Source organism: Oncorhynchus tshawytscha, linkage group LG18 (genome assembly GCF_018296145.1).
Source record: "Oncorhynchus tshawytscha isolate Ot180627B linkage group LG18, Otsh_v2.0, whole genome shotgun sequence".
In the NCBI taxonomy this organism is placed as follows: Eukaryota; Metazoa; Chordata; class Actinopteri; order Salmoniformes; family Salmonidae; genus Oncorhynchus; species Oncorhynchus tshawytscha.
This window is the reverse complement of record NC_056446.1, coordinates 17,333,871-17,478,049: the sequence shown is the minus strand read 5'-3', so window position 1 is coordinate 17,478,049 and position 144,179 is coordinate 17,333,871. Positions and strand designations below refer to the sequence as shown.

The following is a 144,179-nucleotide window of genomic DNA, read 5'->3' as shown; positions in this document are numbered from 1 at the left end:
AACCCTGAACGGATAAAGGAGTGGTTTTGCTGATTAATTAAGAACATGCAGTTTTCTCCCTCCAATAAAGTATCTTAGGATTTAGTGACTCAAACAGTCTTTAATTTCCTGTGTTACTCAATTGTTTTTTAATACAACGCATGCCTTAGATGTTTAAGCTATATTCCACATAGAATATTAGCTGTGGATATTATGGCTTCAAATTACGTGCTGATATCATGCAGTCTCGTGAGATCTGAGGGACACGAACTCGAACAAAAACTTCCCCTAAAATCCAATCAAATCCCATATTTTTTTGGTCATATGGATTTGCAATGTGTGGAGGGATTCGACCACTTTATATTTTCACCGAAGCAATATTACAGAGAAAAACAGATGGTAAAATTAAATGGCTGAAGATACACTATCAAATATTTCTTCAAAAGAAGGAAAAGACTGCAGTGATGAAATTTGAGAAGGTGTGTCTGATTTCAGTGGCTGGCTGTGTAAAGATACTCAGTTAAAATGGCCTGAGCTTCTCCTTCACATGTGGTGTGCAAGCCGCCGCAAGACATCTGACCTCCAGCAGCTTTTCAAAAAACCATTACCACATGTGCAACCATAAATCACTCACAGCTAGTGTGTAGGGAGATATTTTGGCTTGATGCATCATTACAAATGACACATTTAGGCAGTAACAGTGTTATCGACAGTCAATGTGGAGCCAGTATTATCTTTGTAGTTTTGCAATAGCAAAAAATGACGTTTTCCATTGTTATTGCAGCAATAACTAACTGCTACTGTAAATTAAACACATTGCGCGTTGAGCAAACATACACTCGAAACATTTAATGACACTTGTTTATTAGATGGTTACTCTGAGTGTACTGTATACTCAATGACATACACTGTAGGTCCATTTTAATGTGAAGCACAGTAAATGATGAAGTCTGCGGAGAATACCTGCTCCATATTATATCTATTGTATTGGCGCCAGGCACATTGTTTGGGTCACAGATGCTGTCTGTTGCTGACACACTCATATTTCACAGCAAAGACACATCTATACCACTGAACACCAGATGCACTCTGTTCCTCAAGAATACACCCTCATGAATACCCCAAAATATATGAGGGAAGATTAGTGGCCGGGGGTCAACATGTCCTTTGAGCCCAATATTCAGTTTCCCTTGTCCTGTAAGATTTGCACAAAACTGCTATTATGCTCCATTGAATGTACATAACTCTAAACCCACAGATTCAAATGATGGAAAAAAAAAGAGATTCTACACCTTTGTGCTCAAGTCACCTCAATTATCATCATCTATTGCCTTATTTTTCACCAAAATACACGACTGCATTCACTAATGAGTAATGACTGAGTGAAACTTGTTTGGTTGTCTGGGTCTCGTTATGTGGCCGCTGTTGGCTGGGAAAACAGGCGTGGGGATTGTTTGGCCTCTCTATGAGCTCATGGCTGTTGCCCTGCTTTACCTTCAGTGTGTGCTAACTGCATGGTGAAAAAAAGGCCCCTGGTCTGGGTGTCTACCGCTGGCAGACAGGCCTGTAGCCTGCAGCAGGTCCACGCCACCACCGCCATCACCACCAACAGGTAGGCTAGTTGAGAACAAGTTCTCATTTGCAACTGCGACCTGGCCAAGATAAAGCATAGCAGTGTGAACAGACAACACAGAGTTACACATGGAGTAAACAATTAACAAGTCAATAACACAGTAGAAAAAAAGGGGAGTCTATATACATTGTGTCATGCTGCTGGCCTGGCTGACAACTAGACCGGACTCCCTCTCCAAACCCAGACATACACACTCCGAGAGTGTGACGCTCCATGGATACGACCACCAGCCACATGGAGGCAAAAGTAAAAGTCCACTGTGAAAAGTTTGTGAGAAAAAGGACTAGAAAGAGTGATGGAAGATTACATAAAGTGTTTGTCTATAAATGTAAGCATGGAGCTCCTCCTCCACAGACATGTGTTGGTCTGAGCTGTCAGCTGCCTGGTGATTGTTGACTAAAAAAAGAGCTGGATTTTAACCCTCATACTACCAACATATTTTACATACATGGATTGATTACCAACTAGGGTCATTCTGACCCCAAGAATAAACTATTGGAAAAGAGCAACAATCATAGCAAAATATCAACTTACTTCTTGTCAAAACATGCTTAGACATGTAAATATGCAATCTCAACCACACTGCTATGAACACTGCTATGAATACCTATGTGAGAATGCTGTTCATCGACTACAGCTCAGCATTTAACACCATAGTACCCTCCAAACTCGTCATCAAACTCGAGTCCCTGGGTCTCGACCCCGCCCTGTGCAACTGGTTACTGGACTTCCTGACAGGCCGCCCTCAGGTGGTGAGGGTAGGTAACAACATCTCCGCCCCGCTGATCCTCAACACTGGGGCCCCACAAGGGTGCGTTCTGAGCCCTCTCCTGTACTCCCTGTTCACCCACGACTGCGTGGCCACGCACGCCTCCAAGTCAATCATCAAGTTTGCGGACGACACAACAGTGGTAGGCTTGATTACCAACAACGACGAGACGGCCTACAGGGAGGAGGTGAGGGCCCTCGGAGTGTGGTGTCAGGAAAATAACCTCACACTCAACGTCAACAAAACTAAGGAGATGATTGTGGACTTCAGGAAACAGCATAGGAAACACCCCCCTATCCACATCGATGGGACAGTAGTGGAGAAGGTAGTAAGTTTTAAGTTCCTCGGCGTACACATCACAGACAAACTGAATTGGTCCACCCACACAGACAGCATCGTGAAGAAGGCGCAGCAGCGCCTCTTCAACCTCAGGAGGCTGAAGAAATTCGGCTTGTCACCAAAAGCACTCACAAACTTCTACAGATGCACAATCGAGAGCATCCTGTCGGGCTGTATCACCGCCTGGTACGGCAACTGCTCCGCCCACAACCGTAAGGCTCTCCAGAGGGTAGTGAGGTCTGCACAACACATCACCGGGGGCAAACTACCTGCCCTCCAGGAAACCTACACCACCTGACGTCACAGGAAGGCCATAAAGATCATCAAGGACAACAACCACCCGAGCCACTGCCTGTTCACCCCGCTATCATCCAGAAGGTGAGGTCAGTACAGGTGCATCAAAGCTGGGACCGAGAGACTGAAAAATAGCTTCTATCTCAAGGCCATCCGACTGTTAAACAGCCACCACTAACATTGAGTGGCTGCTGCCAACACACTGACTCAACTCCAGCCACTTTAATAATGGGAATTGATGGGAATTGATGTTAAATATATCACTTGCCACTTTAAACAATGCTACTTAATATAAGGTTTACATACCCTACATTATTAATCTCATATGTATACGTATATACTGTACTCTATATCATCTACTGCATCTTTATGTAATACATGTATCACTAGCCACTTGAAACTATGTCACTTTGTTTACATACTCATCTCATATGTATATACTGTACTCGATACCATCTACTGCACCTTGCCTATGCCGCTCTGTACCATCACTCATTCATATATCTTTATGTACATATTCTTTATCCCTTTACACTTGTGTGTATAAGGTAGTAGTTTCGGAATTGTTAGTAGATTACTCGTTGGTTATTACTGCATTGTCGGAACTAGAAGCACAAGCATTTCGCTACACTCGCATTAACATCTGCTAACCATGTGTATGTGACAAATACATTTGATTAGATTTTTTGATTTTGAAATAATGTTATCAGAATTTTGGTTTTACCAGAGCACTGTTATTTTAGCTAAATTTCATCACTGTAGTCTTTTCCTTATTTTCCAAAGTACAATCCACATTAGTACAAAATTAGTACAAACAATCATTTGATTGTAGTATGATTTAGTTTTTTCGAATTTGTAAGTAAGTATGAATTTTGTCATATTTATGTGGAAATAACGACTGCCATTTATTAAAGGGGCAGTACACCAAAATTTAAAATATACTTCAATTTTATTGGTTAAAAAGTGATTCATCCATTGATCCTGAGAGACAATAGCAGGTTTCCATTCAATTGGCGGCAGATTTTCATGTGAATATTCTCAAATCTGCATACAAACAATATGCGCATTTTCTCACCAGAGATGTGTTGCCATCAAAATGAACTATTGCGGATAAAAGGCTGTGCCTGATGAAGTAGTGCAAATAAAACAGCTTTTGCAGTAAATTCCCATGTACCCAATAAAGAATATAAGTTAAATGGGTTTCCATTGCATTTTAGACTCTAATGATGGTTTTGTAAAACAATGTATTGCGTTGTATTGCAAATGTGCCCACTCTGGTTTTGGCATGTGCGATCTAGCCCACAGCTTACAGATACAGTGTGGGTAGGATATCCTACATAATGAGATTATTATGGACAAAAGGGAGAGATTATTTTTATTTGTCAAAAGGAAGCCAAGCATCGATCATCATGTCTTAAGAATCAGACCCTCGATATTTATTGAAATGGACCATCAATCACCACTCGCACTTTCACCACCCAGTGAAGTTCATCATAACTTAATTAATCTATAGCCTAATAAATTGCAATTCTTCCCAAATCGTACGGGAGGACCATACAATATACAGTACCACTTGGAAAGTTTAATGAGATTTTGTCATTATCTTTGTTACTTTCAATTTCACTTACTTAGCTAGCAAATGCAGCTGGCTTGTTTAGTTGCTCAAACACCTGGCTCAAATAAAGGGATCCTATATTAGCTAGCTGGCTATGACTATCCAACACAACACTGGAGCTCTTCCAAATCAAGGTGAGCTTTTGGTTTGATTCATTTATTGTTACCGGGGCCTGCTTGTGTAACTGCTTACTGACTAAACATTGTAACGTTACTGCATGATTGTAGCAGGTTTACTAACACATTAGTTCTATTAGCTATGTTGACTATGACGTTACTTTAGCTAATATGGGGACAACGATGTAGGCTGTGTGTAGCGGTTATGACATGGTTTGGCTTGGAAAAGTTTTTTGGCTTGGTCACATACACGTGTTGTGCATTGAAGTCCACAAGCAAAGGGAAGAGAACAAAGTTGTTGTTATGAGAGTGAACTCTGTTTACACGTGACCAGGGGTGTATTCATTCCCGCCGATTCTGTTGAAAAACGTTTCTTAAACGGAAGCAAATTGAACAAAACGGTTGATAAACATACCTGAATTTGTCCAATAGAAACTCTTGTTTGCAACTGTCAGCTAGATGCAGGCAAGAGTATGCAAGGCAGTATTGAATGTCACTGTCTGTCCATGTGTCACTGTCTGTCACCTCAAATTTGTCTCTCGACCTGTGTGCACCTATGTTGTAAACTTTCATTCATAGGCTAGGTTGTTGCAACATCATGATGGGTATAGGGAAAATTTGAGTATCATGTAGTAGCCTAAACCTATCGCTGTTACGTTGAATTTGGCAAATGGAATATGAATGAGAGTCATGCAATATGCTGTAATAGAAAAAATGCCATGCTCACGAAAAATAATCGTACTCCCTCATCTTAAACGCCACTGACCGCCACTGGTTTCCACCTCATTAATGAAAGAGGGGATGCCGGAGGGGATGGCTACTGTTTTACAGGCTCCTAACCTACTGTGCTATTTTGTACGTTTTTTTCACATTGTTTGTAACTTATTTTGTACATAATGTTGCTGCTACCATCTCTTATGACCGAAAAGAGCTTCTGGATATCAGAACAGCGACTACTCACCTCGAATTGGACAAAGATTTTTTCTTAATGAGTCCGATGTGAAGCATATACTGCTTCTCTGAGACCAGGCCCAAATCCCTGTCATTCGCGTAAAGAAAAGATGGAGATCGAGGGGGCGTAGATCGGGTATGCCTTGTGAGAATTTGTCAGCGAGTGGGTAACCTGCCTCTACCATCCGTTCTCTTGGCCAATGTGCAATCACTAGAAAATAAACTGGATGATCTCATTTTGAGACTAGCCTACCAACGAGACATTAAAAACTGTAATATCTTATATTTCACCAAGTTGTGGCTGAACGACAACACGGATAATATAGAGCTGGCTGGTTTTTCCAGAACAGCCACGTCTGCCAAGACGAGGGGTGGGGTTGTGTGTCTATTTGTCAATAACAGCTGGTGCGTGATGTCTAATATTACAGAAGTCTCAAGGTAGTACTCGCCTGAGGTAGAGTACCTCATGATAAGCTGTAGACCACACTATCTACCAAGAGAGTTTTCATCTATAGTATTCGTAGCCGTCTATTTACCACCACAAATCAATGCTGGCACTAAGACGGCACTCAACGAGCTGTATAAGGCTATGCTCTCTCTAAATCTCTCTTTCTTTCTCTCTTTCGTTCTTTCTTTCTCTCAGAGGACCTGAGCCCTAGGACCATGCCTCAGGACTACCTGGCCTAATGACTCCTTTCTGTCTCCAGTCCACATGGCCGTGCTGCTGCTCCAGTTTCAACTGTTATGCCTGCGGCTATGGAACCCTGACCTGTTCACCGGACGTGCTACCTGTCCCAGACCTGCTGTTTTCAACTCTCTAGAGACAGCAGGAGCGGTAGAGATACTCTGAATGATCGGCTATGAAAAGCCAACTGACATTTACTCCTGAGGTGCTGACCTGTTGCACCCTCGACAACCACTGAGATTATTATTATTTGACCCTGCTGGTCATCTATGTACTTTTGAACATCTTGGCCATGTTCTGTTATAATCTCCACCCAGCAAAGCCAGAAGAGGACTGGCCACCCCTCATAGCCTGGTTCCTCTCTAGGTTCTTCATAGGTTCTGGCCTTTCTAGGGAGTTTTTCCTAGCTACCGTGCTTCTACACCTGCATTGCTTGCTGTTTGGGGTTTTAGGCTGGGTTTCTGTACAGCACTTTGAGATATCAGCTGAAGTAAGAAGGGCTTTAAATATACATTTGATTTCATGATAAGCAAACAAGAAAATGCTCATCCAGAAGCAGCCTCCTCATGGCTGGAGTCTTTAACGCAGGCTAACTTAAATCCATTTTACCTCATTTCTACCAGCATGTCATATGTGCAACCATAGAAATAAAAACTCTTATGCCCTCCATTTGGCAAATCTGACCATCATTCTATCCTCCTGATTCCTGCTTACAAGCAAAAACTAAAGCAGGAAGTACCAGTGACTCACTCAATACGGAAGTGGTCAGATGATGCAGATGCTATGCTACAGGACTTTTTTGCTAGCATAGATTGGAATATGTTCCTGGATTCATCCAATGGCATTGAGGAGTAGACCACCTCAGTCACCGGCTTCATCAATAAGTACATTGACGACGTCGTCCTCACAGTGTCCGTGCGTACATATCCAAACCAGAACCATGGATGACAGGCAACAACCACAGCTAGCTAATGGCTAGAGCTGCCGCTTTCAAGGAGTGGGACACTAATCCAGACATTCCCGCTATGCCCTTAGACGAAACATCAAACATGCAAAGCGTCAATACAGAACTAAGATTGAATCCTACTAAACCAGTTCTGACGCTCGTCGGATGTGGCAGGGCTTGCAAACTATTACGGACTATAAAGGAAAACCCAGCCGCGAGCTGACCAGTGACACAAGCCAACCAGATGAGCAAAATGCCTTTTATGCTCGCTTTAAGGCAAGCAACACTGAAGCATGCATGAGCGCACCAGCTCTTCCGGACAATGGTGTGATCACGCTGTCTGTAGCCGATGTGAGTAAGACCTTTCAACAGGTCAATATTCACAAGGCCGCGGGACCAGACTGATTACCAGGACATGAACTCAGAGCATGCGTGGGCCAACTGGCAAGTGTCTTCACTGATATTGTCAACCGCTCCTTGCCGGGTCTGTAATACCTACATGTTTCAAGCAGACCACCATAGCCCCTGTGCCCAAGAAAGTGAAGGTAATCTGCCTAAATGACTACCGCCCTGTAGCACTATCGTCGGTAGCCATGAAGTGCTTTGAAAGGCTGGTCATGACTCACATCAACACCATCATCCCGGAAACCCTAGACCCTCTCCAATTCACATACCCCCCCAACAGATCCACAGATGAAGCAATCTCAATCGCACCCCACACTGCCCTTTCCCACCTGGACAAAAGGAACACCTATGTGAGAATGCTGTTCATTGACTACAGCTCAGAGTTCAACTACATAGTGCCCACAAAGTTCATCACTAAGCTAAGGACCCTGGGACGAAACACCTCCCTATGCAACTGGATCCTGGACTTCCTGACGGGCCACCCCCAGGTGGTAAGGGAAGCAACAACACATCTGCAATGCTGATCCTCAACACAGGGGCCCCTCAGACTCCAACACCATCATTAAGTTTGCTGACGACAAAACAGTGGTAAGCCTAATCACCGACAACGATGAGACAGCCTATAGGGAGGAGGTCAGAGACCTGGCAGTGTGGTGCCAGGACAACAACCTCTCCCTCAACATGAGCAAGATTAAGAGGCTGGTCGTGGACTACAGAAAAAGGGGGGGCCAAACATCCCCCAATTAACATTGACGAGGCTGTAGTGGAGCGGGTCGAGAGTTTCAAGTTCCTTGGTGTCCACATCACCAACAAACTATCATTGTCCAAACACACCAAGACGGTCATGAAGAGGGCATGACAACATCTTTTCCCCCTCAGGAGACTGAAAAGATTTGGCATGGGTCCCCAGATCCCTAAAAAGTTCTACAGCTGCACCATCGAGAGCATCCTGACCAGTTTCATCACCGCCTGGTATGCAACTGCCCAGTACATCACTGGGGCCAAGCTTCCTGCCATCCAGGACCTACATACTAGGCGTGTCAGAGGTTTTGTGTTGTACTCTGAGAATATTTTTTCAGAATTCTGCATGCAGTATCAATTGGGTGTTTGCCCCTTTTTCTGAATTCTTGGTTGGTGAGAGGACTCCAGATTTCACAATCTGATTGGAATATTTTTAGCCAGATCCTAATTGGGATGTGAAATTGTATATTCTTTTGATGGCGTAGAAGGCTCTCAGATCATTCACAGCCTTATAGAAGTTACCTGCGGTGCTGATGTTCATGCCGAGGTATGTGTAATTCTTTGTGTGTTCTAGGGGAAGGGTGTCAAGATATAATTCATGTCCGTGGTCCTGTGTGCAGGGTGTATATGTGGTCTGTCATACTGTATTTTGGTAAGAAGCCAATTTGACATTTGCTCAGGACATTGTTTTCACTGAGGAAATGTTGGAGTCTGCTGTTTATGACACTGCAGAGGATTTTCCAGAGGTAACTGTTAACACAGATTCCAAAGTAATTATTGGGGTCAAATTTATCTCCACTTTTGTGTATTGGAGTGTTTGCCAGAGCTGAAGATAATATTGAACATTTTGAGTGTAGCCAACTTTAAGTGTGTTAATATAGCACTGTGCCCTGACAGGGGATGGTCTGTGTGGAAGATTAAGTTGCTTACATTCCCATTTTTGTAGCAGATAGCAAAAGGTGTCCCTTGATTGTCCATGGGGAGCTTATTTTTGTACTCTGTCCATGCCTTCTCATCTCTCTCTCTATTTCTCTCTCTCTCTCTCTCGCTCTTTGTATTTTTCTCTCTCTCTTACAGTACATAAAATTCACACCTGCTGCTATTATTGTTTTCATGGGTATTTTGTCATAGAGACTCCAGGGATTGGTTCCCTCTGTAATGTCATATCCAGTCTGACCATTGAGGTAGGTGACAGAGACATCAGGAGACGTGACCTAACTTGGAATCTGTCCACACCAATGGAAACCCATTACAGTTGCAGCTGTATAAATGGACTGTTCTGAGACCTGCATTAAAGGTGACCAAATTATTATTATTGTATCTTCAGCTATGTAAACAGTGGTTGCACTTGCACCTGCCTTTTTATGTAGTGTATAGTGAGTCAACACTTTTAGAAAGTCTGTACATTACAGAGGTTGAGAACATAATTCTATTGCATGGTGAGTTTTTGTAAGTGCAATGGGACCACTATTGTAGTCTATAATATATGGTTTAGATGTTCTTATTGGAAGTAACTTCATGGGAGAGGGAAACAATATCTCAAGAATTTTCACGGGGGTCGACCCTGATTGCAGTGTCCAATACTATTTCTCCAAGCTGTAGAAAAAGCTATGGCAGCAGAAGGTCCACTGAGATTCTAATCTGTTCTTACAGTCTTGTTATTTCAATCTGTAATGAAATATATCAATGGAGAACTAAATTCAAGTATTATCTATTTATTTGCTTTCCATGACAGAGAGAACAATATAGGTCCCTAGTTATTAAAACAATTTGTTTGGAGAGAGGTCTATAGGCCAAATAAGGCTGATCCATTTAGTCTTTGGTAGTGCTATACTGTACATATGCTGACAATTTTATTTCTCTCTGTGTATTTTTGGGACATTTTTTCAATATTCCAATTTGGCACCAAGGATTTATATAGAGTGTTTCAATTTCAACACTTATTTTAATGAAGTAAATTCTAATAAGCAATGTGTCAAACATGATTAATTAGGATGTAATGGAGATTAATGCTCTGTAAAATAAATGTTGGATTTAATTAATGAAAAATAAGCAAATTTTCTTTTCTTTTTGTAAGCTGCAGGAGAATAGTCCTGTAATTTCATGCTTTGAAAGACAGTGTTTAATGTACACTACCCTTCAAAAGTTTGGGGTCACTTAGAAATGTCCTTGTTTTTTATTAAAATAACATCAAATTGATCAGATATACAGTGTAGACATTGTTAATGTTGTAAATTACTATTATAGCTGGAAACTGCAGATTTTTTAATGGAATATCTACATAGGCGTACAGAGGCCCATTATCAGCAACCATCACTCCTGCTTTCCAATGGCACGTTGTGTTAGCTAATCCAAGTTTATCATTTTAAAAAGATAATTGATTATTAGAAAACTTTTGCAATTATGTTAGCTTTGTTTCTGGCCATTTTGAGCCTGTAATCGAACCCACAAATGCTGATGATACAAATACTCAACTAGTCTAAAGAAGGCCAGTTTTATTGCTTCTTTAATCAGAACAACAGTTTTCAGCTGTTCTAACATAACTAAAAAAGGGTTTTCTAATGATCAATTAGCCTTTTAAAATGCTAAACTTGGATTAGCTAACACAATATGCCATTGGAACACAGGAGGGATGGTGGCTGATAATGGGCCTCTGTACGCCTATGTAGATATTCCATAAAAAATCTGCCATTTCCAGCTACAATAGTCGTTTCCAAAATGAACAATGTCTACACTGTATTTCTGATCAATTTGATTGTATTTTAATTGACAAAAAAAAAAAGCATTTTCTTTAAAAAGCAAGGACATTTCTAAGTGACCCCAAACTCTTGAACGGTAGTGTACATTGTTATGATCTGTGTACTAAGGCACCCACTCATCCTTAACAAGAAACTCGTAAACTCGGAATGAACCTATTTTCATTGTAATTTTGCAGAAACATGTTTTCAGCTAAACAGGTGATCCTTAGGGGTCTCTAATTTTCCGCTTTGATCTGGACCCACATGGCTCACAGGTGCTCTGCAATCTGGGAGACATCTTGGATGTGTCTTCCCTTGGTCAGGTCATATTGATGACCATACTCCACAATTCAGCTGCAAAACATTGACTTTGGACTATTCTAACCTTACCCATTCTTAAATGCTATAGTTTCCAAGTTCCCTTCCTTTCAATAACAAATGTATTCACAAAGGATGCACAGAATTCCACAATAGAAGGGGGGCAAATGAGAGTGAGAAGTGGAACCATAATATGCATTTACTGTCCAACAATGTGGTATATTGCGAAACAATATCAAAGTATCATGTGAGGACAGTTCAAGTTAAACAAAGAATGATTCACATTTTCCCCCAGCTCTCAAAATGGTTCTGAATTCACCAAAACCAACCAGAGTTCGTGGGAGGAGTACTGTAAATTGCTTTTTCATTATTTTCTTGTCTTAAGAATAACAATGTCTTTCCAGCAAACCTTACAAAGTCCAGCTCAGCTTCAGAGACAGACAACTCCCTGTTTTACAGGGAAGCAGTGGCACCTTGATTCAATATGGCAACTCAATCAATGGGGGATGTTAGCAAATATATAAACAACCCCTGCAGGTTATGTAACAAGAATCAGACAATTAGATGAACATAACACCACCACAGAGGAAGTGGTAATCTGATGTTAAATAGCAGTTAGTGCTTTGTGATATCTACTTGTCTTTGTGCCATTCCTGATCCTAGAGATTTGGTTGGTAGATTTTCATTACTGTACACACTACAACTATAGGAACCCTAATCTGCGAGGCCTCCTCCTCACAGCAATTTAGGAAGAATGGAAGTGTGGGATGGAGCTTTGGGGTATGGGCCTCTCCCCCCTCATCCCGGGCATTTTCTGCTAAATTCATCATCTGTGGTTGCCTGTTTAGAGCCTTCGGGGAGGGCCAGGACATGACTGGCAAGGCAGGCTAACGCCATCCAGATGGAGCCACAGCAGCAGGAAGGGGGTCAGGAGTTGTTAAGACAGCTGCCTGTTTCTCTGGACTATTATGGATGGTGGAAACACCATATTATCATAAGAGCCAGTCAGCAGAGACAAAGGGGGAATGACTGGGCCAGAGGAGGCTGGTGGGAGGAGTTATAGGAGGACGGGCTCATTGTAATGGCCTGGGATGGAATCAATGGAACAGAGTGAAACATTTTGTTTCCATGTGTTCCATTGATTCCAATCCAATCCATTCCATTGTTTCCAATCCAGCCTTTACAATGAGCCCGTTCTCCTATTGCTCCTCTCACCAGCCTGCTCTAGACTAAGCACTTAGGATTCCACTTGTAAAGTTGTTGCAAAACATTTTAACCTCTACGGGATCGGTGTCTCTATACCTGAACGGTTGAGCTAACGTGCGCTAATGTGATTAGCATGACAGTTGTTAGTAACGGCAAACTTTCCAGGACAGGGACATGTCTTATATGGGCAGAAAGCTTCAATTCTTGTTAATCTAACGGCACTGTCCAATTTACAGTAGCTATTACAGTGAAAAACAAACATGCTATTGTTTGAGGAGAGTGAACAACAACAACAAAAAGGTATCACAGCAACTGGTTTGAATGTAAATCATGTACTTTACAATCAGTAATCTTACTGATTTGTCATCCTGAGGGTCCCAGAGATAAAATGTAGCATAGTTTAGTTTGATAAGATACACATATTGCAGTACTGGACAATATTTTGTATCAAGTCTTCCCTAATGTGCCGAATTGATACAACTGTATTACAATGCTTCACTAGATCAATTTGAAACTTTACACACTAAATTGCACCTAAAAGGGCAATATTATATTTTGGCCTTTCTCTTGCATTTCAAAAAAATAGAAAATGTATGTTGTTTTGTTTGTATTATCTTTTACCAGATCTAATGTGTTAAATTCTACTAAAATTAAATGATCCTATTAAAAAAAATCATAACTACATCATCAACAAGAAGATGAATAAATATGTTGTTATTTAACAAGCACAACACAGAAATATAACTACAGTATATACTGTACCTTGCGCAGCATTTTTAACACCGTAATAGTGAGGAAATAAGGGGAGGATCAAGAGTGAAAACCATGACATTAACCCGAGAATGATGCCAGAACACAAATCCCTAGACCATTTAGTGTAAAAGTATTTCAACTTCAGGCCACCAAGAAAAGTTATGACATGACACGAATGATAATAGTTACAAATAAATAAGCTCTCTTCCACAAAGACAATTGTTTCCAGGGAGAAACGATTATAACGAAGCGCCTCTAAATATGACAGACAGTTTCACCACAATGATAGCTGCGCAGCTGTGACTTTGTTGGAGTCTAGGGTCCCCAGGCATTTCACTTAATTGTGATTTATTTATAATGTCATTGGGTAAAACATACACAGCCAGTTTAGAGTTTGCTTCTCTTTGGCATGGAGACGATCTTTAGTATGCAGTATGTGGGTCCCAACTCATTCACTTAAAGGCCCAATGCAGGCATTTTTATCTTAATATCAAATTCTTTCTGGGTAAAGTGCTTTACTGTGATTGTTTTCAATCAAAATGGTCTAAAATAAAGAAAAATATGCTTCTTCCAAGAGCAATTTCTCAAGCCACAATTTTGCTAGGACTGTCTGGGAGTGGTCTAAGTGGGGAGGGGAAAACCAGAAAATATCCGCTATTGACAGAGAGATTTGGAACTCACCTTCTTATTGGTCTATTAACTAATTTACCGGAGGCAAAAACTCCATCCCACCAAAACAGGCTGGAATTTCATGTGGTCTTTTCAAACAGCTCTTACACTACAAGGGCATTATCCTAATTTTCACAATTTCACATGCTCCGTGTGGTAAACAAGCATTCAGTTGTGCAAAAAAAAGTGTTTTATAACTTGTAAAACAGTCCGGTTGTTTCCAACTATTCCCTCTGGCTCCACACCAATCCACAGATGCAGAGCAGCCCTGCCAAAAGGATGTCAGGGTGAAAGGCAGGAGATTGTAGATGAGCCAAGTGATCTTGGACAGAAGAAGGGCATCACATGGCTGGAATCTATTGTGGATTCCTGTGGCCAGGACTCACTCCTAACCCAGATGAGCACCCCTGTCATCCAAACTAAACAGTCATTATTCCAATATGCACTCATGCATAATCAGACAGGATCCTGTGGGTTGTTGCACAGCATCAAATCTCATTATTCTGGCCCGGTGGGAGAGCGATTACTATTGTCCCAAAATGTGCAAATGTGTGAATGAATGCATCCACTTACGAACCATGCGTTGACATGAGTTTATGAGCTCATTTGATCCAGAAAGACAATGTTCCAGACAAAGTCTGAGAGATGACACTAACAGAGTGTCTCGTAAGAAGCCAGGCAGATCCAAGTATTTATTGAAGGAGGATGGAAAACATGAATGCCTTTGTCTCCAGTGCCATAATTGTGTTTTACTGAGGATAATTTTGCTCTTGGCTCAGGAAAGCCTATTGGATGGGTCAGAAGAGCTGGAGGAATCCTTGTTGTTGTCTTGTGAGTTGAGCAGGTTGGACAGAGGCCCGTCCTGCTGGTGCACAGATTAGGGACGTCTGTGTTCTCCTGCTGGGTCTGGGTGACTCAGCCTGGGTGAAATATGCTGACTGTAAATCCACAGGGAACTCTGGGCCCTTTCAGGGATGGATGACTCTAATGTTATGAAACCTGATGCCTAGATAGAGTACAATGAGATGTAACCCTTTGAGAGAATCATGGGTGTTCAATTGTGAAATGGGTTATGTTTGATAGCAGCTGTGCAGGCAAAATATTTTGCAATGTATGGATAACAAGTCAAACGCAATATCATGTAGGAACTATCTTTATGTGCAGTAAGTGAAAGCATTACCATGTTTATCTGTCAATACCACAAGGATGACGCAAGAGAAGTTTAGTCTAGTGCTGTAGGTTGGTTATCTTTGAATGCAGGAAATCATTCTCAATTAATTAGAGGCTAATTTGTTGAGTCTACACACCAAATCTGGAGTCAATCTGACTTATGGTTCATGAGAAGATATTAAGTGTTTTTAGCATTAGCATATGTGCTAACAGCCATATTTGAATGCAGTCTTTTTTTATATCTCAAAACCATTAAAAACTGATGTAAGTACAAAATCTGGATCTGATATATGGTTCATTAGATGATGATTGCAGATGATTTTGAGCATTAGCGTTACATATTTAATAGTTTCTTTTTTTTACTCAGCCCTTAGCTTTTCTCAAATTAAGTAAAAACAGGCACCATGGGCCTACATTCCAAATGTGGTGTCATTTGGTCATATGGTTCATGAGAAGATTTTGGAAGTACTTTTAACACATTTTTGCATATTAGCATAATTGCTAATGCATCAATGTTATTTTCTAAAACTCTTTAGGGACTATTGTGATGAGTCCAAAGACCACATTTGGAGGGAATCTGACATTTAGTCCATGAGAAGAAGATGTTTTTATGATTATTTTCAGGATTAGCTTTACATAGTAAAAAAAAATGAATCGTCAATTTTTTATATTTTTTATTTTTATTTCACTTTATTTAACCAGGTAGGCTAGTTGAGAACAAGTTCTCATTTGCAACTGCGACCTGGCCAAGATAAAGCATAGCAGTGTGAACAGACAACACAGAGTTACACATGGAGTAAACAATTAACAAGTCAATAACACAGTAGAAAAAAAGAAAAAAAAGATAGTCTATATACATTGTGTGCAAAAGGCATGAGGAGGTAGATGAATAATTACAATTTTGCAGATTAACACTGGAGTGATAAATGATCAGATGGTCATGTACAGGTAGAGATATTGGTGTGCAAAAGAGCAGAAAAGTAAATAAATATAAACAGTATGGGGAAGAGGTAGGTAAAATTGGGTGGGCTATTTACCGATAGACTATGTACAGCTGCAGCGATCGGTTAGCTGCTCAGATAGCAGATGTTTGAAGTTGGTGAGGGAGATAAAAGTCTCCAACTTCAGTGATTTTTGCAATTCGTTCCAGTCACAGGCAGCAGAGAACTGGAACGAAAGGCGGCCAAATGAGGCGTTGGCTTTAGGGATGATCAGTGAGATACACCTGCTGGAGCGTGTGCTACGGGTGGGTGTTGCCATCGTGACCAGTGAACTGAGCTAAGGCGGAGCTTTACCTAGCATGGACTTGTAGATGACCTGGAGCCAGTGGGTCTGGCGACGAATATGTAGCGAGGGCCAGCCAACTAGAGCATACAGGTCGCAGTGGTGGGTGGTATAAGGTGCTTTAGTAACAAAACGGATGGCACTGTGATAAACTGCATCCAGTTTGCTGAGTAGAGTGTTGGAAGCTATTTTGAAGATGACATCGCCGAAGTTGAGGATCGGTAGGATAGTCAGTTTTACTAGGGTAAGTTTGGCGGCGTGAGTGAAGGAGGCTTTGTTGCGGAATAGAAAGCCGACTCTAGATTTGATTTTAGATTGGAGATGTTTGATATGAGTCTGGAAGGAGAGTTTACAGTCTAGCCAGACACCTAGGTACTTATAAATGTCCACATATTCTAGGTCGGAACCATCTAGGGTGGTGATGCTAGTCGGGCGTGCGGGTGCAGGCAGCGAACGGTTGAAAAGCATGCATTTGGTTTTACTAGCGTTTAAGAGCAGTTGGAGGCCACGGAAGGAGTGTTGTATGGCATTGAAGCTCGTTTGGAGGTTAGATAGCACAGTGTCCAAGGACGGGCCGGAAGTATACAGAATGGTGTCGTCTGCGTAGAGGTGGATCAGGGAATCGCCCGCAGCAAGAGCAACATCATTGATATATACAGAGAAAAGAGTCGGCCCGAGAATTGAACCCTGTGGCACCCCCATAGAGACTGCCAGAGGACCGGCCAGCATGCCCTCCGATTTGACACACTGAACTCTGTCTGCAAAGTAGTTGGTGAACCAGGCAAGGCAGTCATCAGAAAAACCAAGGCTACTGAGTCTGCCGATAAGAATATGGTGATTGACAGTGTCGAAAGCCTTGGCAAGGTCGATGAAGACGGCTGCACAGTACTGTCTTTTATCGATGGCGGTTATGATATCGTTTAGTACCTTGAGCGTGACTGAGGTGCACCCGTGACCGGCTCGGAAACCAGATTGCACAGCGGAGAAGGTACGGTGGGATTCAAGATGGTCCGTGACCTGTTTGTTGACTTGGCTTTCGAAGACCTTAGATAGGCAGGGCAGGATGGATATAGGTCTGTAACAGTTAGGGTCCAGGGTGTCTCTCCCTTTGAAGAGGGGGATGACTGCGGCAGCTTTCCAAACCTTGGGGATCTCAGACGATATGAAAGAGAGGTTGAACAGGCTGGTAATAGGAGTTGCGACAATGGCGGCGGATAGTTTCAGAAATAGAGGATCCAGATTGTCAAGCCCAGCTGATTTGTACGGGTCCAGGTTTTGCAGCTCTTTCAGAACATCTGCTATTTGGATTTGGTTAAAGGAGAACCTGGAGAGGCTTGGGCGAGTAGCTGCAGGGGGAGCGGAGCTGTTGGCCGAGGTTGGAGTAGCCATGAGGAAGGCATGGCCATCCGTTGAGAAATGCTTGTTGAAGTTTTCGATAATCATGGATTTATCGGTGGTGACCGTGTTACCGAGCCTCAGTGCAGTGGGCAGCTGGGAGGAGGTGCTCTTGTTCTCCATGGACTTCACAGTGTCCCAGAACTTTTTGGAGTTAGAGCTACAGGATGCAAATTTCTGCCTGAAGAAGCTGGCCTTTGCTTTCCTGACTGACTGTGTGTACTGGTTCCTGACTTCCCCGAACAGTTGCATATCGCGGGGACTATTCGATGCTATTGCAGTCCGTTAATAGTTTATTTCTTAAGATATAAATGTCAAACTTAACATGGTTTATCATGGTAAGGTCTTTGATGACCCTAACAAGACTCAAATTGATAGGGCATTGTGGAGTGGATTTACAAAGGACACATAAAATCTGGTTTCCTGATTTATTGATAACCGATTGATCACCAATCCCTTAGCTTTTCTCAAACTAAGTTAAGAAATGTACCATGTGCCCTACATACCAAATGTTGTGTTATTTGGACTTATGGTTCATGAGAATACGAATATTTCCAAAGTTTTCCAAAATGTCCAAGATGGAGGAAAATCTCTCCTAATGGACGTTATGGGTCCTTGAGGCATATTTGTTCAGCATAAGGAAAACACCTACATACAAAGTTTCAAGTTTCTAAGTCAAATGGGGAAGATTTAAGGGGTTTAAGTGAAACTGCTTATAACAGCGCTACCTATAGGCCAATCGGCTCAATTTTTCAACCAAGTTACTCATGGCCTCAATTTTTCAACCAAGTTAATCATGTTACTCATGGAGTTTCTGTGTGCCAAATTATAAAAAAGTTACCGATATATGCTTCAGTTATTTGACGAGGTCAAGAGGGAAAACAATTGAAGAAACAGGTTTCACAGCTCAGCTGTGAACCCATAATTAAGATTTTAAAAAGTCCTATCATATCTAAAGTCCTATAAGGCAGATAAACCAAAAATAATCATGGGTTGGTAAAATATACTCAAGTGCTGGCACATCTAAGAGCAGAGGTTTAGTGATCCTGGTCAATAAATCTCCTAACTTCACTGATACGAAGGTGATATGTGACCCCGGGAGCAGATTCATTGTAGTGAGGGGAAAGTTGATAGGTGTCCCAGTTCAGTGACGGTAATAGTATGTAAATCTTTGTGGGCACCGTTTGTCACCGTGCAGTTCATGTATTGTTTATCCCCCCCCCCCCAAAAAAAGGTTTACCCCACCAACTGTTTGGACCTACATAAAGCTGTCCCAACAGCAGAGCTTTCTTTTCAGCGCCATATAGTGAATACCACCGCTACAACTGGCTATCAGCGGAGCCTCGTCTGGAAGTGAAACAGTTCATTTTGATGTCTTTCACTATTATTCTACAATGTAGAAAATAGAAAAATAAGAAAAACCCCTGAATGAGTAGGTCTTTCCAAACTTTTGACTGGTACTGTGTATATTTTTTTGTTTGTTTTCGTTGCCTATTTTGCATGTTATTTTGGCATTAATACATGTCACATATCAGTTTGCAAGCAATGTAAAAATATATATATATAATCTTTTAGTTAATAAAGCCGAGTAAGTGTTGTGCAGTAAGCTGTTTGTAGCACATGTGTCTCACCCTAATAATTTGGTCCCTTTCCCCCTCAGAACTTAGACGACTTCGTAGTGCACGTGTAGCCTGTAGCCTCTTTTAGAGAAATGTAATCATTGAATATTGTAAGAGCTTTCATTGTCTGGTTATATGCCCCCTTTATTTATCCTGCAGTTCTGACTTGGTGTACAGGGAGAATACTGTAAGAACGGCCCATGTTCTGAATTCTATAGCTGTACATTTCAAAAGTGCATAACAAATAGTTATATTGACTACATGCATCCTAGCTCGTTCATTAATGGCTTAATCGAACTTACGGATTGCCTGTTATCTGCTCGTTGTTCCCTTATCCCATAGTTTGTACATCTCAATTGTCAGTAGAAACCACATTTGTATAAGCAAGTAGCCATATCAACTGTGTTTTTAAAAAAGGCAGTAAATGAGGCTAAATAAACGGTTTGACTGCCAGACAAGGCTCTGATAGCCAGGTGTAGTGGTGGTAAGAATTCACTCCATGGTGCTGAAAAGAAAGCTCTGCTGTTGGGACAGCTTTATGTAGGCCCTAACAGTTGTGGGCACTGTTTGTCACCGTTATAGTGCAATGAATGTATTTTTTAGTGTTGTGTTGTGTGGTGGCTTTGCTGACATGCATAAAAAAAATGGTGTGCCCCACCAAGATTTACATGCTAAAATTGTCAAACTTCATCAAACTTTGATTATTTGAATCACCTGTGTAGTGCTAGGGAAAAAAAACAAAACCTGCACCCAGGGGGGCCCCAGGACCAAGTTTTGGAAACTCTTCTCTAACACGGAACCCAAACCGGCTACGTGCGTGCGCCATCGTGCGCTATCGTGCATAAATTAATTTTGTCCCCCTGCACCAAACACGATCATGACACGCAGGTTAAAATATCAAAACAAACTCTGAACCAATGACATTAATTTGGGGACAGGTCGAAAAGCATTAAACATGTATGGCAATTTAACTAGTTAGCTTTCACTTGCTAGCTAATTTGTCCTATTTAGCTAGCTTGCTGTTGATAGCTAATTTGTCCTGAGATATAAACATTGAGTTGTTATTTTACCTGAAATGCACAAGGTCCTCTACTCCGACAATTAATCCACACATAAAATGGCCAACCGAATCGTTTCTAGTCATCTCTCCTCCTTCCAGGCTTTTTCATCTTTGAACTTATATGGTGATTGGCATCTACACGTTCATAGTATTACCACGACAACCGGCAAAACATTTCATCTTTCAATCACCCACGTGAGTATAACCAATGAGGGGATAGCACGTGGGTACCTGCTTCTATAAAACAATGAGGAGATGAGGGAGAGGTAGGACTTGCGAGCAGTGTGGGTACAATAACTGAATAACATGGATTTCTAAATGTATTTTCCGATTCTCGCGCACGCGACGTGTCCGGTCTGGTCAGCATGTAAGTGTATTAAATACTTGGTTATTCTAGCCACAAACTTATCTAAAGACATGGTAGAGACTAACATGAGATCTTTACTGTACTCTATGAAAAGTTATTTCCAAAGATGTATAAAATGTATTTATCAATGTGTGGAAATATGAATTGTATAAACATTATGACAGCTCCAGTTGTGTACTATACCCAGTGTCGGGCAAGCTACTCTGCAAATATAGTTTACCATGCTACAAATTTCTTCACACTGGAAGAAGTTACGTTATACTAAATCTAAACTAAACTTAACTAAAGTTATTTTTAGAAAATTGTTTACTACATCCAAACTGCTTTGTAAAACCTAAAATTTCATGGACTACAAATTGCAAGAAGAAGATCACTCTGGAGTCAGATGTTAGCAGAATGTGTCATTTAACCTATTAAACATAGAAAGGTTTCATATGAAAATTAAGCAGGTCTGATGCTGAACAATAAATGAAATGTTTTGCCTACTTTACCCATATTATCTTTTCTTTTTGCAAAAAAAGTAGTGTGTAGTTTCAGTAGTTAGCTACACCCATTACATGGCAGAAAAAGTAGTGTGTAGTTTCAGTAGTTAGCTACACCCATTACATGGCAGAAAAGTTGTTAACTACTGAAAACACAGTAACACTTTACTTGACACCCAGCGTCATAACACGGTCAAAACACAGTCATAACTATGTCATAATATGTCAAAGAAGCTGACATGATACATACAGTGCCTTGCAAAAGTATTCATCCCCTTGGCGTTTTTCCTATTTTGTTGCATTACAATCTGTAATTTAAATGGATTTTTATTTGGATTTCATGTAATGGACATACACAAAATAGTCCAAATTGGTGAAGTGAAATTGAAAAACTAGCTTGTTTAAAAATACATCTAAAAAATAAAAAACAGAACAGTGGTACGTGCATATGTATTCACCCCCTTTGCTATGAAGCCCCTAAATAAGATTTGGTGCAACCAATTACCTTCAGAAGTCACATAATTAGTTAAATAAAGTCCACCTGTGTGCAATCTATGTGTCACATGATCTCAGTATATATACCTGTTCTGAAAGGTCCCAGAGTGTGCAACACCATTAAGCAAGGGGCACCACCAAGCAAGCAGCACCATGAAGACCAAGGAGCTCTCCAAACAGGTCAGGGACAAAGTTGTGGAGAAGTACAGATCAGGGTTGAGTTATAAAAAAATATCAGAAACTTTGAACATCCCACAGAGCACCGTTAAATCCATTATAAAAAAAATTGAAAGAATATGGCACCATAAAAATACCTGTCAAGAGAGGGCCGCCCAGCAAAACTCACAGACATGGCAAGGAGGGCATTAATCAGAGAGGCAACAAAGAGACCAAAGATAACCCTGAAGGAGCTGCAAAGCTCCACAGCGGAGATTGGAGTATCTGTCCATAGAACCACTTTGAGCCGTACACTCCACAGAGCTGGGCTTTACAGAAGAGTGTCCAGAAAAAAGCCATTGCTTAAGAGAAAAAAATAAAGCAAAAACGTTTAGTGATTGTCAAAAGGCATATGGGAGACTGGAAGAAGAAGAAGGTACTCTATGGAAGAAGGTACTCTGGTCAGATGAGACTAAAATTTAGCTTTTTGGCCATCAAGGAAAATGCTATGTCTGGCGCACACCCAACACCTCTCATCACCCTGAGAACCCCATCATCACAGTGAAGCATGGTGGTGGCAGCATCATGTTGTGGGGATGTTTTTCGGGGACTTGGAAACTGGTCAGCATTGAAGGAATGATGGATGGCACTAAATATAGGGAAATTCTTGAGGGAAACCTGTTTCAGTCTTCCAGAGATTTGAGACTGGGACTTAGGTGGACCGTCCAGCAGGACAATGACGCTAAGCATACTGCTAAAGCAACACTTGAGTGATTTAAGGAGAAACATTTAAATGTCTTGGAATGGCCTAGTAAAGGCCCAGACCTCATTCCAGTTCAGAATCTGTGGTATGACTTAAAGATCACTGTACACCAGCGGAACCCATCCATCTGGAAGGCGGTAGAGCAGTTTTGCCTTGAAGAATGGACAAAAATCCCAGTGGCTAGATGTGCCAGGCTTATAGAGACATACCCCAAGAGACTTACAGCTGTAATTGCTGCAAAAGGTGGCTCTACAACGTACTGACTTTGGGGGGTGAATAGTTATGCACTCTCAAGTTTTCCATTTTTTTGTCTTATTTCTTGTTTGTTTCACAAGAAAAAAAGATTTAGCATCTTCAAAGAGGTAAGCATGTTGTGTAAATCAAATGATACAAACCCCCCCAAAATCTATTTTAATTCCAGGTTGTAAGACAACAAAATAAGAAAAATGTCAAGGGGGGGTGAATACTTTCGCAAGACACTGTATATTTAGACCTGTTGTGACATATATTGCATTATGTTATGGCTGGTTATGGCACCTACATAAGAGTGTCAAAACCCACAAAACCTACCACGGATGGTAGTTATTTTATGGCTGGTTATGACACCTACATAAGAGTGTCAAAACACACAAAACCTACCACGGATGGTAGTTATTTTATGGCTGGTTATGACACCTACATAAGAGTGTAAAAACCCACACAACCTACCACACAAGAGAAAACATTCCATTAATTTATCATTTTAATTGTGCACAAATTGATGTCAGGCATGCACATACCCCAATTATCTGTTGCTGATGACTGGGATGAATGCAGGAGCAGATTTCAGGAGCAGGACAAGGCACCCTCTTTTTGACTGATTACTGACATAAGGGCATGTACGTTATAGGCCTATCTGGTTTATGAGATTATGATGGACATAATGCATCTTGACAGTGTCATAATGTTCATTTTCTTAGTCCAAGTAAAGTGACACAGGAGGGTCATAATGCTTCGTGACAGTGTCATAAAGTTATTTAAAATATGCTGGGGAAAAAAACATGACTGTGAGCAGAATTCATTACAACAACCACAAAGGACTTAAGAAACAAACTTTCAAAAGAAAGGAAACTACTTGGCAGGGAAAAAACACATTTGAATAAATGTTGGTTTTGACACTTATGTAGGTGTCATAACCAGCCATAAAATAACTCAATATATGTCACAACGGCTGTAAATATATGGGCCATGACAGTGTTATGACCATATTATGACAGGTTATGATAAGTTATGTCAGTTTTTAAGATATGTTATGACATGGTTTTGACCGTGTCATAAAGTGTTATGACACTGGGTGTCAAGTAAAGTGTCACCGAAAACACGACCCAGATTTGAATTTAGTTCAACTACCACCAAGCTACAGCAAAATGTAATTCAATTACTAGTTGAACTACATGTAGTTCACTAGTCCCTAACACTGACTATACCTTATCTCATTTACCAATGCCAATCCCAGAATCATACTTTAAAGAAATAGATAGGATTTTATATGGGGGGGAAGGGAGGCCATCATTTTTGGGCTTGAAAAAAACAACAAGCACACCCCTCTAGAGGTGGCTTTAGCCTCCCTAACTTTAAATGGTTCTACTGGGCCCAGACAGTTAAACAGCTAAGTGTATGAAGACCGGGATGGAATGGAGCTGTACAAACTGACTGGTATTATATGGAGAAGGAGATGTGGGAGGGAGTATCACCTTGGTGCTGGGCATTTCAATCCCTAACTCTTAGACAACAGGGTCATCCAACCATGTCCCGTGAGGCTGTGATAAATGTATTTTTTTAATAAAATGGGATCTCAAAAATGGGAAAAACAAAGCAATTGTAATGGGGGCGAAACAGCAGACTGGGGCGTCTGGATGAAGCTGACGGCCCCACAATGTATAACTTTGAACATCTGTCTGTATTCTGTAACATATGAGTTGCCTACGACACAGTTTTGGAAATACCCACTGGTCACAGAGGTCAGATCAACGTCTAGTTTTGATTTACATTTGGTTGAGTTGTCAACGAAAGTCATTGGATTTAGGTTAAAAGTTTGGTGGGAAAAAAAATACGAAATGCTCTTACATTGATGATTTTTTGCGAATCCTATCAGTTTTCCACATTGATTCAACGTCATCACTGATTTTTGGGGGGTTGAATTCAACCAGTTCAACCAGTTTTTGCCCAGTGAGTACCTACAATTGCAGGGCTGTCTGGCTAAAAACCTTTGTCAACCTCTGACTAGTTCAACTAAAAACTCAATTTGAAAGGCTTTTGTTGAAACAAAACAATAGAAAAAGCTTGACCTCCTTTACAGTATATTCTTGCCTACTAGTGGCTGAACCATTGGCAAAAGTGAACAAAATACAACCTATAAAGAAATGGGTAACAAATGTATACAAGCTAAAGTGATTCACAGGTGGCACTGGACTCCAGAGAAGCTGTGTAAAACCAAGATAATATTGCCGAATGATAACTGTTGGAGATGCAAGAGAGACACAGGATCAATCCCTCATATTTAATGGTCCTGTGCCTCTATTCCAGACTGGTGCAATAGTATCATCTATGCTATTTGTGAAGTAGTGGGGACTGATTTTTGCGTTTCTAATACATGTATAATGTTGGCCTCTACATTAAGTGGCAGGGTTCATTCTCCTCTCACAAGGAGGTGGATCTTGCTGGCCCTTACTTCTGCAAAAATAGATATTTTTAGTCAACACTCTTACCCAGAGCAACTACATTTTCATACTGGTCCCCCATAGGTATAAGAACCCACAACCATGGTGTTGCAAGCACTGTGCTCTTACCAAGTGAGCTACAAGGGACATTGGAAGCAGGATCAACCCTCACTGACTATGACCTAGTATGGGCTCCGTTCCTGCAGTGATCAGCAGGTGGAGCTAGTAACTCATTATTCATGTTCTTAGATATGACAATTTTTCTATAGCATTAATGACATTCTCCCATCAATGTGTAACCGTAACAGATTATGAACTGACGATTAATGAAATTGTCTCCCTTAATTGTATACACACTACCGTTCAAAAGTTTGGGGTCACTTAGAAATACAACGAGTTTCAGAAGAAGTTCTTTGTTTCTGGACATTTTGAGCCTGTAAACGAATGCTGATGTTCCAGATACTCAACTAGTCTAAAGAAGGCTAGTTTTATTGCTTCTTTAATCAGAACAACAATTCTCAGCTGTGCTAACATAATTTTAAAAGTTTTCTAATGATCAATTAGCCTTTTCAAATTATACACTTGGATTAGCTAACACAACGTGCCATTGGAACACAGGAGTGATGGTTGATGATAATGGGCCTCTGTACACCTATGTAGATATTCCATTAAAAATATGCCGTTTCCAGCTACAATAGTCATTTACAAAATTAGCCATGTCTACACTCTATTTCTGATCAATTTTATGTTATTTTAATGGACAGAAAAGGAGCTTTTCTTTAAAAAACTAGGACATTTCTAAGTGACGCCAAACTTTTGAACGGTAGTGTATATTGTCCAATGTATAATAATGAATATGTGATTATTATTTATTTATTTACTTGGGGCAGAGGATGGTGGTCCACATGTATCTGATGCCCATCTTAACATTTATTTTGAAAGAATGACCTGTAAAAATTCCAGGCGCATCTCCCATGCATTGTTTTTTTTAAACATTGTTTTTTCCCCCGTAGTGTTGCTGATGTATGTACCTTCATCATTCAGTAGACCTATTGGCAGTTTCATAAAATACTTTAGGCCAGATTATGAACAGACTATTAATTGTAGGTCTGCCTACCTCTGGAGGGGATGCGGTGGGTGGGAATGGAAATAGTCTTGTTGATGTTAGACTGCATATGTCTGTGTGTGTATCTTGTTTGTTTAATTTTGTCTCATCTGAATAAAGAAAGAAATGATATATATATAAAAAGAGAAGCACAGTCCATGTTGTTGTAGGGGAGTGCTCTCTATCAACCCCATTTGCAAGCCATATTTCCTTACATCAGAAGGAGGCCTTTCCAAAGACAGCACACCGACTCTGCATTTTACGGCCTTGTTTGCTTTTGTTGGAGGCTTCAGCTGGTCAGGCTGGACACGGGGACCACAGCAGAGCAGGTGGGTCTGTTGGTCGGAGGGTCGGCAGTACATCTCAGTCTGCCCTCCAAAGCCAGACCCTCCATAAGTGGCGGTGTGTGGTCCCCCTGCCTCTGTCAGCCACAGACAGATGTTATAACCAGCACAGGGGTAAAGCATAGCTGAAAGAAGCCACCAGCACAGGGAACTTTCCTCCCCTCTCTCTAAACAGGAAATTACAGGACTGCCTAGCTATAGATGACAATACATCCATAAAGCAGAAATATTTAGAGTAGGAGTTACAATGGGCCACAAGTTGAGGGCACCATCGTTAGACTAGGTGGTACCCCACTGTGGTAAAGCAGTATACATGTCTGATACATGTTGTACTGCAGGGAAAGGGGGATACCTAGTCGTAACTGCCTTGCTCAAGGGCAGAACAACAGATTTTTTTCCACCTAGCTGTCTCTGGGATTCCAACCATCTTTTGGTTACTGGCCCAACACTCTTAACCACTAGGCTACCTGCCACCCTGAATGGCCTGGTTTCCTGGACCCAGAATAAGAGAATCCCCATTGAAAATGCTATTTCTGTCCATGAACAGGGTTAATCTGGGTCCGGGAAACCACCAGCCCTAAATCTCAGCCATAAAGCACATAAGCATCTGGCTCAATAGTGTACTGCACCGAAGCAAATTAACAACAATTTGCTCCCACGCTCTCTCTAGTCATTTCCACTCTCCACCCCACTGTTGCACTGTGCTTGGGTTCTGTGAGAATTGGGCTGGGATGAAGCTGAAGCTCTGGCAGGGTCATGGGCTACTGGAGGAGATGATTGCATATTTCCAATAAACACATAAACATGCCTTCTCCACGTGGAGAGAAGAGGACCATCAGAGGTGGCAGCATTAAGAGGTCATTCTTTCCACAGGACCTTACGTCCTGCCAGCATGGCTGACGCCCTCCTCTGCAGAATAACTCCTTTCTCAGGCTTCCATTACTGCGTGTGCCATCTCTATGTTGTGTAGGCCAGCTCTTCTGAAATGTACCCTCTTAAATCTACTGTGGGAGAAACAGTCAATTCAGAGCTGTAAAAGCTTTGTAAGAGATTAAACGGGGCTACCTTCGGGTTTCTGAAGCAAAGGTTCTGAGCACCGAGTTCAAAGTTATGGGAAACATAGGGCTTTTTGGCAGGATATTTGCTTGTAAATATGAAATTAAACTATTGTGACAGAGCTGGAAATGATCCCTAGTAGAGGCCTGTCCGTATTTGTCCTGGTTCAGTGCTTTAATTTTAGAATGTCACTGCCAAACTATTATTTTGTGTGATTTGGGTAACCGTTGCCTCCCGCTGCAAATTACATACAGCCCGCCAAAAAATGTTTTATATTCCACAATATACAGGCTCCTGACACCAGCTAATTAGCCACCAAAATTCCTGGTTTTGTCCCCCCCCAAATTTTTTTTTTTAAAAAAAAAAAATATATTTTAAAAAATGTACATACTAGTTTATGGCAAAACAAGACAAAGGTGTAAAAATAGTGACGCTGAAAACATAGGCATATAGCTTTGTCTCTGTGAGATAATATTGAAGAAACATTTCGAAAGAAACAAATCTGTAGTCGACATCAAGTTTCATTATAGATCAAATCAATCAATGAATGACAAATTATACCATTTACCATGTCAGAGTGACCAACTCTAGCGTGATATTTAGTAAATGTGAACCTCCGGAAATAAAGCAATAACCTGCCATCTAGTGGTCTTAAAGAAAATGGAATCTCAAAATGTGAAAATAAAGCAACAGCAACTATTTTTCAGACTTAGTACAAAGTACATGTTGTTACAATGGGTGTAGCATAAGTTCTTGACTCTGCACTCATAGCTGTAAATCTATGTAGATCTCATTATAAAAAGAACTGGTACGTCTTCTCAGTTCTGGAACTGACTCATACAACAGGACTAATAAAACGAGACAAGAATTACAAATTCTGGCTGAACTCTTAATGACTCCCTTGCAAAGGAACAACTGAACTGCCACAGCGGTACCTCTCAAGAAGTACATCTCTTTAGAACAATACAATGCAGGCTACTTCTAATCAGCACTGAAACACGACAGATTCAAAGGAAATCTCTAGCCACCATAATAATTGGATGTAATAAATTGATCACTAGCCACTTTAAACAATGCCACTTTATTTAATGTTTACATACCCTACATTACTCATCTCATATGAATATACTGTACTCTATACCATCTACTGCATCTTGCCTATGCCGTTCGGCCATCGCTCATCCATATATTTTTTATGTGAAATTGTTAGATTAATTGTTAGATATTACTGCATGGTCGGAACTAGAAGCACAAGCATTTCGCTACACTCGCATTAACATCTGCTAAACATGTGTATGTGACAAATAAAATTGGATTTGATTCCCATGTAGGCCTGTTGTGATAAGAGCAATTTAAACACACATCCAACTGTTAGGTCAGCTATAACTTCAATATCATGCCTTTCTCCAACAGTTCATGTCTTGAAAATGTTTTAAATAAATGCCTCAACCATGAAATATAAAAAAATGGATTGAAGGTGTATGCAATATTCCAGTCAGATTGAAATCATACTTGCATGTGACAAATATGCATATTCATAGTTAGTTGATGAACACACAGGGTCCTGTAGTTACATACAGTTGAAGTCAGAAGTTTATACACCTTAGCCAAATACATTTAAACTCAGTTTTTCACAATTCCTGATATTTAATCAGAGTAAAAAATTCCCTGTCTTAGGTCAGTTAGGATCACCACTTTATTTTAAGAATGTGAAAATGTTAGAATAATATTAGAGAGAATAATTTATTTCAGCTTTTATTTCTTTCATCACATTCCCAGTGGGTCAGAAGTTTACATACATTCAATTATTATTTGGTAGCATTGCCTTTAAATTGTTAACTTGGGTAAAACATTTCAGGTAGCCTTCCACAAGCTTCCCACAATAAGTTGGGTGAATTTTGGCCCATTCCTCCTGACAGAGCTGGTGTAACTGAGTCAGGTTTGTAGGCTTCCTTGCTCGCACACGCTTTTTCAGTTCTGCCCACAAATGTTCTATAGGACTGATGTCAGGGCTTGTGATGGCCACTCCAATACCTTGACTTTTGTCCATAAGCCATTTTGCCAGAACTTTGGAAGTATGCTTGGGGTCATTGTCCATTTGGAAGATCCATTTGCGACAAAGTTTTAATTTCTTGACTGATGTCTTGAGATGTTGCTTCAATGTATCCACATCATTTTCCTTCTCATGGTGCCATCTATTCTGTGAAGTCCACTAGTCGCTCCTGCAGCAATGCACCCCCACAATATGATGCTGCCACCCCCGTGCTTCACGGTTGGGATGTTCTTCGGCTTGCAAGCCTCCCCCTTTTCCTCCAAACAAAACGATGATCATTACGGCCAAACAATTCTATTTTTGTTTCATCAGACCAGAGGACATTTCTCCAAAAAGTATGATCTTCGTCCCCATGTGCAGTTGCAAACCATAGTCTGGCTTTTTATTGGCGGTTTTGGAGCAGTGGGTTCTTCCTTGCTGAGCGGCCTTTCAGGTTATGTCGATATAGGACTCGTTTTACTCTGGATATAGATACTTTTGTGCCTGTTTCCTCCAGCATCTTCACAAGGTCCTTTTCTGTTGTTCTGGGATTGATTTGCACTTTTCGCACCAAAGTATGTTAATCTCTAGGAGACAGAACGTGTCTCGTTCCTGAGCGGTATGATGGCTGCGTGGTCCCATGGTGTTTATACTTGCGTACTATTGTTTGTACAGATGAATGTGGTACCATCAGGCGTTTGGAAATTGCTCCCATGGATGAACCAGACTTGTGGTCTACAATTATTTTTCTGAGGTCTTGGCTGATTTCTTTTGATTTTCCCATGATGTCAAGCAAAGAGACACTGTTTGAAGGTAGGCCTTGAAATAAATCCACAGATACCTCCAATTGACTCAAATGATGTCAATTAGCCTATCAGAAGCTTCTAAAGCCATGACATAATTTTCTGGAATATTCCAAGCTGTTAAAGGCAGTCTATTTATTGTATGTAAACTTCTGACCCACTGGAATTGTGATACAGTGAATTTTAAGTGAAATAATCTGTCTGTAAACAATTGTTGGAAAAATGTATTGTGTCATGCACATAGTAGATGTATTAACCGACCTGCCAAAACTATAGTTTGTTAATTTAACAAGAAATTTGTTGTGGTTGAAAAACGAGTTTTAATGACTCCAGCCTAAGTGTATGTAAACTTCCGACTTCAACTGTATGCCATCCTGTCACTGAGAATAACCCACTTTTATTCATGTCGTGGGAAGCAAATCACATGCAGAGTGAAACAAAGGCCTTTTCTTCTGCTTTTCAGTTGTTTGGAGTGAAAATGTTTATGCAGATGTGAAATGAAATGTAAGTCTTCTTGGAGAATTAACTTGGACGCGCTCCTCATACCTGAACCTGCTCCACGCGTTTCAGTCTGTGTGATGTGGACCAGAGGTCAGCCACAGCTGCTTTCCATTCATTCATACACAGCATTGAGAAATGAAGAGATGTCATGCTTTCTACTGAAAATCCAGCATGTTAAATCCTAGCTCTGATCATGACCCAGGAAAGAGAAACCTGATCCGTTACCCTGACAAAAAGCACTTGGAATAGGTAGGGGAGAGAATGGTACCCATATTACTAATAAAGGACCAAGTAGCTCAAACCATTCAAATGTCTCACTCTTCATTAGCAAAGCTATTTCAACATGTTTTCTAAATAATGACCTGGGCAATTACTCTACCTTCTGGGCAGTTCAATTTAAAACAAAAATGGAACTTTGCATGGATAAACAAGGGGAATTTTATTAATAACGTCAGCGCTCTTTCGGCTATTACAAAGAAACATTCAAGATAAAAACTTACTTTGCATGGCCTCATGGGGACACATTTACTAGACTCCAGTCTCTGGACAGGACAAAGTCTGCACCATCGGCCAAGTAAATTATAATAGATGTAAAGTACATATTCATTTCACCCATAGCTAGACATACTGGTCAGGAGATCATATATTCATTCATATCATTAGGTCAACATGCACCAATACTGAATTAGATCATAGAGCGTGTAAGGAATAGCAGTCCCAAGACTAAATCCTTGACAGCACTTGTCTGAGGAGTCTGGAATTGCCGTTACCCTCGTCAGTCAAGCAGAGGATGTAAAAGTACAAGATACCAATGATGTTTGAATTTTTCCTTTGAAATTCAAGAAGCGTAGGGAAAACAAGCATTTCACTATGGTCCTGAAATTGTGCATAATTGGCACGAGTACTGTTCCAAAAATACAGTAGCAAGTTTATCGATCTATACACACAATGTCAAAGCACTGTCCGGTATAACAGTGTGTATAACAGTGCAATCCAACAATGTTACATTTCAGGGGATGGTGTTTCTCCGATGTCCCAGATTCTCTTTTTACATGAAGTCATCCGAATCATTTCCATCCTGAAAAAGACTCCATTATCCATTTCTGACATACTGAATGGTCGTATTGCAACAACAGTCATATAAACGATTAACAGGCCAGTCTATTTCTGAAAGAAACAGATTTTAACTCTGTTCGGATTTTGTTAATCAACTCACCTCATTTGTTGTCATATTGTCACTCGTCATCAGCGAAGAATAACTTCTGTTTAGGAACAATTACAGTGTAAGTTCATATCATTCACAGAGGTGACACGTGGTGTTTTGGGATGCCAGTCGAACATGGATGATGTAGCTAGGGAGAGAACTTACTTGAGCTCCTCCAGCTCTCTTTTCTTTTTTATGTCATCTTTCTCTTTCTTTTTCAGATCTTGTATCTGGGCCTTCTTCTCGTTTCTCTCCTCCCTGTCTCGAGACTCTTTCTCTGCTGCTAGATCAGGGTATCGCTCGTCCTTTGTTTTCTCCACCCTGTTCACTATCTCATTGACCTTTTTCTCTACTGCCACGACCTTCACCTACAAAACAGTTGACAAAACAGGTCTAAATGATCGTTTTATAGAAATGACCAAAACCTCACAATACGGTGCAGAGTGTTAGATTTGGCTGCTCTGCTAAAACCATTGACAACTACATGGCGTTTTCAAAGGATTGTTAAATAAATGTTCTAACCATTTGGTTTTAATGTCATCACCTCTTGAAGAGCATAGTCAGAACTACACATGTCCAATTATTCCACATTTAGCTTTATAATTAGACGTATACAGCATGTAACTGCATCCCTTTCATGATCAGTAAACATAAATTGACAATATATTTTTAGATATGCGAGGGTAGTCTATCCATTTGGCATGTAGCTAGCTACAACATGTGTCATTTAGCTTGCTTCATCAGAGATTAGGCTTTTAGAAAGAGCTTGACATCGGCAAATCCTCGTCCTGGTAAAGTTCACAGTCGGACTACTGTCATCACCACTGAAAGTTAGCTTGTTAACTAGCCATATTGACGTGATCTGTTATTAGCTAGCTAGCCAATTTGACATGGTCCATCAATCGATGTAGCCAATCATGTCTGTCAGCAGCAATTGTGATTTAACCCTCTTTAAAACAATGTTGAAGAGAATAATTTGTATGTGTCCTGCCGCTTGACAGGCAGAGCACACATATTAACCTAAACCACACATACTTGTCAGGTAGAGTTCACTTTAATCCAATTAATGGAGGACAATATTGAGAGATATCACGAGTCTACCCTCAGGTATCTGAAATTACATGATCAATTGATGTTTACTGATCATGAAATCATGCAGTTACTTGCTGTATAACTCTGATGACAGAGCTAAATGTGGAATAATTGGACATTTGTAGGTCTGACAATGCTCTTCAAGAGGTGATGATATTAAAACCAAATAGTTCACATTTATTTAACAATCCCTTGAAAACGACACGCAGTTATCCATGCAACCCAGCAGGCAAATCCAACGCTCTGCACCTTATTGTGACGTTTTATTGATAACAACCTATAGAAACAAAGAACGTATGAACAATACAAGATGAGACACATATAAAAGTGACAGATCTGAAAGTAACACAGATTCATTATGCCAGAAAGATCACTGACCTCCTTGTGTCGATGGAAACCTATTTGGCCTACATCCATGTCTCCTGTTTTCTTTAGGTTAGCCCATGGTGTGTAGACAACATTGATGTTGTTCATTTTACAACCTGTTAAAGAGTAATTAAGAGTTAAAAGGCTATCACCAAGTTTCCTGGAAATGCTTGTGATATTGTATTAACTACTCTGTTATTTGTATCAAACTCACCAGGAAACTCAATGTATTACCTTGGATGCTGTTGTTTTTCACAAGCTGTGCACAGTCAATCAAGACTTCCTTGGGAATATCCTCTATTGTCAGTCCCTTAGGCATTCGCAGGTACACATGGGCAGAGGAGAGTTTATCCACATGAAACCTGTGGACACAATTATGATAGAATTATTATAACAGCCTTAATGCACACATACTAAAATAATCAATGCCATACAGTACCAGTCAAAAGTTTGGACACACCTACTCATTCAAGAGTTTCTTTATTTTTTAAAACTTTTTTCTACATTGTAGAATAATAGTGAAGACATCAAAACTATGAAATAACACACATGGAATCATGTAGTAACCAAAAAAGTAGCCACCCTTTGCCTTGATGACAGCTTTGCACACTCTTGGCATTCTCTTAACCAGCTTCATGAGGTAGTCATCTGGAATGCATTTGAATGAACAAGTGTGCCTTGTTGAAAGTTAATTTGTGGAATTCATTTCCTTCTTAATGCGTCTGAGCCAATCAGTTGTGTTGTGACAAGGTAGGGGAGGTATAGAGAAGATAGCCCTATTTGGTAAAAGACCAAGTCCATATCATGGCAAGAACTGCTCAAATAAGCAAAGAGAAACGAAGGTACATCATTACTTTAAGACATGAAGGTTAGTCAATACGGAACATTTCAAGAACTTTGAAAGTTTCTTCAAGTGCAGTTGCAAAAACCATCAAGCGCTATGATGAAACTGGCTCTCATGAGGACCGCCACAGGAAAGGCAAACCCAAAGTTACCTCTGCTGCAGAGGATACGTTCATTCGAGTTACCAGCCTCAGTAATTGCAGCCCAAATAAATGCTTCACAGAGTTCAAGTAACAGCACATCTCAACAACATCAACTGTTCAGAGGGGACTGTGTGAATCAGGCCTTCGTGGTCAAATTGCTGCCAAGAAACCACTACTAAAGGACACCAATAATAAGAAGAGACTTGCTTGAGCCAAGAAACGAGCAATGGACATTAGACCTGTGGAAACCTGCATTTTGGTCTGATGAGTCCAAATTTGAGATTTTTGGTTCCAACTGCCGTGTCTTTGTGAGATGCAGATTAGGTGAACGGAAGATCTCCACATGGAGCATGGAGGAGGAGGTGGTGCTTTGCTGGTGAAACTGTCAATGATTTATTTAGAATTCAAGGCACACTTAACCAGCATGGCTACCACAGCATTCTGGAGCAGAATGGAAAATTACCCAACACACCTCCAGGCTGTGTTAGGGCTATTTGACCAAGTAGGAGAGTGTTGGAGTGCTGCATCAGATGACCCGGCCTCCACAATCACCCGACCTCAACCCAATTGAGATGGTTTGGGATGAGTTGGACCGCAGCGTGAAGGAAAGCAGCCAACAAGTGATCATCATGTGGGAACTCCTTCAAGACTTTTGGATGGAAAAGCATTCCAGGTGAAGCTGGTTGAGAGAATGCCAAGAGTGTGCAAAGCAGTCATCAAGGGAAAGGGTGGCTACTTTTTTGGTTACTACATGATTCCATGTGTGTTATTTCATAGTTTATGTCTTCACTATTCTTCTACAATGCAGAAAATAGTTTAAAAAAAATATATATATATTTTCTTTTAAATAGAATGAGTAGATGGGTCCAAACGTTTCACTGGTACTGTACATACAACCACAGCCCTATTAGCTGATATAGGACTACTGTACCTTTGCTTAGCTCTAGGTGCCACCATGTGGATATTTTTCAACACTGCATAGAGTAATGTATCAGACAAATGTTCAGACTCAATGGTCAAATCCCAATAAGAGGCTCATGGTTTCAGTTATAAGCAGAGAGAGATATGAGTTTCTCACCAAATGTCTTCTGGCCATCCATATTTGATGAGATCTTCATCTAATTGTGAGAAAGAAGCAGACAGTTAGCTGAGTAGGCATCTTTAATGCCACTGACAACATGAATCGTGGCTTGTTAGAAAACAACACTTTAAAATGACCAGCTACCTACTTTCATATTTGTCTTTCCCCATGTAGATAGTGTAGGGAGGTGTAACAACTGTACAATAAAAAAACAAAGCAAATGTTAGTTAGCTATATCAACAAGGCTTTGGGGCTAATAAAACACGAATAATATGATAATTTGCCTAGCTACACATTCCTGTCCATTCTCAGAACAATAACTCTGCCATCATCCACTCCACATGACTATTATTCCTAATTAAATGCCTAGCTTAATCTGCTGACCTGAATATGTCAACAAACATCCATGACGAATGACAACTCATGATTATATTTGTCAAGAAAGCTTTCTAGCTAGAAATCAAACGTAGCTATCTAACAAAATGATTCAAGAAGATTCTCTAGGCTAGCTAGTTCAGTGCTAACTATGGGCGGGATAGCCAGCTAAAGAAAAGCTCACTTACTCACCGGCACTTGTGAAGTAAAACACCATCTTGCATAAATCGAAGAAACTGTTTTAAACTTTAGAAACAAAATAGGAATGGAGTACTTTACAAACTTTCCAAATAACTAAATGTGCCTCATAACGAGATGATAACTGTGCTGACAGTCAATTTCGCATGGAAAGTTGACCCGGAAGTTGGCGGCGGTCACAAACCAACTATTTCCGCTTAGGTCATGCTGCTCCACTTTTTTTTCAAAGTGGGACGCGCTCATATGGTCATTGGGCGCGCTGTTCAAAAACAGTCTGCACAGGAACCGCGGGGAAAACAAGTCACACTCCAGAACTTTGCTACGTATTGGATCACTTTGGATTTGGTATGCATTTTTGAAGAACAATTTATTTGGTCAAAGTTAGCTAACTCTTTAGATGGCATTTTACATTTTGTCTTGCCTGTCAGCTGTTTGTTTGCACCAAAACGTTGCTAGCTAAAATAGTTAGCTCGCTAACAAGCCAATAATCATTTCAACCACAATAATAACAACAGCTAAAGTTAGTTTTTATATTAGTAACTTTTTAGTGAAAAGTCGCCGTCAAATTTTATCATACAAAGGACATTCCCACAAACATTTCGTTAACTTTGTAACTATATGCCACACAGTGTAATATTTGTGTCAGACCCATCCCGCCAATAATTATTCACTCAGACACTGAACTAACGTTAGCCAGCTGGCAAAGGCTGCGCTGTCTATACATAATACACCATTACGTCTGTATTGCAATTATCTATTATTATTGCTAGATATGCTAGCTAGCTGATTCTGCGTGGTTAATTTATCTATCTATTGATTATCCAATGCGGGACCTAGCTAGCTAACATTAATACTTCTACTTATTCTTCCAGTGAAGTTACAAACATGCCCAATACTACAAGGAAGAGGAAGCACTCTTCAGTTGATTCTGACAGGTAAGTGACATGTCTATTAGTAAGTCATGTGTTAAATCAGTTATTAATCAATAATTCATGCATATAACATTGAGTAGGGCCTAACATCCTTGTAATTCTCCAACATTTTTAGTAACTCAGCCAAAAGGCCTGTTACAGATGGAGAATCTCCCCTAAAAAGAAAGTCATCTCGGTTGCCCCAGTCTCCACTAAAGATGTCCGTAAAACACCAGGACAAAGAGAACTGCCCTTCTCCCCAGAGATCCCCAGCTCCATCTCCCCTAAAGATTGCTCTGAAGAGAGGCTCTCCGTTCAAGGCTGCTGTGGTAACAGGGTCCTTCTATGGTAAACGCAAACCTTTGTACCTGACACCCCTGGAGAGGAAGATGCTGAATGAGACCAAATCACCTCCAAGGCTGACCAGTGTGGATCCTTATGGAATGCCGACGGCTGCTGTAAAGAAAAGGATGAAGATTAAAAGTACCAAGGCCAAAAAGGTGGCCACTGTACACGGAATGAAGACTGGCGTAACGGGAAACGCCAACTCCAAATCAAGCCTAATCAATTCCTCAAAGCCTAAAGCACCCGCCAGCACAGAGCAAGTGGAGCTGAAAAAAGGCATCACCTTGAACTTTGGCAGTTTAAAGCCTAAGCCTAAAATCTTCATTGGGGCTGCCTTTTTCAGCACAGGGAAAAAAACTGCCTCCATGTACAAAAAGTCTGCCTCGAAATCTACCAAGCCAGCTTTGAGATTTGAGAAAATAAAGGCCATGGTTCCTGCCTTAGAGGGAAAGCAAGAAAAAGTACAACAAGCCCCCTTTCCACAGCGACATGCTGTTGTAGTGAAGATACACCGGGCAGAGACTCTGGCTCTTCCTGCAGTGCAGGATGTACCAAAGAGTCCAGAGTCAGTCGAGGCCCAGTCAACCAGAGCTATAGTAGAGAAATACGGCATGAACAAGGAAGTCAGGATTGTGTTAAGCCGATCTCCGTCTCCCACACGTCCAGCATCCCCAGAAATAAACACTCAGGTGAGCTGTATATCACTTGACTAGTGTTTAGCATAGGTCTCACTGTCTGTAAGCATATTGTATCTGTATTACATTTAGGATATTGTTCTTTCTGTTTGTAGGATGAATTGATCACAAATACAGGTTCTGATGCCGTGTTTGATCTCAGTGACATTAGCCCATTAAACGGCATCATCAGTCCAGTCAAAGGTTGGTTGTTTATCGTTGGTCAATTAGCATTCATGTTTTTACTTAATGTCTTAATTTTCATTCATGGTTTCTCTCCCCTTTATGGAATCCTCAGCCGACGCTGTGTATCCAATCTTTGGAACTGCATCAACGAGGTAGGCAAAAACACTTCCATTTAATCTTTTTTTTTTAGCTAGAATGGTTTACTGCCCTCCAGGGATGGTATTATTTTCAGTCTTGCACATGGACAAATAGTAGTAACTCCACACACTGTCAACATGTGTGTATCGATGTATATATGCATTATCCCTTTCTATTTTCTGCCTTTAGGCCCCAGAGGAAGGCAGCTCTGGACTCTCCAGTGAACTGCAGCACCCCCTCGGCCCTTAGTCACCCCCTTCCCTCTGCTGCCAAGGAGAGGAGTGCCAGGAAGAAGAGGGAGACTAACAAACAGGCTGAGGCTGATGATCAACTCATCATCGTAAGTAAATCCTCTGGAAAGATGATGGATGGAAACATTGATGATGACCGTTGACTGCCTCTCATACTGTCATCTGTGGGCTTTGCTAATGCTCTTTGTTCTGTTCTGTGTTTACCTCAGGATGCTGGCCAGAAGCAGTTTGGTGCCACTGTGTGTGGGTCCTGTGGCATGATCTACAGTGCAGACAGCCTGGAAGACAACTTCCAGCACACACAGTTCCACCAGAGTTTTCTGGACGGAATTAAGTTTGTGGTACGTATGACTATGCATTTCCTCCCTTTCATCGACTCGTACAAGTTGCCCTAAGCATGTTGCTTTTAGAGTGGCTCCTTATTTTTTACCCCCCACAAAACCTTAGCCAAAACCGTTGACGTGGTTTAGCGAATAAAGTGAAACTGACCACTCACTCTTGATTTCTGACGGTTGCTTAATCAGTGTTTCCTTCTCGTCCCCAGGGCTGGAAGAAAGAGCGGGTGGTAGCAGAGTTCTGGGATGGAAAAATCATTCTGGTTCTACCTGATGATCCAAAATATGCTGTCAAAAAGGTTTATCATATCAGTGTCTGGGTCTGAAACAGCGCCCTATTCCCTTCATAGTGCACTACTTTAGGCCCATAGGGTGTGCTTATGCATTTGGTTTGAATGGAATCGTGAACGCACTTGCTCATGCTTAATGATTTTTTTATTAGGCAGAAGATGTGAGGCGACTTGCTGACAACGAGTTGGGCTTCCAGCAAGTGTCCCTCCGCTGCCCCAGCCAGGCTAAAACCTACCTGTATGTGAACAGTGACAGGATGGTGGTCGGCTGCCTCATTGCCGAGCACATACGACAGGTAACTTCTCTCTCCTCCTGTGCTGCTAAACTTTTGCACTCTGCTCCGATGTGTAACGCGCCAAACAAATGGTGGGTTTTCCAGGAATGGATCGGTGGTCTTTTACCACAATATGCTGATGTAAAGGCCTGTGATAATGTACTTTTCGTGTGTGGTGTGCATGTGAAAGATTGTCTGCTTGATCAAGAAATGAACAAATATACGCTCGGTCAAATACGATTAATCGGACGTTAGCTTTTGCGGACAGTAAAGGGGTGGTCATTACCGGGCTCATTGCAGAGCGTGTAAGGGACCAAGGGTCTCCTTCAGAAATAGAAAGGTAGCACACTGGAGGTGATAGCAATTCACTCGCTATCTTACAGGGGTATTTAGCGGAGTGACTGAGTGATTAGTCTATCTTGCCCTTTGTTTCCAGGGCTTCAGAGTGCTGGAGCAGCCAGAGCAGACCAAGGACATGACCAGGGAGGACTTCATGGAGCACCACAGAGCCTGGTGCTGCTCTACCACGCCAGAAAAGGCCATCTGTGGGGTCAGCCGCATCTGGGTGTTCAGCCTGGCCCGGAGGAAGGGCATTGCCACGCGCATGCTCGACACAGTCAGGTTAGGAAATTATTACAGGTTAGGTAGTGCAAACTTACTTCTGATTTGTTAAACTGAGAAGTACAATTAAAATCAGCCAAACAGGCATACATACTGGTTTGAGGGCCAATTTCAGGGACGTATAGCTAAATGGAAGATGTCATGTATGGCTATTTTTTAAAAATCTGAATGTATGTCATTTTCAGAAACTCCTTTGTGTATGGGGGCCACCTGACCAAGGAGGAAATAGCCTTCTCTGACCCCACCCCAGATGGCAAACTGTTCGCCACGAAGTACTGCGAGAAGCCTGCATTTATGGTCTACAATTTCATTGGTTAACTTAAAGTACAAGTTCAGACTTTTTTTTTAATGCTTTGAGTTTGATCAATGTTTGCCACTTTTTGAGGAGTTTGATTTAAATCAGAAAGTTGGTTTGTTGAACATGCAAGTTATGGCTGTTGCAGTCAAATTCCATTAGTGTTGAACTGAAGTATATTCTCTTCTAAAGCTTGTATATAGTTTTAATAAAATTTCTCACACTTCAAAGCCCAACTTCTTAACAAAATACATCATGCTCCATCAATACTAAATGGGGGTTTTTCCCCAACATACACCCATTTCACTAGTTTGTCTGTAATATGACAGTTGTGCCACTGCTATTCACAGAAATGCTGTGGGAGCTAAATAAAGAGTATGGCAGAACATCTGAGCAATTTATTTAATCACATGATTGACATAATGAATCTACACTACACATTCCATTTTAGATTATGCAGCACAAACCATGTATGCCCACAGGACACTACTAAAATGCTCAAGTATTAGTCAACTCTAGTTTAAACAACTGGAGGAAAAACCTACTTCTTTGAATTCCTTCTGTTTTCATAGCAGTATACTGAAATGTAAATCATTTTATTTACATATTTCACCTGAAAAAGGAGTACAGGCATAGAGAAGAGTACAGGACAGAATAATACAATGATATTACAAAAGTCAAGGTTTCTGGACACCGGTCTAGTCATGACAGTATGGCTTGATGAGACTGGTCAGTCTATGACAATGACCTCACTATTTTTGTTGTCCACCTGCATGTTGGACTCCAGAACCTGAACTATTTGGGTAGCTGAGGGGCGTTTCTGTGGATTCTCCTCCGTGCAGAGCCAGAACAGCTCCACCATTCTCTGGTAGGCTCCCCCGAGACTGACAGAGTCCAGCGCTGGCCGGGTGCCCAACTTCTCATAGTAGGCATCCTCATCAAAGCCGTCCTCCAATGAATCATCTGAGAATGTAACGTCTATACAATTATTTAAAACCATTATTGAGCAAATGATCTTGTTTCGAACAGAAGTCTTACATAAATCCAAAACAAGTGAAATTGCCTTTTTAAATGAGCTCTAGACATATAGAACTCTCCTTACCCCCCTCCTCACTGTCAAAAATCTCCAGGTGAGGCATGGCCAGAGTCATCATCTCCCAAAGGGTCAGTCCGTAGGCAAAGATGTCTGCCTTGTCAGTGATCACTCCTCCCTCCAGAGCTTCCTTGGGCGTCCACGGCTCAGTGCCAACATACTCTGCTTTGGGGTTACTCACAGAGAGGAGCAGAAACAGGAAGAGGTTTAAACATGTCATACAGTGATTAAAGCATGGGTTTTTAGGCTTACTGGGCATTGGTATATTTGACCAACAGTTTATTTGTGAGTATTGGTGGTTCTCAGAAAATCCAAAAGTAGAATTGGTTGGGAACATATGTGAGAAACACTAAGAATAAAGATTTTTTAAATGTATTATTTATTTCACCTTTATTTAACCAGGTAGGCTAGTTGAGAACAAGTTCTCATTTACAACTGCAACCTGGCCAAGATAAAGCAAAGCAGTTTGACACAGAGTTACACATAGAAGACAAACATACAATCAATAATACAGTAGAAAAAGTCTATATACAGTGTGTGCGAATGAGGTAGGATAAGGGAGGTAAGGCAATAAATAGGCCATGGTGGCAAAGTAATTACAATATACCAATTAAAACGCTGGAATGGTAGGTGTGCAGAAGATGAATGTGCAAGTAGAGATACTGGGGTGCAAAGGAGCAAGATAAATACAGTATGGGGATGAGGTAGTTGGGTGGGCTATGTACATGTGCAGTGATCTGACAGCTGGTGCTTAACGCTAGTGAGGGAGATATGAGTCTCCAGCTTCAGTGATTTTTGCAGTTCATTCCAGTCATTGGCAGCAGAGAACTGGAAGTAGAGGCGGCCAAAGAAGGAATTGGCTTTGGGGGTGACCAGTGAGATATACCTGCTGGAGCGCGTGCTATGGGTGGGTGCTGCTATGGTGACCAGTGAGCTGAGAGAAGGCTGGGCTTTACCTAGCAAAGACTTGTAGATGACCTGGAGCCAGTGGGTTTGGCGACGAGTATGAAGCGAGGGCCAGCCAACGAGAGCGTACAGGTCGTAGTGGTGGGTAGTATATGGGGCTTTGGTGACAAAACAGATGGCACTGTGATAGACTGCATCCAATTTGTTGAGTAGGGTATTGGAGGCTATTTTGTAAATGACATCGCCAAAGTCGAGGATCGGTAGGATGGTCAGTTTTACGAGGGTATGTTTGGCAGCATGAGTGAAGGATGCTTTGTTGCGAAATAGGAAGCCAATTCTAAATTTAACTTTGGATTGGAGATGCTTAATGTGAGTCTGGAAGGAGAGTTTACAGTCTAACCAGACACCTAGGTATTTGTAGTTGTCCACATATTCTAAGTCAGAACCGTCCAGAGTAGTGGTGCTGGACATGCGGGCAGGGATCGGTTGAAGAGCATGCATTTAGTTTTACTTGCATTTAATTTAAGAGCAGTTGGAGGCCACGCAAGGAGAGTTGTATGACATTGAAACTCGTCTGGAGGTTAGTTAACAGTGTCCAAAGAAGGGCCAGAGGTATACAGAATGGTGTCGTCTGCGTAGAGGTAAATCAGAGAATCACCAGCAGCAAGAGCGACATTGATGTATACAGAGAAGAGAGTCGGCCCGAGAATTGAACCCTGTGGCACCCCCATAGAGACTGCCAGAGGTCCGGACAACAGGCCATCCGATTTGACACACTGAACTATATCAGAGAAGTAGTTGGTGAACCAGGCGAGGTAATCATTTGAGAAACCAAGGCTGATAAGAATGTAGTGATTGACAGTCAAAAGCCTTGGCCAGGTCGATGAATACGGCTGCACAGTAATGTCTCTTATTGATTGCGGTTATGATATCGTTTAGGACCTTGAGCGTGGCTGAGGTGCACCCATGACCAGCTTTGAAACCAGATTGTATAGCGGAGAAGGTATGGTGGGATTCGAAATGGTCGGTAATCTGTTTGTTAACTTGGCTTTCGAAGACCTTAAAGGCAGGGTAGGATAGATATAGGTCTGTAGCAGTTTGGGTCTAGAGTTTCTCCCCCTTTGAAGAGGGGGATGACTGCGGCAGCGTTCCAATCTTTGGGAATATCAGGCGATACGAAAGAGAAGTTGAACAGGCTAGTAATAGGGGTTGCAACTATTTCGGCAGATCATTTTAGAAAGAGAGTAGAGGTTGACCAACTAATTGAAATGGCTGATTTCAAGTTTTCATAACAAAGTTGGTATTTTTTGTATTTTTTTACACCTTTATTTAATCTTTATTTAACTAGGCAAGTCAGTTAAGAACACATTCTTATTTTCAATGACGGCCTAGGAACGGTGGGTTAACTGCCTCGTTCAGGGGCAGAACGACAGATTTTCACCTTGTCAGCTCGGGGGATACAATCTTGCAAACTTACAGTTAACTAGTCCAACGCTATAACCACCTGCCTCTCGCTGCACTCCACAAGGAGACTGCCTGTTACGCAAATGCAGTAAGCCAAGGTAGGTTGCTAGCTAGCATTAAACTTAACTTATAAAAAACAAATCAATCAATCATAATCACTAGTTAACAACACATGGTTGATGATATTACTAGTTTCTCTAGCGTGTCCTGCGTTGCATATAATCTGACTTAACATTCAAGTGTCTGACTGAGTGGTGGTAGGCAGCAGCAGGCTCGTAAGCATTCATTCAAACAGCACTTTTGTGCGTTTTGCCAGCAGCTCTTCATTGTGCATCAAGCATTGCACTGTTTATGACCTCAAGCCTATCAACTCCTGAGATGAGGCTGGTGTAACCGATGTTAAATGGCTAGTTAGTTAGCGGGGTGCGCGCTAATAGCGTTTCAAACGTCACTCGTTCTGAGACATGGAGTTGTCGTTCCCTTTGCTCTGCATGGGGAACGCTGCTTCGAGGGTGGCTGTTGTCGTTGTGTTCCTGGTTCGAGCCCAGGGAGGAGCGCGGAGGGGGACGGAAGCTATACTGTTACACTGGCAATACTAAAGTGCCTATAAGAACATCCAACAGTCAAAGGTATATGAAATACGATATATACAATACATAATATGGTATAGAGAGAAATAGTCCTATAATAACTACAACCTAAAAGTTCTTACCTGGGAATATTGAAGACTCATGTTAAAAGGAACCACCAGCTATCATAAGTTCTCATGTTCTGAGTGTAACAGTATAACTTTAGACCGTCCCCTCGCCCATACCCGGGCGCGAACCAGGGACCCTCTGCACACATCAACAACAGTCACCCACGAAGCATCGTTACTGATCGCTCCACAAAAGCCGCGGCCCTTGCAGAGCAAGGGGAAGTACTACTTCAAGGTCGCAGGTGACGTCACTGATTGAAACGCTATTTAGTGCGCACCGCTAACTAAGCTAGCCGTTTCACATCCGTACATGAGCAAGGAACTTAAACATTAGCTTTCTTACATGGCACATATTGCACTTTTACTTTCTTCTTCAACACTTTGTTTTTGCATAATTTAAACCAAATTGAACATGTTTCATTATTTATTTGAGGCTAAATTGATTTTATTGATGTATTATATTAAGTTAAAATAAGTGTTCATTCAGTATGGTTGTAATTGTCATTATTACAAATAAATAAATAAAAATGGCCGATTAATTGGTATCGGCTTTTTGGTCCTCCAATAATCGGTATTGGTGTTGAAAAATCATAAATCGGTCAACCTCTAAAAGAGAGGGTCCAGATTGTCTAGCCCGGCTGATTTGTAGGGGTCCAGATTTTGCAGCTCTTTCAGAACATCAGCTATCTAGATTTGGGTGAAGGAGAAATGGGGAGTTGCTGTGGGGGGTGCAGGGCTGTTGATCGGGGTAGGGGTAGCCAGGTGGAAAGCATGGCCAGCCGTAGAAAAATGCTTATTGAAATTCTCAATTATAGTGGATTTATCAGTGGTGACAGTGTTTCCTAGCCTCAATGCAGTGGGCAGCTGGGAGGAGGTGCTCTCCAGATGAGGAATTGATGTGCCTAAAAGCCCAATTATATAATACATTGAGGTATTGTAAACTTTTTTTAGACCCTTTTTGTTCCTACCCATGTTAATGTCTAATGTCTATAATTAATTACACACACATTGCTCAAAATATTTACCAAAAGAACGATTCAAGTTACCAGGATAGGATCGACGCTATTAGCAATTTTACTCTAAATACAAGTATCGATATGCAAACAAAGCTTTTCTGCATTTGGTTTGAGGTTAACAAAACTCTTATTGCTTTTCACTTGACAGTTCAAATGATTCACTATTGTGTCTTGACATATGTATACTGTAGGCCGACAGCCTATTTCTGAAATACAAGAATATATAGACTTGTATTGTCCTGCCTTTCTCTTTGAGAGGTTCTACAACCTCATGGACAAGAGGAACACCGATGTGAGAATGCTGTTCATGGACTACAGCCCAGTGTTCAACACGATGGTGCCCAAAGCTCACTAAGCTAAGGACCCTGGGACTAAACACCTCCCTCTGCAACTGGATCTTGGACTTCCTGACAGGCCGCCCCCAGATGGTAAGGGTAGGCAACAACACATCTGCTACGCTGATCCTCAACACGGGGGCCCCTCAGGGGTGCGTGCTTAGTCCTCTCCTGTACTCCCTGTTCACCCACGACTGTGTGGCCAAGCACGACTCCAACACCATCATTAATTTAGCTGAAGACAACGGTAGTAGGCCTGATCACAGACAAATATGAGACTGCCTATAGGGAGGTGGTCAGAGACCTGGCATTGTGATGCCAGGACAACAACCTCTCCCTCAACGTCAACAAGACAAAGGAGCTGATTGTGGATTACAGAAAACTGAGGGCCAAACACGCCCCCGTTCCTTGGTGTCCACATCACCAACAAACGAACACACCAAGATAGTCGTGAAGAGAGCACGACAACACCTTTTCTCCCACAAGAGACTGAAAAGATTTGGTATGGGTCCCCAGATTCTCAAAAAGTTCTACATCTGCACCATCGAGAGCACCCTGACCTGTTCCATCACCGCCTGTTACGGCAACTGCTCGGCATCCGACAAAGGCACTACAGAGGGTAGTCCGTACGGCCCAGTAGCCATCCAGGACCTACAGCGGATTCGGAAAGTATTCAGAACCCTTGACTTTTTCCACATTTGGTTACATTACAGCCTCTGATTCAGAGCGGTTTGGTTAAATGCAGAAGACATTTCAGTTGAAGGCATTCAGTTGTACAACTGACTAGGTATCCCCCTTTCCTTATTCTAAAATAGATTACATTGTTTTCCCCCCCTCATCAATCTACACACAATAACCCATAATGACAAAGCAAAAACAGGATTTTAGAAATCTTTGCAAATGTATGCATTTTTTTTAAACTATCACATTTACATATGTATTCGGACCCTTTACTCAGTACTTTGTTGAAGCACCTTTGGCAGCAATTATATTCTCGAGTCTTCTTGGGTATGATGCTACAAACTTGGCACACCAGTATTTGTAGAGTTTCTCCCATTCTTCTCTGCAGATCCTCTCAAACTCTGCCAGGTTGGATGGGGAGCATTGCTGCACAGCTATTTTCTGGTCTGTCCAGAGATGTTTGATCAGGTTCAAGTCCGGGCCCTGGCTGAGCCACTCAAGGACATTCAGAGACTTGTCCCGAAGCCACTCCGGCGTTGTCTTTGCTGTGTGCTTAGGATCGTTGTCCTGTTGGAAGGTGAACCTTCGCCCCAGTCGGAGGTCCTGAGCGCTCTGGAGCAGGTTTCATCAAAGATCTCTCTGTACTTTGCCCCGTTCATCTTTCCCTTGATCCTGCAGCTGAAAAATATCACCACAGCATGCTGCCACCACCACGCTTCACAGCAGGGATGGTGCCAGGTTTCCTCCAGACGTGCGACTTAGCATTCAGGCCAAAGAGTTCAATTGTGGTTTCATCAGACCAGAGAATCTTGTTTCTCATGGTCAGAGTCTTTAGGTGCCTTTTGGCAAACTCTAAGTGGGCTGTCATGTACCTTTTACTGAGGAGTAGTTTCCGTCTGTCCACTCTACCATAAAGGCCTGATTGGTGGAGTGCTGCAGAGCTGGTTGTCCTTCTGGGAGGTTCTCCCGTCTCCACCGAGGAACTCTGGAGCTCTTTCAGAGGGACCATCGGGTTCTCTGTCACCTCCCTGACCAAGGCCCCCCTCCTGATTGCTCAGTTTGGCTGGGCGGCCAACTCTAGGAAGAGTCTTGGTGGTTCCAAACGACTTAAGTTAAGAATGATGGAGGCCACTGTGTTCTTGGGGACCTTCAATGCTGTAGAAATGTTTTGGTACTCTTCCCCAGATCTGTGCCTCGAAACAATCCTGTCTCGGAGCTCTAAGGACAATTCCTTCGACCTCATGGCTTGGTTTTTGCTCTGACTTGCACTGTCAACTGTGGGACCTTGTATAGACAGGTGTGTGCCTTTTCAAATTATGTCCAATCATTTGAATTTACCACAGGTGGACTCCAATCAAGTTGTAGAAAGATCTCAAGGATGATCAATGGAAACAGGATGCACCTGAGCTCAATTTCGAGACTCATAGCAAAGGGTCTGAATACTTATGTAAGTAAGGCATTTCAGTTTATGTTTAATACATTTGCAAACATTTCTAAAAACCTGTTTTCTGGTTGTCATTATGGGGTATTGTATGTCGATTGATGAGGAAGAAAAGTAATCAATTTTAGAATAAGGCTGTAACGTAACAAAATGTGGAAAAAGTCAAGGAGTCTGAATACTCTCCGAATGCACTGTATATACCAGGTGGTGTCAGAGGAAGGCCCCAAAAAATGTCAGACTCCAGTCACCCAAGTCAGACTGTTCTCTCTGCTACCGCAAGGCAAGCCTAGGTCCAAAAGGCTCCTTAACAGCTTCTACCCCAAAGTCCCAAGACTGCTGAACATTAATAAAATGGCCACCCGGCCTATTTACATTGACACCCCCCCTCCTTTCTTTTAACACGGCTGCTACTTGTAGTTTATTATCTATGCATAGTCACTTTACCCCTACCTACTGCACATGTACTAATGACCTCGACTAACCGGTACCCCTGCACAGGTACCCCCGGTATATAGTCTTGTTATTTTATTGTTTTACTTTTTATTGATTTTTTTTAACTTTAGGTTATTTTGTCAATATTTCCTTAACTATATTTCTTGAACTGCATTTTTGGTTAAGGGCTTGTAAGTAAATATTTCACGGTAAGGTCTACAGCTGTTGTATTCGGTGCATGTGACAAATACAATTTGATGAATAAAATAGATTGTTTACATAGCAAACCACCTGCACATTGTTTGTTACTCTATACCCTTCCCTACAGCATCCCTACTATGAATAGAAACGCTGTGTTTCCCAGAAAGCATGAGCATGATGTAACCACTGGGCATGTGTTCCATTAGGCTCAGGACATGAGTGCGCGCAACACTGTGAAAATCATCAACAGCTATGTTGCAAGAACAACAGATGTTTGGCATTACACCCCAAGACCTAAACTAAAGATGGCTAGGAAGCATTTTTTTCAGGTCCTACATCTGGCTAATTTCTCAGGTTCACACTTTCTAAACAGAGACAAAGACAGGTTGTCTAACAACAGATGTAGAAAAGAGACCAAAATACCAAGTCCTGCCTATTTTACCAGTGTTTGAGTGTATGTATTGAGCTCAGATGGTGATATCTACCTTTCATATTCTCATCCAACTGCAAGGAGACTCCCACATCACAGATTTTGACAGTCTCAAAGTTTCCCTTGATGACAACATTGCAAGACTTCATGTCGCCATGTAGTAGCTTCTTCGCGTTGTGAAGGTACTGAAGGTGAAACAAATATACATTTCAAGCGTTTCCTTAATATATTTTCTATACCAATTGTACACAGCCATATGCATTTGATTCCCATTAAAATATGGAATAACATGAAGCATCTGGTAACTGACAGTGAATGAGAAAACAGGAAAATCATTTCCATTTCAGAGGGGTGTTTCATGGTGGTTTTTCAGTTAATTTGGTCATGGTGGTTTTTCAGTTAATTTGGTCATAGGTAGGCCATGAATCAAAGATTCCTATACTCAGTAATGGTGCTGTTTAAGAACTGCTGCATAAAGCAACACCCCTTCAGGGTATTACAGAACATTTGAAATCCTAAACCTGAAATTGTTGACGTAATGACACTAATGGACGAGAAACTCAAATACCCTTCATCACCACGTATTATTCACGTTGATTGAGGGGAAATGTATAACAGCAATCTTGAATTACATTTGCTTACATGACCTCTCTGCCCCAAAGCATGAGAATAGAGCCAATCCATATCGATGAGCTGGATGATCACATCCAGTCGACACTACAGTACTCCTGGTATTACAGCTTTATGTTACAAGCTGTATCTCCATTCCTCCCCCTGTAACCCATTCCTGATCAATACCAGGTGAAAACTAGATTCAAAAGATGAGCAGGATGTTACCTGTAGGCCACGTGCCACATGCAAGGCCACTTTGTCAATGGTGGCAGCTGGAAAAGCCTTCAGGCCCTCCTCTCTCCTCCTCTCTATCAGGTCGTTCAGGGACTGCTCCCCACCATACTCCATGGCCAGGCACTTGGAGCCATCCTTGGCAGTGGCGAAGGCACGGAATCCAACTATGTTTGGGTGGTGCAGGCCTTTCAGGATCTTTGCCTCGTCACTGAGTCTTCTCTGGAATACCCCCACCTGTTTTGAAGCACATTTGCTGTTGATCTTTTTGACAGCCCATGGAGACTGGTTAAATGTACCAAGTCTGCAAAAGAGCACATAGGAACATGACATACCAACTCCATAGGTACAGTGCCTTGCGAAAGTATTCGGCCCCCTTGAACTTTGCGACCTTTTGCCACATTTCAGGCTTCAAACATAAAGATATAAAAGTGTATTTTTTGTGAAGAATCAACAACAAGTGGGACACAATCATGAAGCGGAACGACATTTATCTCAGGTCTGAGATACTGTTGTGAAGAAGTTTAAAGCTGGATTTGGATACAAAAAGATTTCCCAAGCTTTAAACATCCCAAGGAGCACTGTGCAAGCGATAATATTGAAATGGAAGGAGTATCAGACCACTGCAAATCTACCAAGACCTGGCCGTCCCTCTAAACTTTCAGCTCATACAAGGAGAAGACTGATCAGAGATGCAGCCAAGAGGCCCATGATCACTCTGGATGAACTGCAGAGATCTACAGCTGAGGTGGGAGACTCTGTCCATAGGACAACAATCAGTCGTATATTGCACAAATCTGGCCTTTATGGAAGAGTGGCAAGAAGAAAGCCATTTCTTAAAGATATCCATAACAAGTGTCGTTTAAAGTTTGCCACAAGCCACCTGGGAGACACACCAAACATGTGGAAGAAGGTGCTCTGGTCAGATGAAACCAAAATGGAACTTTTTGGCAACAATGCAAAATGTTATGTTTGGCGTAAAAGCAACACAGCTCATCACCCTGAACACACCATCCCCACTGTCAAACATGGTGGTGGCAGCATCATGGTTTGGGCCTGCTTTTCTTCAGCAGGGACAGGGAAGATGGTTAAAATTGATGGGAAGATGGATGGAGCCAAATACAGGACCATTCTGGAAGAAAACCTGATGGAGTCTGCAAAAGACCTGAGACTGGGACGGAGATTTGTCTTCCAACAAGACAATGATCCAAAACATAAAGCAAAATCTACAATGGAATGGTTCAAAAATAAACATAACCAGGTGTTAGAATGGCCAAGTCAAAGTCCAGACCTGAATCCAATCGAGAATCTGTGGAAAGAACTGAAAACTGCTGTTCACAAATGCTCTCCATCCAACCTCACTGAGCTCGAGCTGTTTTGCAAGGAGGAATGGGAAAAAATGTCAGTCTCTCGATGTGCAAAACTGATAGAGACATACCCCAAGCGACTTACAGCTGTAATCGCAGCAAAAGGTGGCGCTACAAAGTATTAAGTTAAGGGGGCTGAATAATTTTGCACGCCCAATTTTTCAGTTTTTGATTTGTTAAAAAAGTTTGAAATATCCAATAAATGTCATTCCACTTCATGATTGTGTCCCACTTGTTGTTGATTCTTCACAAAAAAATATAGTTTTATACCTTTATGTTTGAAGCCTGAAATGTGGCAAAAGGTCGCAAAGTTCAAGGGGGCCGAATACTTTCGCAAGGCACTGTAATATTGAGAAGCTAAATGACAGAATATACTGTAAAGAGATGTATAGGAAAGATATACCAATGATGTGTATTTAACATATGGAAATATGTCTATAGTTGGCTGGGATTAAGGATGAATTACATAAAGGTTATCCCACAAAACAAACCTGTTCATGAGATAAACATTCACCCCAGTTCCACATCCCAGTTTCTTCATGAAAGGGGAGGCAGGGATGGTTATAGGGGTTCTAGGACTGGGTGCGCCATCAGAGAGAGGGCTTTTAATCTTGTATGGTTTGCAGGGCGTCTTAAATGCATTCACATCACTGGCAATAGAAGAGTCCATTCTTTCACCGATCTGTGAACACATACGACAGAGTCAAAGTACCTCAATGCTAGCAAAGCTGGCTAGCTAACTTCAATAACAATCATAATCTATCGCAAGGACCCAAAATTAGCGATCAACGACCTAATTTACTCAAGTGCGAATATTATATTTTTACGTAACTAACGTTACAGCATAATGTGATAAAGGTTTATGAACAAATTCAGTGATTATTCTTACCAATATTTCTGTCCTGTATTGTCCTGATCACAAAAGATGCAGTAGAAAAGGCGCCCAACGTTTAAAAATCGAAAATGTTTTCGTATGTTAAATACAGGCGCCCTAGAAGGACAAACTGCAATATGTCAAAATTATTGAAAAAAGCGTTTCTAAAATATGTAGCCTCCCGACTATCTGAAATACAGGTCAGGGGCATTAACACATTGTTTTGTGTATAATATAAAGTACTGATGTAGCTAATGGTGTTTCTGGTTTGATTAAAACTCTGTTTATGCTTGTAAAAAATATTTGTAAAGTAAAATACATTGATTACACCACCAGAGAGCAGACTTAGGCGCTAAATAGAGAGGAAAGTTGTGTGTGGACTGTGGGCACATCTATACTGAGTGTACAAAACATTAAGAACACCTTCACTACGGAACATTTCAAGAACTTTGAAAGTTTCTTCAAGTGCAGTTGCAAAAACCATCAAGCGCTATAATGAAACTTCCTTTTTCTTACATTTTTATCTTTGGGCCCGAATCCTGGATTCCAGTAGTTTACAGATATCCATAATTTCAGATATTCTGCAGATCCAGGAACAAATTCCGTGTTTCATTTGTTATTTATCCAGCCACATTTGAGCAGATGTCTGCTGCAGCCTGCATGTGTGTCCCCAAGCACAGTTGGGGCTCATTGATTGTGTCTCGCCACATTTCTCCACATAGCCATGGGCAGACCATGCCCAAGCCATATTGCACTTCCAGGTGGTACTGCATGCTGTTTAATCCTTGGTAAAAACTGATTTCAATAGGGACATACCTGATCAATTGTACAACTGAATGCATTCAATTGAAATGTCTCTTCTACATTTCAGAGTGGTGCCTTAATCAACATCTACGTCATCAGCACCCAGGGAACAGTGGGTTCACTGCCTTGCTCAGAGCAACAGATTTTTACCTTGTCAGCTCAGGGATTCAATCTAGCAACCTTTCTGTTAGTGGCACAACGCTCCTACCCGCCAGGCTACATGTAGTTTCCTCTCTTTCCTTCAACCTGATATAGCAGAAGCATAGTATAATATGAAGAACACAGTACCTTGGTTAGAAAACAAATGTTCAACTAAACCTCAGAGGGAAATTGGCAAATTTTTCTGTGCTTGCTACATGTTGTGGTTGGTTTTATAGAAAAGTAGAGTGTGTTCCTTGGTCAAACCTCAGCATGGGCTCTGGTTGGGGAGAAGGAGCTGTCCCTGGCTCTGCTCAAATTGGGTAGATTTGGGGAAATCCACAATTGAATCATTTCATGCATGTTTTCAATGTCAAACATTGTTCTGTAGACATGGTTTATTTGTCCATTGTTTTACTTGAATAATCAACTGCATTTTGACCATGTATGGCTTATTGTTTAGCTTTACAGTATTTTGGATCATGTCCAGTGTACACACATTACCAGTCAAAAGTTTGGACACATCTACTCATTCAAGGGTTTTTCATTATTTGTACTATTGTCTACATTGTAGAATAACAGTGAATACATCAAAACTATGAAATAACACATGGAATCATGTAGTAAACAAAAAAGTGTTAAACAAATCAAAACATGTTTGAGATTCTTCAAAATTGCCACCGTTTGCCTTGATGACAGCTTGCACATTCATGGCATTCTCTTAACCAGCTTCATGAGGTAGTCCCAGTCACCTGGAATGCTTTTCAATTTACAGGTGTGCCTTGTCAAAAATTCATTTGTGGAATTTCTTTCCTTCTTAATGCGTCTGAGCCAATCAGTTGTGTTGTGACAAGGTAGGGGTGGTATACAGAAGATAGACCTTTTTGGTAAAAGACCAAGTCCATATTATGGCAAGAACTGCTCAAATAAGCAAAGAGAAAAAACAGTCCATCATTACTTTAAGACATGAAGGTCAGTCACTACAGAACATTTCAAGAACTTTGAAAGTTTCTTCAAGTGCAGTCGCAAAAACCATCAAGTGCTATGATGAAACTGGCTCTCATGAGGACCACCACAGGAAAAGAAGACCCAGAGTTACCTCTGCTGCAGAGGATAAGTTCATTAGAGTTACCAGCCTCAGAAATTGCAGTTCAAGTAACAGACACATCTCAACATCAACTGTTCAGAAGAGACTGCGTGAATCAGGCCTTCATGGTCAGATTGCTGCAAAGAAACCACTACTAAAGGGCACCAATAATAAGAAGAGACTTGTTTGGGCGAAGAAATACGAGCAATGGACATTAGACCGGTGGAAATCTGTCCTTTGGTCTGATCAGTCCAAATTTGAGATTTTTGGTTCCAGCCGCCGTGTCTTTGTGAGAAACAGAGTAGGTGATTGGATAATCTCCGCATGTGTGATTCCCACGGTGAAGCATGGAGGAGGAGGTGTGATGGTGCTTTGCTGGTGACACTGTCAGTGATTTATTTAGAACTCAAGGCACACTTAACCAGCATGGCTGCCACAGCATTCTGCAGTGATACGCCATCCATCTGGTTTGCGCTTAGTGGGATGATCATTTGTTTTTCAACAGGACAATGACCCAACACACCTCCAGGCTGTGTAAGGGCTATTTTACCAAGATGGAGTGCTGCATCAGATGACCTGAACCTCCAAAATCACCCGACCTCAACCCAATTGAGATGGTTTGGGATGAGTTGGACGGCAGAGTGAAGGAAAAGCAGCCAACAAGTGCTCAACCTATGTGGGAACTCCTTCAAGACTGTTGGAAAAGCATTCCACATGAAGCTGGTTGAGAGAATGCCAAGAGTGTGCAAAGCTGTCATCAAGGCAAAGGGTGGCTACTTTGAAGAATCCAAAATATTTTTTGGTTACTACATGATTCCATATGTGTTATTTCATAGTTTGATGTCTTATCATTCTACAATGTAGAAAATAGTAAAAATAAAGTAAAACCCTTGAATGAGTAGGTGTGTCCAAACGTTTGACTGGTACTGTATATTAATAAATTCTGTAGCTATATGGACATGTTGACAGAATGTGTGTTCCAACACAGCTCTCAGCAGCATCTTCATCTGAACATTCAATCATTCATCCTCCCAGACACAGGAGACAGAAGATTGTTCAGGAAATCCAGGCCAACAGCCACTGATAACTCTCTCTAGTTTACAATAGCAAACAGCCTTTGTCAAATCTCAAGGGAGGACTCTTTCTTATAGAACTTATCCTGTCCAGAATACACATGGACACATGGGGGAGTTCAGGAAGGCTCTGGGGAAGCTTACACTTCTAGCAGTGCTGATTACTGGAACTGCTCTTTCTCTCGCTGAGTTCTGTGACGTGACCCTAAACTGCTCTGAACAATGCCGTTTCTTTCTATAAATGGACTGAAGAGGTATAGTTATTGAGCCCACTACCCCTTGCACAAAATCTCTATAAATGGATGCACTGTTATTTCAAACCCCTCTTACCGAGCTGACTCAATGTGACAGTCATGGATGTTAATGCCAGAGAGAGGTCCTCTGGGAACTATAGAGGATAATGGAGTCCAATGGTTCCTGTGTCCATCTGTGAATTCCCCTGAATTATCGCTTCAGAAATATTGTCCTCAGTCATACCTCAAATAAAATACTTGTTGTTTGTCTGCATTTGACATAAAACTGAGGGCAGAAAATAATTTGAGACAGTTCCAGATGATAAGGACTTTTCACAAGGGGAGTGTATGAAACAGATTAACCTAAACATTTCACAATGCAAAATTAAATATGTTCTTATTACCTTCCATAGAAATGTTTCATCCAATAAAAGTTCAAACATTGTTTAGAAGCATCTTCCCCTCAGCCGTAATTCAGGGTCTTTGTTCTCCCTAGGCTCACCATATGCTGAGGTGATCAGGTGATTCTCCAGCAATCATTTCTATTTTCGTCCTTCATGTGGAACCACTTTTAAAGTAATTGCTTCTCAGTTGTCAAACCAGAGATGACATACCCAACTTCCTCTATCCCTCCTCACCTGTTCTCTTGATGTACTGTATCTAGGGTATGGGCTAGGATTACTTAGCTTTCAACTGAACTGCCTCAACCGTTTTCATCTTAATCAGAAAATAATCAAGTCCACATGTATAAACAAATGTATATTTTATTATTTCCATAGTACATGAACAATTAAAAAATCTGAAAAATCTAGTAAAAAGTATTGTCTAATGGACATATGAAATATTCTTGTCACATATTCACTGTATTTATTTATCTATTTCATACTACTTCAGGTATTGTTATCTGGGTGTTATGACCAGCACAATCGATAAGCAGATATTTACATTCCTCAGCAGTCCCTTTGTCCAATAAAAGTGGTGATTAGGGCCACAGTATAACCAAGTATAACCATAGTATAACAAATCAACCAATCTTGACTTCACATAGCAATCATACCATCCTGGCATTTGATAGTATGTTCCTGAAGTGGGAACCTGGGTTTGTGGTCCCTATTATACAAAGCAAATGTGTGCAGTCTGCTCCCTTAAATGTATGTGAAAAAGCATTGCATGACAGTGATTCATTTCCAGCACAGTTGAAGATCCATGCAAGAATAACCTCTGTTATGTTCACAGACTAACTGCACCCTGGTTGAATATCTGAGACAGGATTATAATAGAGATGATCATGTACTGTAGGAATATCTATCAGAATAATATCTACCAGAATAAATGTTTTGTATTAAAATATTTTAGGTAGAAAACATTTTTTTCTCCTTTCTTTTCTGTTGAAGGACCTTTCCCAAGAGGGAAGCATGATCAGTCTGAGTGAAAATATATTGAGATTGTAAGGTATTCTCCTTGGCTGTTGGCTTAGAAAACGAGTGCTTTGCAACACCTCTATTGCACTTGTCTGCGCATGAACCTAAGTTGATAAAAGTGAGGACCATTTCTGAGGGGAGCTGCTCCACTGCTCCAGATGAAATACTGAGATAGTCCAGATTCATGAGTCTGAGAGTGGATCAAACCTAGTCCTCAGGACCTCCGCACATTTCATTGTTTATCCCAAATCAATATTTGGCAAGGGATCATCTACAGAAATATTTTTCTTACAGCCATCATATCATGTCAACACATAATTTACATGTGAAAGTATCTGACATCAGGGGTTGGTTTTGTTTATTTCACACAATAATACATATTTCCCTGTTTCATTTCCTGTGAGAAACCTCAATTCATTGTGCATGTTTTACCATTTCACTTTATTTTCCCCAAACTGTAACTTGCCCTCTTAGGCTGTAATTTGTCTTACTCATCGTTAGAGTCATGGTTTCCATACGTAAACCAAGCGTCAATCTTCCAACCGCCCATGCAATTATCGATGAAGAGGGTGACATTTTTGGGCTCTAACAAAAAAAAACTGTTGAAGGGAGAAGCAAAAACGAGAGAGAGAGACTCTCATTCATGATGATAAAAAACTATGCTTGGCTCTACAGGCAGAAATAGTAAAATTGTCAGACACAAACCAATAAATCGTACTAGGGCCAAGTCATACATCCATTTAAAATGGCATCTCTTCCCCTTTCTTTTCTTTGTAATCACTTTATCTATCAAAAAATTTGACAAACATTTGTGACTGACCATTTTTTAAGTTGGTCCATTTTTGGCACTGAATCTAGTTCAGCTAAGAAGTATTTGCTATTGATAAACCTACTTTACATGAACAATAGCCATCCAAGAGGCCCTAAGGGGTCTGAAATCAAAGCATGTTTGCACATAACTGTCAAATCAGTTGCCCACAGCGGTGGGTGGGTGTAGGACAGCAGGATACAGCTCTTCTGCTCTACCTCACGCTGCCTGTCAACTGCAACTAATCTCAGCAGTTTGTAACTGAACTCGGTGGGGGTTCAAATTGTGGGTGTTAGGTGTTGCATGTCACCCCCGCATCCTCCACGTGCCCACAGTTTGTCTTACCCCAGCCTGAGAACTTGCACTGGTGAATGGTGTCCTCGTTCCCAACGCAGGCCACATCATCCATCCAGATGAGCCCAGTACCTGTATAGAGAGAGAGATCGAGAGCGACAGACAGACAGACAGACAGACAGACAGACAGACAGACAGACAGACAGACAGACAGACAGACAGACAGACAGACAGACAGACAGACAGACAGACAGACAGACAGACAGACAGACAGACAGACAGACAGACAGACAGACAGACAGACAGACAGACAGACAGACAGACAGACAGACAGACAGACAGACAGACAGACAGACAGACAGACAGACAGACAGACAGACAGACAGACAGATGAAGAGGGCAGAAATACTTTATTCAAGATGAACCTAACAGTGCACATATGTCCTCTCAGCCTCCCACTGTTATTAATAAAAAAACATCCAGATCGACTCCAGTATTCAGGACTTACAAGAAAAGTATGATTCACAGCTAAGATGATAAAGGAGGGATATACAGGGAGGGAATATAGGGGCGGCCAAGTATCAGGCTCTGCTATTCTATTGTTTTTCTTTGCAAATCACAGCCTTTATCTGAATGAAAGAGAGTGTGATAGCAGTCTGGTCTGGTCATACTCAGGCTCCTCTTACTCATCACACTACTCTCCTCTGAGAGCCCTTTGGAAGCATCAATGTGAGGCAGATATCTGGCAGAGGGATGAGAGCATGTCATGGCTTCACAAACACAGAGGCTCTGGAGACTGGCGCAAGCCTCTCCTCTCTCCTCTCCCCTGTCCACAGGCACCAGGCAGGGTAGCCAAGAGTCACCAGAGGCGACCTCTGGCATGGAATCTATGTCTGAAATTGGGTTTATTGTGGTATTAATTACATTGAAGACAGAACTGAGAGGCCGACAAACATACGAGACGACACCCTCTAGTGCCTGTTTCCCGGTCCAAATTAAAATAATTTCAAGACGCAGTCAAAATCTCTCGATGGCTTGAGTAATAATTGCTGTCTGAAGAATGATGTGCAAAATGAATGTCCAACGTATGAACACAATCTTAGGAACTCCATTGTTCATGATAATGAGTTGTGAGTTACAACAGTAGATGTGGGACACTGAATTCATCATTGGGTTTGAGAACAAAATTCACTTTCAATCGTTATGTATAGGTTCGGAACATTTGTGTAACAGTTAAACATATACGGTAAATAGAAAACAAAACTGGATAGTCTTCAGATACAGATGGGAGGGGTTGAGGGTAATTGAAGGATTAGATTCAAAACAAACAAAAGATAACTAATGTAAAATACACTGTGTCCGATCTAATTTGCCTACTTGCCATATAAGCAGGTTAGAGAAAGACATAGGACCTCAAATATACAGTGCATTCGGAAAGTATTCAGCCTTATTCTAAAATGGATTAAAATGTGTTTTTCCTCATCAATCTACACACAAAAGGCCATATTGACAAAGCAGAAACAGATTTTAGTAAAATTTTGCAAATGTATAAATATTTTAAAAAACTGAAATATCATATTTACATAAGTATTCAGACCCTTTACTCTGTACTTTGTTGAAGCACCTTTGGCAGCGATTACAGCAACGAGTCTTCTTAGGTATGATGATACAAGCTTGACACACCGGTTTTTGGGGAGTTTCTCCCATTCTTCTCTGCAGATCCTCTCAAACTCTGTCAGGTTGGATAGGGAGCATCTCTGCACAGCTATTTTCAGGTCTCTCCAGAGATGTTCGATCAGGTTCAAGTCCGGGCCCTGGCTGGGCCACTCAAGGACATTCAGAGACTTGTCCCGAAGCCACTCCTGCATTGTGTTGGCTGTGTGCTTCGGGTCAATGTCCTGTTGGAAGGTGAACCTTCACCCCAGTCTGAGGTCCTGAGCCCTCTGGAGCAGTTTTTCATCAAAGATCTCTCTGTACTTTGCTCCGTTCGTCTTTCCCTCGATCCTGACTAGTCTCCCAGTTCCTGCCGCTGAAAAACATCACCACAGCATGATGCTGCCACCACCATACTTTACCGTAGGGATGGTGCCAGGTTTCCTCCAGACGTGATGCTTGGCATTCAGGCCAAAGAGTTCAATCGTGGTTTCATCAGACCAGAGAATCTTGTTTCTCACGGTCTGATAGTCCTTTAGGTGTCTTTTGGCAAACTCCAAGTGGGCTGTCATGTGCCTTTTACTGAGGAGTGGTTTCCGTCTGGCCACCCTACCATGATTGGTGGAGTGCTGCAGAGATGGGAGATCCTTCCAGAATGACTGCCATCTCCACAGAGGAACTCTGGAGTTCTGTCAGAATGACCATTGGGTTCTTGGTCACCTCCCTGACCAAGGCCCTTCTCCCCTGATTGCTCAGTTTGGCCGGGCGGCCATCTCTAGGAAGAATCTTGGTGGTTCCAAACTTCTTCCATTTAAGAATGATGGAGGCCACTGTGTTCTTGGGGACCTTCAATGCTGCAGACATTTTTTGGTACCCTTCCCGAGATGTGTGCCTTGACACAATCCTGTCTCAGAGCTCTACGGACAATTCTGTTGACCTCATGGCTTGGTTTTTGCTCTGACATGCACTGTCAACTGTGGGACCTTATATAGACAGGTGTGTTCCTTTCCAAATCATGTCCAATCGATTGAATTTACCCCAGGTGGACTCCAATCAATTTGTAGAAACATCTCAAGAATGATCAATGCAAACAGGATGCACCTGAGCTCAATTTCAAGGCTCATAGCAAAGGGTCTGAATAGTTATGAAAATAAGGTATTTCTGTTTTTTATTTTTAATACATTTTCAAAAATGTCTAAAAAAACATGTTTTCGCTTTGTCGTTATGGGGTATTGTCTGTAGAAAAAACATCTATTTTAGGATAAGGCTGTAACGTAACAAAACGTGGAAAAAGTCAAGGGGTCTGAATACTTTCCGAATGCACTGTATGCCTAACATAACTACAACTTTGTTTGATTTATAACAACAAGGGATAATATACATGCAGGAAAACCATAGTGAATCCAGGTGAAAGCTATGATCCCTTCTTGATGTCACTTGTTAAATCCACTTCAATCAGTGTAGATGAAGGGGAGGAAACAGGTTAAAGGATGATGTTTAAGCCTTGAGACATGGATTGGGAATGTGTGCCATTCAGTGAGTGAATAGGCAAGACAGAAAATGTAAGTTCCTTTGAACGGCCTATAGTAGTGGGTGCCAGGCACATTGGTTTGTGTCAATAACTGCAACGCTGATGGATTTTTCTCAACAGTTTCCCGTGTGTATCAAGAATGGTCCACCACCCAAAGGACATCCAGCCAACATGGGCCAGCAACCCTGTGAAAAGCTTTTGACACCTTGTAGAGTCCACGCCCAGACGAATTGAGGCTGTTATGAGGGCAAAAGGGGGGAGTGCAACTCAATAATAGGAAGGTGTTCTTAATGTTTTTTATACTCACTATATAAAGTTTACCAAAGAAATCCAGAATAATATATGTTTTAAATGCAATATGTCATAAGGATATCACTCTCCCCACAAAAGGTTCCCACAAAGTTAACATTAGCATAAGCATGTCTTTCTTATCCCACATTCGAATGAGATTTCACGTTATAATTCCTGGTCTTCGTTTGCTTCAGGGTTATATTCGAATGCTGGCAACATAATGAGCACAAAAAGTACAATATGCTTTTTATATCCTGAATCAGACATTCATTTCTTTCACTCTAAGATGACAGTTTACAGATGTGCATGTGGGCCTCATCCCCATAGGCCTATCGGGGCTGTGTACCAGTGAGGGGATTCATAGACGGACTTGATATAAGATAAGAGGCCAAAAATATCCTACACCGGCTGGAGGTCGCAGACTAGACCATCAACCCTTTAAATGCCAGGGCTTGTCTGATATATCGTGTAAATATACGTCTACAATGATAACTATGTGTGTAGTTAGGAACTAATGTCTCCATTTCAGCTATTTTATTTGATGTATTTGTGTGTCTTCCCTCAAAAGTAGTAGTATCACTAATGCTCAAAGGAGGCCATTTGTGTGTACGGAAATATCGTTCCGTATTGTTTTCCATATACTTTATGACCAGCAGTACTGTTGGGAAGGGACCAGGACCTGGTAGACCTACCGTCTGTCTACTCAATCCGTTTGTTCACAGAAGCATTTTGAACTTTGAGTGTGAGCAATATTTTCCCTCAGAATGTTGGCAAACACACTCTGTATGATCAGAGTTTCTGCTTTAAGGTCATTCTACCACATTTAGCACCATGAGAGAAGACTCCAAGTTTGAGCACCACCAACTACAGAACATTGAATAACTGAAACATCTTGAGTGCAGCATGAACTTGAAAAGGAAACTTGGCCAGGACCAGTATAGTATAGTGTACATTCACCACAGATGTTTGGACTGGGCCTAATACATCACTGTTGGGTTTATTTTAACTAGACATGCCTCCTAAACTGGTTTACCCAGCATCTCAACACTTATTCTGAGAATTATTTATTGTATTGACCATGTACAACGTCATCTCTAACATAATTATAGATACAAATATGGGTCAGGATGAGGTCAAGAATAAAGAAACAACATTTTGCTTCGCAAATGGGGTCGATGAAAGAAAGACACATTTACAACTGTTTAATTAATCCTCAAAAGTAAATGTGAATTATTGTTAATTTAAAAAAATGGTTATTGGAATTAGATTTGTTTTTTTTGTTTTGTCCAGATTAATTTGAACAAAACCCTAATATTTTGATTGGACCAAACATAGATGTGTGTGTATGCATGATGTAATGATGGTTGTGGAAAATAGGTCATAAGAGAGGAAACAGATGGATATTACCACTGGCACATTTTTGATGGCATCTGGCTCATATGATGTTCCCTATAAACGTATATGAATCTCAGTAGTTTTCAAATGCTTTGTGCACTAATACCCACCATAAAAAAGTACAATTACAACAAAAAAATGGTAAAAATCCTAATCCGCCTCCACAAGTTTATCACAGTCTGCACTGTAGTTAGTTCAAATCTCCATAGAGATAAAAACAGCCAAAAGGCTTACCTTGTCCAAACCGGCCTGTTTTATGGATCTCGAAGGCTCCTTTGTAGCCAAGCATCCTGCAGACCACGTCGCCGTCCTTCTTGTCCCAGACGTCATCACACACCGTTCCCCAGCGTCTCTCGTGGAACACCTCCACTCTCCCCTCGTGAGGGCCTGATCCATTCACCAGCCTCACCAGTGTCTCGTCCACTGAATCGCACGCACGCACGCATGCACACACACACACACACACACACACACACACGCACACGCACAAGCACACGCACACAGCAGGGGAGAGAGACATGGATGGTGGTTCGAAAGGGGAAGCTGGTCATGGGCCAAACAAAACCCCTAGCCACAGAACACTGATCAGATTGAGGTGGCTTGACTCAGTGTATTAACCTCAAAGATGGATCATAGAGTGCATTTCTGTAAAGTCAACTAAATAACAGTAATATTCAGAGGACACTGGCTTGTTGATTTGCTGTTGATTCCCCAACCAGGTTGGTATACCAGCATGTCTTGGATTAGTGAAGTCATACTTTTTGGATTAGTTTGTTCAAAACACTGTTTGTACATTTCATGTAGACACAATAAATCCATCAGGTATGGAGCAACAAGCGAAACATCTTTCTAACTTTACTTAATGTCAATTATATTTTCATAAGCGGGAAAATAAAACAAAACACTTGAACACATCTTTAGGAAATGCTTTCCATGAAGCTTGTTTGTTCAAAGGGGTTTGCTATTAGGGGTAATTACTGCCTCCACACTTGGTGACCTCCATAACTGCAGTTATAAAGAGTTTGGAGTGAAATTTGTGGTCTTGTCTGGGCAGGAGAAGGTGTTGAAAACAATTAGTACCTCCCATTGGAAGATTAACTCTGACTGAACTAGCCTTTATTGACCTTTTTAGGAGATGGATAACCTGGGGCTCCAATGGCTGAACATGAATCTGGAGGATAGACTCGAGAAGAGCACAGGAACAAGGTCAGGAATTTGGTCTGAGAATGTTGTCACAAGAAATAGAGATGCAGGGACCGGATATTAGCCATATCATCAAGTTAAATTATTACAGTTTGTCAAAATAAATTTCAGTTGACTAAATGTGTTCATCAGCATTTTGGTTAGGCATACGCAATCTGTGTTCTAGATGGCCATCACAGGGACCAGTCTATGTGCTATCGTAACTGTGCTGAGACCATCTCCTCCATTACAGGTCACCTCCGCTGTGTGTGTTGATGCTAGACTGCCTTGTTTAAAGAGGGTTCTGGGTGGGTATTGTCATTATCCTCGTTCATGTGTGTGTGTGTGTGTGTGTGTGTGTGTGTGTGTGCGTGTGTGCGTGCGTGCGTGCGTGCGTGTGTGTGTGTGTGCGCGTGACCGTGTGCCCCACAAGACAGCAGGCGTCTCTTTCGCCCAGCACACACAGTGGGAGTTTGATCTGAGGGGCCCCCCGTCCACCATCATGTTTGGGAAGATTTAGTAAGAATTGGATGGAGAGAAAATGTTATTTCTTGCCAGGATGTCATATTACAGCTCCCCTGCACATGAAGCCTAGTCCTGTAATGAAGCCTAGTCCTGTAATCCTGCAACAAAATCCCTAATGAAAAACATGTTGCAGCCAGGTATGGACCTACCTTCAAGCCAGCATGAGGCTTGGTTTGTTCAAATCATTTTAGAAGTTCAGACAGAAACTTAAGTTAAGTTAATCACACATCCAACAGAAAACCTCTTAGCAGACTTCTCCTGAGAGAGACTCATGCACAGTATAATACAGGGCCTATTAAAGTCCAGCTTTTTGATAAGATGAAAACCAGTACTTCCCATTTCTACCACCACACTCATGATATCGCTCTGTAGTTTCACAACTGAAGTATTTGTTCTAGAAAAATAGTTGTTTAGTCTTATGGGAGAAAACACTAAAAACAGTGCTGTCAATACCTTATGAAAGCAGGCACGTTTCCAAATGTGCCTTTGACGATTAGAGCACTGGCCCACTTTGCTATACTTTACATCATCAAAACTACAATTTGAACTAGGTCTTTTCATTATGAAAATACACTGGGGGAAAAATTATATCTGACTTGAATTTAGCATGTATGAGCAACATAATTAGGACAAAAACAATAACCGATTAAAGAACAAAAATGGCTATACTGACCTATAAAACTGGCAATCAACCATACATTATATCTTCCTCTCTACTCTTAGGGGAGAGTAAGAGAGTGAATCTGAATCTTAGTGCAACAGCTTAAAACATCTGGACCTTTTGCAACAAGATTTCTGGACTAATGGACTAAGACAATGCTGTGCATTTTGGGGCGTGTGTGTGTGTGCAGGTCTAAGTGCACGCGTGAGTGTGTATATGTTCTCAACTTCAAGTTGCTCATGTGTAAATGCACCTCCCATTGGAAGATTAATTCTGACTCAACTAGCCTTTATTGACCTTTTTAGGAGATGAATAGCCTGGGGCTCCAATGGCTGAACATGAATCTGGAGGATAGACTCGAGAAGAGCACAGGAACATCTTGTTAATGTGTTGCAGATGCTGCCGCCTGAGCTCCGCTCTACTCTTAGCCTGAGACATGCAGCCAATCTGGCAGACTGAAACCATGTGTCTGCTGCAGATATGTAGGCATAACTTTACTCTGGTAATGGCTCAGGAAACTTCAATCTGTCCAGTGAGACGCAGACCCAGGTTATCTCTGATAGGGGTGTGATGGGGCTAGGCCAGAGCCATGGTGGTATTAGCAGGGTAGCTAACATGGCACAGTGGATGAGGATCTGTGTGCAGTAGGTAGCTGAACCGATATGGAGAAGCCCACGCTCTTATAAACGGCTAATTTGGCACAATGATGCATAGGTCTACTTGACTGGCACTATGAGGTCAGATTGATTTAGCCCACAGAGCCAAATTAGAGATACGGGTACTTACTGTTGTCATGACGTTGGCCTGGGGGTAGGTTTATGACAGTCATAAATACCTCTTTCCCTCTTTTTCCTCTCTCTACCCTACTGATGTTACATTTGCAAAACCCTTGGTTAACATAGAGATTCTGGGAACATCAGAAGGTGGGGGGAAATGAACTATATTCTGGTAATCCGACCAATTGAACATATGCGGTGGTACTTAATGAATATGATGTCAGTTCGGTTGTCATCTGAGACATTCTCATCAATGATAAGATGACATAAACTCTACAGTGGAAAGTCTACACATCAGAATTATCGGATTCACGTGGAATTCTTGTTCAATTTAAATGTTTGAATATGAAATTATTTGTGATGGGATGAAATGTGGTTTTAGCTTCTAATATATGAGATTTGGGTTTTCATAAGATAGGGCTCTGCTCAATCAGTGGCCCGCCCCTGTGAAGGGACATGGGCTATAAAACTTTTCAAACGCGACCTCCTCTCCCTTCCTATAAAAGCCCTTGAAGACAATATAACCTCCTGTTCCGAGGATGTGAGGACGACGGTCTGAATGATTCAGATAATAACTACAGAATGAAGCCAACAGCAGCGTGAGCTTTGGTTACGAATGGTATGAACTTTGAACTCTTGTTCACTACAGAAGTGATACCTCCTAGCCGTTGAGTTAGCAACAGCCGCTGCAAACGAGGGTTAGGAAGGAACAGACAGACTATCCTGTCTACCACACAACGTCTTCAATTTACCAGCAGAGACATTCTTCAAAGGACTCGGTTGGGCAACAAGGCCTTCCATCTACCACCAACCTACCGAAGCGCAGCTCAGAGTAAATATTTATTGCATTTTCCTTTTCCAAATGGGTGGTAATTTAGAATGCATAAGATACTGTATTTACGATACTGTGTTCCTCATTCTTCCCGCTCTTTCACTCAAACATTTGCACTGATGTATCGCCATAAAAATGTGGCATCGGTCCAATACCACAGTGTATAGCTGATGCACGTGCCAGACATGGCTAACATGAGGGGACAGGTGGAGAGAACTGAGCAACTATTGACAAAAGCAGGAAATTAAAACATTCTGCTAGTCGAGGAAATGCGTTTGAAATCTGAATAATTAAAAGTAATTGCTAATACTTATGACGATGAACGAGCACAAACTCTTGAACAAAATCGTTGTCAAGAACAACTCGATTTAGCCCAAACTAAATACGATGTAGTCCACTCCAAACTAGATCACCAAGAATTTACAACTTCCAGATGAGACTGAATTAAGATGACGATTAATATTGTAAAATATTACTAGGTCTTTAAGAGTTTATTCGGAAGATAACAGCTCTATAAATATTATTTCGTGGTGCCCGACACTCTAGTTAATTACATTTACATGATAAGCTCAATCAGGTAATATTAATTACGGATAAATTATTTTATAGAATAGCATGTTATATCACTTAATCCGGCATAGCCAAAGACACGACACTGTAGTATCACTAAAACTTAACAGTCGTACAGCTGTAAGTGAATCATGAAATACTTCCTTTAGAGAAGTGGGAAATGAGAAATAGAATTGAGTGCACTTTAGAGGGCCATGTTACACTGTTACAGAGAGACATTTATGACTATGTGCTGCAGTAGAAGGAAAGCCTCCCCTATCCGTTAGTGGAATTAGGTCTGAGAATGCTGTCACAAGAAATAGAGACGCAGGGACAGGATATCAGCCATATCATCAAGTGAAATGATTACCGTTTGTCAAGACAAACTAAATAGCTGTAGCCTACTGCAGAACAAGGACAATATAACAAACAATATCCCATGTTGAGTTTGTCAACTTGTACAAGCATTTACTCTATAATGTATCTCTGCTTGACACCTGTGCGTCTGAATACAAACACCACTACATCTCTCTGGCTTTCATTGACTAAATGTGTTTGTCAGTTCTTTGGTTAGGCAAACACAATCTGTGTTCTACCCTGGACTGTAGGTGCCCCTGCTCACAGTCCCTAAGGGAGTTTCATATGCAAGCCCTCACCTCCCAGTGATGTGTGTGTGTGTGTGTGTGTGTGTGTGTGTGTGTGTGTGTGTGTGTGTGTGTGTGTGTGCAAGCATCTCTTTCCCCCAGCAAACTCAGTGGGAGGCTGATCTGGGTGCCTCCTGTCCTCCACATTCAAAAAATGTGGGGTTCAACAAGGGTTCTTCTATGAACCCTAGGGTTCCTGGCACCAAAAATGCCCCCCAAAAGGTTCTTCCAAGAAGCCCATATGAGGTGGGGTTCATCGAGGAACCTCTTTAGTTGGTGGGGGTCCTTGCAGGAACCTAACTGCCCAACTGAAACATTTGGATTTGAATTTGAAAGGACAGCAGGTGCCGGCACAATTTAAGGTAAGGTTTGGTTCTTGTATTATCTAAATTAATATTGTTTTATGATGACACCATCTACCTTTTCATATTGTGCAAAAAGAAAAAGGACACAATTCAATGGATATCAATCAACAGAGAGGTAATAATATGTAGGCCATTAGAATATGTTGAAGGCTAGCTGTTTTGGGTGAAGATGATTGAACTGCTCACTTTTGTGTCTTTGTCTGCAGGTATAAAGACAAGGAGGCACACAAAGGTACAGTACCAGTCAAAAGTTTGGACACACCTACTCATTCAAGGGTTTTTTCTTTATTTTTACTATTTTCTAGAATAATAGTGAAGACATCGAACTATGAATAACACATATGGAATCATGTACTAACCAAAAAAGTGTTAAACAAATCAAAATATATTTTAAATTTTAGATTCTTCAAAGTAGCCACCCTTTGCCTTGATGACAGCTCTGCACACTCTTGGTATTCTCTCAACCAGCTTCACCTGGAATGCTTTTCCAACAGTCTTGAAGGAGTTCCCACATATGCTGAGCACTTGTTGGCTGCTTTTCCTTCACTCTGCAGTCCAACTCATCCCAAACCATCTCAATTGGGTTGAGGTTGGGTGATTGTGGAGGCCAGATCATCTGATGCAGCACTCCATCACTCTCCTTCTTGGTCAAATAGCCCTTACACAGCCTGGAGATGTGTTTGGTCATTATCCTGTTGAAAAACCAATGATAGTCCCACTAAGCACAAAGCAGATAGGATGACGTATCACTGCAGAATGCTGTGGTAGCCATGCTGGTTAAGTGTGCCTTGAGTTCTAAATAAATCATACAGTGTCACCAGCAAAGCAACTCCACACCATCACACCTCCTCCATGCTTGAGGTTGGTGAATCACACATACAGAGCTCATCCATTCACCTACTTCGCGTCTCACAAAGACACAGCGGTTGGAAACCAAAAATCGCAAATTTGGACTCATCAGACCAAAGGACAGATTTCCACCGGTCTAATGTCCATTGCTCGTATTTCTTGGCCCAAACAAGTATCTTCTAACTCTGGCTCTTCCTTTCCTGTGGCGGTCCTCATGAGAGACAGTTTCATCATAGTGCCTGATGGTTTTTGCGACTGCACTTAAAGAAACTTTCAAAGTTCTTGAAATGTTCCGGATTGACTGACCTTCATGTCTTAAAGTAATGATGGACTGTCGTTTCTCTCTGCTTATTTGAGCAGTTCTTGCCATATATGGACTTGGTCTTTTACCAAATAGGGTTATCTTCTGTATACGTCCCCTACCTTGTCACAACACAACTGATTGGCTCAAACACATTAAGAAGGAAAGAAATTCCACAAATGAACTTTTAACAAGGCACACCTGTTAATTGAAATGCATTCCAGGTGACTACCTCATGAAGCTGGTTGAGAGAATGCCAAGAGTGTGCAAAGCCATCACGTTTCAGGAGAAGAACCCGATGCAGACAGTGTCGAAGTAATAACTGTTTATTACTAGAACAGGGGGCAGGAAAAACGACATGTCAAGGGCAGGCAGAGGTCAATAATCCAGGGTGGTGTGACAAGGTACAGGCAGAATGGTCAATACCGGAAAAACAAGAAAAAGACAGGAGCAAGGGGAAAACCGCTGATAGGCTTGACAAACAAAACTAACTGTCAACAGACAAACAGAGAACCCAGGTACAAATACACTGGGGATAATGGGGAAGATGGGTGACACATGGAGGGGGGTGGAGAGAAGCACAAAGACAGGTGAAACAAATCAGGGTGTGACAAATGCAAAGGGTAGCTACTTTGAAGAATCTTAAATATAAAATATATTTGGATTTGTTTAACACTTTTTTGGTTACTACATGATTCCATATGTGTTATTTCATGGTTTTGTAAAGTAAAACCCTTGAATGAGTAGGTGTGTCCAAACCTTTGACTGGTACTGTATGTCCATTAGTATTGGTATGTTATGCAAATCACATCCTCCTCCCTTACCTCTTCAATGAAAATCACATAGGCCTCTACATTATGGACAAGGTATGCGTATGAAAACCATAATCAAAAGTTTTTTAATTCACATTTACCATAAAAACCAAGGTATAAATACGGTTGTGTTCGTGTTTTGTTAATCATCTGTATAATTACTATTTTATGGATTCATAGACATCACCCTCCCTTCTGCTTTTCCACAAAAATCATAATAAACACTGCCAACTAAAATACGCTCATGACATCTCTCTGTAGTTTCACAACTGAAGTATTTGCTCTAGAAAAAGAGCTGTTTAGTCTTATGGGAGAAAACACTAAAAACAGTGCTGTCAATACCTTATGAAAGCAGGCACGTTTCCAACAGTGCATTTGGCGATTGGAGCACTGGCCCACTTTGTTATACTTACAGCTACAATTTTAACTAGGTCTTTTCATTATTAAAATACTGTAACGTCTGCTTCCAACTCATACTCTCAAACATGTAGATCCCCTGAACGCAGCTCACTCTCCAGCTCCCAATCACCTGAATTCTGATCACCTGTTCACACACCTGTATGCCATTTACACACACTATTTAGTTCAGTCCATTGCATCCCATCATTGTGAGGTATTGTTTGTTTTTGTCCACGGTCTAGGCGGAGCGCTGTTTAGGGCCATATTAGTCCTCCTGTGTATCATAGTTTTTGTCCATTTTATCCATTCACGAACATTGTTTTTTTTCTATTTCCTGCCTGTACTTTTGCCTATCAGATTTCCTGTCATCAACCTCTTGCCTGATCTCCCGGACTATGTCATTAGCCATTCTCCTTGCCTGTACTGTTACCTTTTTGGATTCCCTGTGTATGACCTTCTGCCTTTCCCTGGACCCAGCTACCTGCCTCCTCCTGTTGTCCTTTACTAAATAAACACCTGCTGCGCCCTGTGCTTGAAACAAGCACTCTGTCTCCCATCATACTCATTACAAATACACTGGGGGGAAAATGATATCTGACTTGATTTTGGCATGTATGAACACATAATAAGGCCATAAACAATAACTGATTAAAAAAAACAAAAATGGCTACACTGACCTATAAAACTGGCAGTCAACCAAACGTTATACCTTCCTCTCTACTCTTAGGGAAGAGGAAGGGAGTGAATCTGAATCTTAGCGGAACAGCTTACAACATCTGGCAGGGAACCACCCTTTGCAACAACATTTCTGGACCAATGGACTAAGACAATGTTGTGCATTTTGGGGCGTGTGTGTGTGCAGTTCTGAGTGCACGCGTGAGTGTGTGTTATGTTCACAACTTCCGGTTGTTCATGTGTAAATGTGACCGCTCACGCATGTGTATATGAGTAAAGTCTCTAACTCAGCACCGGGTTGACACTTCAAATGTGGAGAATGGAGCTTGTGCCTGTCCTGTAAAAATAATCTTTCCAATCCAAGCTTACTCCAGTTTCTGTTGGACTCTTGGGATATCGTATCAAAGTTCGGTACCCCCATCCTGAGAAGTGTGTGGATGTTAGGGTGAAAGGCAACGCTATGGCAACAATTACCAAGTAAGCTTTAAAGCACCTGACATTTTACAGCTTGTCACGCTAGTTACGGTATATGGGGCTTTAGGTTCAACTGCACCCCCAACTCTCAGCCCCAGCTCTCAGCCCTAACCCTCAGCCTGAGGTAAGCGCCAGCTCTCAGCCATAACCCTCAGCCTGAGATAAGCGCCAGCTCTCAGCCATAACCCTCAGCCTGAGGTAAGCGCCAGCTCTCAGCCTTCTAGGAGAAGCATGGTTGTCAGTTGTGACATTCTAAAAGTATAGCGGGGTAAAGAAGATAAATGAACAAGGGGACTGGGGGAGAGCCCCACAGTGTCTGAGCTGTGACAGACCTTCCTCTCACTACGAGGACCTATACTTTGTGTGACACCACTGCTTTCCATCAACCACTATAGCATGAGAGCTTGACAATTATGGAAACAAATCCAGACCAAGTACCAGAAGAAAACCTCTTAAATCACATGGCTTTGAATGTGGAGTTCTGATCTTTTCCTGGTTGTAGCTAATGAAGAGAAATGTATTTCAGATGTTTGTAGCTGTCACTTTAAGAAGAACACCGTTCCAGCTCTCATCACACCAAAATGGGTTTAATGATGTCATAGAGAAAGAATAATATTTCCTGTGTGAGGGAAGAAATTGAGGTTTGCGGGTTTGTTTTCTTTCCCTGCTTGAAAACACATTGTGGTTTTATTGAAATTACCTGTCAGTGGGGGTGTGAGGGCGTATACTGTACAACGATACGACAAGCCCACTCAGTACAACCAGGCCTACTAACCAATTTGCCCATGCTTCAAACTCGGTGAATAAATGTTTTGATACTTATTATTTGGTGAGGTAAGCCATATTGAGTGGTTTGGATACAGGAAGAAACCTGTAAAACGTCACGCTAATAACTGCTTCAACATATGAGGTGACCATTCCATGTACAAGTAGAGCAGAGATTTATGCCTGTTGTGGCTCGGTCCATAAAAATAGTTTATTTTTCTGTTTGATCCACTGGCATCCCTGTTTACAAGTGGGGTCTGCCAGGTGAGAGCCTCCAGCTACTGATGTAAATGAGTAATGAACTCACTAGACTGAGACCAGCATGTGACTTCAGCTATGGTGCTGAGTTTTGGAATGTGTTGTGATGGAGTAAACAGCATTCCAAAGCAAAACAGAGACGGAAAAGGCCTCAAAAGACCCTCTGCACTCCTTCACCCCCCGAAGGAGTGCAGAGGTAGTGAAAGTTGATTGGTAGGTCAGTTAGGGTTAAATTCTATAGCCTACCTGGGTTTTATTACAACCTATTCCAATAACTCATTTTACGATGCAGCAGTGTCAGCGATATGTACGCAGATAACAATGGACACCATCATCGACCAAGATCATTTGGAGGATGAGGAGGGATCAGCAATCCCATAACTCTTCACTGCTCACTGGTCTCACCTGTTTTTTCACCACGGTCACCTCGGTCTCCCTTCTCGCCCTTCAGTCCTCTGTCTCCTTTGTCACCTTGGAAATGAAAGACAGACAACAAAATATTGTGTTACGCTCAGTGGCAGAATAAGAAGTAACACAGATGAATACACTGCTCAAAAAAATAAAGGGAACACTAAAATAACACATCCTAGATCTGAATGAATGAAATATTCTTATAAAATACTTTTTTTTTTACATAGTTGAATGTGCTGACAACAAAATCACACAAAAATTATCAATGGAAATCAAATTGATCAACCCATGGAGTCTGGATTTGGAGTCACACTCAAAATTAAAGTGGAAAACCACACTAACTACAGGCTGATCCAACTTTGATGTAATGTCCTTAAAACAAGTCCAAATGAGGCTCAGTAGTGTGTATGGCCTCCACGTGTCTGTATGACCTCCCTACAATGCCTGGGCATGCTCCTGATGAGGTGGCGGATGGTCTCCTGAGGGATCTCCTCCCAGACCTGGTCTAAAGCATCCGCCAACTCCTGGACAGTCTGTGGTGCAACGTGGCGTTGGTGGATGGAGCGAGACATGATGTCCCAGATGTGCTCAATTGGATTCAGGTCTGGGGAACAGGCGGGCCAGTCCATAGCATCAATGCCTTCCTCTTGCAGGAACTGTTGACACACTCCAGCCACATGAGGTCTAGCATTGTCTTGCATTAGGAGGAACCCAGGGCCAACCGCACCAGCATATGGTCTCACAAGGGGTCTGAGGATCTCATCTCGGTACCTCATGGCAGTCAGGCTACCTCTGGCGAGCACATGGAGGGCTGTGCGGCCCCCCAAAGAAATGCCACCCCACACCATGACTGATCCACTGCCAAACCGGTCATGCTGGAGGATGTTGCAGGCAGCAGAACGTTCTCCACGCTGTCTCCAGACTCTGTCACGTCTGTCACATGTGCTCAGTGTGAACCTGCTTTCATCTGTGAAGAGCACAGGGCACCAGTGGCGAATTTGCCAATCTTGGTGTTCTCTGGCAAATGCCAAACGTCCTGCACGGTGTTGGGCTGTAAGCACAACCCCCACCTGTGGACATCGGGCCCTCATACCACCCTCATAGAGTCTGTTTCTGACCGTTTGAGCAGACACATGCACATTTATGGTCTGCTGGAGGTAATTTTGCAGGGCTCTGGCAGTGCTCCTCCTGCTCCTCCTTGCACAAAGGCGTAGGTAGCGGTCCTGCTGCTGGGTTGTTGCCCTCCTACGGCCTCCTCCACGTCTCCTGATGTACTGGCCTGTCTCCTGGTAGCGCCTCCATGCTCTGGACACTACGCTGACAGACACAGCAAACCTTCTTGCCACAGCTCGCATTGATGTCCCATCCTGGATGAGCTGCACTACCTGAGCCACTTGTGTGGGTTGTAGACTCCGTCTCATGCTACCACTAGAGTGAAAGCACCGCCAGCATTCAAAAGTGACCAAAACATCAGCCAGGAAGCATAGGAACTGAGAAGTGGTCTGTGGTCACCACCTGCAGAACCACTCCTTTATTGGGGGTGTCTTGCTATTTGCCTATAATTTCCACCTGTTAACTATTCCATTTGCACAAGAGCATGTGAAATGTATTGTCAATCAGTGTTGCTTCCTAAGTGGACAGATTGATTTCACAAAAGTGTGATTGACTTGGAGTTACATTGTGTTGTTTAAGTGTTCCCTTTATTTTTTTGAGCAGTGTATATAACATCATGCAAGTACAAAATTAAACTGAACACAAGTGATTCACTTGAAGAAGAACAGTATTATGTGTATGTCCCTAGAGAACCTCCCAGCATGCTACTTCTCTGAGCGGTGCCCTCTCCATCTGTCATGGTTGACTCTGGGTGGGCAGGGATTAGGCCTAAATATAGGCTATGGTTTGAGGTTTCCAAATTGCCTTACTGGAATACTTGGGAGACATGAGAGGGTCTTTTTGCTCTTGGTTGGGGGAACATAACGTAGCTCTAAAATAGCCCCCCTCACCCTGAGAAGAACGCCAGATATACCAACCTCAGGTCTGAAATTAAACATTATCCCTCAGCTCAATTTCCCTTTGGATACCTTATTATCTTGTTAACCTGAATTGAAGCCTCACGAACGAAATGTAATCACCTTGTCATTAGACATACAAATTATAGGACAACCCCCTTGTGAACTACAACCCCCTTTGGCTTTTGGTTTTCCTAGCCAATGCAGCGGACTAGAAACAGTACAAATAGCAAATATGGTCAGGGTGTATGTTTCCCCAAAAGTCAACATGAACCCATATGTCCTTGATTCTCTGTGATCTGAAGTCCATTATTGTGGGCCATTGTTTTGCTTGTTGCTCTCAACATCTGAGGCAACTCAGCTGTCTGTGGATTGTATGCCAAATTTTGAAAGACAAAAAGGGGTCAGGGCAAAAGACAACATCAATTTAACGATTAAAGGATTTAATTAACAAAATGACTGGGATTGAGAGGCTGAAAGCACAGTTGTCCAGCATCTCCTCTTTCAGAGTGAGCGGAGAGAATCGTCATGGCATCTTTCTGGCTTGTCCGATGATGTTATATGCTTTAAAGACATAGAAAAGCCTCACTACTTGAGGCCAGTTAACAGTCTTATAAATGCAATTGAAAGTAGATCCTCCACATTTGTGTCCTGAATGAGGGCATCTGATGTTGATCTGATGAGGATCGGAGTGTGGACGCAGGGACATTCTGGAGCCTTGCAGTTTCATCTGAAATTCTAGATTTACTGTCTGGACTTGAGAGAGGCTGTAAAAAATGAAGTAATCATTCCATTTCAATCTTTAATTCCGCTCAATAAAATCTTCAGATGTGTTGTATTTTAATGTGTAATACCAGAAGTATGTCCATGATAATAGAGGACACCACGAAATCTGGCAAAAAGGAACATTATTGTACTATTTAGTAGAATATTCATAAAAATAACAAACTAAAGATATGCCTTTGATGAAGTCCTACCGCTCAGTTCTGTGGGAACATTTCTCTGTAATTACAAGTCTAAAACCCCAAGGTGTGGTTATGAGCTGTTACTGTAATAAAGTAACATTACACAATGATTATAAAGTGACCATTATCCCACGTTTACTTCGTGAATTTTCATATTCAAAATCACAGGAAAGGGACCAATTGCAGTGGCGCCCAGACCGAACCACCAAGTGTCGGGTAGTGCTTTGTGCTGACCACATCCTCATTGTAGGTTGAGAAATTGACCACTCTGGTTCAAACACCTACTGCAAACACCACTATTCACAGAAAAACAGACTTAATGAAACTGCCTGGCTATTCATAGGCCTGCTTTAACAAGCCCCAAAACACCTCTGCCTTTTCCACAAGGACCCTTTTGCAAGCATCACTGATATTTCTCTAACCCTGTTAATTGCGTGTTGTAGTCTCAGTGAGTCAGTCTAATAGAGCTGGGCCTGGGAGGCCTGGGCAGATAGACAGCACAGGGCATCCACATCCCATCTTAATGTCGTTGGCTCACAGGGGTTTGAGCCTCCAGCGCCGGACAGTTCAGCCAAACTAAACTGATCCAGAACAGCTGTTTGTTTAGCATGGAGAAATAGAATAGGCCTATTGTGGAGAGTCAAATCTATGACCAATACGATAAGGCGCTGTGTCTCGAATCATGTGTGTGAGAGGTCTAGGAGCAACAATGGCTTAGCCACGAAGTGATAGGCCACGCAAGCTCACAGAATGGGACCGCCGAGTGCTGACGTGCGTAGCGTGTAAAAATCTAATTGACTTGGCTGAATGGAAGCAAGTCGCCGTAGCGATGTTCCAGCAAAGGTGTAGGCAACTCCATATTGGGGCGGCAGGGTAGCCTAGTGGTTAGCCTACTAGTTAGAGTGTTGGACTAGTAACCGAAAGGTTGCAAGTTCAAATCCCCTAGCTGACAAGGTACAAATCTGTCGTTCTGCCCCTGAACAGGCAGTTAACCCACTGTTCCTAGGCCGTCATTGAAAATAAGAATTTGTTTTTAACTGACTTGCCTAGTTAAATAAAGGTAAAATAAAAATATTAATGACCAAGATTTTGAAATTATATGTTCGATGAGCACGTGTCCACATACTTTTGATCATGAAGTGTATTTCTATCTTCAAGGTTTTAGGTTGGCTCAGCACATCAGCTGATAAGGTAGGTCTGCTGTGGGTTAGGATGGGAAGGCAGAGGGCCTGCAGATATAGTTGTCAATGAGACACAACAAATCAGACGGAATTGACCCTGATCCTCCATCCATCTGCCTTGGATTACCTTCTCTGGAGCCTGAGCCAAAGAGAGAGCACGGTGGCACAATCGGTCAGAGCACCCCTTTAAGGTTCAAAGAGACAGGAAGGTACAGATGATAGTTTAACTAATGATTCTACAGCTGTCAGACTGTAATGATATCAGACATACCTTTGGGCCCTTTGGGTCCCATATCCCCTTTCTCCCCCTGTCGGCCGTCGGGGCCGCTCGGGCCTTTTAGTCCCCTTGGACCCTGGGTGCCTTTTTCTCCTGTAAAACCTGCCGGGAAGACATAGATACATGTATTTTCCCAAGTCTTTTCAAACAGGATATCTGGCATGCATTTCAAAGAATGAAAACAACCTATCTTATCAGGATATTTGAGTACGATTGCATGCCATAATAACATTTTCCAATGTTCTCTTTCTTTATTCATCATTTCATTATGTCATGAAAGACTCTCTAATGGAATGCCCTTACTCCCTTTCCCAGGATGCTTTGAGCCCAGTTTGAGGGGCTGTTATTAGGTTGTTAGCAAACAGTGGATTTATGGGTTTGGAACCACCAGTGGTCCCGTTCACTAGGTATTGAAGATATTGTCACTGCATTACTCACAAGGTAATGTACTGGAGTACCCAACTCTTTAATGAGTAGGAATGAGTGGAACAACTGAGATTTTGAATGTGGTAGGAGGAGTGCTTTGGGTGGCTATAACAAATGTCCCATGTTCCTAAAGGGAGGCTTGCTTTCAGCATTCTTCTTGGAAATAAGTCTTTGAGGGTCCTTGAGGGTTTACATAAATCACAATTGGGACCTGGGCCAATTACAGTAAGATAAGTTTAGAAAAAATTGGTTTAAATAATGGTTGAAGAAAGTAATGTATGTTGAAAGCTAGAATAGGACAAATGACAGTACTGTACAGTGTACGAACCGCTCATCCCTGTGAGGCCTGCCACACCAGGGGACCCAAGTGGCCCAACATCGCCCTTCTCACCCTTTGGTCCTGGAGGCCCTGTTGAAAACAATGTAATTAAAGCATTAAGTTGATCCCAAGATAATATAAATGGATTAATATACTGTAATATAAAGACAATATGATTATTGAAGTTGTGTAATCCCATAAATCACACTGGTTTCCTGTTGGTATGTCATTCTTGTTTCACCACACCCTCTGACTAAAGCAGAGGAGCTTAAGGCAAAATCTGAAACATGGTTAAGGGACATCGTTCAATGGTTTGTTGTACTTGGAACCAGTGGACTGACTTCAGACTTGTTTGTAGAATTAGCTTGGCCTTGATGGAAAGCACATGTTACACAAGGTACACCACAATGGAACCACAATGGAATAGTTCGACATTTGTCTTGTTTTGTCCAACTGACATGTTCCAAAGTAGCTTTTCACATAATGGTGTGATCTGATCCTTACAGATGTAGGATCTTAATTTGAGACAGTTTGCTACAGCAGGAAAATAATCCTGCAGCAACAGGAAATGTGAATTATTATGTGGATTATAATGAATTGACATTTTTGTAGGGGTTGAAATATTTTCCACAAGGCAAAATCAAGTCTGACGTTTCAAAGTGGAAATTAAAAAATGTCAGAAGACTTTTGAAACCTCAAATACACTACAAGTTTTACATTTCTCCTGCAACAGGTTGATCAAACTAAGATCCTACATCTGTATATCCTAAGATACTGTCCTGGCCATGCTTTGAGCCACTCCATATCCCCTGGCCTGGCCTGAAACTTTACTGGGAAAATATTAATCTATTGGAGTGAAATAGTGACTAGTGAGAAGTCAGGTTGACTTGGAAGTCATTTCATCCTGGGGGGCCTGAAGGAGAAAACACTGAATTGAATTGAGCGGTGACTGGTTTGTTTTAGTAGGATCAACGGTACCACTCATCACTTCTTATTTAGAGTCTTCTATTAATTCAATTGAGAATGTTTAACATACAATGGATCAGCAAATCTGATTTGGCTGAGCAGAATCCATATGTTAGTAATGGGCTAATTGCATGTCAAGGGAAAATGGCTGCAATGCAATCAGTTTTGACACGTTTAATGTCAAGCTGATAGATAGATTATTTGAAAACATTAGACTGCTTTAAAAAAAAAAGTAGGCTATTTTAGGTGACTGATATTGTTTTACACCACGATGTCCATTTATCAAATTATCTAAAAGAACATTTTCCTTATTTTGTTTCACCATTTGTGAACAATGAAAACAGCGCAAGATCAATGTTACATAATGAAAATCACATTTCCATGAGAATTAAGCCAATAGACACACTGCTCCTCCCAGCCTGAAGACACTTCACTAAAACAGCAAACAGGTCACTCCTGAGGCCATTACTGTTAATCAAGTGGCTGTGTGATGATTATAAATGTTTCCATGCTAACGCTCTCCTCAGACCAACACATAGCAGTTTCTTAATCCACCTCTCAACTTTGCAAAAATGTGTGTTTTTGCAATATGTTTTTTTCCCCTTCTGATTTGTCCACCGCTGCCAAATTGGAAGGTAGGCATGAAACATAAGCAAAAGGCATTGGGATGGAGGGAGGGAGAGGAGGCATCAGGCCAGAAACACCAAGTACCATGGCGAGGTGCAGCTTTCCTGGCTAAACCCACACTTAATGACAAACAAATGTGATGTGAGGGGGAACTAATGACAGGGCTGAGTTCCTTGGTTTTGGAGGCTGCTAAATGTAACCCACAATTGTTTCCAGCCTAAATAAACCACTGTCCCACCTACAAACAGTATACATCAGATACTGGTTTAAAGTCCTTTTTATGCAAAGATTAACATCACTCAACTCCTATCAACATGGAGGTGGAGGTGCTAAAATGACATAAGGAATTGTTTAAAATGGTCATACTATGGATCATTTAGCTATTTGATTCGGAATTTTAGGACTCCTTTAGGTATACATTTTACATTTTTTATGTTTTCTTTTGATAAAATATTGAATTTGGCCATTGAATAGTAAATTCAAAAACGGCAAAAAGGACAGTCAAAAAATGTATCATAAAAACAAGATTTAAAAGTGTCTGTCCTAAATCTAGGAGATACAGATTTAACCCCTTTTTTGGGGTAGGTACAAAACTACCATCATACTTACATTTGTTTTTTTTAAACTGGTACTGTGGGGGTCGTAGAGCAAAGCAGAGAACACCATCGTGTTTCTGACATCTTCCCCTTTCCATAGAGTGGTCATAACAGCTTTGTAGGTCAAACCGTTCGGATGCTACAGACTTTTATGTGAGAAGACTGATTTTCGGGATGTGTCATGGTCTGACAAACACTGCTCTAGCTCTGCCACCCTTTCACTGTGGAAGTGTGAGATATACAATAACACATACTGTATCTCTAGCTTAAACTCACAGATTTTGCTGGGGATTTTTGTGTTATGTAACTTAGATTGATGACCCGGGGTGTCAATCGACTCTAGGGGGATAATCATGACATGAACTTCTAGCCAGTGATTAGTGTTGGGGCCGTTATTACCTTCTAGGAAGGTGATGTTCTTGAGGATATTGGAGTGCTCCCAGTCCTTGAGCCTCAGGTCCTCTGTGACGGTGCTGAGGATCTCCACCTCGTTCTTCAGTGTCTCCTCCATTTGCACCTGTGTCTCCCTCATGTACCGTGTGTCCTGGCTCACATTGCTGATCTGCACCTGCAGGTCCTGGATCTTCAGGTGATGGATGCTGATGTCACTCGTGAATGTGTGGTTGACCGCGTCCACCGTCCAGCCCACCTCCTCAAGCCTCTCCTTGAGCTGGTCCACCTGATCCGCTGCGCTCTTCAGCAGTAGGTCGTGGTCGTGCAGCGAGACAGAGGCCTGGGCCAGCAGGTTGCTCAGCCCACTCACGTTCCTCTGGGACGATTGGTTCAGGGTAGCGACACGGCCCCCCAGCTTCTCCACTGCACTGTCTGTCGACTGGGAGTGGCCTTGCAGATCCCTGATGTCCCTCTCCAGGCCGTGAAATGCCCGGCCCAGCTGCTGTAAGGACTCGCTGTGGTTCTGGAACAGGTTCTCCAGCTTCCAGATTTTCTCCAGGAGGTTTGCCTGAGAGGAGATGTCGCCCAGGGACTGTTGGAGCTCCCGGGAGCGGTCCCCCATACGGGTCATGTTCTCCATCAGTGCCTCCTGCTTCTCTGAGGACATCTGAGACCTGGACACTGAGGAGGACACATGGAGAGAGGAGAAAGAGGGGATTTTACAACGCCTACATAGAAAACACAAAATATGAAGAATGCTTACTAGAGTAAAGTGTGAAAAAATTGGATCAATGTTATTTCCTGACATTTGCTGGTTGAAAATTCAATCTACATGATCTTCTAATCAGCAGGGTTTGAATGGGTGGAGTTTCGGCTTGCCTAAATAAGTTAATAGACCAATAAGAAAGAGAGTTCCAAACCTATCTGCCAATTACAGCTAGTTTTCAGTTTTCAGGCGCCCTCCCCCTCCCACAAAAGCCATTGTGTTTCTTATTTTTTACCATTTTAATGGAAAACTATTACAGTAAGGATCTTAATTGTTACACAGAAATGATTTGACATAAATATAAAAACAGCTGCATTGGGCCTTTAAAGTTTAGGTTCTGTTGGAGGGAAGTTTCTTGGTAACAGTGCAATCAGCCAGATAGATACAGTATGTTGAAACCAAATCCTCTCAGCTCTGCAATGACAACATCCTCTGTTATACTTTCAATGTAATGTAATGTTGCTCAATGAGAGAAAAGTAGAATGTTGGAGAAATGGATGGAAATGGCTATTTCCCAGCACAGATGCTCAGAACCCGTCTCATCCCTGTCCACAGCTATTATAACATTGTTGCCTATGTGTGTGTTGTGGACCAGAACTAAATGAATTATTTCAATATGGATGGACATGTTGCCTACATGGCTGCACAAAAGGGACTTTATATTCCTTGTCATTTTATGTTGTGCACATTTCCAAAATGACAGTCTATCGTACAGTATGTTATTTCCACACGAAGATAAGCCTAATTGTTATTCATCGGGAATTCACTGACTTCGGTTCTAACGTGGCAAAAACCACAAAACCGAAACAGATGGATTTGTTTCCCAGCAGGATAAATTAAGAGGAGAGAGATGTGGGTTCCTGAACTAGACTCGGGTGAATATAGAGTTGGTGAAGGTCTGCACTCATTTAGCATTCAATCACTCATCCTGGGTGACACCGAAGTCTCTGGTAACACATTGAGGCTCTTGGCGTGACCTGTTCTACCAAAGGCCAGTTGCAAGAAAACAGACACATTCCTTGAAATGCTCCAAAATGCACAAAGACTCCTATTTTTCTATTGCTCCTACTCATGTATTTCAGTTTCCAAGAATCTGGGAGCCCAATTAAGTTTCAAGCAATGCACTGGGAGAAAATCTAATGTATACATTTCAACATCGCCCATGCAAAATTTACCTGCGCACCAGAGCCAAACAAAATTGCAAACAGGGGTGTGGCGACCAGTAAACTGGACTGCTCATGGAAACAGCCAGCAGGTGAGGTCAACAACCCCAATTTACCACTAGACTACCTACCATGAGGACTGCGGAATCTGTAAAAGATATGGAGAGTCAATGTGTAAAACAACATAAAAATAAAAAAACAGGAGTCTGAAACATACAGGCCATGCGCCTCTCCTTTTCCTGTTTTAGGATTTCACATCCCCACACCCAGGTTCCTGATTATCCACTGTTTTGCCCCTTAACAAGCCTCTTCAAAAAAAATCTAGCCTCATACATGTTCTGTACCTGTCCCAGGAGTTCAGTATGCAGGGGACTTTTGACCTCGTGGAAGTGTGTTATTGTCAATAAGAACTGACATCCTCTTGTAAAAGAATAACATCAATACCTCAATAAACAACCATATGTTTTTTCAGCTACACACCTTCTCTACCAGTGAATGTACTGTAAATATAAAACCAAAACATACCCACCATAGCTCGTTATGGGTTCTATCACCAAATGACCTGGAACTAACAATAACATAACCACTATGATTAGACAGATAAAGTTGACTAGTCCCTGGAGAACCATGAGTCTGGGGCGACTAGGGCTTCAACTCCCGAGGAGGGTTAGTAGAGGGGGAAGGGGGTACTTGCATTGCTAACTATCTATGGACAACCTGCTTTAAGCATGGTCCTCATTCCTGTCTCTGAGAAAAGTCCAAACAATATACAGGTTTTCGAAAAGGAGTAGTGGCAGTTTGACAGTTTGCCAGGCTCATAGCGCCTGTGTGCATTCAGAGGCTCAAATGACCAAAGGGGGCTGAGGTTGGGGCTGATGAGGTTTAGGGCCCCACACCCAGAGCTGGTCTGGAACCGGCCTAATGGACTACACATACCAAGTGTGAGGAAGGCGATCGCCACAGCCCGCTGTGACTCATTTGTTCTCGAACAGAGAGAGAGCAGCCTCAAACTGAGCGGCTTGGCCCACTAGTCTCTCCATCTAGCTCTCAGAGGATCACTGAATCTCTCCCTAAATGGGCATTCGTTGAGGGGATAGATTACAACAGTGCCTGAAACTCTAAACATGTTATGGCACAATATTCTAACATTACTGTCTGATGTGGCTCATGTCTCTCTTTTTGGCCTTGGGTGTTCTGGTGAAAATCAAAGTTAAACAAAACTTGTCACTGATATTCGGTATTTATAAGAGTTTAAATACGTCAAACATCCAATTTACAGAGTGTACCAGTTAATGTTAGACCGCACTCTATCAATAATACATCAAGATCATAACACACTTATCTAAAGTTCAAGTTAGACGTTCAAGTTAGACAAGTTAAGCTATATCCTACAAAAATCATGTTCACAAGATGAGTGATACATTGCTTCATTGTGTTATCAAATCAAATCACATTTTATTTGTCGCGTACACATATTTAGCAGATGTTATTGCGGGTGTAGCGAAATGCTTATGTTCCTAGCTCCAACAGTGCAATAATACCTAACAATACACTCAAATCCCCCAAAATAAGCAATATAGAAATATTAGAACGAGCAATGTCAGAGTCCGGAATATAAATATACATATATATATATATATATATATATATATATATACAGTATATGATGTTGTGTATAGACATTATGGACAGTATATGAATAGAAAAGGTGTGTTCAGCAGTAGTTATATAGGATGAGCCTTGACTAGAAAACAGTATATACATATGAAGCTGGTAAACGGTATGTGAACATTATTATAGTGACCAGTGTTCAATGACTATGTACATACTGTTGGGCAGCAGTGTCTAAGGTGCAGGGTGGTGTACCGACTGGTAGTGTGATGTTGAGTTCTGTGTCACTGGACAACTGCTTACATTCCTGCAGCTGGAATCTTCTCGTGGATGAAGTAAATCTCATCGAACCATTAAACTGCCAATATTATCATTTGCAATGCATTCCTCTACTGTCTCTGTCAATCAGCCTTTTATAAGAAATACCCTGAGGACGTGTGATATTCATTCATAGTGGGATATTTCCCAGTGCGTACCACATACAGACCTGCATGGCAACCATTACAAAATACACAGAGTGTACAAAACATTAAGAACACCTGCTCTTTCCATGACATAGACTGATCAGGTGAATCCAGAGTAAAGCTATGATCCCTTATTGATGTGACTTGTTAAATCCACTTCAAACTATTTAGATGAATGGGTGGAGACAGGTTAAAAGAGGATTTTTAAGTCTTGAGACGATTGAGACATGGATTGTGTGTGTGCGCCATCAGAGGGTGAATGGGCAAGACGAAGGATTTAAGTGCCTTTGAATGGGGTATGGTAGTAGGTGTACTGGTTTGTGCCAAGAACTGCAACATTGCTGGGGTTTTCACACTCAACAGTTTCCCGTGTGTATCAAGAATTGGCCACCACCCAAAGGACATCCAGCCAACTTGACACAACTGTGGGAAGCAGTAGAGTCAACATGGGACAGCATCCCGGTGGAATGCTTTCGACACCTTGTTAAGTCCATGCCCCGACAAACTGAAGCTGTTTTGAGAGCAAAAGGTGTTCCTAATGTTTGGTATACTCAGTGTACAAGTAGTAATGCAGTCAAGGAGGTTTTTCTCATCTCTATCTGAACGTGCCTAGAGGAAGGGCGCAAATATATGAAGGTATCCATCACAGAATATACAATTGAATAAGTTAAAGGAAACCTTAACCTACGACCAGGTAAAATATCGGCATCATATTACAGCATGAATCTAATACTTCAAAATATACAGCCTACAGTTCAATGTGAATATAAGGTAAACACATGGATTCTACAAGTTTGAAACGTTCCACAGCGATGTTGGTCCATGCAGACGAGATGTCACCAGCCTGTACCGTTGACACCAGGAAGGATGGGTAAATGGACTCGTGCTGCTTACACCAGAATCTGACTCTGCCATCAGCACGACACAACAGGAACTGGGATTTGTCGGACCAGACAATGTTTTTCCACTCCTTCTACACCAGTGTTGGTGATCACGTGACCACTGGAGCGGCTCCTTCTTGTTTTTAGCTGATAGAAGTGAAACCCAGTAGCCCAACCGTGACAAGGATCAACGAGGTGTGCGTTTTGAGATGTCGTTCTGCACACCACAGTTGTACTGCGTCATTGTTTGTCTGTTTGTGGCCCGCTTGTTAGCTTGCACAATTCCTGTCCTTCTCCTTCGAAATCTCTCATCAACAAGCTGTTTTCGCCCACAGGACTGCCGCTGACTGGATTTTTTGGGGTTTGTTGCACCATTCTCAGTAAACCCTAGACACTGTCGTGCGTGAAAAGCCCAGGAGGGTAGGTGTTTTTAGGTACCTGGATCCGGCGTGCCTGGCACCACAATCATACCACACTCAAAGTTGCTTAGGTCACTCGTTTTGCCCAGTCTAACATTTAATCGAACAGTAACTGAATGCCTTTATGCCTGTCTGCCTGCTTTAAATAGCAAGCCATGGCCACGTGACTCACTGTCACTGTAGGAGTTGACCATTTTCATAAACGGACGGTGTACCTAATAAGCTGTCCGGTGAATCTATGTTCCACTGTACATCCATATGTAGAGTCTTTATTAATAAACATTCAATTACCCACATCAAAGCAACCCCAACAGCTGTTTCTCGGTCTTACTTGTTACCATTCTCCTCCTCTGACCCAAGGTCAAGGGTCCTTCAGAAGAAGGGTTAGGGCTTAGAGGCATGCATTTAAGTGAATCACCCTAATAGAGAAAGACACTGTGCAGGGCAGGACAGGGCAGGTGCTGACAGTGTTCATGCTCCAGACAGACAAACAGTGCATCTGGACAGAGCAGGTTTACCTGAATCTGGGGAAGTTTAAAGGTCCATCTATCAGCCCTGACAGTTATGGCTCCCTGTCCTCACATTTATCTGTTATGTCTCTGACTGGTTCTGGGTTCTGCATAGGCTCTGTCATTAACAAAACAAATTATATATCACATTCAGATATGTTCAACATAATTTATCCTATATGAGTCATGTACTGAAAGAACTGGAATATGAGTATACTTCTGACAGTGTCTAGCTACCAATAAGCTGATTTACAGATGATCTTGCACCTGATGAAATCATTACAAATTCTTTCTCCGTCGTCGCTCATTGCATATGAGAAAGTATTCTCTCCCAGTGACAGACAACGATGGAGATTAGTTACAATCTCATGCACAGGTCTGGGTGTTTTAGACATCACGAAAGGGCTCTCTGGGGAGAATCAACAACCTTGTCCACCCAGCAATGCTCTGGAGCTCTGGTCTGGCCATGTCTTGGCAGGGACACAATAGGCCTACAACAGCGCTCTTGTTTTCTGAGGTGGACACAGTGTCACAGAATGTTTGAGTAGACACCAGGCCAGAGCCCAGTAGAAACCTGTACCACTACGTTATCACCCAGGCCTGCACTCCCATGCTGGATCCATGGTGGCACACCCAGCCCTAGGGCTCAGCCAGCACACCCACCCCACAATAGGACCATTGTCTCTGGGAGTGGAGGCCAGAGACGTCCATCCTAAATCCGGCTCAGACCAGCTCGGCTCTTTCATCCACAGTGTCACAGACTGGCCAAGAAGCAGCCCACTCTCAAATCAAAGGGATCTCAGATTGTTAAAGGGCTTTGAGAGAAAACATACAGATACAACCAGGCTCTTACAGTTGAACAACTTAATGTGAGCCATGGGGCGCACAAACTGACATGACATTTACATGGTGGCTCGCTGGGCTGGCTCCATCTGCGTCCACTTCACAGTGCCACTGTCAAGAAGATGCACAGAGAGGACTATTAGAGCCGCATTCCTCCGAGAGCCAATTTTGAAAGCAGTGAGTCAGTGGCGTCATTTCGTTCTGGGAATGCGTGTCAGGGCCTCGTCAGTGTTGCTGAATGCTCCTCTCAGCGCTGAGAGCAGAGAGCAGCACAGAGCGCTGTCACAGGGTGCCAAGTCACTCTTTTTTTAGCACATCAGAGTGTGTAGGCTGTGACATGACTGTCATCTGGAACACATTTCAGTATGTGTTCTGCTCTCGGAGTCACGCGCACATTAAACAGGGCATTAACTTGTACTCAGGCTGCAGTAAAAGTGGTGGGGAGGTCAGGAAAAAGAGTCTCATCGGATTGACTCTGTATACTGCACAGTGCATGTACGGACCTGACCCTGTAGCCATAGATGCTAAGCTGGCCGTCTAGGCCTCTCAGGGTTTTCAATAAAGTTATTAAAAGGGCCTGCTGAATTTGCTGAGGTGGCCACGGAAATGTATACAGGCGTAATTTATTTTGGACTGTCTTGCCCCAACAAACAGCGATATTGGACGCCTGAGTCAAGATTAATATTCCACTGGTGTCACATCTTCTCCTGCTCCTTCCCTCTGGCGTACGACGTCGCCAGAATACTAACCACCCGTCCTGGGATTCATCATTACACACACTTGGCACTCATTATTACGCGCACCTGTTAATCATTATGATTCACACCTGAACTTCATTACCTTAATTTCCTCCCCTTTATGTCACTCCCTTATGTTTTCTCACCAGTTGGTATTGTTCCTGTGTACCGGCGTGTAGCCTTATGTAATTGGCTCGTTAATGGTTTTGTTGTTTTATTAAATGTTTCACCTGCACTTGCTTCCTGACTCTCAGTTCTGTCATTACAACTGGAGAAATCCTTTTTGGGTCAACCGTTATCATATTGACCTTTGACTAAGCGTTCCTGTTGAAATTAGCAACCTCTCCCAGGACAAAAATCCTTCTGTCGTCCAACTTTAATATCTAATAATAAACATTCTCTAATCGCAGTGTTCGATGCCATTAAACCCTTCCCCACCCTGGAGCTTTAATTAATGATAAAAGTTCCTCTGTGTGCCCAAGTGGTCTTCAGAGTCTAAAAACATGGCCCATGCTTGGTTTACATTGGCCTTCACCAACTATGCTAAAAGCCAGTGTGTCACTTGAATGTTGACTCTGATACTGTCTACTAGCTATTCGTTATGTCCACCAGTCAAATTGATGTACATTTGAGCTGTTTGTGGGGGAGGATGTGAGCAGATCAAAAACAGTTGCCTGTGCTTCCAGTATGCCATCTATCCCCACGGTGTGAGTTCTGTTTGTGGTGGATACACATCAAGTAGTTCCATGTTGTGATGGCAACCTCTGAATGTAATACCCCAAACAGAGAGTCAGGTACTCCAGTAGACATCTGCTATGAAGGGAGAAATCTCATCTGGGCACACTACTGAACTGTCCGAGCAACTAGAGCTGCTTGAGAACTATAGAGAGACCTTGACATTTTCCAGGTGGAATAATACAATTATGGGAGGTTAAATCTGTTTTGTTTCACATCAGTGAAAATCCATTATTCATATTGTCTGGACAAGACAAAGGCTCGACTTAGTCCTGTTCCCAGAACAACCTTTCTTACCCAGAAGCCTATGGGATTGAATGCGTAATTGAGGAGTGTGGGGTCGTTTGGACGGTATGTGCGCTAAACTGCTGTGGATTACATAGATCAGTCAGTGTCCCAGACAGGGAGTTAACCAACTCTATCTGGACCATGTGATCCAGGGGTGGCCATGAAGGGACTGTCTGCTGGACAATGAGAAGGTCAGACCTGACCAGCAGGCTGTAACTAGCTCGGGATGTGTGGAATGGAATTTCAACCAGCTATCTGAAACCTCGCTGCTGGAATATAGAACCCAGGCTTTTGTTTGATTCTGCTTCACTTTCTCTGGTGTGAGAGGGATCAAAGCCAAGTCCTGCTGAAAGGGGGGTTGGCTGGTTGAAGTGATGTATTCTAGGACCACAGGGGGAGCTTTCCCTGAAGCCCCTGAGGTAGAAAGCACCTGTTCTCGCTCTCTCCCGAGGGCTTTCACTATGGAAATTGAAAATATCTTGTGCCTAAGGAAACCTAAATGAGAGTATTCTCTCTCAATTCATCTGAGCTTATCTCTGCATCTATTCACTACTACTTCTGACGTTCAGGGAGGGAGGGTATTATCTACGTCATTGCCTGCAGGTTTGTCAACACTACAGTTTTATGAGGTGCTGTACCTTGAAGAAGCATTGAGGCAAACAACTTTGAACCACTGGTAAACCAAGTAATGAGACAGATGAAATTTCCCTCTTCGAACGTTCGTTTCCCTAGACTAAACACTATTTTTATAAGAATGTTGCAAAACAACTTTTACAGCCACAAAAGAAGGCCATGATGTTGATCTCAGAGGTTTACTGTAGAGTCAACACAAACCGATACCAGGCTCATGTAACTTTACTATCTATAACCTGGGGTTTGGACATGAGACAAACAATCCCTACGGTTTTTGCTCTCCAACCGTTTGTTTAATTTGTCTTTGCCATCTCATCAACTCCCCATACACTGTTTGAAAGTAACAACTATGCAAGCCCCTGATGGCAGCCATCACGCATTGTGTGTTTTCCCAGCAGTATAATCACTGAGGCTGGAAACCCTACGACGGCCAAGACACAAAACACAGCTCAGCATGAGGCCTCGGAATCTCTTGTGCTTAATTACCCCTTTGTAAAACAGAGAAACATTTAGAGGTTTCATTTTGTATCCTGCTGCGACATTCGAGTGTGATATACATTTATAATCCTCTCCTTCTAGAATCACTGTCGTCATTTGTGAAAAGTTGTATCAATGACACTGCTGGTTTATTGGACGGGCAGAGCTTTGGTTTTCCGGTGTTCATTTTTCTAAAACTTGTCTGTTGTGAACTACTTGAGGTCCTTGAAAGTGGAATAGTTTATATCCTATTAACTTCTTGACATGAAGGGGTTTTGTCCCGGTCGGTTAGGAGGGACCACCGACAGCCAACGAAAAACTAAGATTCAAATCAACAATTCCCAACAGAACTTTTTAATGAAAGGATATTATTAACATCCAGTCCAGATATTGAGTCAGAGCTTATCGGCCCTTTCGTCACTAACCCCTGACTATTTTTGATAGAACAGCTGACAAAGCTCTCTGCGTGGAATGAACTCAGCACATGGGGACAACTCATTATAACAGTGAGGAACGGCAAAGTGCACAGTCCAGCAACGTGCCAGACCAATTATGGCTACAATGTTAATTGACATGCTGTTTAGCTCTCTGTCTGAATGGGCATCTTTTTAGCATTCATGACTTCCTAGTAAGCCTATAGGGAGCAGGACTTATCCAACAGGAACCCAAGGGTTCATCCTTGTCTGTAATGAGTTCGGCACAAAGGAGCCTGAACGTCAGCTCAGAAGTTCATTAGAGGGGCTTTTCCAAAGAAGAATGGACGGAAACTGGGGCAAAAAGGGCCACTTGGAAACTAGAGAGGGTTCCAGCCAGGGCTTTAACTCTGTTGCCAAGCTACACGTGTTTGCGGAAAATCTTTGTCTTCTTCGGAATGCTTATGAAGCCCATATAAAAGTTCACTTCTCACTAATATCAAACGTAAACACGTAAAAATAATAAATAACTTGCAAATGTGCACGAAAACCCAATAGTTTTTCAGAGTTGGGTGTGTTCAATTGATGTTCTCTTTCAACTATGAGGAGAAAGTTACTCTATGGGTGAACTGGGCATGACATGTGTTATAGATTCATGCTTTTTAAAATCTTGTATCATGTTATATGAAATGTGTAAATATGGTCATAAATAACTTCAGACACCATAAAAAACTTGTCTGTGGTTATGTTAAGCTCAACTTCTCATTATTTTCCCAAAAACAGACTGGATTTGAATGTCTCCTGCCTCGCCCAAGTCCTACACTTCTAATAATTTGGCTGAGTAGTGCCTTTCTAGTTGGTCACAGATAATGAAAACGCCACAAGTTTGGCATCAGACCACAGACCTTCCTTTAATCTGTCAGTTTGTGGTTATGTTGGCCAGCAGTGTGGTTGAGAGTAAGCAGAGAGGTTTGGGACTAAGCTTTACTGCTTTACACAAACTGGGCCAAGAAAGCCCCCAGCGCCCTGTCCAGATCATATCCTGCAAACATCATACCGAAGACAAGGAAGATGGTTTCATTGGTCCAAAATGACTTTGGCAAGGCAGGAGAAGTTCAATAGCACACGGGTCTTTTACAATCATATGACTTCAAAATCACTTATAAAACCAATTAAATATTAAACCCTAGAAAGATTTTGCACCATAGAGTTGGGTGTGGTAGTACTACTGAGGTTCTCTTTGAGCTATGAGGAGCGGCTCAATTGACCATCCATGCAGAGTCGAGGTCCAGCCCAAAGAGCAGAACATCTAAGGAATGCCATGTCATTAAAAAAAACAAGTTAAGTGGAAAACAAAATCGGAGGTCTGATTTTTCATTGCAGAAACCTACAGTATTAACGTCATTTATGCTAACCAGCAACTTGTCAGGAAAATCAGCAGCCCTCAACTTTTCCAACGATCCAATTCGGGATAAAAGACATAAGTTAAAATGTGCACAAATTTGACTGGTTCCATACAGTACATTCAAATGGAGAACATTACTCAAATGTATAGGGGAAACAGAGGCATACAGGAAACGGTTCCTGTGGTAGAGAATCATGCCATATAACATGTATTAATACACAGGGGTTGGAGGGCATTTCTAAACATTGTTTGTGGACGCCAATGATTAGCAATAGCCTAAGTCTACTGTATGTCTACAGTAAAATACTGTAGATGCCTGTATCTATAAAAGGTCATTTCCTCTCAACATAAGGATGTAAGTCTCTATCCAGACAGCCTAGCAGGGAGGAAGGTCCAAGAATAGGGACTCCTAAATATAGCAAAACTCTGATTGAGAAAAGCAAATAACTAAACACTGGTATCAGTGAACGGACCAATATGTTTTTACCAAGACTATAAAAACATGGACAGCGATTGGTGCCTTGATCTTGATCTCTCGAAACTGCTTAGACATAAAAAAAAACAATATCATCTCAGGTCTGACTGCGTTCCTTATAAAGTAGCCTCAGAGCATGTTAACCTGGTGCTGAGCCTGTAGAACTAAATCAAGTCGCCATCGTTCCAACTAATAACCATCTGGGGAGAAGTGACGGTGAGGCCGTCATGACTCATGACAGAGCAGAAAGGTTTTCCTGTTGAATGTTCTCTCTCAGCAGTGCTCCTCTGTTGAACTATTTACACAGATGGATGAGGTTTAGTTCATGGAACTGGGCTTGCACAACATTGAAACACGCCCAACATCGCTCTTTTAAATCTCTTATATTTCAAATGTATGCCAGACAGGCCTATGGAAAACGTTGTCCTACAGCTTCAAACAAATCTGTTTCTCTCAAACCAGGAATCTGCAGGCTAAATGAGGTAAGTTAAAAAAAGAAGTGACTGTTTAATTGAATTAAGCGTGTAAGAAACATACATACATTGACACACCGAGCCCAAAACAGGAGGTAAAATACCGACATAGTTTGGCCAAATTCGAGAACATAACATATGTCTTGTCAGAAAGAAACTAGGTAAACAAAACATGAAGAGGACTTTAACCACCAATCCATGTGATGACATTGAATCAATGTGGAGAACTGCTTGGATTTGCAAAAAGTCATCAACTTAGGTGCATTTCGTCTTTTAACCTAAATCCAATAACATGGTGACATTTTTGATTGATTTCACCTTGAATTCACATTAGGTTGAAGACTCAACCAAATGTAAATCAAAAGTACACATTGAACTGATGCCTGTGCGCAGTGGGTTATGACCGTATCAAGGAATAGGCAACTAGTCGGCCTTCAAAACAATAGATGATCTGAACAGGTCCATGTGGTTTATTTCATATGTAGAAAGACTGTCCAGATGACTTTTAGGCATTTGGAACAGGGCTATGCAGGAAAAGGATTGGAGAGCAGTTACTACCAGCAAATCCTGGTGTTTTCACGCTTTGAAACATGAACCCACTGTAAGGGGGTAATAGCTCCCAATGCCTGAAGCTTAACTAGGCACTTGATTATGATTCATAGGGGCCATTTATACAGACTAATGTAGCCAAGTTAAAAACATTTTTTTTTAAAAGCAGCTGCAATTTGTTTAGCTATTGAAATAGAACAACTCTAACATGACACATTAGTTATGTACCTGGAATAGGAAGATGCCTCTCTTCACACTCAGTTGTTGACAGTAGAAAAGCATGAACTCTCGGTGACATCCTCCTTCACATCTATCCTACATACAGTTTTTGGGTTGGCATTTCATTTATTTTTTGCAGCCTTTTCCCTCTTGACTGCACCGGTTCCTTCCCATCTAAAAACACTGGTCGAACAAGTGCATTACTTTTACGCATAAACATGGAGGATCAAAACTATGAGAGACCGTAAGGATCCTAAAGGTTGTTAAACTCACTGGAACACTTTCAGGCAGCTGAGAGAGCCAGACTTAATCAGGGAGGTCCCCACTGGAACCTAAATACTAGCTGGGTCACTCACTTCTCATATACTCTCAACATCACGTGCTAAGGTCAAGTATCCATAGAACAAGTGCTTCAATTTTACTTCACTGTTCTGCCAAGCTGAACCCTGAGATTTTAGACTGTTATACAGTATCCCAATTCTCTATTCTCTCCATATGTCCCTCCTTACTGTCCTTGGCACTTCCATTCCATCTCAATTCCTGAGGAGGAGGGTGATAGTTACTGTGATGGCCCGAGTAATGTGTAAGTATGCTAATCCTACAAAGTAGCAGATTTCTTTGATTGTACTGTATGTAAGCTGTTCAACTGTTTAACAGCCGCAACAGCCATTCTGAGTCAGTGTGCAGTGGCCAGAGGTAAAGCAACAGAGGTTGTTTACGGAAAGCGTGTGAGCATCCTCTGATACAGTCCACAGGGTTCAGTTCTGTGTTCCTGCCGTGCCTTCTCCGACCTTACAGATATGTAATCGCTCAGCATGGGTCAACGAGTACATCTGAAATATCGAGTGATATGACCCCTCTCTCTTACAGTATCTATCTAAAAACATAGATTAAAGGTTCAGATGTCAGGTCTGCATATTTGTGCTGGCTCGGAGATTGAAGCCCAGGTCATATAGGGAGACGTCATAAATATTCACATATGAACGCAAAGTATATATATGAATGAAAGCAAATGTGGATTAAAAAGTGCACTGGGTGTTGGTTCGTGTTCACACTGGAAACTTGGCAGGATCACTATGTAATTTCCCCCTCCACAGCGGTCCTCATGTTATGTTAATCTCATTCAGCATCTAATGATCCACATGTCATTCTATAGGGACTATCTGAAAGCTCTGTTTGATTAGTTTTTAAGTTAGCTTAAATTTAAGCCACAAATTACTAAATACCTCCATGACAGTGTTTGTCTCAGGCTCCTTTTCAAATGATGTCACTGGTATTGCATGTCGGTCTCAATAATGCCTTTGCCTGTATCAACCTATAGAACTGCAGTTATTATGGTCCTGATGGAAGGAGTTGGAAAGGCCTGCTTCAAATTACATAGAGATTACACAGAGTTTATCCATTCAGATTCCCGCTGTTCACCAACCCAAACGCTTAAGTCTGTGTCCGGGAACTTTTCCCGTTTACGAATAATGCAGAGGTGTGATTTACAGGGAAACACTGCAGGGTTTCACTGGGCTACAGACCTAGTATCTACCAGTGAAACATTATTCATTTGTCAGCCATGGCTACCAAGAGCCTCATTCTTTTCAGATGCTTTGGATTTTTCCAAATCAATCAAAAAGCTAAAACAAAACTGGTGCTTATGTTTGTCCTATTTCACACATGTACAGGCGTGTAATTCATTCGCATGTTGGAATTGGAAATGTGTTTTTTTGCAGATCTCACTCTTCCTGAGACACCCTCGGGGAGTGGGGTCACAGCTAGTGTTAATCAATCTAGGCAACAATGGTATAATTCAAAATCGGTGTAAACGACAACAAAACACATGAACATAAATCCAACTTCAAACTTTCCACAGTTTTGCATTCATCCCACCGGAGTGGTCATTAGTCTTGAAAGACCTGTCAAGACAGTGACTTCACATCCCTCCCCTGTTCAAGCCCCATTCTGTTAGTCCTGCTGCTCTTGTCTAAATAAAGCACCAAGGTGTTGCCCACGTCTGACATATCAGCGTTGCAGGTCACCAGGGTATTGGTTCTAACCCTGAGAAGTCACGTTATAAATATCCTTGAGGAGGGGAGAGGCTCTGGACACGGCTTGACAGGAGAGTCGTTCCAGAACCATCTCATCAAGCCATGACACCCACCATCTCAAATTGTTCTGAAATTGTTGCCGTTGTTAGAAAAAAGCATTCCTGCAACATTATTTTGTTGAAATTGAATTTCATCTGACAAATTAAGATAATTCATTGCACCAAAATTGGCCCTTTTAATTTATAGGATTTGCATAATCAATAAATATACACCCAGTGGACAGTTTATTAGGTACACCCATCTAGTACTGGGACAGACCCTCCTTTGCCTTCAAAACAGCCTGAATTATTCAGGGAATGGAAATGTTGCCTATTTCAACCTATAGAACTTCAGTAATTATGGTCCTGATGGAAGGAGTTGGAAAGGCCTGTGTCAAATGACATTATTCCATATACTGAATGAGACAGTTACTTAAATTTAAAGTGGAGTACAATTGCAAAGCATAATCCTTATGTATTACCTCAGGCAGACTAACTGTTTTAATGTTACAGTACCCATACATTTACCAATTCATTCTTAATCTTAATCTGATGTCATTGGTTGCAAACGGCTGAAGACCAGAGTTCTCAAGTGAAGTCAGATGTACTAACAATTTGGAATTTCACTTGAAGAACTTGAGAACTGAACACATCTGAACACATCTGAACACATCTGAACACATCTGAACACATCTGAACACATCTGAACACATCTGAACACAAGTCAACCAGAATACCCGTTTCAGACAGTGTACATCATTGATTTCAATCACATTTGATCCCACAAGGAAAAATGTCAAGGATATTATTGTTATATCCACCATTTAGCTCTTGGGAACTAGAATAACATTGACAGTGTCCAATATAGTCTTTTATCTTATTTTAATTACCCAGATAGGGTCGCTGTGGTTGTTAATTTAAACTCACAAAGAGCCAGTTTGTAACTCAAGTGATTTGACTTACCTGCTAAACAGAGGCCAAGGATACACAGGAGTACCAGGATGTATAGAGACACGATGGCATACTTGATGGCAGACAGGGAGTTCAGGTGGCTGCAGCAATTGTCTGACTTTCTTCTCCTCTTGGCAGAGCCGGCTGAAAAAGAAAACATCTCTTTAGAAATGGACGACAAAAAAAGACGGACATAGAGGCTCTTAGGTGAGGTCTGAAGTGAGGGGTAGAGGATAAAAGAAGTCGGATGAAATTAGGATAACATGTCACGAGGTAATAAAAATGTCCTACATGAAAATGCATGCCTGACCGTAGACTGAATGACAATATACAATACAATATGAGCATCTCATACCATAGGACAACTTTATGAGTGCAAAGAAATCCCCCCCCAAATGATTGTGTTATTGCTCTATTAGTACTGACGTAGCAACTTGGAGGCCTTGATGCCCCACTGGGCTGATATTGTAGTGAGCATGAGAGTCAAAACAAAGTCTGCAAGTCTGGCATTTGGCCTATTGGCCGCTGTTGCACCACCATACATCACAGGGCTGCCACCCAGATACAGAGCAATATATACATTCATTAAACACTTATTGCACTGTCCAGGTCAAACGGTTTCAGGGGAATTCATTTTGATAAAACTGTCATCGTGACATTCCAGTTGGAAGTGTGTGCGACATGTGTGTGAGCAAAGCAAGGATTACTGAGCAAGCAAGGGAACATTCAGTGCTGGTCAAATAGACCCCCCAAAAATGGTGACAGAAGACATCATTAGTCATGCTAAGAAGATTTCAGTGTAATAGGATTTTGGTATCAATTCCAGAGTGTATTATGCTATTAGGTCATGAAGCACATTGTCTTATTTCAAGGCGACATAAGCCCTGAGAGAGACCCGAGAGGAAAGTATTACACACTTTGATTTTATGTTCTCCTGGCAACTCATCCCAGCCACAAGACAAAAAAATGACTTGTTTTTAGAAACAGCCTGAAACATGGTTCTTCTATGTGCCTATGGTCTTTCTCTTCCTCTCTGTGGAACATGTAGCTCTGAAGTCACTGAGGAGCCTGCTTTAGAAGACAAGGCCTTCAGCCTATTTTCCATAAACAGCCTTGTGCCTGCTCTGCAGCCCGGTTTCAATTGTACTAAGACTGGTGATGTCATGTCAGTGGAGACAGGCAGTGGATCTGTGCTGCACACATGCTGTGGCTGCTGGGATTCTGTGTGAACAATAACCTTGCAGAAGAGCCACTTCACATCACATCCCACTAGGCTGAGCTCCATGATAAGGTACCTTTTCTTAAGGCGAAATAATAAAAAACACGTCTGTTTAAGCGAGTGAAATATATGGAACGTATAGAAATGTTGAGGCCTTTGCATATTTGAACCGTGCAAACGTGGACCTCAATGATACAAATACTAAGCATTTGTTTGTTGAAATGTGCCTTTTTGAATGTTAGAGTGAAAACATAAAATACATGTCCATTTTGGAAGGTGTGCATGCTGGTCATGTAAAGGGTGACTCGTTTGACATTTTTCAGTCAAATTTGCCTGCTAACTAAATCACACTAGTTTTTTCTGTGGAAGAGAAACGCGTAAATAAAAATGTTCCACAGAAAAACACTGGTGCTTTAAAGTGTTTACTTCATGGCATCATGTGTATCATATATCCTACCATACACCCTGAGTATTTACCACATATAGTGTACATTACAATATCTACTTATCTTAGATATTCATAGGGGTCAATAAAGTCTAAACACAAGCTGACATCAGGCAGTGAGACTGAATATTTATAGAGGAAGTGGAGCAGAACAGCTTCGACTTAAAAAAAAATCCTGCAAAATTAAGACAGAAATTGTAATACGTTTAGACACAACACCAAAGACCACAAGTTAAATTGGCAGTATGTGGCTGCATGTACAGCCTAACTTTTTTTAAAGGGGGTGTGATGGCAACAATGTCCTTCAGTGCTTACAGTGTGTATGCTTGGCAAGTTTAGGGACAAACTAGTTGACTTGGGCAAGAAGAGGCCAACAGAATTATAACCATTTCACTGGTAAGGCTCGTTAAGCCTTTCCCACCAGCGTGCCATGCCGGAGGTCATAACTTGAGAACACTAAAGTAGATTTTCTCCGCTACACCTGTCCAAGCCCGAAACCCTCACACATTAACACACACAACATACTATCAGCACTTAGTGTTTTTTCACCGCTCGCTGGGTGAGAGAACTCTTAAGTCCCCAGGAGGGTTGGGGGACAGGAGTCAGATTTCCCATGTTTATCTTTGCAGTTACAAGCATATCCTCTAAAAAGGTCATGACTAAGTCGGGTCAAAGGAACTCTGCTTGCATCCCTTCATGAGCTGAAATATGAGCACCTCACATATGGAGGCACTAAATGAATTCTTCCATCAATGGCAGAATTCAAAGAGATTCTAATATGCTGTGATTATACATGGGCCTGTGGGCCCATGTGTGAAAGGTCAAGGGGCAAGGATTTATACAGGACATAAGGGAAACTGCTTCTTTACCATCTTCACACAGGTTCAGCTTTGATAGGTTCCTGCCATCGTAGCCTTCCTCACAGAAGGATCCGTTCTCCCTCTCTTCGTATGTACTCAGGTACATGGCCTTATTCTCCATTCAGGAACTGTAGGGTGGACAAAACAGATGATTTCCATGCAATCAAAGCAATATGCAAGAGAACAATAAAAAGCTCTCTGTATGTATGTCCTTCCATAGTCATTCATGGAACAGAGAATTACAGCCGAAATGTAATGTAAAGCACGTGAGCTTCATCATCTTGACATGCTGATTCTAACCCCTCTGGACAAGATGATGTATCTCCTTCAGAAATGCTTGTCTTTGGCATACAATAGCAGACACCAGACTAACCACACTACCTTCCAGTGTAATAACAGCTATTACAATCAGGCTGTAATGGTCTGGCAGTCCATAGCAGCTCAGGAGCACTAAAGAGACCAGACCACCGCTCTATTCTACTGGCCTATTTTAGATTTAGTGTGCCACTGCCATGCCCCTCCCCCCCTTTGCCTGTTGTTCTGATTATGAACTACTTGGATGAAGTCACTGTCTTTGCTTTAGGGGAGAGAAAAAATACTTGCAATGAATGCACTCCAGATTGCATGAATATATGAAATGTTCCAGTAAAACCTCTGGCAGGACAAAGCTGACTTATTACATTCTATCAAGCTCTATATCTCCCCACTCTTGTTTCCAACATTGATCTGAGTGATCTGTCTCTTATACGCCATGGCTAACAATCTCAAATCTCACTAATGTGGCAGACTGTCAGTGTCAAAGCGTTCGTTATTAACTTGAAATTGAAGTGTGGATGTAGGGCCGTCGGTCGAGCACTGTACCTGTCTCTCAGACTACTACATATTATTACAAGTATCCTTACCAATCTATTACCTTATCTTTTTAGCATGGAATACAACACCAAGGTCATAACTTTTGTCTCTAAAGCAAACAGCAGAGAATCTAAAACATAAAGCAAGGGGCATGGGTTGAATTATAATAATCAATGACAAGAATGTAGAGGATTCAAAGCCTCCTGTGCTGCCATCTAGTGCCATAAATCAGACTGTAGTCAGAGAGAGAGTGAGAGAGAGTGAGAGAGAGTGAGAGAGAGCGAGAGAGAGAGAGAGAGAGAGAGAGAGAGAGAGAGAGAGAGAGAGAGAGAGCGAACATTCCCATCTGAACAGCTGTGAGAGAGAGAAGCACTCCCACATTCCTGGGCCACAGCAGAGGCAGACCTATGGACTCCTCACCCTATGAACAAGTAGCAGCAGGAAATAAACTAGTACCTCATAAAATATTATAATAATCCACTAGATTTAGGAGAAAGGTGCATGTACATGTACAGTATGCTATGGCTGAGAAAACAGTGCCATTTGTACTTTAGTGGGTGGGGAGTAGGTCATTAATAACTCCGTAATAGAGAATAGATAGTGAATACAGAGACGGATGTGGGACTGTTGAACAAAGTCATTAAAAAGAGTTCAATCTGGCCTTTTTCATTACGCAGAGGGAGTGTCAGTTGACATTTTTGGATAGGGGGCAGACAGCCATTACCGAACCAGGCTGCTAGGAAACCTGTACAGTATGCTAACACCATCCCTGATCATGGTCACCCCATGCAGGACTATGAGAATGTACACCCCTTCCATCCTGCCTTCATTCACATCTCTGTGTGTTTTTCCCCAGAGGCAGGGCACTGATAGGTTCCCACCATGGTATTTTTCCTCTGCGGTAGGAAGCTACAGTACAACTCCTCCATGGAGTTTGCTTTACTTGGCAATGTGTGCGCCTTGTGATGTCTCCTCAAATACAGGAACAAACCCTTGAGCATGTCCAATCTCCACGAGGTCATTATGTATCATGAAAAATAAAGTCCCTATAGGCAAAGGGAGAAGACAGAGCTCTCCATCCATCACTGTGACAAAAAGCCACACTGTGGGCTATGACTATGCCATTGTAATATTTGCCTTCTCTCTGCCAGCCAGGTAGGTCTGAATAGACTAGACGCACTGAAAACCAGCATACTTGGAGAGTGATGGAATCTAAAGGAGAGAAAACAATTAAAATGTCCAATGTCCTCGGGTGCACCTCACAGCTGAGTGGCGTCTCTCTGCAGAGTGCACTGGGTCAGCAGTACATGTGGTCTCAGAAGTCTCACATCAGCGGAAACCTTTATAGAGACATCCCGTGTCCATCCATCCGTGGGGAATTAACCCATTTCCCAGTTAATTAAACATGCGAACATTTCACCCATGAATGGAGAAATATAGAACAAAAAACGTTCAGTGGTTTTGGATGTGCATTTTCTTGGCATGAAGTCAACGAGAAACACAGACCCGTTATTTTTTTGGATACCAGAGCACAGGTGTAAAATAACGTGTCCATACAATAATTTAATTCAGATGTCATTATGAAGAGACTACAGGTGAATTGTCTCGTTTATCTTTTTTTGCAATTTCAAAGTCATGATGCAAAAATACTGAAAATAATGTATCTATGGACATACATGAATGTAAGAAGGTCCGCGGGTATAAATGCATTTCAGGTTCACTCTGTTGATTTTTTCAAATAACTCATAGAACAGGTGTCACAATTACACGACAGAAATTGATGCAACATTTCGAAAAGTTTGTCACTCACCTTGTCGACGTTCTGACTACAAAGTATTACAGATGCACATCTCAAAATGTTATCTAAAAAGGGTGCATGTTTTGCCAATGAACTGAAATCTCAATAAATGTTTCCTCTCAACATAAGACAATTCACTGAAGTCTCTCTCAGCAGATAAACGCAGGGTGGAGATCCGTGCAACAGCCAGTCTGTGATGCTTGGGTGAATTAATCCCTGTTTAAAAATTGTAGTGGACGCATGGAGAGTACGATGTGACGAATACCGCTTCCTGGACAACTCTGATTAGATGTGTTCGTATCTCATTCTATATAGTATCTAGTTTCTCAATTCATGCGCCCGGGGCAGGGTCCAGTATACATTTTGTACCGCGGTAAAACTTTTTTAAACATATTTCTGAACAAATGCGCCCTCCTCTGGGCATTTAAGCATGGCACGTCAGGCCTACAGAAAAGGCGCAATATATCTCTACAGATCCTACAAAGACTACCATCCTAATTCCTCATAAGATACATACATTATAGATAGTTCAATATCGTCAGAGGAAAATAAACTATTCTTAATCGAAAGTAATTCGTCTGAAAAAATATTAGAATAATTTCTGTCTTTAGGCCTATTTTGAAAACATGACTCTGTGGGCCCAGTATATAAATAGCCTAAATTAAAGCATGTCCGTCATAAAATAGCCTTTATTGCCTCTGCTTGAAATGCGATTTTTATTTGGATGAATATGGCTGTGGTCCAAGATCACATTTTAGTTAGAGTTCCTTCCCCACGAGGCCGCCCTCGAGTAGCGGTTCTTCCTCCAACCAGGTGCGCAGGACGCGGGCGTGACAGACACAGATAGGGTTGGGCAGGTAAGATCTGACTGCCGATAAAACGATGAACTGTACTTGATTAAACACTACAACAACTTTTACTTTAACTATTATGAATTTCTAGCCTAGTAGATAGTGAATAGTGATAGTGAAAGCAGGACATCGACAAGGACTAGCCTACTCAAGTCTGCCTTACCAGAGCCAGGTTTACTTTACAAACACGACGTGGTAGGGTTTACAGTAGATTGTATACTAGTGGCACTTGTAAACAAAGACTACCGATTTGGTTTCATCACTTTTAGACCTTTATCGGTTTTTAGTGCAGTTCAATACATTTCCGGTGAATGGCATATGCCATTACTTTAGAGGGAGTGGGGTAACTTAGTTAAGTTGAGCCCTTTTTACATCCAGCACCACTCCATCAAGGGAAAAAATGATGTCTACATATATTTCAGGGTGTTGTGTATCCCTGAAAATATTCAGAATTTATATAAACATTACAGTTTTGACCACAAAGTTAAGCATTTGCCTGTATTGAATGAAATATTACCACTAAGGTTATCTTTTTAAAACCATGTCTACACCGAGCTCCAAAAGTATTGGGACAGGGACATTTTTTGTTGTTGTTTTGGCTCTGTACTCCAGCACATGATTTTTGAAATTATACAAAGACTACCAGGTTAAAGTGCAGCTTTAATTTGAGGGTATTTTCATCCATATTGGGTGAACCGTTTAGAATTGACAGCACTTTTTGTACATAGTCCCCCCCCCCCATTTTATGGGAATATATTTCAACTCTATATCTGACATGGTACAGGTGTCTTCTTTTTTCTAAGCCCATAACCATGTGTATGAGGTGTATTCTTTTGTTTCAAAGCAGATTTGTTTAGGACTACCAAGAAAAACTCTGTGGGACCCTGATTTAGCCCACTGCAGTGAAAGGTTAATTAAATGTATACCTGTGTCGCGCTTGAACGTACAATGTAACGTTATTGAATGACCGTCAGTAGTAGAATTTGGGAGGTGAATGTTCTGTGATATTGCATATCACCACTAGGTGGTGTATTTCTCACATTGGGCCTAATGTTGTTCAGTAAAAACCCACTGGGAGTTCTGTTGGCAAAAGACTGTCTGTAATATATATACACTTCTTGTATACCCAGGTCCTTCAAAACATTAAACATCTGTTTAAGGTATGTTCAATTACTTGGCACGTTTGATTAATTAGCTGAGCAAGGGGAACCTACTGTATGCACCTCCTCACATAGAAACGTACTATCATCTCCCTCTCATTTTCCCTCCTTCTCCTCTTACCTTCTCTCTGTATCTTTATTCCACCAACCCATATAATGTTTATTGAACCTTTTTCCTATAACATTCCAGGCCCGCAGAGCTTTACTCTAAAACTGATATATAGTATTTGATTAGGTCAGTCTTAAGCGAAATTGACTCCAAACCTCATACTCCATCTGGTCCGTGGTCTACTCTCCAAGAGTTTGTGAAAACAAACAGAAGGGAACTGCCCAAGGGGAGATTTGGGGTTGGGAGTAATGGTCAATATGCACAGGATGTCTTTTTCACGACTTAGATCCTATCTCTCCAGTATCATGTGATTAACCCGGGTGTATTGTAAGAAATTAAATACTCCAGACTTTGAATCACACAAAACATCGAATTACACACCAGTCAGAAATGCACTGGGTCAGATTATGTGGTTTCATTCTGGTCAGATCAGGAAGATGGTGATGTAATCCTTCTGGAAAGTAGCAAGACTGATGAAGAAAGGTGCTTCTCTGCTCAGATTGTTTCATACAGGTTGTCGTGAGGTTTGTATACAGATCTAATCCCACTGCCCCTATAGCTCCGGGGAGAAGATGTTACTGCAACATTTCAGAGTGGTTAGAGCTTTCTTTATGTGGGCAGGAAAAACTCCTGGTGATACGTACTTATACAGATGTGGATCTTAATTTGAGCCAGTTTGCTACATCAGGAAAATAATCCTGCAGTAACAGGAAATATGAATTATGTGGATTATAATTAATGGACACTTTTGTAGGGGTTGATACGTTTTTCGTAATGGAAAATCGAGTGTGAAATGGAAATTACAAACTTCAGAAGACTTTTTAAACCTTCAATACACTACACGTTTAACACCCTGCAACAGAGCGGTCAAATTACATCTGTACAAGGACAGAGGTTCTCACTGTCTGGTCTGGCTGTCCAGTAATTACTCATATGGGAGCTCATTCCATCATAGATCAGTCTCTTTGTTAAATCAGAAAATTACATTCCTATATATCCAACATCACAAAAACAATACTATGCCCCACAGCATGTAAAGGCCAAATAAACATTGATGCAGTTTTAGCTCTATAAAAGTTACTGGTTGAAACCTAGGTGATATGACTGAGGAAATAGTACTAAAATGAAGTTGATTTACAAAAGCAACAATCTCACTGTCAGAACATTTGTGAATGCAGTATTCATTTGTTTTAGCAGGGAGTTCCATTGAGACCAAGGTTTCTTATACAAGGGAGCCCTGCATATACACAATTCACTAATCCAACATAATACAAATATACACAATTTCAAAACACACTCAAGAGGAACAATCCCATTCCTCAGCAAAGATGTCCCCAATCAACATGTTGAACTGTCTGAGAGGCACCAGTACATCTAGTTGTAGGGAACTCTGTATATTGTTTGCAACCCATGTATGGAACAAACTAAAAGCAGATTTACCTAACTCTGTGGAGACCAAAGGAGTCTCCAGAGTTAGCCATCCCTAACACCGGGCATGGTCATTTGTACGTCTAAAGACGGAGGTTTTTGTTATAGAGATTTATACATAAAAAGACAGTAATGAATCGACCTACTGTACATGACTTCAAAGAGGACCAGCCTACTTTCTGGTATAGAATGCAGTGATGTACTGAAAGTGGGTTGCCACTTTTTGAGGAATGTAATCCAAGGATCCATTGTGTGATGCTAATCTCCAATTTACACTAGTTTGTTGTGCTGTTTATTCCTCCTCTGGCATATACATTGCAGCCCATGCTAGAAATCCACAATGAGCCTCCCTAAAAGGGTCTCCCTCTGGACCATGGTGGACGTGTTTGACTGGGTCAAGGAGAAGCACCCCTACCAAAAGAGTGTCCTCCAACTGGCCATCGTGAAGCATGACATATCCGGTAACTATCTTTAGTAGCTCCTCTACTTACCAAATCTTGTCTTAGAACAAAACAAGCTATGGTCATGTATAACAGTCATTATTAATACACTGCTATGATCTTAAAAAATATTTGTTTAAATTGTGAATATACGTGATATTTTATCCCTGGCCTACTCCAGCCCTGTACTGTGTGCATCGGATGCCTGCAGACAGTTCACCACAAAATGACATGGAACATTAACTTCCTCCAATGATCTTCCCAATTGCTGTTAATCATACCGAACACAGAGCTCTTGTTTGACACAAATAAAGTTGATCATGCAATTCAAACAATTTTCAATTTAAAATCCATGTACCCAGCCTGAATTGACAGGCATAATTTTGTCCCCAACTCTAGTGGCCTCCCCTCACCACCTCTCTTGCCTCCTTGCTCTACCCCTCCCCAGGCCCACCACTGCTGATGATGGGTGAGCACCAGTTGGAGAGGATGGGGGTGAAGGGGGAGCATCTTCAGGACATCCTACTGGACATTCTTCGCCTCAGGGTCCAGGAGAAACTGGAGAACATCAACATCTTCTCTGGTGAGGGATTCTACAGTCTCCTCTTAAAGAGATAGTTAGACATTTAGGCAGTTAAGCCATTTTGTAATCTTACCCAGAGTCAAATTAACTCATGGATAAGGGAGAGTGGGGTAAGTTGAGTCAAAAGGGTTAGTTGAGCCATCCTTGTTTCTAGGAAACCATACACAAAAGTAATAATTTGACCAAAATGTAGGAAGAGGTCATCATTTGATGGAGTCCGAAGGAAGAAATCACATGGAAAAAATGGTAAGCAAGTTAGGTCCAAAAAACAGATTTTCAACAAGTCAAATTAATTTATTGTGTTAGATGTTTCATGATGCTTGTATCTAAACTAAAGTAGATCATTTTAAGATCTTCTATGCATCAGTTGGGGTCTCTATAAGCTTCAATATGAGGTCCTAAACCCAGCATGAAAGTGCATCCTTGTAGCTGTGTGGGAATATAGTCAAAATGTTTTCCTTGGGGTACGTTGTGGCAATGGTTGTGCCAATGGCAAGTTTAGAAAATGGAAGTGTTTTCTTCCCAGGCATAATAGAAGGCATTATCGCTGGGATATGAGGTACCAACAGGGCCTAGCCTATATTATAAGTGCTTTTTTTTTAAGTACAAAGGGCTTGGTATTTGTTAAGCCTGTGTTAAATGATCCTTAAAATTATTAAAAGACAAAAAATGATTGTGATTGTGTTAAATTGTGTTTGGGGAAATAAATATAGACATGGTTTTAAAAAGGTAGTGGTAATATTTCATTCAGTACAGAAGTTTGTAGGGGGCTTAACTTAACCTATCCCGTGGCTCAACTTAACCCATAATGAGTAAGCTGTGCCAAGAGACCACTTTTTTTGGACAAGCTGTGTTTTCAAAACTGTAATGTTTAAATTAATTCTGATTATTTCCAGGGATACACCACATCCTGAATATATATATATACATATAGATACAGTGTCTTTGTTAGAAAGAATACTATATTTATGTTGATGGAGTGATGCTGAAGGTAAAAAATGTCTCTACTTACTCCACTCTACCATTTTTACGTCTGAGTGCAGTTTGAAGGAAGTTGAAGGTCAATTCTGGATACATTGCTAACTAGCATTAGAGCAATGACTGGTTCTCTACTGGTGCAGCTAGAAGGATTTCATCTGACTCTGAGTAAGTAGAAAAAAAGGGTTTGATTGCCAGAATGACAAACTATCCCTTTAAACTGTATCAGGAATACAGTTGTAGCCTATATCAACGGCATCTTCTTTGATGAAGAAGTAACTACTGTATTGTCTAAAACTGTATCATAAAGGGACAGACATATACTGTGTCCTCTTAGATTGCAGAAAAAATTCACTTGTAGCCTATATCAGTTGGCTCATATAAACTCAGACAGTGCAAATACTGCGAGAGAGTCATACAAGGTTCCATCATCAGCCAACATGATTGACAGACATGTATTTCATCAAGAAGGTTAGCCTAGAGATACATATCCCCTGCCAAGAATAGATTGACATCGAAAGAGAAGAGAAAGCCTCTGATGGATTATTCAACAGAACTGAAAAGAAAAGACAGAACAAGTTACGCTATTTGGCGTGGATACATAAAACAAGTTCAAGTTCAATACTACAGATAAAATATGTTCACCAGGGTTTTTGTTCACAGTGGGGTATGCTTGCATTTAAAATGTATTTTTAACCAAAGGTTTCTTTAGCGCTTTCTCTTTTGAGTGTTTCTCTTCATGACTAGGAGAAGATGTCTCTGATATTCTTATGTTCCCCATCTACGATGTGGAGGTCTAGAGAAGACAAAAGCATTTGCTTTCAGGAATCATTGACCTGAAGAAAAAAGGCCAGATTGGTTTTGGCACAGTGGTATTTTCACGGACACTTCTGTGAATCAAGTCCTTGCCTCTCGCTCTGTGCTGCTCTTGCAGTCTTATTTTTTTTTACAATACTCAATACACTATGTGGCAGTTATTGCAGAGGGAGAATATAATTCCCCATTGAACAGGGGATACAATGCATCCCTCATCTGGACTAAATGTTGCAATCCCATACCCATCAGTGATTTGGCTAGCTAATGGCCTGTTATATTACTCTCAGGAGATCCAGTGTGAATTAGAAGGGAAAGTAAGTCAATTAGTCTCGAGTTAAATGTAGGGACACATGGCCATCATTTAGATAACATCCCAAATGCTGCTCCAAGCTATTAGGTCTTTCACAGGGAAGGTAATGGGGGATCGTTTAATGGGAGGTTTCCGGCAGAGACAAAATGTCTAATGTATTTGCTTATAAGTTCGATGCTGGAGCAAAGATGTTGTGTCTTCTGACTGACATCGGCGTCATCATCTTTATTTGTCTTTTGTTGCTCCGAACCTCATGCTTGCTTGTAAGATGTCGGCTGTGTTTTTTCTGTCGATCACATACGATCACTGACACATCTTGGAATGAAACACAACTATACATAGAAACCGTCCAGACAGAGATGTATGTATAGGCAGAGATTTCCTCTTTTATTTGGTGCCGAATCATATTCATATTACTGTAACAGTCCATTGTGTTATCATGTGTGTATTATATGTGCTAGTTTAAAGTGCATAGAGATACTGGTTTGGCATATTAAGGATTGTTTTCAAGTTGAGCAAATAAAAGTGCTACATTTGCAAATACTAAGTCTGTTTCTTTCAAATCCTTCTTGCTCAGAGCAATCCCTCCCCAGACTTAAATGTTCTGCCCATAGTATAATGATAGCATTTGTTTGCACCAGCTTGAAGTATTTTGGTGCATCCCTAAGGTTCTCCACGTTTCACTAGACAGTATATGCACATGAAAAACTGCAGGACTGTCAAATCTGAAGCTCATACCTTAGCGTATTTTACAATGCAATCCAACTCTAAACCACTAAACCTGTATGATTGTGTAGTATTTTCAAAAACAGGAAGACATCCATTTGCTATATCCAGCCTAGAACTCAGGAACGAAACAAGGTATGGCATTTGAGAGCTCCATTTAGTGGGAGGAATCTGACTTGACACCTTATTTTCTAATGAAGACCAAGTCTGATCCTTGTTCGTTTGAAATAATTGTCTCCACTGATAATTATCTAAAAATCAATATGTAGAATCAGCCAGTGGCCTAAATCTTGAGAGGCATACTGTTGCCCTAGACACTGCCCGTTTGTCTTTATTACATGACTCACAATACATCTTTCCACTTCCCCACAAACTTGTCAGACAACCCAAACTTGCAATCTCCTCGTTATTCTGAAGGGCAGACCAAAAAAAATGGAGGACAGCCGAATGTAAGCAACAACATGTTGTTCAGTGAAAGTAACACCTCTACGGGAAGTTCAGATGTGTTTTTCTTTGTTCAGTAATCCAGCCCCTGAAAAGTGCAGCCCAGCCCTGACGTGCTGAATCTGATGTGCCCCATAAAAGGAGTGTTTACATTTTCTCACCTTCCATGGACATTAGGAAGTGCTGAGCCTGTGGCTCTAGGGTCCCAGCGGGGGGGGTACACCAAATTAGACGGGCTGATTAATATCCCTCAGAGATGCATGGCATTTGATTTCTTCCATTCAGGGCAGTGGTGCATCAGGAAAGCGCTGACTCACATTAAATGTAAATATACCTCGGGGAGAGATACTAAATCATAGCTGACAGAAGGAGGGCTGCCCGAATATTCCAAAGGTTAGCAAATCGTGCCGTCGACCCAAAGAGATGAAACAAAAAATATGAAACTGGGCTGTGTATTGTTTGGCATGCAACAAATGAGGGGTTGAAACATTTTTTGTTGTTGTTTTGGGTCCATACTCCAGCACTTTGGATTTGAAATGATACAATGAGGTTCAAGTGCAGACTTTAATTTGAGGGTATTTTCATCCATATCGGATTAAGCGTTTATAAATTACAGCACTTTTTGTACGTAGTCCACCCATTTTAGGGGACCTAAAGTGTTGGGACACATTAACTTACAGTACCAGTCAAAAGTTTGGACACACCGACTCATTCCAGGGTTTTTCTTTATTTTTACTATTTTCTACATTGTAGAATAATAGTGAAGACATTTCAACTATGGAATAACACATATGGAATCATGTAGTAACCAAAAAAGTGTTAAACAGACCAAAATATATTTTATATTTGAGATTCTTCAAAGTAGCCTTAATGACAGCTTGGCACACTCTTGGCATTCTCTCAACCAGCTTCATGAGGTAGTCACCTGGAATGCATTTCAATTAACAGGTGTGCCTTGTTAAAAGTAATTTGTGGAACTTCTTTCCTTCTTAATGCTTTTGAGCCAATCAGTTGTGTTGTGACAAGGTAGGAGTGGTATGCAGAAGATAGACCTTTTTGGTAAAAGACCAAATCCATATCATGGCAAGAACAGCACAAATAAGCAAAGAGAAATGACAGTCCATCATTACTTTAAGACATGAAGGTCAGTCAATTACGGAACATTTCAAGAACTTTGAACGTTTCTTCAAGTGCAGTCGCAAAAACCTTCAATCGCTATAATGAAACTGGCTCTCATGAGGACCGCCACAGGAAAGGAAGACCCAGAATTACCTCTGCTGCAGAGGATAAGTTCATTAGAGTTAACTACACCTCAGTAATTGCAGCCCAAATAAATGCTTCACAGAGTTCAAGTAACAGACACATCTCGACATCAACTGTTCAGAGGAGACTGAATAAGGCCTTCATGGTCGAATTGCTGCAAAGAAACCACTACTAAAGGACACATATAATAAAAAATATACGTTTTTTTCCTTCTTTTTTTACACCTCCTTTAAAGAGTTTGTTTGGTAACATATTGTTGTTATATATAAAAGTACCATGTATGTCAAATGTATATTTAAAATGTATATGTAAAATGTATAGTTAAAATGTATGTACAGTGCCTTGCGAAAGTATTCGCCCCCCTTGAACTTTGCGACCTTTTGCCACATTTCAGGCTTCAAACATAAAGATATAAAACTGTATTTTTTTTGTGAAGAATCAACAACAAGTGGGACACAATCATGAAGTGGAACGACATTTATTGGATATTTCAAACTTTTTTAACAAATCAAAAACTGAAAAATTGGGCGTGCAAAATTATGAAAGGTTTGATATACCTCTACTTGTATACTGGTATACCGTCAAGCCCTGGTGTTTTTCCAGACTGAAAACATTTGCTTGCCTCAAAAATGTCCCCTTCTGTGAGTTGGCCTTCACACTGGTCTTTCTGTAAATGTGTTAATTTGACATTATTATTATTATTATTAGGAAATAAATCCTTACCAGTTAACATCATTCAGTGGACATGGAGGAGACTGAAAAGAAAACGTATGATAAAATGTTTTTGCTTCCTCTTTCAAAATATAATTTAGTGAATCATGGATAACTCCATCATTTGTAACGAGTTTCTGTAAATTCTTTTTTGTAGAATTTCTGTGTGGAAGAATCAAGAAAAATGTTCTGCATTTTGGATATTAAATGTAAAAGGGTAATAGCAAATATTTTAGGATCGTATAGGCCTATTCCACTAGAGAACCAAGGCAGGTTTTTAATTATATAATCCTTTATCCTAGCCCTATAATACAACCTATACATATTTATTAGGTTTTAGCTGAAAAGCTAATCATTCCGATTTACATCGGCGAACAAGGGCTGCTCTATATAACAGCTTTAAAGTCATAATATACCCGACCTCTTCAATTAGGACATATTATATTAAACTAAAAAAAGTACCTTGGTATTTCTTATGTACAATCTTCAAATTAAATACATCAAAAATCATGAAGAAAAAGTCAGCCATACCTCATCCTCACCTTCCCCTAAATCAAAACCTGATATTACGTCCATATAGTCCAAAGTTCCATATTGCCTAAATAGAAAAAGGATAAGTTCATCATACCCATTCTGCATTACCACAAATCCAACCTTATTTTAAGTCCACGGTTCCATAATGCATGAATATAAAACAAAACAAAAAGTAGTTCATACAAAGAAAAATGTTTTTTTGTAAAAAAAAATCAAAGAATCCATATTTGTATTGCGTAATGCGGTGCAAATATGTATCGGGGACTACTTCAACAGGAGGTAGAGATCACTCACAGCCACGTTGTAATTTCGAGTCCTTGAACATTTGATTATTTACATATAATTTATCAACCACGAGACAAACATTCTGCTTCTCGGCTAGGAGCCTTTTGAAAGTGGGGTACAGGGCACGTCTCTCCACTATTTCATGAGGAAATTGTTCATTAACAGAGAAAAAAAAGAGAATGGGGTGTTCTTCAATTCCCTACCCTGGCAATTTTCATTTTGTAGTGGGTTAGCATAGCTAAGATCGGACGGGGCCTTCCCTCTGTTCTGCCACCAAAACGTTGAGCTCTTTGAAAATCAATTGTTTCCACCTGTTCGTCCGTCATCTTGAGATTAAGTTTCATGAACACCTTGACTTTTTCCTCCGTTGACTGATAGTTTTCATCCTCCTGTATTCCCATTATAACAATATTATTTATCATACTTCTGCACTTCAAGTAATTCAGCTTTCATTGTTTTATTGTCATACTGTACCCTCTCTGTAGTGTCTTGTAGGGAGTTTCCAATATCTTATTATTTATTATTTATTATTATTATATATTATTTATTATTCGTATTATTTCCATCATTTATTACTGTAATCCATTCCTGTTTTTAAGGCCTCAACCTAACCCAGTAGCCCAGGCAATAGCTCCCTTTTTTTTAACTACTTGCTCATGCTTGTAAGCAATGCTCTATCTTCTGGAGACATAGTTATAAAAACGCTCCCCTCCAATGTTAGAATTTAGACGGCGGCATTCCTCCCGTTTCGCTCTCAGAACTCGAGGAAAGATATTCTCATTCGCTTCAATGTATTCGCTTCCTTTTCAAGCATATGAAAATGCTGATCAATAAATACTTCCAGAATCTCTATATTATCCAGAATGTTTGTTTCGTAGTTATCAGCTAATCCTCTATTTTTGTGATTAATTCATGGAACAAGGTGTGCCTACCACGATGCCACCTGCCACGTCATCCACCCTGTGCTGAAATGTCTGTGCCTTGAGCCTTCTTGGATGGGCACTTCTAATGTAACTCTATGGCAGCACTTGCTTTGGCCAAGAAACACGAGCAATGGACATTAGTCCGGTGGAAATCTGTCCTTTGGTCTGATGAGTCCAAATTTGAGATTTTTGGTTCCAACCAGCGTGTCTTTGTGAGACGCAGAGTAGGTCAACAGATGATCTCCGCATGTGTGGTCCCACCGTGAAGCATGGAGGAGGAGGTGTGATGGGGTGTGGGTGCTTTGCTGGTGACACTGTCAGGGATTTATTTACAATAAAGGGACGCTTAACCGGCATGGCTACCACAGCATTCTGCAGTGATACGCCATCCCATCTGGTTTGCGCTTAGTGGGTCTATCATTTGTTTTTCAACAGGACAATGACCCGAAACACACCTCCAGGCTGTGTAAGGGCTATTTGACCAAGGAGTGTGATGGAGTGCTGCATCAGATGACCTGGCCTCCACAATCACCTAACCTCAATCCAATTGAGATGTTTTGGGAGGAGTTGGACCACAGAGTGAAGGGAAAGCAGCCAACAAGTGCTCAGCATATGTGGGAACTCCTTCAAGACTGTTGGAAAAGCATTCTAGGTGAAGCTGGTTGAGAGAATGCCAAGAGTGTGCAGAGCTGTCATTTTTATTTGTTTAACACTTTTTTGGTTACTACATGATTCCATATGTGTTATTTCACAGTGTTGATGTCTTCACGATTATTCTAGAATGTAGAAAATAGTAAAATAAACCCGGGGGGAGGGGGATTTCTGCAACCTACAGTATTGGTCTGGTTTATTTTGGACTCAAATGTCAGTTCAAGAATGCCATCAGGGCTTTGTTGATGTGGAGTCTCTGGTCTGTCTTATATTCCATATCTAATTGACAACCTGTTGCCATAAAGAGAGTACACCATGCAAAGGCCTGACTAAAACCTATACTTCCCTCTACTAAGAGATAATGCATAAACAGTTCATTGTCTGCACCACTGGATCAATATTTAATGCAGGCAGCAAATAAAACAGGGAAGCTTTGTAGCATCTACTTAATTATTAAGGATTTGTTGAACTTTTAACATGACCTTCTGATTCTCATTTTAGTTGAACATTAACAAGATGTTTTCCAAATTACTTGAACCAGGAGTCAATTAAAGGTTATACGTTACTCATTCTTCATTATGCAGCTACAAAGATATTTATTTCCTGTCTCAACTTCATGCCATGATCTTATTGCTCAGGTTACAATCTTAATTCAGGCGATGTAGCAGGGCTGCACGGCAGTGCAGACGACTCACAGATTATCCTCAGCTACACTGAGACAGACAGAACATCAGAGGAATGTCATTACAGATCTTTGTGCATGTTGATCATGACTGCATTGGGTCAGCACATCGCCATAGAGATGTGTTTCTAATGGGATACCTGGGGAGGTTCAGAGGAGATGGGCCTTAAATCTCAGCCTGACAGACATTGCTTTTACTCTAATGACACTACTGATGCCTATCGGTCACACAGACAGGCAGCCAGGGGTTGGGGAGACTTTAGATTGGGAAAAGGATGACAGGGCTCTTTTCAGAATAATGAACCAATTAGTTCTCTTGTCTTTGAAATTGGGAGGAAAAAACACTGTTGCCGGGCCGGACAAAGAAGTGACATTTCCCTCAGCAATTAAATCATTTGCTGCCAGTAAGGGGCTAAATGTCGTTATTTTTCATCACAACCCTGTATTTTTGTCTTTGCTCCCTGTTTGCTGTGTTCGCATTGTAGAAATGGCAGTGCATCCCATCCCTATCACCCCCTAGTCAGCCAGCCAGCAGTACATCCATCTGATGCCACTGCAGACTGTTTGTCACGGTCTTGTAATTTATTCATAGCTGCAACTGCAAGAAAAAGGATCAATACATTCTGACAGAGAAATGAGTTAGTGGCAGGGCATGCGATGCATCCATCTTTGGATTAGAGAGAAAAAACAGTGGAAACAGTCCTGGAAGTGATATTGAGGTTGAAGAGGCCATGCCAGGAAGCTGCTTTATTTTGGCCCCCTAAAGTGGAGTGAGCAGATTTAACCTGTTCTCTGCTGATGTGTTTTATGCCAAAGAAATAACTCTGACGTTGGTGACCAATGTGTTAGTTGCTCCATACACCCACAAGACAAACCATAGAACCCAAATGAAATTATTTTCAAATGTTCCATGGAGGAAATGTGTGTGTGTGTGTGTGTGTGTGTGTGTGTGTGTGTGTGTGTGTGTGTGTGTGTGTGCGTGCGTGTGAGTTTCTTAACATACAGAGAGAGAAGCTACATTAACATGTAGGTTTAGAGTGCAGGCAGACAGTGACATTATAACAGAATGAACCACCATAACACGTTTTACTGCACCCAAACTGTCACTCTGAAGCAACAAGATAGGAAATCATATTTATTTGATTTTCTCTGAGTGTACCTGCTTATGAAATCAAGCTGTGTTCACTGAGGCCTGGGGGCTGGTAAACTTGTTGAATTAGACTGTAAATTAATTTATTTGTGAAACGTAACAAATATCCTCTCATATCCCCTACATGCTTCTATACATTTGCTGTCCTCCACATGAGAAACGCATATGAAAGTATATGTATGTATGATCTACTGCATCGGAAAAATAAAGTAAGGAGGTTGGTGCATCCGTATGCCTACAGACAATTTACATCTTGCAGTTTATTCATTTGGCCCTAAATATCCTATAAAAAGGAAAGATATGGAAATGACCTCCCTTGCTATTGCTAACATGACAAATAGTTTGAAAATATCTGAATTGGAACATAAATTGTATTTTTTATTTTATTTCACCTTTATTTAACCAGGTAGGCAAGTTGAGAACAAGTTCTCATTTACAATTGCGACCTGGCTAAGATAAAGCAAAGCAGTTTGACACATACAACAACACAGAGTTAAACATGGAGTAAAACAAACATACAGTCAATAATACAGTAGAAAAATAGTCTATATACGATGTGAGCAAATGAGGTGAGATAAGGGAGGTAAAGGCAATAAAGGCCATGGTGGCGAAGTAAATACAATATAGCAAGTAAAACACTGGAATGGTAGATTTGCAGTGGAAGAATGTGCAAAGTAGAGATAGAAATAATGGGGTGCAAAGGAGCAAAATAAATAAATACAGTAGGGGGAGAGGTAGTTGTTTGGGCTAAATTATAGATGGGCTATGTACATGTGCAGTAATCTGTGAGCTGGTCTGACAGCTGGTGCTTAAAGCTAGTGAGGGAGATAAGTGTTTCCATTTTCAGAGATTGTTGTAGTTCGTTCCAGTCATTGGCAGCAGAGAACTGGAAGGAGAGGCGGCCAAATTAAGAATTGGATTTGGGGGTGACCAGAGAGATATACCTGCTGGAGCGTGTGCTACAGGTGGGTGCTGCTATGGTGACCAGCGAGCTGAGATAAGGGGAGACTTTACCTAGCAGGGTCTTGTAGATGACCTGGAGCCAGTGGGTTTGGTGACGAGTATGAAGCGAGGGCCAGCCAACGAGAGTGTACAGGTCGCAGTGGTGGGTAGTATATGGGGCTTTGGTGACAAAACGGATGGCACTGTGATAGACTGCATCCAATTTATTGAGTAGGGTATTGGAGGCTATTTTATAAATGACATCGCCAAAGTCGAGGATCGGTAGGATGGTCAGTTTTACGAGGGTATGTTTGGCAGCATGAGTGAAGGATGCTTTGTTGCGAAATAGGAAGCCAATTCTAGATTTAACTTTGGATTGGAGATGTTTGATGTGAGTCTGGAAGAAGAGTTTACAGTCTAACCAGACACCTAGGTATTTGTAGTTGTCCACATATTCTAAGTCAGAACCGTCCAGAGTTGCTGGACGGGCGGACAGGTGCAGGCAGCGATGGATTGAAGAGCATGCATTTAGTTTTACTTGTATTTAAGAGCAGTTGGAGGCCACGGAAGGAGAGTTGTATGGCATTGAAGCTCGTCTGGAGGGTTGTTAACACAGTGTGCAGAGAAGGGCCAGAACAGTACAGAATTGTGTCGCCTGCGTAGAGGTGGATCAGAGACTCACCAGCAGCAAGAGCGACATCATTGATGTATACAGAGAAGAGAGTCGGCCCACGAATTGAACCCTGTGGCACCCCCATAGAGATTGCCAGAGGCCCGGACAACAGGCCCTTCGATTTGACACACTGAACTCTATCAGAGAAGTAGTTGGTGAACCAGGCGAGGCAATCATTTGAGAAACCAAGGCTATCGAGTATGCCGATGAGGATGTGGTGATTGACAGAGTCGAAAGTCTTGGCCAGGTCAATGAATACAATACGTCTGTACTGTATTGTTTCTCATCGATGGCGGTTAAGATGTTGTTTAGGACCTTGAGCGTGGCTGAGGTGCACCCATGACCAGCTCTGAAACCAGATTGCATAGCGGAGAAGGTGCGGTGGGATTTGAAATGGTCGGTAATCTGTTTGTTGACTTGGCTTTCGAAGACCTTAGATAGGCAGGGTAGGATAGATATAGGGCTGTAGCAGTTTGGGTCAAGTGTGTCCCCCCCTTTGAAGAGGGGGATGACCGCAGCTGCTTTCCAATCTTTGGGAATCTCAGACGACACGAAAGAGAGGTTGAACAGGCTAGTAATAGGAGTTGCAACAATTTCGGCAGATCATTTTAGAAAGAAAGGGTCCAGATTGTCTAGCCCGGCTGATTTGTAGGGGGTCCAGATTTTGCAGCTCTTTCAGAACACCAGCTGACTGGATTTGGGAGAAGGAGAAATGGGGAAGGCTTGGGCGAGTTGCTATGGGGGGGTGCAGTACTGTTGACCGGGGTAGGGGTAGAAAAATGCTTATTGAAATTCTCAATTATAGTGGATTTATCGGTGGTGACAGAGTTTCCAATCCTCAGTGCAGTGGGCAGCTGGGAGGAGGTGTTCTTATTCTCCATGGACTTTACAGTGTCCCAGAACATTTTTGAGTTTGTGTTGCAGGACGCAAATTTCTGCTTGAAAAAGCTAGCCTTGGCTTCTCTAACTGCCTGTGCATATTGGTTTCTAGCTTCCCTGAAAAGTTGCATATCACGGGGGCTGTTCAATGCTAATGCAGAATGCCATAGGATGTTTTTGTGTTGGTTAAGGGCAGTCAGGTCATTGAATAAAGGAAAATTATGTATGGCGTCTGTATCTATGACATCCTTTCTGGGTTTCATATCCCATTAATTGTTAGATTTAAGCTAGGTTGAGATAAAGCTTGAAGAATGGAAATCTTGAATCCTTAGTTCTTAAATCCGTTACATCCATTGATCATATACTGTATACCCATTGACTCTTGAAGAATATACAATGCCCCAAGAGCTTAGTTCAACTTGTACCCCATCAGAACCCCCCAAAAGCTGGTTTAACTTCAATGTTTGTACGTCATTTCAACAAAAACTAAAAAAGTGATGTTGAATCAAAATGGAAAACTGATTGGATTTGCAAAAAGTCATCAACGTAAGGGGATTTCTTTTTTTCACTCAACATCTAATCTAAATCCAATGGCAGGGGGACATTTTTGGCGGATTTCACGTTGTAATGTTGAATTCACGTTAGTTCACAACTCAACCAAATGTAAATCAAAACTAAACATTGAAATTACACCTGTGCCCAGTGGGAATGTAAATGTAAACAAACGCTGTATAGTCTCAAAATATGGTTAAAACTACAATTTTGATATCATGACCAGTCCATGCATTCATAGCTTTTTCTGTGAATTTGAGTGGTTACATTTCTCTAGGCCCATTCCTCAGCTTTTTAACAAAACTGGGGGGTCACCTCTTTGCTCTTGTTTCAATTAAGGACTCTAGCTTTAAGTTGCCATACTTAATTTTGACTGACATGAATAATTATTAAACCGTTTTTAAAGTAAAACCCATAAAATCTTTGGAAAGTATTTGGCAGTAGGGCAGAAAAAGCTACATTAACTTGTTCCTTGTTCTGATGTTTATTAGGATTCTTGAAATTCTTATTGGATTCCTGCTGCAAGGCTGCTTGGCGATTGAATTTCTGTGGGGAGCAAATCAAGTTCCTCCAGGAGACATTCGGGATGGCCTCCATATCCTCATAAGACATTGGTTCGATGGGTTCTCTGTGATTAACGTGGCGTAATTTGCAAGTCATCCATGCATTCAGTCAAACCTTCTCTCCAGGTGAGAGGAAAGGAGAGGGGAAAATAATTTATGATTGAAGGAAGCAATCAAACACGACATTGGTACTTTTATTAGCATAGAGTACACCTAGAAGCAGTCTGCACACTAACTCCAGATTAAAGAGCACAGCCTGTTATTGAATATGTCCATTTGTCAAGACAAATGAGGTACACAGCTCTGGGTCTGATGGGCAGGCTTCTAGCAAGGCCAAACTACCATGTAGTTTATTACCGGGGTGAGGAAAACTGGTTCTCTCAAAACACAGGCAAGGGCAATTTATTTGCCTGACATCAATGGACCTTTGGCAGATAATTTATCTTTGGTGTATTCAAACTGATTGTGTGAGAGCATCTACAGGTGGCTTGTTGGAGAAAGGGTTTCAGGACAGAGCTGCCTTGGCTCATTTGGTTGTTGTAATTTATAGTTGCAAAGCCTTGAAAAAGTTCTGATAGAGAAATCTTCCATTTTCATTGGCTTGGCATGTCCTGTCTATTTAAAGAAAAAAGGAATGCCTCTGGTAAAGATGCTGTATATATTTGGCAAAATCTTATAAAAGTCTATTTAGTGAAAGAATGGCTATACAACCTGTTATAAAGCTGAGCAACGTGGACATAGTCTTTTTGGGGCTTATTTTTCAAGGATGTATAGATATTCCTCTATCAAGTGTTATCATCGATCTTTCCCATGCCTGTTTTTTCCCTATGCCTGTTTGGCTATAATATTTTCGGCAACTTGAATGCCTAATATGAATGAATGCCTAATATGGATATCTCCTCAATTATTCTTGTTTCCAAACTAATTTTAAATGTATGAATATGCCATTCAAATGGCATTGCATAAACATTTTACAGCGGTTGGTCAGTGAAGCACATCATATGCAATACATTTTGCACATGAAGTTCAAGGGAGAAAGGAGGGTTTGAAAAATGTATGGTGGCAGGGAGATACGTAAAAGTGTTGGAGGTAATTGGTGCTCTGATATGGGTGCTTCATTTTCTAATTATTTTACAGTTAGTATATCAGGTCTGGTCCTTAGTGGCAAATATTTTTATGGAGATGTTTAGAAAATGTTATATCTTGTTGAATGATGATACAAAAATAGTCTGAATAGTCATAGTTCTCAAATTATATGTTTGCATCCAGTTTCTGTCTTGAGTTTTTGAGTGTTCTTGTGTTTGGGAGAAATAAAATTTCATTCCCATCAGCTTCTTTGCAGCATTGACAGATTCTGTCAGTCTGAGACATGATCTTCTCCCAGTACCTCTTGTTATTGAAAATTAAACTTTGGAATCATCTCTTGTCTGATGTGAAAGGGATACTGCCTTCACAGGGCATACAAATCAAGCTTCAAGACCTGTCATACATGGGATATAGCACTTAATGTCCCTGTCAAGAGTGGGCATGCTAATGAGAATGGGTGAGTTTAATTCAAGCTGAGCTGTCAGAATGAAGATAAATATTCACGACTGGTGAAGAGGGATTGCACACTAGAGAAAGCGAGAGAGAGCGAGTGAGCGAGTGAGTGAGTGAATGAGTAAGTGAGTGAGTGAGTGAGTGAGTGAGTGAGTGAGTGAGTGAGTGAGTGAGTGAGTGAGTGAGTGAGTGAGTGAGTGAGTGAGTGAGTGAGTGAGAGAGAGAGAGAGAGAGAGAGAGAGTTGTACTTTATTGAATAGAAAACATGGATTATATTCTCCTGCTCACATCACCCTAGTGAACGGACTGTAATAATACCAGTATAATCTTACATATCCTGTTGGAAATTCCTGTGATCATCCTACTGGAGCTCTGAGGGGATATGTGAGATCAGGATCTCTCATTTCTGTTAATGACGTAATCCCTTTGACGGAGTGTCTAGTTAAAATTAAATTAAGAAAACACAAGATGTGGTGGTCATCTGTTTTAGGTCAAGTGTCCAAATGTTTTACTTGGATTCATGCTGTGAATAAAACCAATTGAAGTCTTTATTTTCAGGGCTTTTCATGAGTAAAACTGAATTGTTACGCTGCTCTATGTTCGCTACATACGTCAGTCTGAGACTGCCATCGTTGAAGTCGTTTGGGGACGTCAAAACAAGGGCTGTTGTACAAAACAAAGTTGTACCATTCAGAGTATCTAAGCCAGTGAAACATTTTCAAAACGCTGCTTTACCCACGTGTTCTGGCTCTGGCCCTACCCATCAGTTTCTGGGACTAATCAAAACTGTTAGAATGTGTTTGCGTTCTAGAAATCATCAGGGAGTCATTTAGATCCAGACTCATTGCGGAGAAGAAACTAACGTCCGTGGGCATGGTGTAGAGTTAGGCCGGAGCAAGGAGTCTGGGTAGCCAGGCAAGAGTATGAGAGCATTTCCACTGATAAGTGTCCATATCAAGCAGTGACCACACACAGAGAAGTGATTGAACCATTTGAAACTGGGTTTCAACCAACATTTACTATAGTGCAGCACATTCAAGTCAGGATTCAATTGTAAGAAGACATCTCCACAGATAAAAACAGCCTGACTCTAACTACCTTGTTGATGTCCCGACAGTCCTCTGCAAAAATATAAAGTGTCACAGCACAAAACATTGGGAGTCCACCCCAACACAAAGCACTTTCCATCCTCCAGTTATGATATGAGGGGCTATGCTAGCATCAGCAGCTCTCGCTGTAAAACAAAATGCCTTTGTTATGAAAAAAATGATCCATTCTCAGAATGTAAGATTTTCCCTGGCTTTTAAAACATGAAGAATGAATAGTTAGCTCTGTCTTTGGTTCACTGCTTCACCCTTATTTTCCTCTCAAAATGTCTTCATTCAACAGCATGCAGATGGCAATGTTTGGTATATGCAGCCACTATTAGCCTCATAGAGTAAATATAACAATTATATTTATGTTAAGTTCAGGTTAGTCCTGACCTGAGTTTGTAGTCCCTTCCACTATTTTGTCAGAGCGCTGTCAGATGTTTGCAGGGGAGAAACGGCTATTGGTTCATCCGTAATAAATACAGTCCTACAATATGTATTAAGAAAATGTCTAAATGTCTTTCCGAGTGGTCACAAGCCTCCATTATATCTCAATTTCAGGAAATCCTGTCTGTGGCTCCCTGCTGAGAGTACATGCAGTTTAACCAGGTGTTTGTAGCTGGTCTGGGAGTGGGCCCCACAGAGCTGTGGCCATCTACAGGCTCTCCCAGTGAGTGTGAGAGAGGGGTGTCTAGATCACGGGTGTTGGTCAGGGGTACCGCTGGCTTCTTTGCTGGCCCCGGTGCTTTTCACTGGGATGGAGAGAGATGCATGCTGTGGCCTTGTCTGGAGGGGCCAGATGGTCTGGCTTCAGATTTCATCTTCCTATGCTCCTGGCCAACCATACATACTTGTAGTGTGCAAAGAGCTGCATGGTAGGCTGCATGGTTTTCATAATTCAAATTGACAACCAGCATTGAAACTAAATATCTACAGTATATCTTCATTCCTCACATGGAATAATTTTTTTTGCGTTTTGTGTAACTTATTATTTCACTTATTGTGTACATAATGTTGCTGCTACCGTCTCTTATGGCCGAAAATAACTTCTGGGCATCAGAAAAGTGATTACTGACCACAGACTGGAAGAAACTTTAACGAGTCCGATGAGAACGATATCCTGCTTTCACTGGAACAGGCCCAGATCCATGCCTTTTGCATGAAGAAAATATGCCGGAAAAGGGGACGAAGATCGGGGATCCTTCTGAGAAGCCGGAGTCGAGCGAGTAAACTCCCAATGCCTTCCATTCTCCTTGCTAATGTTCAATTGTTAGAAAATAAAATTGATGACCTACTATTAAGATTATCATACCAACGGGACATTAAAAACTGTAACATTTTATGTTTCACCGAGACGTGGTTTAACGAAGAAATGGACATTATAGAGCTGACAGGATTTTCCATGCACCGGCAGAACAGAGACACTACCTCTGGTAAGACGAGGGGTGGGGGTATGAGTCTTTTTTGTCAATAACAGCTGGTGGGCCGCAATGTCTAATATTAAAGAAGTCTCGAGGTATTGCTCGCCTGAGGTAGAGTACCTAATGATAAGGTGTCGACCACACTATCTACCAAGAGAGTTCTCATCTGTATTATTCGTAACCGTCTATTTACCACCACAAAGCGAAGCTGGCACTAAGACCGCTCTCAACCAACTCTATAAGGCCATAAGCAAAGAAGAAAATGTTCACCCAGAGGCGGGTCTTTAATGCAGGCAAAATTAAATCAGTTTTAGCTAATTTTTACCAGTATGTCACATATGCAAACAGGGAAAAATAAATCCTAGACCACCTTTACTCCAAACACAGAGATGCATACAAAGCTCTCCCCCGCCCTCCATTTGGTAAATCTGACCACAATTCTATCCTCCTGATTCCTGCTTACAAGCAAAAACTAAAGCAGGAGGTACCAGTGACTCGCTCAATACGGAAGTGGTCAGATGACGCGGATGCTACACTACAGGACTGTTTTGCTAGCACAGACTGGAATATGTACCGGGATTCATCCAATGGCATTGAGGAATAACCCACCTCAGTCATCGACTTCATCAATAAGTGCATCGATGACGTCGTCCCCACAGTGACTGTACGTACATATCCCAACTAGAAGCCATGGATTACAGGCAACATCCGCATTGAGCTAAAGGCTAGAGCTGCCGCTTTCAAGGAGCGGGAGATAAATTTAGATGCTAATAAGAAATCCCGCTATGCCCTCAGTCGAGCCATGAAACAAGCAAACCATAAATATGGGATTAAGATTGAATACTACTACACCGTTTCTGACGCTCGTCGGATGTGGCAGGGCTTGAAAACTAATACGGACTACAAAGGGAAACCCAGACGCGAGTTTCCCAGTGACGCGAGCCTACCAGACGAGCTAAATGCCTTTTATGCTCGCTTCGAGGCAAGCAACACTGAAGCATGCATGAGAGCACCAGCTGTTCTGGCTGACTGTGTGATAATGCTCTCGGTAGCCGATGTGAACAAAACCTTTAAACAGGTCAACATTCACAAAGCCGCTGGGCCAGACCGATTACCAGGACGTGTACTCAAATTGTGCGAGGACCAACTGTCAAGTGTCTTGACTTTTTCAATATCTCCCTGACTGAGTCTGTAATACCTACATGTTTCAAGCACAACACCATAGTCCCTGTGCCCAACGAAGCGAAGGTAACCTGCCTAAATGATTACCGCCCCGTGGCACTCACGTCGGTAGCCATGAAGTGCTTTGAAAGGCTGGTCATGGCTCACATCAACAGCATCGTCCCGGACACCCTAAACCCACTCCAATTCTCATACCGCCCCAACAGATCCACAGATGATGCAATTTCAATCGCACTCCACACCGCCCTTTCTCACCTGGACAAAAGGAACACCTGTATGTGAGAATGCTGTTCATCGACTACAGCTCAGCATTCAACACCATGGTGCCCATGAAGCTCATCACTAAGCTAAGGACTCTGGGACTAAACACCTCCCTCTGCAACTGGATCCTGGACATTCTGATGGGCTGCCCCCAGGTGGTAAGAGTAGGCAACAAAACATCTGCAATGCTGACTCTTAACACTGGGACCCCTCAGGGGTGTGTACATAGTCCCCTCCTGTATTCCCTGTTCACCCACGACTGCATGGCCAAACATGACTCCAACACCATTATTAAGTTTGCTGACAACACAACAGTGGTAGGCCTGATCACCGACAGCGATGAGACGGCCTATAGGGAGGGGTCAGAGAACTGGCAGTGTGGTGCCAGGACAATAACCTCTCCCTCAATGTGATCAAGACAAAGGAGCTGATCGTGGACTACAGGAAAAGGCGGGCTGAACAGGCCCCCATTAACATTGACGGGGCTGTAGTGGAGCTGGTCTAGAGTTTCAAGTTCCTTGGTATCCACATCACCAACAAACTATCATGGTCCAAACACACCAAGACAGTTGTGAAGAGGGCTTGACAAAACCTTTTCCCCCTCAGGAGACTGAAAAGATTTGTCATGGTCCCCAGAACCTCAAAAGGTTCTACAGCTGCACTATCGAGAGCATCCTGACCGGTTGCATCACCGGCTGGTATGCAACTGCTCGGCATCTGACCGTAAGGCGCTACAGAGGGTAGTACGAATGGCCCAGTACATCACTAGTGCCAATCCTTCCTGCCATCCAGGGCCTATATAATAGGTGGTGTCAGAGGAACGCCCATAAAATTGTCAGAGATTCCAGTCACCCAGTTTTCTCTGCTACTACACGGCAAGCGGTACCTGAGCGCTAAGTCTAGGACCAAAAGGCTCCTCAAAAGCTTCTACCACCAAGCCATTAGACTGCTGAACAATTCATAAAAATTGCCACCGGACAATTTACATTGACCCCCTCCCCCCTCTTATACACTGCTGCAACTCACTGTTTGTAACCTATGCATAGTCACTTCGCCCCCACCTACATGTACAGATTACCTCAACTAGCCTGTACTCCTGCACACTGACTCGGTACCGGTGCCCCCTGTATATAGCCTCGTTATTGTTAGTCTTATTGTGTTACTTTTTATTATTACTTTTTATTTTAGCCTACTTGGTAAATGTTTTCTTCTTCTTGAACTGCACTGTTGGTTAAGGGCTTTTAAGTAAGCATTTCAAGGTAAAGTCTACTCTTGTTGTATTTGGCACGTGGAAAACAAAGTTTGATTTGATTTGGAAAATGTCTCCTTGAGATGACATTTGTATTCACATACAGAATATGTTCTAACATGGTAGTTCCCTAAAGATGATCAAACCTACAGTAGCATCTTCATCTGAACAAGCAGGATGACCAGACCAGCTCTTTAAAACCAAGATCTGCACCGATCATGTCATATGAATTGTTATTTTACATTTAGAATGACTCTTTAGACTGGCCTATGTCTCTATATTATATTGGGGAGATTACTACAACTATAATTGCCTATTACTTTTTACATCATTATCAGAGGGACCGCAGATGATTTACTCTCCAAATCAACGGTAAAAGATAATCATGCTAGGGCAGTTAGTAGAAATAACTATGGGTCCGTTATCTGAACACCTGCAGCGTATAATTTATCTGCACCACATAAAACAAAAAAAATTAGTGACAATTAAATGTGTCTGAAGGCGCTTTGTTTTTCCAGAGCCACTTTTTCATTTTGACAGAATGCGTGTCTGTGCAAAGATTAACTCAATAACACACCACACTGGTTTTAAATAGTAAGATAACATCTTCAGTAGGTGTTCAGTACAATTACTGAAGTGCTGCCACTACTCAGAATAAATTCATAGACTTATGAAAAGTGCAAGAGCATTTGTGACGTTTACACTCGCTATATAGTTTATACATACATTTTTATTGATTGATTTGGTGGTTGTCCATTTCATATCGATTAAAATCACATCCATTTTCAAATCTTAGGTTATTGCCAAAATCATGTCTAGTTTAACTGTAACTGGACCTTGAATAATAATAATTTGCTGGGTGCTTATGTCATATTTGTACAAGTGTGTATTATATGCATGTGTTTTTTGCATTTCCCAACTCCACAAGACACCCTCGGAGAGTGGGGTCACGGCCAGGGTCAGCCATTACAACAGCGACCCTGGAGCAATCAGGGATTCTTCACCTTGTCGGCTCAGTGATTCAAACTAGCGACCTTTTGGAGTCATCAGGCATTGATGGTTGATATTTCACTGCACCAGCTGATACTTCCTCGACTGGTGTATTCTGACATTTTGTTGGGAGAACTAAAGGACACCACTCGAGGGACTGTATTCAGAGCTGGTTCTGCTCTTTTTATTGATTGACCCAAATATGTTGTGAGTTCCTCGACATGGCGCTTCTTCTCCCCCAATAGCACCAGTAGTGGCAACATGAGAAATCAATTTACACCGTGGCTGAAATGCAGCAGGCCCCTTTGCGCAACAGAGGCGAGAAGTACCCTGATCCTCCATGTAATGCAGTAACCTCACAGCTTCAGTGCATCCATACACTCTCCAAGTCCTCATAAAGCAGTAAAGCTATCCTGAGAAGAGGTATGCATTTTTAGCCCCAGAATAGTTTATCATTGGAAAATAATAGAAGATGTATTGTTTATGCTTGTGGTTTTACTCAGTGCAAATAATATAAATCAGTCATATAACCCAACTCCCTCGAATCCAATTTTGCAAGGTTTTCAGTGACAAATGCAACACATGACATTTTCTGTCACTTTCACCTTACTTTCAGCATAATATAGTTTACTTGCTTTGCTTGTTCTTCCATTCTTGATGGCATCCATGTGGTTACGACAGAGATGTGTTGTTTTTAGTGCTATCAAACATCAGTCTTTAAAGTGCTAAATTAGTAATTGTACTAATGGATTCCATCTTTTAGACACCATCTGGGGTTTGAACTATGAAGGTCAATTAAAGTAGAGCGCTACAGAAATGACAGTGTGGCATTACAACCAGCTTGTCATTTCTGCATGTCTTCAAACCACTCTGTTCAGGTAATCTGCACTCCAGCCACAGTTAGGACAGACTATTGCTGTGTGTCCTCACTTCAGCAAGTGGTATGTCGGAGTATGAATTCATCCTTTGCCTGATAGGATGTTCTGCTACCTGTTCCACCCTACTGTTTGTTGTAAGACTCTCTGGATCAAGTGGGTTTAGCTGTTTAGTCTAGATGTTGTTGAGCTTAATTATGGGGAATATCACAACTTTGAGTACAAGCAGATGGCCGTCAAACAAAACAGCACATTATTTCACTGATGTTTAAGCTCAAAAACCATTAATGAAGTATCCAAACAAAATAAACTACGGAAGTGGCCACAGATGGCTGTTGGATATTTTCTAATTTTATGATGTGTGGCACTGGCTGGATGTGTCATTGAAAAAAAAAACATAACTGAGAAAATGTTCAACCTAAATTCAACAGGTTGGAACATCTGATAGACATATGCGCTACTAAAACATTATTCGATTTTTGATTCAGTTAACGTCTTTGGATTTTACATCATTATTTTAAATAGAATTATTGCAAGTCAAATCCTTTTCTGAGAGTGAAAACTATTTCTATCAGTATATCAAGAATCCCAAAACTATATGGATATTTTTGACAATTCACCAAATAACATGACAGGTGTATGAGTTGATCCCTTTCAGAGGACAATATCACACCTCTTAATGCAGAGGAAAATAGGGGCAGTAGCAATACTACTTTTGACCAGTCAGATACTTGTCACAGTCAGTGTAAATGACATGCCAGATACATTTAAAATGGGATACCTTACATCCTAAGGCACCATTATCAAATGAAAAAGTCCAATCATGTTGGTGTCATGAACTCATCTGGTCGAATGTGATTTTTAACAAAAAGTAGTGTTACGTGGAGTGGAACAAGGAAACCCAAGAGCAGACTCCGACGAGGAGACTGGGATGAAGTAACCAAGGTGGTTATTGAAACACGGGGAAGATGGAGTGCAGGCCAGGGGAAGCTCGGGTGGGTTGCAGGAAATCAGGTGCTGAGGCTGGAGCGAGAGGGGTTGGGACAGGGTAAGCAGGTCCGGAGGGGAATCCAAGGGAGTAGTAGAGTGGGGAATCCAGGACAGAGTAGCAGGATGAGGAGACGTGGGACTGGAGACAGGGACCGGAGTCAGAGCGGGCAGAACTGTAGCGGAGAGGAAAACTGTGTCAGGCAAGGAAAACAGGCACAACAGGATAACAGGATCTAGATAGTAACAAACAGCTAGAAATGTGGACTAAGCAGAGATTACAATCTGGCAGTGTGGAAGTGGCAGGACTGAGTATTTGTAGAGGTCTTGATTATGGAACAGGTTGCAGCTGGTGGAGATCTGCTCGGACTCCAGCACACCTGTCTCTGCCCACACAATCACACACACACAGAGAGGGAGAGGGAGAGAGCACTGGGGGAGTGGCGGCAGGTCAAGGAGACACAAGATGAGCAGTAGAGGGCGTGGCAGGAGCAGATGTAACAAGTAGCCAGCAAGAGATGAAATGAACATAGTGCATTAGTGAGTCAACCAGTGTTGTTTTGATGAAGTCAATCTTTGTGTGGAGTTTGAAGTGGTTCATCCTCACCTGACTCCAAGAGGCCTTGATGAATCAAAGACGTGTTTTCTTGGAACATCTCATCAACATTCTGCCTGCTCTCTCTCAAATCGTATGTGTACTCTGATAACTTTGTGTTTCAGAAATTCTTTATACAGCTAATGGGAAAGGAGTTGGGAAGGTGGATCAATATTTCATGAGGGATATTTATTTTGTCAAGACTGTGCCAGACACACAGGACCCAAATCGCTACATTGTTTTTAATAATTTGTTAACCCAGGAGACTGCCAGAGGAATCTCAACAGAACAACCGCATTGATAGAAGGCCACTCAATCCATATGTAATTCAGTTTAAAACATCAGTACTTTGTCTTGCTTTACAGTTTCCAAAACAGTCCAGTCTTTTGCCCCTCCATTAAATATGGGTATTGTACAGTAATACTGTGCGAGACAAGACAACATCATTCTCAATTTGTCCATTATTGTTTGCTTGACATTTTTTTCAAGACTGTAAAAAACCAAGACTCTAGCAGTGGGTTTGTGAGATCATGCTGCACTATATTTTTTTCTAGACCTCAATACCATGTGCCATGCATGCACATTCCATATCCATTCAAATATATATTCTAAGTTTAGGCCTATCTAAAACTTTGTGTGTAAATCCCTTTCAATATTCTTACAAGACTCAGTCCTGCTTATCTTGAAGGTAAACACAATTTCACCGGATTGTATCAGCGCAACAAGGTCAGGTTTTAGGCCAGCAGGACAGTTTGCAGGGAAGATTGTTCTCACTGTCCCACGGAGTATATAGTTAGCAATCCAGAATCAACCACAGGTAGACCAAAGGCTAGAGCAGTGGCCCAGTGTCCCTGCACCTATGGGAATCTCACTGACAATCTGCCTCGCTTACAGCCTCCCACGACCTGATTAAACAGGACCTTCCCAGCATTACCGTTCATGGGGGACACGTTCAAAAGCCCTATTCGTATAGAGATGAAGGAGGCATGAACGTGGGCACTTTGTCACAGGTGAGAGGAAGCTTCACAAGGCTCACTCATCCGGCAGCAGTACTGAATGCGCCCTGTGCTTGGTGATACAAAATAAAATAAAAACTCCCAAAGTGGATCCAAATCCTGCCTTGCAGATACATTCTCATTGGGTATGTTTTAATGGTCACCCCCTAGGACATCCTTATCAGTATGGCTGGAAGACACAGGGACAGTGGGGTAGAAGAATGATTTTCTTATGAACCGCGCTCCGGGTGATGTCCATCACATACAGTACCTCTGAACCTAGAGGGTGTCAATGCTTGTTCTTAGGCCAGTATTAAAACCTGAAACCTTCAACTGGCACCAGGGGTTGCTGGGAAGCACCAGGAGGAAGCTGGCACAGGCTTCATCACATGATTTCCTCACCAGATGATAGAGGACTATATTTGCCAGAAAGGATACAGTGGCTGTGGAAACAGATGCATATATTGTAGAATGAGACAGTTGCATAAGAATTACACAATAATAACTAAAGGATGTTCAGTCAGGTAAGTAGTGCGTTCCTGCAGTAAAATCTCAAAAATGAAAGAAATTGTTTACAGAGCATTCTAAAGCAGAAAGAATGAGTAGCACTGAGCTGAACTTATAACATGTTGGTGAAAAGGACACTGCTCTACAGATTGACACACAGAGCTTGTCTAAACATGCAGGACCAACATGGACACCAATATGACAATGATGTATGGCCTGTGTAATAAACCACCCTCCATAAAAATGCACAGAATATTTTTCAATCAGCTCCTAAACAGCACCTGATGGCTGGCAGGCTTTCACACCGCCTTATACTTCATAGACTACTGTATATGGCGCTGGGACATTGAATTTGTCACTCCAATACCCTGTTGCTGTGTTTTCATTCTTGATGTATACAGTATTTATTCCTCCGAATTAGAAGATTTATGGAGACATTATGCCTGACGTGAATAGTTAATTGCTCTTAACCCAGAAAATTCAGTCTTGTTGGATATTATTATTTTCATTCACAGTTGTGATCTAGAGCAATGGAATCAACTCACTTGGACAAACAGTAAGTACTGTAATTGTGCACAAATATTGTGGGTATTTGTTATTTGATAGCACCTGATTTGTCTTGAAACCCACTTGTGGTTCCGCTGACCTGTAGCTGTTACTGATAGAGCTGAGATGCTCCACTGAGCTCTCTGTTGCCCTGAGGATGGTGAGCTCCCATGTGGGCTGATCCTTACTGTACCTGGGCCACTGCTCTGCCATCAGGGCGTATAACATGCACCGCAGATGGCCAGCATATACTGTATAACCCTAGGGGCCAACCTCTGTACTATAGTTTACCTGACACAATATATATCTTCAGGTCAGCTGATGGTCACTTACCACCAGTTCCTGAGAGCTCTGAGGCACGGCTGATGCTATCATCCCATTGGAGGGAGATGGGGTAGTTAAGGGTCAGCTAGCAGCCACAGCTGAGACCTTTGACCAATGAGGAAATCCTGCTGGCAACACATAATGGACAAGTTGAGGAAACAGTGTGAGCAAAAACAGCCTTCCAATGCAACACTACAGGGGAACATTCACAACAGTGGTTGTTGTTTAGACCCAAAGGCAGTAGTGAGTATTCCTCTCAGTAGAGCAGAACTGAGATGATTCAGCTACTAAGTGTTGACAAAATGCTCCCTCATAGCATCATAGAAGTGGTGCATGGCCTGCCCCTGTGCCTGTGGTCATGGCTTGATAAGCCCAATGAACCCATATGGAAGGCAGAATGCAAAAGTAAAATGTGATTTTCACTTGAGCACACAGAATATTTTAAATGTATCATTCAGGCACTAAAGAGAACTGTCAAGTTACACCCTGACTTGCAAATTATTTTTGCATGAGATGTGATTATTTTATGTTCAAGTCTGCTTGTACAGGTTTCAATGCATGTACATTACCTTTGAACATAAATAAAAACAGACCATATTTAAATTTACCTCCTGTTGATCTAGCATACCAACAGTTATACTCACTAGGACAGTGATCCAAAGCTTTTTGAATTATGCAGATTTTTTTTGCTACATCTCAGGCCACAAGATGGCATCATTTATTGCATTTGAGCTGATACGTGAACCGTACTCTTAGCACCTCTATCATTAATTGATAGAGTTTAAATGAACTGTTAGAATTATATTTCAGAATTATAATTCAGAATGAACATTTTCAATAGTTTCTTCAAAAGTACAATGCATCATGATCAATCAATGAATCTCACAATCTTTATTTGAATCAACATTTGCAACTTCCTGTATAAACAAGTTGTGTATCTAATGAAGCCATCTGTAACAAGGTGAACTGTTAAAGTACACTTACCAATAAAAAAACTATATTGAAATCCAATGAAAATTATAGAACAATATCCAGCGAGCATAACATGGCATCAAGCAAAGGTCAGCATCTCTTTAGTCATCCTTTAAGTGTCACTAATATGCTAAATAAAAACGTCAAACTTTCACTATGTTATAAATGTGGCATTCCCAGATCTCCTTATGGTTTATTTAATAGACTTGCAATGAATCCTGCTGAATGTCTCCCGGCTTAAAAGATTGGGAAATGCTTTATAACCTCCTTGAAAGCTTGGAGCACAGACTGCAAGCTGTCAAGCTTGTGACACATTTACAAGTACATCTAGCAAGGAGTGTTGCTGAAGTCATAGCGCACTACAACGATGACATACTGGACCATATTACAGAGTTATTACATTATTATCACACTTATTTCTATGCATTATCATCATTATGAATCAGCCATTGAATCACCTACTCAACATCTAGTTCCCAATCTGTGCATTCCGGATTCACTCAAATAGGCTATAGATACAGGAAGCCATCATAGAACATTTCGTTAAGGTTGAGATAGAAAAACGCATGTGCAGGTGTGCCATCTGCAATATTTCGAGCACACCCCTAAATAGTTCATATGGGCGACTGATACAAAAAAGGGCTCTGGGCACGTCATGAGTAGACTACCATACACCACCAACTTCTGATAGCATGCTTTCTTATCGAATAGCTATAGTTGCTGCCAACGCCTCTTGAAATGATCGACGCTTCCACCATCCATTTCCATTGCTCACCGCGCATCCTCTACCAATAACCGCGGTCGGAGGCGCAGCCTCTCGTTGTGGGAGGTTCATCGCATGGTCCTCAGCTCTGAATGAGAGTGGAGGGGGATGCAGAAGGATTCGTAAACTCCACAGGACCCGTGGAATATGTAGAATGAGCCCCTATCTGCGAACTGTGGTTGTATTCGTAGTGGTTCACAGCCCGGTGAATGAAAGACGGAGAGATTGCAGCTTGATGCACTACATTACTTTGGAGTAGATTTGACGCGTGATCGTTGCAAGATTCTGTGCTGGACTGCCGACTGTTGAGGCGCGTGTCGTTCAGGTGACACACACACACCGTTAACTTTACGGACTGTGTATCATTTATCTACTATGTAATCGGGAGCAAGTGGATGTAGTATACATGGGATCCCTAAAATGACGATCATGTGGATTTATTGAACTGTCACTCAATTCTTTTTGCGTGCATTTATAGAGATTGAGAAAATAACCCCTGAAATAAATCTCAGTAGAAATTCGTGCACGGTGTGCATGTGCGCTTTGTGGATCTGACTCAGTTGGATAGACATAATCATGGACTGTCATCAGACGAAGAATGTGCCAATGCATTGTATGATCCACAATCGTAGCGATTGGAATTGACATAGCCAGTCTACGCCGGGCGGAGAAGTATGGAGAGACAGGTCTAGATTCACTGGTTCGGATTCACGCGTTAAGAGCGCACTTTGGAAACTAAGTGTTTTGCTCGGAAACTTTTATACCGGAGTCCGACGCACACAAAGATGACAGCAAACCGTTGTAAACACCACTATAAAATTGCATGAATACAGAAAATATAGGTTTCTAAGTAAATCAAATGGGGGGGGGGGGTTGCTTATGGAAATATACTCGATCAATTGCTTATGATAAAAACAATACATTTTAGCGGTAAATGGAATGAGCATGGAATGAGTCTCCCGTATGGGAAGGTGACCTTTATCGTAAGTGGTGACATGTTTGTCAAGAACTGCGACTCAGAGGCCCCTGAGAATGAAAGAACAATATTTAGCAAGATTTCTCTGGGATATGATGTAAAAGTACCACATTCTACTTTCTAGGTAAGGAAAAAAAGTGACCCTGCATCGGATGGCTTCCAATGGCTCTCCAACTTCTTTGGCTTTTATCCACACGAATAATAATTTTTGTTAGTTAAGTGGCCCCAAAGCTATTCGGATAATTTAGGATGCTGTGTTTACATCGTGTTCATCCGGGTGAGAGGGCATCAATCAACGCTGGAAGCTTCGAAAATCAACAGTATCGCAGGTGTTTGTTACAAAAGGTAGGGCACATGTTTTCCTTGATACATTACTTAATTCACCAAACATTTGGTTTTGCTTCGAAGTTGAATGAAATTGATGATGAGTGACCTGAAATAATTCATTATTAGACTTTTGTCGAATTGCTTTGGCGTTAGCCTTGTCCCCGCAGGCTAATTGCGCATGGGTGGAAGTGTCTGAACAATATTGCTTTGGTGTAGCACTAGCTACAGATTGTTACATCAGATAATGTGTTATAAGGAAACATTTTTGGTATCCATAACTGGGTGTTACAGGTTTGCCTATACAAAACATTCCCAGAGATTGTTCAACTAACCTGTTATTGGCGATACTATATTCGTTCTTGAGTCGGGCAAACATGTATCTTCTAAAATGTCGTGTGCGTTTTGAATTTAGAAAATGCTCCATTTTTTAATACATTTTTTTTTTTTTTTTGCTCCATGAAGTAATCCGACAATGTGTACACCTCCATTTTGTCTATTTCAAATATCATTGATTGAGACAGGTGGGTCCACCCCAAAGGGCTGCATGTCTCGATGATGGTCACCTGTCTCAGTCAATGAGAGAAGATTTGAAATAGACAAGATGGTGGCGTACACATTGTTGGGACTACTTCATGAGGCAAAACATTTTATTTATTTGAACAGCATTTTCTAAATTCAAACGCACCATCTGCAATTGGACACTGACATTTTTGGCAGAATCGAGAACAAATATATTATCTCAAATACCAGGGTAGTTGAAAAATATGTGGTGAGATTTTGTATAGGCAAACCTTTAATAATGGCCAAAAATGGATACCAAAAATCTTTGTTACACCAGATAATGTGATATGACCAATCTGTAGCTAGTGTGGAGCCATTGATTCTAATCATCAGACAATATGAATATTGATTTGTCTCAAATGTGCTGTAAAACACGAAGCAAACACTGTCAGTGATACCAAATGCAACTATTTTCTCTGCAATCCATCATAATGCTCATCTCTGATTATCTGAAATGGAATCCAGCTATAATGTGATTTTCACGCTTTCTGTTCTATTTTGTGCACACAGTGACTCAGACCAGCAGCATGCTTACCTGTGGATAAGAGTGAGCCCCGTGGGTTGAGTGTGGACCCCCACGTCCTCCCTGCTCCTTCTCCTGCCTCGGTTCCCATCACCTTCAGCCCTACTGTCCACATGCAGGCCAAGAAGAGGTACCTGGTCGTGTCTCTAGGGGCCTGTCTTCTTCTGGTTGCCTACCTGTGGGGACTTCAGATTGGGGAGTTCCATCATCAAAACCACCACCAGCACCTCTTCAGAGTCGCCCAGAGCCCCGGCTTCAGCCTGCTCAGACAGCGTTGGCCTGAGTGGACCCACCCGCTCAACACCTACCTGGAGGACGGAGAGCAGGAGGAGGACAGCCCTTTGCTCCACCACCAGCACACCTCTCCCAGGGAGAGGCGGGAGATCCGCAACAACATCTACAAGAGCAGGAGGTGCCGCATGGACACATGCTTCGACTTCAGCCGCTGCCAGAGGGGGTTCAAGGTGTACGTCTACCCCCTGCTGAAGGGGGAGACGGTGTCTGAGAGCTACCAGAAGATCCTGACAGCTGTCGAGGATTCCCGCTTCCACACCACAGACGTCAACGAGGCCTGTCTGTATGTGCTGGGCATTGACACTCTGGACCGGGACCAGCTGTCCAGCCAGTACATTCACAATGTCAAGGCTAAAGTACAGAGCCTTCCAACGTGGAATGACGGGAGGAACCACCTAATTTTCAACCTCTACTCTGGCACCTGGCCATATTACACAGAGGAGCTGGGCTTTGATATTGGCCAGGCCATTTTGGCCAAAGCCAGCATTGATATGGATCATTTTAGGCCACACTTTGATGTGTCCATTCCTTTGTTTTCAAAAGACCATTCCCAAAAAGGAGGGGACAAGGGATATTTGACACTCAAAAATGTCCCTCCATCAAGGAAATATTTACTGGTTTTCAAAGGGAAGAGGTATCTGACTGGTATCGGTTCAGAAACCAGAAATGCTTTATATCATATTCACAATGGGGAAGATATCATTCTATTGACCACCTGCAAGCATGGGAAGGACTGGGAAAAGCATAAGGATGCAAGATGTGACCGGGACAATGAAGAATACTCAAAGTAAGTTCCCCTCTTGTATGTCCTTTCGCTGGTTCAGGGTCTGTTGGTGCTAACCACTGAAAGTGAGTCAAGTATTTCCCAATGGCATGTTTCTCACTCTACAGCACAGGATGTAGACCGACAGTCTGACACAACATATCAAGAGGTTAATCCCTATTTCTGGATGACACATTCCTAGCACTGTGGATATTATCAAACTACAGTTGCTCATCCATGTTAGTTGGATTATCCTGACATGTTGTTTTTCCTCTCAATGTTTGCATCCAGTTTTACTTTCATATCTTGCTACAGTTTACATTATCTATCTACCAATATTTTTAATCAGGTTTGTTTGTTATGGGTTGGGTGTGATGCTCTGCCTGTTTAAAAAAACTTTAGAATAACCATGAGAGTACTGCTAGTCTGCTATAGAGTCAAACTATATTATTTTACTCTGCAGCCTGCAGCCTGTTGCACAGTGCAACACACTTGAGAGATCTGTGTACAAATAAAACCTTGCTGCATAACAACTCAGCATCAACAGCTGACAAATGAAAGGAGTTTGTAAGTAGTTGAGCAAAACGTTATGGGCCGGGTAGTGGAGTTCAGGATGACAGGGAGGTACAGTACCAGTCAAAAGTTTAGACACACCTACTTGTTCAAGGGTTTTTCTTTATTTTTTACTATTTTCTAGATTGTAGAATAGTAGCGAAGACATCAAAACTATGAAATAACGCATATGGAATCATGTAGTAATCAAAAAGGTGTTAAACAAATCAAAATAGGTTTTATATTTGACATTCTTCAAAGTAGCCACCCTTAGCCTTGACAGCTTTGCACACTCTTGGCATTCTCTCAAGCAGCTTCACGAGGTAGTCATCTGGAATGCATTTGAATTAATGCATTTGAATTAACAGGTGTGCCTTGTTAATTTGTGGCATTTCTTTCCTTAATGCGTTTGAGCCAATCAGTTGTGACAAGATAGAGGTGGTATACAGAAGATAGCCCTATTTGGTAAAAGACCAAGTCCATATTATGGCAAGAACATCACAAATAAGCAAAGAGAAACAAGGGCCCTTCATTACTTTAAGACATTAAGGTCAGTCAATCTTTAACATTTCAAGAACTTTGAAAGTTTCTTCAAGTGCACATGCAAAAACCATCAAGCGCTATGATGAAACTGGCTCTCATGAGGACCGCCACAGGAAAGGAAGACCCAGGCTTACCTCTGCTGCAGAGGATAAGTTCATTAGAGTTACCAGCCTCAGAAATTGTAGCCCAAATAAATGCGTCAGAGTTCAAGTAACAGACACATCTCGACATCAACTGTTCAGAGGAGACTGCGTGAATCAGGCTTTCATGGTCGAATTGCTGCAAAGAAACCATTACTAAAGGATACCAATAAGAAGACTTGCTTGGGCCAAGAAACATGAGCAATGGACAGTAGACCGGTGGAAATCTGTCCTTTGGTCTGATGAGTCCAAATTTGCTATTTTTGGTTCCATCTGCTGTGTCTTTGTGAGATGCAGAGTAGGTGAACGGATGATCTCCACATGTGTAGTTCCCACCGTGAAGCATGGAGGTGGTGTGGGGGTGCTTTGATGGTGACACTGTCAGTGATTTATTTATTTTTTTAGTTCAAGACACACTTAACCAGCATGGCTACCACAGCATTCTTCAGCGATACGCCATCCCATCTGCTTAGTGGGACTATCATTTGTTTTTCAACAGGACATTGACCCAACACACCTCCAGGCTGTGTAAGGGCTATTTGACCAAGAAGGAGAGGCCTGCATCAGATGACCTGGCCTCCAAAATCACCCGACCTCAACCCAATTGAGATGGTTTGGGATGAGTTGGACCTCAGAGTGAAGGAAAAGAGAGTGGTTGAGAGAATGCCAAGAATGTGCAAAGCTGTCATCAAAGCATTCAATCACTATTTGATGGCATGCTTTTTGACTTAAGTAGCTTTTCATACATGTTTTCCAATGGAAGAAGTAGTCAGAAAGTGACGTTTTGGATCTGAATGCCAAAACATTTAGGAGATAAAGGTGACGTTTTGCATACCATAAGACATCCATGTCTTTATCACTGGAAAAGATCAACGGTTGAGTTCATCATTTAAAAGCTTACGTACAGTGTTGTCAAACTATATATATTTTTTTATCGGCATGTATCTAAAAACATGTTTAACCTTTTTTATCATACTCTCATATGTTGTAGCTTAGACCGTGTTTCAACATCATCTGACGTTTTTGTTTTGTGCCCGCCATCAGTTTAGATACAACATGCTCTTGAATATAGGGTGGGTGTCATTTCGATCATGGAAATAATTTATGGAATGGACCTATCCATTTAGAGCCCTGCAATTTAGCTGGTACACCATTTGAAATTTGTGTTGTGTTGAAACTTCTAATTGCCACCACAAAGACGAGCCTCAAATGTCAACTTGAATGGTAATGCATATTCTATTTATATTTCAATAGGTTTCCTATGGAGGATTGACAGTATCATTTAAAACAACAGATATTCCCATTCAAGTCAACATGATCTAATGTGTGGACATCCAACCATCTTTGTGGTACCATTTGAAAGTTGAAATTTAAATTTTATTCCCATTTGTAGAACATTTATCAGCCAGAACATGACACCCACCCTGTATTCAAGCGCATGTTGACTTAACCGACGGCGGACACAACACAAAAACCTTAAATTATGTGAAATACGGTCTAAACTACAACATATGCAAATATGGAAAAAAAACAAGTATATGTGTTTTAAGATGATTGACATTAAAGGTTGAAATATGACAGTTTTTATTTCAAACATTATTTTAAAGAAATTATACAATCGTTTGACAACACTGTAAGCTTTTAAATGATATCAAGCTCAACCGTTTATCTTTTCCAGTGATGAAAACAACATGCATGTCTAAAGGCATGGTGGAGTTTTCAAAATGGCTGAATTTTAAGCACCTTTTATCTCTGGAATGTTTTGGCATTCAGGTCCAAAAAGTACATTTCTGAGCTCTCCTTCAGTGGGCAAATATGTACGGACGGTTTCATTCAAATCACCAGGGGTGCTGTCAAGAAGCTATTAAAATTCCCAAAACGAAATGTACGTAATCTCATCCGGAACCATGTGACTGTTTAAACTTGCCTCATTTAACCTGGAATGACATGGGAAGCACTGACTCCCATTGTATCAGGCTCTCCTGATTTTGTTTTGTACGGCTGGGTTTCCCCCCGCTTGCCATTGTTGCAGGACGGGCATGTGTGTGCAGTGAAGACAATGTCATCACTGGTAATGCTCAGTCTTACGTACGTTTTTAACTTACTTTCCAGCCCTCACTGTTATTTCACTGCCTGGCTCGCCCTCATTGGTTGTTAGTATGAATGAATGTCCCACAGGTGTTTTTTAGAATGGTCAGATAGTTGAAGTGTGGAACACTTCCTGTTAGATCTTTTAAGGGGGGGTTATTACAGTTCAGACTCTGTGCCAAATCATATCACAAACCTTTGTTTGATTTTGACAGCTGAGCTCATCTGGAAATTGGTAATATTAAACATCAGATTGCCTCCATCTTAAAAATATCTTCAAGCTCACAAAGAGAGAGATTGAATAGCACTGTTTGAAGAGAAACAGATGTGGCCTACAGTAGAAATCCAAAAGAGTGATAACCAAAGATGTCCAATAACACTCTGACAGTTACAAAACATTCCACAATATGTTGTATATCAATACAGATACAATGTGGGCAAAACAAGGTACCCACTTGAAAATACTCAGTGTGAATCAAATTGAAGGGGATTTCAAAGCCTCAGTCAGAAGAGTCAATAATTGGCTTTCAATTGAATTAAACCAAGGCTGAGGGATCGAGGAAGATCCCACCCCGTGCTGGGCAGCCATGGATTGAAGTCAGATGATTTCACTATACTGCGATAACATCCCCAAGAACCCCACACGACAGGCCCACGTGTCTCAGTCACAGTTTAGCCATGAGGACACAACGTTCCTATTTAACATGGAAGATTTACATCATGACACTTATTTCATTATCAAAATGGTGTGGAAGAAGTCATCAAAGCTTGTGTGTCTCAAAAGCCAGTCAGATTTATTTGTCTGGTCCTTGTTCTTTTCAGCCTTAGGCTAGAGAGACCCTGCTGATAAGATGTATAGATAGGCTCTAAATTAGTTTCTCACTGTTGGGTGCTTTCTGCAGATCCATCACCAGCCATGAAAGTAACGGTCCTCCGACAGTGTTTTAATTATACACTACAATTTAACATGTTGTTCCCCAGCCTTGCTAGCAGTGAAAAGGTCTAGACTAGTTCCTGCTATTACTGTAAATACATGTTACATGACAAACCTGTTTGAATGGATTGTAAAAGAGGCCTTGGAAAGACAAAAAACATATAAACACAATTGGGAACGTTAAGAAAAAAAGCCATAAATGAAAATCAAAAAAATCTTTTAAAAAAATTGAAAGATGTGCATCTTTCAATTTATTTGCCACGGACATAAAGCGCTCTGCACGTCATCGTCGGTGGAAAAAGGGCAGAGTATGGCAAGCGACAGCAGCGAAGTCCTGTATTCCAAAACTTTGAGAAGTTAAATGAGAAGGTGGTGAAATGTAAACTTTGCGAGGTGAAATTGAGGTACAGTAATGGTAGTACAGGTGCAATGCTTAACCATCGGAAACTGATGCACCGTGAGACCCAAACTGTTTCTGGCAGCAACAACAGACAGATGGCTTTTTCACAAAAGAAGTGCGATAAGGGACAGAGTTTTAGAAAAATCGTATCGCTCATTCCAGAACCGTAGTCAATGGTTGAGCATGTCGTCTTCAATGGCATGTCTAGAACCAGACTACAACGTGCCATGTCAGAAAACTGTGATGGCCCGGGTGACAATTGTACAATGATTTCTTTGCAAGTACAAAGCGCGATCTCTTAAATAAAAACATACACGGCGTTAACATCAGGTTGTTGGACATCTATGAACATGCTGTCATACATCACTGCAGCGAGCCGTCATATTGATGAGAAGTGGGACATAAAGTCCCATGTACTGACCTCTGAAAACATGGAGTGGCACCTAGCAGAGTGGGTGGGGGACAGCAGTAATTTGAGCGCCATTGTCCGGGAAGATAGAACTTCATTGCCCACTAGCGGTCCTATGCAGTAGGTCACAGTAGGACCATATTTAGCATTGTGAATTCACGTGAATTATATGAATTTTCTTAGTTTTAACAGGAAACCAATGATTTAAAAAAAGCAGTTTAAACATTAAGCCATTTAAAAAAAATGTATTTGTCATGTCCCTATTTCCAACTATATTTCATGCTGTTGAACTAACATCTCAGTTTCATATAGCAGAACAATTGTGGCCTAGTTTTGTCTGAGGTCCAGTTCTAACCAGATTGCAGAGGTGTACTAGATGTGCAGTGATTAACTTTCTGTCTGGTTTATCCTCAGAAAGGCAACTAAAAGACCAAGCAGGGATGCTCAATTCCCTTTCATAACGAGATTTCATTTTTCGAACTGGAGTCGATGCCTGCACTAAAATTGGCTTACATTCAATGGACAACTGCAGACTGCACATTCAGTGCTCTATATTTTTGTTTTGTGCATATATCTGACACAGTAAATCTTATTATTTTTAGCT

General features: G+C 41.6%; 6 protein-coding genes across 11 annotated transcripts in view; 3 read left to right on the top strand and 3 right to left on the bottom strand.

The window, feature by feature from the left end:
* Positions 1–31,908: 31,908 nt before the first annotated feature.
* ccdc25 (coiled-coil domain containing 25) lies at positions 31,909–36,958 on the bottom strand. Its single transcript, XM_024378025.2, has 8 exons — positions 36,785–36,958; positions 36,366–36,413; positions 36,215–36,254; positions 34,385–34,512; positions 34,163–34,266; positions 32,858–33,060; positions 32,705–32,750; positions 31,909–32,566 (listed from the first exon to the last, which is right to left on the bottom strand). Exons 1-8 carry the CDS (start codon positions 36,807–36,809, stop codon positions 32,537–32,539), a joined length of 624 nt encoding a protein of 207 aa, XP_024233793.1. The 5' UTR covers positions 36,810–36,958; the 3' UTR covers positions 31,909–32,536.
* Positions 36,959–36,978: 20 nt separating this feature from the next.
* Positions 36,979–41,341, top strand: LOC112217610 (N-acetyltransferase ESCO2). The gene is made up of 11 exons (XM_024378026.2): positions 36,979–37,135; positions 37,663–37,725; positions 37,838–38,735; positions 38,837–38,924; positions 39,019–39,058; positions 39,234–39,384; positions 39,505–39,636; positions 39,840–39,929; positions 40,073–40,216; positions 40,632–40,816; positions 41,002–41,341. The coding sequence occupies exons 2-11, from the start codon at positions 37,676–37,678 to the stop codon at positions 41,132–41,134; spliced, it is 1,911 nt and encodes a 636-aa protein (XP_024233794.1). The 5' UTR covers positions 36,979–37,135; positions 37,663–37,675; the 3' UTR covers positions 41,135–41,341.
* Positions 41,342–41,494: 153 nt separating this feature from the next.
* On the bottom strand, positions 41,495–53,029 carry pbk (PDZ binding kinase). Of its 4 annotated transcripts, none has more exons than XM_024378027.2 (6): positions 52,907–53,029; positions 52,509–52,699; positions 50,645–50,954; positions 49,863–49,992; positions 42,214–42,384; positions 41,495–42,089 (listed from the first exon to the last, which is right to left on the bottom strand). In XM_024378027.2, the coding sequence occupies exons 2-6, from the start codon at positions 52,685–52,687 to the stop codon at positions 41,842–41,844; spliced, it is 1,038 nt and encodes a 345-aa protein (XP_024233795.1). In that variant the 5' UTR covers positions 52,688–52,699; positions 52,907–53,029; the 3' UTR covers positions 41,495–41,841. The 4 variants fall into 4 exon arrangements, with proteins under 4 accessions (XP_024233795.1, XP_024233796.1, XP_024233797.1 ...); XM_024378028.2 differs by having other exon boundaries at positions 41,495–42,074; XM_024378029.2 differs by having other exon boundaries at positions 42,214–42,369.
* Positions 53,030–56,972: 3,943 nt separating this feature from the next.
* Positions 56,973–103,484, bottom strand: LOC112217341 (scavenger receptor class A member 5). Of its 2 annotated transcripts, XM_042300720.1 has the most exons (9): positions 103,128–103,484; positions 100,475–100,593; positions 97,954–98,085; positions 81,863–82,537; positions 79,284–79,364; positions 78,524–78,631; positions 74,092–74,157; positions 63,854–64,042; positions 56,973–58,881 (listed from the first exon to the last, which is right to left on the bottom strand). In XM_042300720.1, the coding sequence occupies exons 2-9, from the start codon at positions 100,584–100,586 to the stop codon at positions 58,748–58,750; spliced, it is 1,497 nt and encodes a 498-aa protein (XP_042156654.1). In that variant the 5' UTR covers positions 100,587–100,593; positions 103,128–103,484; the 3' UTR covers positions 56,973–58,747. The 2 variants fall into 2 exon arrangements, with proteins under 2 accessions (XP_042156654.1, XP_042156655.1); XM_042300721.1 differs by lacking the exon at positions 100,475–100,593.
* A 406-nt stretch (positions 103,485–103,890) lies between these two features.
* LOC121839932 (sterile alpha motif domain-containing protein 12-like) lies at positions 103,891–110,305 on the top strand. 2 transcript variants are annotated; one of them, XM_042300518.1, is made up of 4 exons: positions 103,891–103,972; positions 106,985–107,124; positions 107,552–107,686; positions 108,730–110,305. In XM_042300518.1, exons 2-4 carry the CDS (start codon positions 107,004–107,006, stop codon positions 108,732–108,734), a joined length of 261 nt encoding a protein of 86 aa, XP_042156452.1. In that variant the 5' UTR covers positions 103,891–103,972; positions 106,985–107,003; the 3' UTR covers positions 108,735–110,305. The 2 variants fall into 2 exon arrangements, with proteins under 2 accessions (XP_042156452.1, XP_042156451.1); XM_042300517.1 differs by having other exon boundaries at positions 107,552–110,305.
* Positions 110,306–135,121: 24,816 nt separating this feature from the next.
* Positions 135,122–144,179, top strand: part of LOC112217339 (exostosin-1) — a 253,348-nt gene continuing 244,290 nt past the window's right edge. The window contains exons 1-2 of the mRNA XM_042300719.1: positions 135,122–136,386; positions 137,440–138,533. Coding sequence (XP_042156653.1) covers positions 137,566–138,533 — 968 coding nt within the window. The 5' untranslated portion in view covers positions 135,122–136,386; positions 137,440–137,565. The remainder of the gene's footprint in view (positions 136,387–137,439; positions 138,534–144,179) is intronic.

What these genes read in the sequence shown, in the direction of transcription:
- LOC112217341 (XM_042300720.1), bottom strand. Translation starts at nt 100,586, where the DNA reads ATGGAGAATAAGGCCATGTACCTGAGTACATACGAAGAGAGGGAGAAC. An exon ending in AGGCCTCACAGGGATGAGCG is followed by an intron (nt 78,632 to 79,283) that starts GTTCGTACACTG and finishes TCTTCCCGGCAG; the next exon opens with GTTTTACAGGAGAAAAAGGC. An exon ending in GGGACCCAAAGGGCCCAAAG is followed by an intron (nt 74,158 to 78,523) that starts GTATGTCTGATA and finishes TTCATTTCCAAG; the next exon opens with GTGACAAAGGAGACAGAGGA.
- pbk (XM_024378027.2), bottom strand. Translation starts at nt 52,687, where the DNA reads ATGGACTCTTCTATTGCCAGTGATGTGAATGCATTTAAGACGCCCTGC. An exon ending in AATGTTTATCTCATGAACAG is followed by an intron (nt 50,955 to 52,508) that starts GTTTGTTTTGTG and finishes GCTCTTTTGCAG; the next exon opens with ACTTGGTACATTTAACCAGT. An exon ending in TTTTGACAGTGAGGAGGGGG is followed by an intron (nt 42,090 to 42,213) that starts GTAAGGAGAGTT and finishes ATAATTGTATAG; the next exon opens with ACGTTACATTCTCAGATGAT.
- ccdc25 (XM_024378025.2), bottom strand. Translation starts at nt 36,809, where the DNA reads ATGGTGTTTTACTTCACAAGTGCCG. An exon ending in GTTTCCATCGACACAAGGAG is followed by an intron (nt 33,061 to 34,162) that starts GTCAGTGATCTT and finishes ACTGTTTTGTAG; the next exon opens with GTGAAGGTCGTGGCAGTAGA. An exon ending in ACAATATGACAACAAATGAG is followed by an intron (nt 32,567 to 32,704) that starts GTGAGTTGATTA and finishes AGTCTTTTTCAG; the next exon opens with GATGGAAATGATTCGGATGA.
- LOC121839932 (XM_042300517.1), top strand. Translation starts at nt 107,004, where the DNA reads ATGAGCCTCCCTAAAAGGGTCTCCCTCTGGACCATGGTGGACGTGTTT. An exon ending in CGTGAAGCATGACATATCCG is followed by an intron (nt 107,125 to 107,551) that starts GTAACTATCTTT and finishes ACCCCTCCCCAG; the next exon opens with GCCCACCACTGCTGATGATG.
- LOC112217610 (XM_024378026.2), top strand. Translation starts at nt 37,676, where the DNA reads ATGCCCAATACTACAAGGAAGAGGAAGCACTCTTCAGTTGATTCTGAC. An exon ending in CATCATCAGTCCAGTCAAAG is followed by an intron (nt 38,925 to 39,018) that starts GTTGGTTGTTTA and finishes TGGAATCCTCAG; the next exon opens with CCGACGCTGTGTATCCAATC. An exon ending in TTGCCGAGCACATACGACAG is followed by an intron (nt 40,217 to 40,631) that starts GTAACTTCTCTC and finishes CTTTGTTTCCAG; the next exon opens with GGCTTCAGAGTGCTGGAGCA.